The 123802-nt window shown below is 36.3% G+C and overlaps 5 protein-coding genes and 1 long non-coding RNA gene across 10 annotated transcripts in view; 3 read left to right on the top strand and 3 right to left on the bottom strand.

The window, feature by feature from the left end:
* Positions 1-2207: 2207 nt before the first annotated feature.
* On the top strand, positions 2208-19249 carry LOC149064599 (uncharacterized). The gene is made up of 3 exons (XR_016195752.1): positions 2208-2772; positions 17223-18491; positions 18574-19249. It is a non-coding gene; the product is annotated as an uncharacterized LOC149064599 (long non-coding RNA).
* LOC149064598 (bromodomain-containing protein 7-like) lies at positions 9584-40053 on the bottom strand. The gene is made up of 15 exons (XM_089255477.1): positions 39852-40053; positions 36750-37123; positions 36038-36249; positions 35387-35531; positions 34341-34451; positions 33849-34018; positions 31053-31182; positions 30437-30500; positions 26410-26523; positions 24216-24351; positions 17738-17846; positions 17227-17392; positions 13225-13449; positions 12206-12246; positions 9584-10150 (listed from the first exon to the last, which is right to left on the bottom strand). The coding sequence occupies exons 1-15, from the start codon at positions 39910-39912 to the stop codon at positions 9839-9841; spliced, it is 2370 nt and encodes a 789-aa protein (XP_089111603.1). The 5' UTR covers positions 39913-40053; the 3' UTR covers positions 9584-9838.
* A 50-nt stretch (positions 40054-40103) lies between these two features.
* Positions 40104-60883, top strand: LOC149064597 (D-lactate dehydrogenase, mitochondrial-like). 4 transcript variants are annotated; one of them, XM_089255478.1, is made up of 12 exons: positions 40104-40259; positions 42869-42984; positions 43511-43626; positions 45313-45454; positions 47374-47515; positions 48765-48924; positions 53861-53966; positions 55930-56023; positions 56581-56837; positions 58344-58434; positions 58551-58662; positions 60495-60883. In XM_089255478.1, exons 2-12 carry the CDS (start codon positions 42889-42891, stop codon positions 60700-60702), a joined length of 1524 nt encoding a protein of 507 aa, XP_089111604.1. In that variant the 5' UTR covers positions 40104-40259; positions 42869-42888; the 3' UTR covers positions 60703-60883. The 4 variants fall into 4 exon arrangements, with proteins under 4 accessions (XP_089111604.1, XP_089111605.1, XP_089111606.1 ...); XM_089255479.1 differs by having other exon boundaries at positions 40123-40259; positions 58557-58662; XM_089255480.1 differs by having other exon boundaries at positions 40123-40259; positions 58551-58666; positions 60495-60565.
* Positions 60884-61057: 174 nt separating this feature from the next.
* On the bottom strand, positions 61058-92220 carry LOC149064595 (uncharacterized). The gene is made up of 4 exons (XM_089255482.1): positions 91498-92220; positions 65699-65872; positions 64732-64842; positions 61058-61443 (listed from the first exon to the last, which is right to left on the bottom strand). The coding sequence occupies exons 1-4, from the start codon at positions 91579-91581 to the stop codon at positions 61285-61287; spliced, it is 528 nt and encodes a 175-aa protein (XP_089111608.1). The 5' UTR covers positions 91582-92220; the 3' UTR covers positions 61058-61284.
* On the top strand, positions 69159-72984 carry Ddx56 (putative ATP-dependent RNA helicase DDX56). Its single transcript, XM_089254889.1, has one exon. It carries the CDS (start codon positions 69208-69210, stop codon positions 70915-70917), a length of 1710 nt encoding a protein of 569 aa, XP_089111015.1. The 5' UTR covers positions 69159-69207; the 3' UTR covers positions 70918-72984.
* Positions 92221-109156: 16936 nt separating the features above from the next.
* Positions 109157-123802, bottom strand: part of LOC149064594 (CKLF-like MARVEL transmembrane domain-containing protein 4) — a 22635-nt gene continuing 7989 nt past the window's right edge. The window contains exons 1-4 of one of the 2 annotated variants that reach the window (XM_089254765.1): positions 116135-116358; positions 115852-116028; positions 115244-115354; positions 109157-113175 (exon numbers count right to left, since the gene is read on the bottom strand). In XM_089254765.1, coding sequence (XP_089110891.1) covers positions 113077-113175; positions 115244-115354; positions 115852-116028; positions 116135-116143 — 396 coding nt within the window. In that variant the 5' untranslated portion in view covers positions 116144-116358 and the 3' untranslated portion in view covers positions 109157-113076. Of the gene's footprint in view, positions 113176-115243; positions 115355-115851; positions 116029-116134; positions 116359-123802 lie in introns of those variants that run through there. The other variant, XM_089254764.1, reaches the window with a different exon arrangement.

Below are 123802 nucleotides of genomic sequence, written 5' to 3'. Positions count from 1 at the left end.
GTCGCAATCTTCGCTCCGGCCCTGGCATGGGTGGAGATACGGGGGGGAGCCGAGAGGGGGGGGTTAATGCCCCCCCTCCCAGCGTCATAGGTGAAGTTGACTGGTCTAATGTATATATGCATATATGAATTGACATCTTCTTCATCGTGCCCTCCCTCCAGACTTCCAAGTCTATCTCCGCCTATGGGCCCTGGTGGGAACAAAAAACGTTATAAAATTATGGAATTTCAAAGTGGTGGGGGGGGGGGGGAAGGCAAAAATACTAGTTACGGCCCTGTACATGGCCTCCCGCAAGGGTGGGACTGAAAGGGCTGCAGCCCCAAGACAATCGACATCATTCTGTTTTTTCATGCTATAAATATATTATATGCTAGACCAATGGCCCGCGGGCCAAATGTAGCCCTCGGAGTCATCTGATGTGACCTGTGGCACATTTCCAGATCACTTAAGGGAGTCGTGACGTATGTACAGATCACTTTGAGTGACCAGCAGCACAGTTTCATATAACACTTAAACGACTCGTGGTAATTTGTAAATCAAAAGTGACCTGTGGCACATTTGAAAAGCCCATAGTGAGCTACCAAGTGACCTACAATGCAGCTCTACATCATTTAAGTGAGCCGCGGCACATTTCCAGATCACTCAAGTGGTCCATTGCACAGTTTCAAAGCACTTAAACGGCCCGTGGTACATTTACAGATCACTCAAGTAACCTGTGGAACATTTGCAAATCACACAAGTGACCTGCAATGCAGTTCTATGTTACTGGAAATGTGACCCGCGGCTCATTTCCAGATCAATAAGTGACAAGAAGCACATCGAACTCGTTAGACATTTTGCCTGTTGTGGCCTTGTATTAATTTGTATTTGTACAGACCACACATCAGTAACCCGCGGCACATCTACAGATCACCCAAATGACCCGTGACATATTTACAGATCACTTGAGTGACCTGCAGTACATTCCCAGATTACTTAAGTGGTCCGCGATACGTTTTCAAACCGATGCCAGCACTCTCCTATAGGTTCAGCATCCTTGCCAAGTGGGGCAATAAAAGCTGAGCCCAATTAGGGCCCACAAAGAAAAAAAAAAATGTGTGAGAGAGACTCGCTTCCACAACGAGTCATCGAAAAAATGTGGGGGGGGGGGGAAGGCAAACATCTCCTTTTCTGAGGATAACCCTTTCCAGGGGGCCACAAGAAAAAGTCTGCCCCGAGAAGGCACGCTACGTCATAAGAGCATCCTGGGACCTCGGACAAAGTGATTTTCTGAGGCCCTTTTCCCACTTCTCTAATTTCTAAAATTTTAACCAGATCTCATTTTCATGAAGCTTTCCCACTCTCTTCACCCCCCCCACCTACACATCGATTTTTATAATCAAAATGTTTCAGTAAAAACTTAATTAAAAAAAAAGGAAGTTATAATCCGGGCTTAGAGGCTGGAGCCCCATGAGACTCGCGCTTATACTTGTAGTGCCCAGTGGCGGATTATAGTCGGTCGGGGCCCCGACTTTAATATTCCCCCCAAAAGAAAATATTGGGGCTCCCTAAATTAGAAAAAAGTGTGAAGTTTATGTTTTTCGGGGTTCTTTAAAAATTGGGGCCCCGAGCGCGCACCCGCCGTTAAGTCCGCCTCTGGTAGTGCCTGTTTCTTGCATTGACAAATGAAACGCGTACCAGAATTAGTTGGCTTTCGTATTTTACACATGGGCCCCACCCTTAGAGGAGAAATAAGGGTTATATTTCTTCTCAATGGCCCCACCCCGTCTCAAATAACACTATGCTCCTAAATTTTATGTTTGCCGAGGGCTCGAATTTTGAAGGAATTCCTCGTAATTTCAAACAGGTAGGGCCGCACCTGGAGGGTACGCCGGCCAAGAGGAGGCGTACATTCCACTCTTTACTCTTTTAGGTTTTGTTTAATTCTTATTTAAGATTAACGTCGAGGAAATGACTTACCTTTAAAATGACTTTCTTTAAGATGATTAAAATTCTTACAAAAATCTTATAGAAAACGAATACAACAAAAATTAAAATCGAAAATTTCACTAGGATCACCAGATTTTCATTTCGATCGAATTTATATTGAGATTTTCGGCTCTTGAAAGTCGGTTTGAAAATCGAAAATCAAATGGAATTTCCAACATACGTTCCTCATTAGTTTCTTGAAAGGAAATGATGTCTTTTTAGAGTCCCGTTGTGGCCACACCTTCGGCTACGCTGAAACAAGATCCATGAAACTCCGAAAAGATGTTTAGTTGTGTACATGCACGGTTTGTTAAAATTTTCCATACACACATACGTTGCACTCAGGGGCGGCTTGAGACAAAATCTCTACCCGAGTGAGGCATATTTTTGGGCCCCCTGACCTCCCCAATTAAAAAGAAAACTTGTTTCAATCGCTTCGTTTTGATGCGTTCAAAGGAACAGCGATATTTTATGTCAACATATCATGTCGAATTTCTTTTGACCTTTTACCTTGGATTTGGTGCTTCTCCTACAGCGGGCAGAAATTTTTTGCGTTTCCACTTCGGATTTAACGACCCTCCTAAAGTGAGCAGAAATAATTTTCTGTAATTTCTTTCACCCTTTTACGCCGAATTTGGCGCTCCTACTAGAGGGAGCAGAAATCATTGCCCTTAACTTTTTTCGCTCTGTCCACCTCAGACTTGGCACCCCTCCTACAGTGGGCAGCGTTTACTCCAGTAGGGGTAAATGAAAAGAACTCGAGAAAGAGTGTGCATTTTTATCTGACCAAAATCGCCATGTACTGTAAGTATATAGGTGCACTGCCCATCGATTATTTTCTTGTCGAAAAATAACCATAGTATTATATACACTCAAACCTTTTTTTTGAAAAAAATTCATCTCTGTCATTTTTTATGTATATTTTATAGTTATTTTTTTATAAAAACTTATCTTAAAGATATGTTTCTAGCAGGGTTGGCAAGGTTTTGGAGTGGTTTTTACCGTACTGTCCTAAACTGTCCAAAACCTCCCATTTATAACTATAAGTGAAAAACTTATTGATAAAGAGGTTTTTTATTTAATTTGATAAAGAGGTAACTTCTATAATCAATTAAACTGTAAATTATATAAATTATATTATTAATTACATTAAATATAATAAAATTTTGAAATTCAAAACAGTATATGCAAAGGGTTGGAGAGAGAAACGAAGAGTGTGAATTATTTTTCAATTTATGAATTTTTTGTCACTTTCTGAATGTGTTTTTTTTATTTGAAAACAATACAGGGTGTTTGAAAAAGTTAGACCAAATATTAAAGAGGTAGTAGAATACCCATTTCAGTACAAGAATTTTAATCAAGAGACATGATTTTTTGCTGTGAGGTCAGAAATTAAACTGGCTAGAGGTGTGCAACAAGCACCCATTTGCAGGGCTCCCACTCATCCTACTTTTCAGTAAAATGTCCTACTTGCTCGGTTTCGTCCTACTTTTTACCACAAATCCTATCAATAAAATTTATGTAATTGATTTTAATTGAGCAGGGAATCCTTGATATATTGCCAAATATTACAAATGTTGGAGATTACAATTAATGATTCTGACAAAGCAGAAATTGTATCGCTTTAAAGGTTATTTGGGGACGGGGTGTATGTGGACCATTTGGTATTCGTTTTTCATTTGCTTAGTTTGAGGGTTCAATAAGTATAGTAGTCATTAAAAACTTCCGCTGGTTGAAAAAATAATAATTTTGTATTTATTACTCTTCATGGTCTTGGACAGTAACTAGCATTCATCATTCAAAATTATGGTGCAAATAGGTGAAACAACAGTTTGCATTACAAAGCAGTTGGATACATAGGCCTATTCTAAGTTTGGTGATTCTGATGCTACCCAATAGCATTCAGTTGTCTTCTGTATTTTTAAGGCATGAATAGGCATAAACAATATTTACCAGAGTTGGCAAGATTTTGGATAGTATGGTAAAATATAAAATCGTACTGTCCAAAACCCTCCTGTCCAAAACTGTCCTAATGTGTCCAAAACCTCATATTTATAACTAAGTGAAAAACTTTGCAATTTGATGAAGAGGTAACTTCTATAATCAAATAATAAACTTTATATTATATAAATTATATTATATTAAAATTACATTAAATATAAAATTTTGAAATTCAAAACAGTATGTGCAAAGGGTTATATGACTGATATCAGGTTATCAAACAATTGAAACTGAACTGTCTTGAGGTTAGATATTATATTTATGAAAACATGAAAGATACAAGAATGGGATAAAAAGTTGTTGCATGGAAATCAGAAAAAAACAATAGTTATGACTACATAATGAAATTAAAGTTATGTAATAATCGAGCACTAATAATCAAGCGCAGCTGCACCTTTTAACATTCGATATAACACATAACTAATTTAGCTGCCCTATCTGTGCTAAAATGATTTCTAAGATAACAAAATTTGAAAATATTCTTTCAATTGATGCATAACTTGGGCGACATGAAAATAAAAAAAACAATGTGTTAAAGACAGTCAACTTCTTCCAGTGTTTTTCATATTGAATGATAGAATTGTAATTGTACAAATTGTGCAATTGTATTGTATTGATGGTATTGAATGATAGAATTGTAAATATAGCTTGAATTTATTCGGCAAAATATTAGCTCCTAGCCTCATAACCGCAGCAATTTAAATTTAACAAAAACTTTGGGTCTTGAAGTCTTTTATCATCATATAGGCGTAATCAGTGTTTGTGAAATTGTGTTTTGTTAGTCATGAGTAGGTGCTACATAGTGGCCTCATTTTCTTCAGATATATTTTCCTTTATTTATAATTAGTTTTTAAAAATTGAGAATGTAAAATAGAAAGATCTATTTAAAATTTAAAAAAAAAAAGTTTGAAAAGTCAAAACAGAACAATTTGCATCAAATAAACACTATACCATTGATATATATTCACATCATTATATTGCTATCTAATAAAAAATAATATCTATGTTGAGTTTCACAATAATTCAATGATTATTAACTGTGACTATGCGTATTTGGTACCTTCAATATAATATATTTTTTAAAGAAAAGTGTTTGGAGAGATTTGGCAGGGTTTTGGACAATCACTGTACTAAATACACTACCTGCTTCATAATCATACATGAAAAATAAGATGTGGAGTAGAAATAACATTTATGACAAACTAAAAAACTGAAAACAGTGTTTATATTTAAACAGTTATATACGTGATATTAATTTACTATCAGATTTCTAACTTAAAACAATCAATTTGGTGAAAGTTTACTTAGGAAAAAAAACAAATGACACCTTTTTGAAATATTTTTGATGATTTAGTTTTATTTTCTGCTAGTATTTTTTGTAATATGTTAGTATCATGAAAAAAAACAAAAAATCCAAAAGGTTTCCACATATTTTGAAACTTGGAGGTTTTAGACAGTTTCAGACACTTTTGGACAGTTTTAGACAGTTTATCCTGCGTGTCCTGTCCAAAACCAGTTTCGGACGTCCAAAACCCCAACCCTGGTTTCTAGTAATGTATATTTAACGCGTTTCGGTGCCCCTTCCCATTTGGCACCCGGTGCAATTGCACTGGTCACACTACCCTAAGACCGCCCCTGCCACCAGGGCCGCAACTAGATGCTTGATCAGCAGGCAAGCACACATTTTAACCCCCATTTACTGTTCAACGAGACATTAAAAGGTGAAATTCGCTCCCCCTTCTGGTCCGGGGCAAGAGACCCACTTGTTCACCTCACCCCACTTACGGCCCTGTGACCAAGGACCACCGGAAACTTCCATACAATAAAATGATTTACTGCATAGCACTTTTGTCTACTACACAGAAATTAGCTTCCAGCAACTTAATAAACACTTTCGAAAGGTATATACCGCAAAATACCAATGTTTATCAAACACGCTCAAAAAAACAAAAACTGTTGAAGAATTTAAAAATAGGTAGTAGAGGAATTTCGATCGAAATAAAAAAAATATATACATCTTCGTATATGGTTTCGTTCTCCACACGCTGCGGAGAATTTTTCAATGGGAGACCGGCTTGCATTCACATCTCGAAGTTGGAAAACTACCTGGCTGCAGGATGTGCGGGCCCATGAATCGGCTGGCCATATTTCCTCGAGAAAAATTCGGACCGCAAATGCAGGAAGTCGCCAAAATAAAAACCTATGACCAAAATGTAAGATGAAATTTAGTCACAATCATCGTTTTGTAATTTATGATTTGAGAAAATAATTTTAATCCTTAATTTCAATAAAGAATAAAAATTCAAACGGACCGCAAATGCAGGAAGTTACCAAAATAAAAACCTATGACCAAAATGTAAGATGAAATTTAGTCATAATCATCGTTTTGTAATTTATGATTTGAGAAAATAATTTTAATCCTTAATTTCAATAAAGAATAAAAATTCAAGCAGACTTTTGAAAACGCGGGACATTTTTATGAAAAGTCAGGATGGGTAAAATTATGTGAAAATATGGGAATGTCCAAGCTAAATTCATAGGAGGGCGAGACCAGGAAAGGGAAATTAGTTTACACTTTTCTGGGTTAAAAAACATGGAGAGGGCGCAAAAATGCTATGACTAGCATTTAGCTTGCTATTTTTACTAATACCAAGGTTGCAATTGTTCCGACATTTTCCATGCCATTTATTTCTGGAATAAATTAATTTCTTTTGACGTGTATTAACAGTATATAAAGATTTGAGGTTTTGAACTCAAGAGGTCAGGGGCAGCTTGAGACAAAATTGTCACTCAGGGCCTCAATTTGGTCTGCGGGGGCCAGACCAAGAAAAGGAAATTAGTTTACATTTTTTCCCATTAAAAAATACAGGGAGGGCGCAAAAATAGAGACTTGCACCCACGGGAACAGAGTAAATTTTTGTTTTTATTTGCGGCCTCGTGTGCAGGGCATCGTTTTGGCACCCCTCCAGTGTATAAGCCACACCAGCAAAACGATCATGAAAACTCAATTAAATGAAATTAATACAAATACAAAGCCACAACAGGCAAAATGCCCAACGAGGTGACTGAGAATTACATCGAAAATTTTTTTTCTGTACAAATCATTCCATCTAATATATTCAGTGTGCTGTCTTAAGGCATAGACCCACACGGAGTCTCAAGAGAAAAAAGGCCACCAAAAATGAAATCTAGTTGAGATTTTTAAGAATTTGCCTGGTACGGTCTCAGAAAAATTATTTGGCCCAGGGCCCATGATGCTCTTAAGACAACTCTGATTCATTGTTAATATTTTTCAGCAATGATGTCTTCCTTTTATTCCTGATTTGGTCACCCCTCCGCGGTGCCCAGTGCGGCCACTCGGGTAGCACAGTCTTAGAGCCACACCTGCTTAAGACTATTAAACTGTTATTCGAAACATAATATTGGAACACTGGTGGGTTGCGGCACAGCTCTCAATCTACAATGCAAATCTAGTAAGAAAAAGGTTTGGCACAATTTTATGAAAAAGCAATGAATCAAATTAATATTTTGATTTCTTTTCTGACATCATGGCAATATCTCGCACCTAATTACCATACATCATTAGTATGATAAGTACAGTGTCTCATAAATTCACAAGTACAGTAGACTCTTTCTAATTGGGCACATATCAGACCAGGATGTGCAGGATTGAAGAAATTGCTGAATTACTGGAAGTTAATTTTAAAAAAAGCCCATTTAAATACACTGAAGAGCCAAAAAAACTGGTCCACCTGCCTAATATCGTGTAAGGCCCCCGCGAGCACGCAGAAGTGCTGCAACACGACGTGGCATGGACTTGACTAATGTCTGAAGTAGTGCTGGAGGTAATTGACACCATGAATCCTGCAGGGCTGTCCATAAATCTGTAGGAGTAAGAAGGGGTGGAGATCTCTTCTGAACAGCACGTTGCAAGGCATCCCAGATATGTTCAATAATGTTAGTGTCTGGGGATTTAGGTGGCCAGTGGAAGTGTCTAAAATCAGAAGAGTGTTCCTGGAGCCACTGTGTAGCAATTCTGGACGTGTGGGGTGTCACATTGTCCTGCTGAAATTGTCCAAGTCCGTCGGATTGCACAATGGACATGAATGGGGGCAGGTGATCAGACAGGATGCTTACGTACCTGTCAGAGTCGTATCTAGACGTATCAGGGGTCCCATATCACGCCAACTGCACACGCCCCATTACCATCACAGAGCCTCCACCAGCTTGAACAGTCCCCTGTTGACATGTAGGGTTCATGGATTCATGAGTTTGTCTCCATACCCGTACACGTCCATCAGCTCAAAGCAATTGGAACCGAGACTCGTTAGACCAGGCAACGTGTTTCCAGTCCTCAACAGTCCAATGTCGGTGTTGTCGGGCCCAGGCGAGGAGTAAAGCTTTGTGTCGTGCAGTCATCAAGGGTACACGAGTGGTCCTTCGGCTCCGAAAGCCCATATCGATGATGTTTCGTTGAATGGTTCGCACGCTGACACTTGTTGATGGCCCAGCATTGAAATCTGCAGCAATTTGCGGAAGGGTTGCACAGCCTGTTACGTTTAATGATTCTCGTCAGTCGTCGTTGGTCCCGTTCTTGCATGATCTTTTTCCGGCCGCAGCGATGTCGTAGATTTAATTTTTTACCGGATTCCCGATATTGACGGTACACTCGTGAAATGATCGTACGTGAAAATCCAAATTTCATCGCTACCTCGGAGATGCTATGTCCCATCTCTCGTGCGCAGACTATAACACCACGTTCAAACTCACTTAAATCTCGATAACCTGCCATTGTAGCAGCAGTAACCGATCTAACAACTATGCCAGACACTTGTGTTATATAGGCATTGCCGACCGCAGCGCCATACTCTGATTGGTTCCATATCTCTTTATTTGCATACGCATGACTGTACCAGTTTTTTTGGCTCTTCGGTTTAATATAAACTTCTGTGCCCAGACATGCAATGACATGTTTTTCTCTTCTATGCCCAAAGAGAAAACACCCATCTAAAAATGCTGGATTACTGGAAAAGCCAGATTATTGAGTGTCTCTAATTTGTTTAAAAATTCATAAAAATTGAATCAGTATCAAAGGGGGGGGGGGGAGATTGTTTTTGGCACAGAGAAAAAATTTATTTCAAATTTTTGTCTATAGAGGGTGCTGCAGGAAAATCCAGCAGAATTGAACCTCAACCAATCTTCGATTTCTTCTGTATTCATAAAGTTTCAGCCAGTGATTTTTGGCAGAGGTAGAATTTCACCAATAGTGCTTTATCCACTAATGTCAACATCCCAATGAAAACCTTTGTAAGCACCAGTAACATGAAAATTCAGAAATGAGCTGTTAATTGTACACCATGCATTTTATAGGACTGATTTGCACATTTCCAATGATTTGCTTTTGTGCAGCAAACTTTATTGGAAAATTGAATTAATTTTTTTCTTTCTCTACCAAAAACGATGTCCCTTTGTGAGAATAACTTTTTTGTAAACTGTATTCAAATACACCAACTCCTTCAATTTTTATGAATTCTTAGACTATTTACAAATTTATGGGACACCCTGTATATATTTATCAGTGAAAAATAAGTACCCATTTCATGAAACACAATCATCATATTGCATTTTTTTACTGTTCATATTTAAAAAAAAACCAAAAGACTATAAAATTTCCTGACAACAGGAATGAGATGACTGAAATGATAAACATATGTAATGATGTACATAAAATTATATTGTGCTGTAAATAATACACAATATTTCTACAAACACGCAAATAAAGACAAAAATTGTAAAAAACATTAAAATCTTGTATAAGGGAATACATTAGTGGCAAATGACTCATTACAAGAGATAATTTCAGCATGTTTCATGAGCCAGTTGGTGAGTCACACACACGAAGCATAGGTCCCGTTTCTAAGAACTGCTTTAAATCAGAGTCCATCTCAACTGTGTGACTTTCATTTCGTATTTGCACTGGTGAACTAGGTTCGAATGGAGAAGCCGATTTCACACCACTATTAATTTTTTCACAAACAGTTGTCTTTGTCTTTGAGCGATCAGTTTTATTACTGGCACTTGTAACATTATGGGTAGATAAAATATCAGAAGGCTTAACAAAACTGCTGATTCCCATAGCTTTACGAAGTCCATCGACATTGGCCACTGATTCTGGAGGTAACTTAGAGAGGAAGAAAAAAAAAATTGAGAAAGTTATGTAATGAAAATAATCAAAATTATCAGCAGAAAAACCATTTCTTTTCCCATTGAAATATATTTGGTTAGCAACTCTACAGTTATTTCTAATAATATTTTGGACAAGTATCCTTTTAATAAAATACAATTTTTTTAAACCTGTGGGAAGCAAACAAAGATGAAGGTTTTTATGCATGGATAAAACTATTAATGAGTTCTTCTAAACATTTTTTAATGATTTTAATGCACAGAAAATTTTGTGAATGTTTAAAACTTTTTCTAAAACGAATGTTGCTAATTCACTACCATCAAAACTCGACATTGAATAATCGAATGTTAAAAAATGTTATACACAAATTTCATTGTGTATACAGAACAGAGCGCTCACTGAGTTGTGACCATCTCTCCAAATTGCAATGGGTATTGTACTTGACACAGACAATCCAGTAGGCATAAGCATGTGTCTCATTGCAGGCTTGTAGCAAGAAATTTTTTTTTTTTTTTGGGGGGGGGGGGGCAAGTCAGTACAGTGGAATTTTGCTAGTGGGGGAAACCAAAGTGATAAAACAATAGCGATAAATAGAGCCACTATTATATGCAAATGAACATGTGCATTGGTTAGTTGGCAATGATAATTTTTTTAGAAATAGCATCAAAATTCTTTTGTTACTGGTATTTTCATTACTGAGCAGTTACAACAAATTGGAAATTAAAAATGCCTGAATAAAAAATATGTAGAAGTTATTTGCATATATGGTATATACAGGATGTTCTGTTAATGGACTGAAAAATTCAGAGGGTTGTTAGTAGGCATCAAAAGGAACAAAAATTGCAATGGAACATGGTGTCACAAACCATGTTGAGAGGGTGAAAATCGTGAAAAATGCAAGCAGGCTTTGAGTCCAGAGAAGACTAAAGGTAGATCTCAGTTGACCACTACATACGTTTGTGGGTTTACTATACACGTTTATATCATATCTTTTTCCTATGGGGGTAACCTTAAATCACTCATTTATGTGATGCCTGTGGACACACTGTAGGATCTCATAGTGTGGATTGCGTTGCTGCAGCAGACATAAAAAAAATACCCGGTATCTTCGAGCTCATCTGGGAATAATTTTTACGTTGTTGTAGATAGTGCAATGACGTCAGCGGCCGCCACTTCCAACAACTCTTGTAATAATTAATCAAATAAATCTTTTCGTAGTTATTGTACCTTTTGTCATTCCAGCGTGACATCTCAAAACCTGCACACATTTTTCGCAATTTCCACCCTCTCACATGGTTTACGACACCATGTTCCATTGCAATTTTTGTTCCTCTTGATGTCTGCTAACAACCTTCTGAGTTTGTTTGTCCATTAACAGAACACCCTGTATATTCGTGTGGGGATATTTTTTTGTAAATACATATGCACTAAGAAATAGGAAAGATGCATTTTAAAAATACAACTGGTTTTTTTTGCATGGTGACTTCTTTGATGCATATTTCCTCATTTTTAGTATATATTTCAGAATTTGACTTTATCAGGATTTTTAGTGCATATTCTGGGGTTTTTATGCTCATTTTGGCATTTCAAGCAAATATTTTGGATTTCAAGTGCATATTTACATTTTAGTGCATATAATCTGGACTCTAAACATAAGCATGTTAGTCCCTATATACCAATCATTTTCCAGCATTTCAGTGTGGGACCGGACCACCTGCCCCCCCCCCTTCCCGCCACAGCCTTGCGCATTTTGTCCAATAACACACAAAAATGGGAAGGGATAATAATTCATTCAGCATCTCTCAAAAATAGCATGATTGTGGTTGCCAAAGCATGGAGCACATTAAGAGCTTGGGTGTAACCATTCTAGTGTGGTAAAAAGTTACATGCACAAAACAGCAGGAACTTACACAACCACCTCAATAAAGTGAAACTACAAGTGTATGGAAGACGATATACTGCATTAAATAAAACAGAACTAATTTAGATGTTTAATGCACCATTAAATAAATAAACAAAAATGACAGTTATGTTGTAAGCAACAAAACATACCTGTGAAGCAATGTCTACAATTTTTTTAGAGACTCGATCAGCTGAAAATAAAAATTAGGATCTTTAAAGATTCTGAGCATAAATACACATAATGCAATCAATGCTTTGAAGTGAAATTATACTAATTGGATGAAGTAAAACAATAAAAACTATTAGGCTGTAATACAGATTATTCAGAACAAGAATACCATAAGTCAGTTACCAAACTTACTAGCGATCTATTTAATGACTTTTCTGCTAAACAAAGATTGACTCAGATATATGACAAGTGCCCCTGCTCTATTCAATGCCCAATGCATCAAGTCTACCAAAAATGACATATTTATCATTTTTTACTTCATAGGACTATTAAGACTTTCCCTCTTGTGCTATTTATCGAGTGTATGTCTGATACGATACTTCTATTACGATTTCAGGACAAAATCATTCAGTAAGCAACTTCCAAGAACACAACACTTTATTCATTCATAAAGACAAGTCACCATAATGTCTGTTCCAGTTCTTACAATTCTAACTCATAATTGAATGTCCTGATCTCATGATCTCTATTTCTCCCGAGCCTTCTTCTAATTTCTGAATCTGTTGAACCTTACAGGACTGCACCCATTTAAGTGTATGTTCCTGAGTAGATTCATAAAAATCTTCATAATCTATGTTTTCACAAACTCTAACTGACTAGAAAATCATCACAAAATTATCAATAATTCACTGAAATAAAGGGGTTGCGATCAACAGGTTGCCATGTCTCATGGTCAGATTTTTTTTTTCACCAAATAATTAGATTTTAAAGAGGAAGTTAGAGAATAAAATATGCAGCAAAAATAAATAATATAAGAGTTACATGTTCATAGGATCTAAGTTTTTAATGATGGAACATAATAAAAATGCTTATAATACCTACTGAAATTAAATAACTTATCCCCAATGGACTCAACCATTTTTTAATTTTTTCAATAAACACATGCATCTATTTTTAAGAACACTTATTAAATTATGAAACGTAAGAAATCAATAAATACCTAAATCTGTTTCTAAGGGTGAAGCACTTGGCACAAGTGAAAGATGGGATGGTGGGGTGGCACTGAGACGTTCATTTTGCACTTTCCGTAGATCTTGGAGTAGCTGTGTGGCATTGTCAAGTTTTTGCTGGATGGCTTTCCTTTGTGTTAAAAGCTTTTTGTGCTTTTGGAAAAGTTCATTTTTATTGACTTTGTCAGATTTTCGTTTATTGCTGTTATCACCATCTGAAAAAAGAAAACCATATTAACATTCTAAGTACACTTATATAGTTTCAGGCATCACATTATTAACAACCATGGTGCACACTTTTAACTGTGATATTTTTTTAAAATGTGCCTTAGTACAGCGAAATCTTGCTACTTCGCAGGTAACTGGTTTTTTCCTTGCCTTGCACACTAATTGTGGTTTAATTGGGGGGGGGGGGGTGTACACAACATAAATATATAAATATTTGAAAAAAGACCCTGGCTTTCTTTGGTGTGTTGAAACATGCTAAAAATTCATGGTTTTCCTGCCATTTGCCTTTTTTATTGGTTTTCTTCTTTATTGCATCATTGCATAAAAATGGTACAGTAGAAATTACTGTAACCAGAACTTGTTCCTCATAAGTTTGGCCCTGGGTAACTTTGATTTTTTGAGGCTCATTCTATACAGTGTTAAGGCAGAAGCTTATGCAGGTAGGGGAGTATGTGGGTTGTAGCCAAAACCCAAAAGGCAGCTAATTTGGGGAGCTCTGAGAATTTGTGTGCCCTGGGCATGTGCTCTGTTATGCCTATGCGAGAAACAAATCCTGACTATACCCTCTGAACAATGTCATATCTGTCTTCAAAAAGACTTTCTTCTAACATTGCACAGGTGATATTGTTACCATTGTTACCCCTCTTGAATCTGAGAACAATAAACCGAGGAAGAGAAATGCTCTTTTTCTATTATTTATGTTGTACACATTTTTTCACCCCCTCCCCCCAAAAGGAATGGGGGAATATATTTTAAAAACCTTTCCTTTTATCATCAAAATGTAAACAAAAGCTGACTCGGCTCAGTGGCAGTCAATCTGACAGGTTTATGGAGGGGATCGAGAAAACATGCTGAAGTAGTGAGCACATTTTATGAAATCTCTGGGCTAGTCATAGCAGAAATATAACAGAGATATAATATAATACAAATATAGAATATAATATACATCTATATATATAAAATTGATTTTCTGTCTGTGTGTGAGTATGTTCTCTATACAAATCTATAATTTTAGATTGATCGTCGCCAAATTTTACATATATACCAAATGGGACCAAACTTGAACGATAGGTTACTTTAAAAGTTTGTCAGACTTGGCAAAAATCCGTTGGGAAACAATAGTTTCTGCACCTCAATAATCACTTTCAGAATGTTTATTTTAGTTACTGTGGTTCCCTAGCGATGAGTTTCAGATGTGCATATGCCTTTACAATGGTTTGTCACTACTTTAATGCTGCCAGTGTATGTATAATAGTTTATGCCTTTATAATGGCTTGCCACTTTTCAAATCATCCTAGTAATGAGAGCTTTTTGAATAGACATTAGAATCATCATCAGCATCACTTTGAGGGACAGGCAAAAGATGATCCCAATAGAAATCAGTGTTAAAATTGCCCTATTTACTGTAGAAATACAGAATTTTAGTGGGGTTTTCCATCACATCAATAATTCTAAAGATTATATTGAATTCTTGATTTTTAAAGTATTGAGTTTGCTTAGGATACGAAGCCCAGAAAATTAAATATGCAGTAATTAGCCGAACCTGCTTTAGAGTTCATGCAATAACATTGATTTCAACTACTTATTTATATATTCTCAAGCATGAAAATTAATGTCTCCATATTGTCTTAATATTCAACTGCATAAATTCATATAGTTTAGGCTGTTTTAAAATTAATTGTGGGCCCGTAAAGTACATCAAAGAAATTCATAGCTTTAACTAAGCATTCTTGGAAGCTGAAACAGGCAGATGGATAACTTGAAGTTCGGGGGAGGGGGGGCGACGGCGATCGAAATACCTAGTGCCCCTTAAAAAAGGATAAAAATATTTTAATTTTTACGTTTCTTTAAATCTAGATTTGCTTATTTCATGAGTCGCACAGGAAGTCGACATATTGGTTAATGTGAACACAGTTTGTATGTTTCTCAAAGAAAGAGGGAGATATGTGATCCAAAAAGCCTCACTGAAGAAAACCCGGGCATTATAGCTAGTATAGAATATAATACAGGGTGGGCAAAAAGTCCATAAAAACTAGAAAATAACCGAAATAAAAAACTGTTTGCAGGGTTAGCATCACTAGGTCACTGGAGTTTTTTAAAGACAGGAAAAAAAAAGATAGATGGTGCTGGTACGAGCGACTTCGGTGGAAATATGCAAATGAGAGACAGTTATAAGAACTTGCACTCCTAATCCACAACCAATTCACCGTTGTAAACCGTGTATGTGAACAAGGATGCTGAGTGCGAAGAATAAGATGCTTTGTTGGTGAAGTTGTTTTATGTGAACCAGGAATCAGCTACCATTGCCTTGCATAAATTCCGAGTTCAGAAGAATGTGAGGACTGGAAAAGGCCCTTTAACAGTGACAGGCCTCATAAAGTTTATACAGTGGTTTGATGAAACTGGAATGCTGGAGGATCGTGTAAGAGAGCAGGACGACTATGTTTAAGGAAGGCACGTTTGCCCCATGTTTCAGCCAAAATGGAAGCATTACCATCCGAATCAGCTGCAGGGACCAGCAGTGCTCGTGAAGCTGCCAGATGCTTGGGCTTACCACCATCCTCGGTACGCAATATTCTTCATGGAATCCTTGATCTGTACCCATACAGATTGCAGTCATGCCATGAACTTTTACCAGAAGATACCGTATGGAGGGAAGCATTTGTGAGGTGGACTTTCTCCCAAATCGAACAGAATCCCACCTGTGTCTTTGACATCTTGTGGACAGATGAAGCTCACTTTTCGCTTCATGGCAACGTTAATACCCATAACTGTTGCATCTGAGCAATGTCTAATCCACGTGAGTACACTCAGAAACCATTGCATTCCCCAAAAGTAACAGTGTGGTGTGGGTTCACAGATTCATTCATCATAGGACCTTTTTTCTTTTTGTTTGAAATGCAGTGGCCAGTAAGTGGGTGGAAAATGGCTATGGTGAATGCACAGCATTATTTAACGCTTCTGTGCGAGAAGGTGAAGGTTGTGTCATGTTTGCGTGAAAGAGATGTGCTTTTTACCGTCATATTTATGCAAGATGGAGCAACTAGTCACACTGCTACTCCGGTCAAGGCATTCCTGATACAGACGTTCAGGGAAGACAAAATCATTAGCAGGAATTGCAGGTTCTCATGGCTTCTTCTGTCTCCAGATTTGACAATGGCAGACTTCTGGTTATGGGGATATTTGAAATCCTGGGTGTATCAATTCAGTCCATCCAATCTGCCAGAACTGAAAAATGCCATCTGCCGAGAGGTGTCATGTATACATCCACACCTGCTGCACTTTGCTGTTGCTTGATTTATGACTTGTCTGAAATAGGTTATCCCCTGTGGTGGTGGTCATGTGGAACACATCATACTGCTGCAATAAACGATTTGGAGGAATTCCGTTTGTATCTTTAATTACATATCTTTTCTTTGTTATTTCTTTCTAATGTTATTATGTCAGTGCCACCTCTATCGGCTGTTTTTTTTCTTTCTGTCTTAAAAAAATTCCTGTAACCTAGTGATGCTAACCCAGCAAACCATTTATTTCAATTATTTCTCCAGCTTTTATGAATTTTTAAAGTTTCTACAGACTTTTTGCTCACCCTGTAGAATATAATATACATATTACATAAAATATATATACAGAAATATAACATCAATATAGCATTGAAGTTAAACAGATGTCAGCAAATTTTTTTAAAATACATTTTTCTCTAATAAATGGTTCTCAGAAAAACAAAATATACGAATGTGTAATGGTTTTTTTTTTTCAGATACCTGATGTCTCAAGCATAGACATTTCCATATCAATATCATTCAATGCTTGAATAGATTCTGCTTCTGCAAGCTCAGCAGACGTCTGAAGGTTATTCTTTTGTTCAACAGGCATTGCTGCAATCTCAGCATTTTTAAGCTGCTGTTCTTCTTCTCTTATCTTGCGCCTCTATTAGAAAAATGATTGAAATGTTATTATGCTCAAACTTTATAATAAAATAAAATTTTTGGGTCATAAATAATTTTGAATAACATAGGATTTACATAGTTTTTTGGGGAAAAAAATGTAGGTCAGTTTATGCTTCATCTATGAATAATTTTTTTTCTAAATTAAAGTAAATTCATAATGCTAAAAACTGAAGCAAAATGGTACCGACCATAAAATAATAAATATTTATTATGATCAAACTTCATGAAATTAATTATAAATGAAACCAGCCAATTATAAAAGAACAAACTTTTGATATAAATTGCTGCTCTACAGACTAGATATCGATAAATAGGTAAAACTCACTTCTTCAAGTATTTTGACTGTTTTAGAATGCTCGCCTCCAGTTAAAACATCCAACAAGTTATCAACCATGTTCATGATATAATCAGAATCTTTTGCATATGTCATAATGCTGAAAAGAATTACACCAAACAATTTAATATTTGAAATATAATTGAATAAAAATTCAGATAATAGAAATGCAGGGAATCCGATAGTTTAGTTCAAAATATCAGAATGAGATTCACGTTTCCCAACCAACAAGGAATCAACTATTTTCAGATAAAAAATTATTATATTTGTACAGCTGTATTTTGCAGTGAAATGAAACTAAGAGATGTATTTTCTAAAATGCCAAAAAAATGCAGAAAAGAAATTTGTATAATTGCTTTTTTTATGTATTTGCCATGTATATTCAAATTTACACACAGGACCATAGAAGATAAATTTTATGAATCATACGCAGGGCCGTAGCGTGCTGCCCCTGGGCAGACATTTTCTTAAGGGGACCCCCTTAATAAGAAAAAAAAACCATGCAAAATAAGTGTACATTATTTGTGAGGCCTCAGTTGCCCTGGCCCTGATCATGCAGCATCATAAAAAACTACTGTTTAACTTTCATAATTCTTGGTAATTATAGTATACATAACTATTTTATGAATATTATAACAACTGTCATTTATTGTACATGCTATTATACAGTGAAACCTTGATGCAATGATACTCTTGTGGAGCAAGAAAAAATATTGTTGTAGAGACACTATCGTTATATCAAGAGGTACTACTACTTCACCAAACACCAACTCTGGCCATATCGCTATAGTGCAATTTACTGCCATTAGTGAGATGGATATCAAGAGGTAGCATTATCATCAGACGATGCCAAATTTTTGCTGTTGTTAGCATCTCTTCTGAATTGGCGTTGTTAGTGCCGCCATAAAATGCATTTATAAGTACTTATTCACAGCAAAAATTGTAATTGATTAGTTTATGAATAAAATTCAGGAGGCTGTTTTATTCCCTGCAAAGTAGTTTTCTTCACAATACTTTTGTGTACTACACAGAAAGTAGCTTTATGGCAATTTCATTAACACTTTTGGAGGGTAGATAGTGGAAAATACAGTGCAATTACCCTCAAAATGAAAAAATCTGATGAGGAATTAAAAAATATATTGAATGTGATTTTGAGTGGAATATAAAAATATATTGAATGTGATTTTGAGTGGAATATAAAAATTATTGTTATAGAAGTAACAACAATCTCCTAAAAAATACCATTATAGAGGGATTTATCACAGTAAAGGGTTTCGTTGTAGCGAGAGGTGTTAAACATTAGAGATTGGACTAAGGCAATTCCAAACAAGATTTGAAAAAATATCATTGTAGAGGGATTTATTGTTATATCGAGTATCATTGTAGCGAGGTTTCACTGTACATATAACTTAACTGAGTCTATATTAACACTTCTATAGTGAATGTGTAGTTTAAAAATATGTAACATGTCAGTATAATTTGATTAAAAAAATTGATAGTGACTGAGTTAGATCTGTTAAATCAGAATCAAAGGGCCGATTACGTCCGTTTTTTTTACTTTTCAGACTTGAGAATTTCTCCTGTGAACAGATAGGTGTAAAGCTTCGTCCCTAAAGCCTTACACATTTTGTCCTAGTCGTTAACAGATCCAGGCCGACTAATATCGTGAACATTTCTCTGTTATCACAAGTTGCTTGAATATCTAGAGTTGGTTTCCCTTTTTGGTTTATGTACTCATCGCCATGGATTTTCGGTTTCAGTATGGCTACATGGTTGCAATCAATCACAACAATTGCTGTTGGAAAGCGATATTTACTCTACCATAATTACCTTTGCCTCTAATATTTCAGTTTGCTTACTGGGGAAATTTTATCCAGCTAAATCGGCCTGACCTATTTCATACGGTCTATGACAGCATGTACAGTCAGTGATACTGTAGCTTGTGAAACTCCAAGTTCTTCACCAATTCCATTTTGATGACTAGGATCAGCAAAATACTACAAACATACTTTTATTTTTTGCGGTGATGAAAGCGCACCACCTCTACATTCTATTTTTTCATCTAAAAAATAATTTGTAAGCCATTGCAAATTATTTTCTTCAAAACGAAATAAGCTTTTGAAATCAGAGGTATTTGGTTTTCGATGAGGCTTGCAATTTTTTACTTTTCTCACATTCACTAACTCAGTCATAGCGAAATGAAAACACAAAACAACCTTTTCCTTAACAGGTGAGTCTGGTACTGACCAGCCTCATAATTTCTGAAGGATTTGCTCTTGTAAGTAAGTAAAAGGTGATTTTTATTAATAACAACATACTTCGATCTCGAGTGAAAGGTCAACTGAAGAAGGATTTGCTTTTATTAAAGAAAGTAAAAGGTTTTGCTTTTTTTTTATTGATATGAGATGAAGGATTTACTTCATTTTTTACAAGTGAAAGGTTTTCTTTCTTTTTATTAATATGACCCAATGATTCAAACCCATCAGAAATTATAAATAATCACATTTCAAATAAGAGACTTATCGGTTTGTTGAATTTAATTACCATGCAGCAAGATTTACATTCATCATGAAAATCTGATGTCTCGTTGGATGACAAGCTACCTCCATAGTCAGTTTTGCTTTATCATAGTTGGTTGACTTTTTGTTCATAATGTGGCCTCTCTCTCACAGGCAAACGAAGAAACATTTAAGTTGACTTAAACACAATTCACATACCAGTCTGTTCTATATTTAACCCTTTAAACAAAATATCAAAAACAGCTAAAACTCCTTCAAAATGCCATATATTTTTTAATGGAGTAGGCTTTCTTCCAATTTTCTTCAGGCGCAAAGTAAGGGGTATAGGGAAAAGTGTTTCATTGAGAAACCAAATTTACAAAATATCTGGGCTAATCAATGCTAAAATAAGAGGCTTTCAATGAGGGGATATATCATCAATGTTGCTTAAAGGGTTAATATATATATACCCGTAATAAATAGTTTGAATAGAATATTCCAAAAAAAAAAAAAAAATTGATGTAAAAGCAGTCACTTTTATAACTTTAGGAAGGAAATGAAATAAATGTATGTGGTAGGAAAAAGAGAGAATGACCAAACAAGGCCTCGGTTGTGCATAAATGCCTCCGAATTCCGCTTATATGAAAGGGATCTGCACCTCAGCGAGACTCCATTCATAAGTCTCTCGGTTATGTGCCTTTGACATTTATGCGAAATTTAGCTTTGGTCACGATTCATCCCTATAGCTTTCAACATTAAAATGTTTTTAATTCTTTCATTCATGTGATACACAATTTCAATTATTTGACATTTTCACTTTGACTCGAACTCCAAATCTTTGGAATATATGGACATTACTTCCAACTATCAAACTGGGCAATTTTTACAGATTGTGAAAATGCATCGCTGAACTAGTTTTACATGCGTATTATCAAAAAAACTATAAACTTTATATAGACAGATACATATTGAGCCAGTTATGAACATTTCAAACAGAACATTCCAGTGAGAATTTACTGCACTTTTCTGAGAAATTAGCAGACACAGCAGCAAGTCTCCAATAAACGGATTTAAATTGTTTGAAATGTGGCAATATGCCCTTTTAGAATTTTTTTCAAATTTTTATCAATTTTTTTTTCTTTTCAACATTGTTCTAGCAGCATAAGAAAAGTGAATTGAAATTATTTGGGATGCTGCAGGCCTGTTAATAGGAAGCATATTCAACATTAGTTAAAAAAAAAACCCCTTTAATTAAAGAGTTGCTGGTGGTGCCAATCTTATGGTAATGTCTGGTGGTAAAGTCTCAATACATTATCTGCTTTGAGTAGAGATATGTAGAAACCAATCAGCAAACCAAACAATGATAAGACCTTCCAAAATATGGTTAAAATTAGGTGTTTTTACTGTTAAATTGAAATTAATAGCATACAAATACAAACGATTGAAACAACAGTAACGTTATGCCAATTATAACAGTTTAAGTTATACAGCAATATGGTTTTAAAAAAATTAAATTTCGTAGATATTTTTTCTCATGTATAGCTTTTATATCCCAAAGTTTAACATGTAATTAAAAAAAATTGAATTTTTGTGATCTTTCGATTGAGATGCAGTAGATCTCACTTAGGCTGCTGCAGTGGTCGAGTGGGCATAGTGATGGATTCGCGTCACGAGGATCCGGGTTCAAACCCTACCATCGCCACAGTGGTGATCGGCTGAAGTTGGTTTTCGGTGGTTCCCAACTTCGAGGTGTGAATGCAAGGCGATCTCCCAATTAAAGTCTCGCTGCAGATAGCAACAGGCCTACAACGTTAGTTATTCATTCATCATACTTCACTCACTATGAGCTGAGAAAAAACTCAGTTTAAAAAATTGATTGCAGATGGCAGCTCTACACATAACAAGCATTACACAGAAACAAACTTCACAGAAGGTTCATTGTACATGCATACACATTCCAACATGTACCAATTCGTTAGAAGTTTCGCAGAAGAATATGGATGAGGTGCGTGTCTGGTTTAGTAGTGGATCTCTTATATGAAAATGTTTTGCACGGGAAAACGCATTTAACAGGAAATCTTATTGAGAATTAGTTGGGGTTGTGGGACCATGAAAATAAGTCGTACTATGCAGGAAAACAATCTAAGTGGGAACGACTGTATATGGGGATGGGGCTGATTTTCAAAGAAGTTTCAGTTGTGCAATTTTTGAATTTATACTAAGTTTTGATGCCGCCTCTTGAACGACATGTAAAGAAAATTACACTGTATTAAGTAATAGTTCACTAACAAACAAACACTGAGGTGTTTAAATATTGAATGATACTACGTATAATGCAATGAAGATTGCTATGACAAAGGTCAACCAGTAATTTAGAGCCTCAAAGCTTATGTTTTGAGAATTTTGACATATACACACATGTAAGGATATATGTATTTTACGTAGCTGAGCATTTTCGCATATAAGTACTGAGATGAATAGAGTCCCCAAATTACTATCAAGCCCTACATTCCACACTAACTTGTTCATGCTCTGAACAAAGTCACAGTACTAATTTCTCATTGCATTTCAAAAAAAAAAAAAACCAAAGTGTACAACTTTTTTTCATCATTTTGCATATAGTAACCAAATAAGTTTACGTGTCCTTATCATAACTCCTTATTTGATATTTTAAATTGAAATTGAGAAAAAAGCAATAAAAAAAAAGTCTTATATGCTTGTTTTCATGAAACTCGTAAAATTTTTTACAATTTCAAGTGGCAAATTTCATCTTTTATGATTACTCAGATCCTATGTTAGGTGTGGAAATATCCTGCCAACCAATCAAAGGTCTAATTTTTTTTTATTGATTTGTGTTTATGATCCTGCCTTGAGGACCATATTGGCCAGCCCGAGCACGAAGTGGGAGAGGTTAAAAAATTTCCCTAAAAAATATGTGGTATCTCATCCTCCCTTCTTTTATTTTTCCAGCAGTAATAGCACAACACTATTTCTTTTCAGCAGAGGCAATGGATTGGCACCTGTCTCAAAAGTCATAAAGTACTCCATAGCAATCATTCTTTATTTGATTTTCTGACCCTCAAACAGACCACTCAGTGTCCAGCTGAGTACAGGTTTGTGCTATGCTAGATGGCTGTCTGTCTGTAATTGCTTGAAAACAATGTTATTTACAAACTTTAATTTTTCACCCCTTTACTCCTAGGATTACATTTACTACCAACATCCAAAAGAATGTCAATGAACGGTGACAAATCTTTGTCTTTTTAATGGCAGTCACTTTGTATGGAAAAGGCTTTCAACACACAATTTCCTGCCTTTAACAGTTACTCCAATATTGCTGAAACCTCTTCTAGTTTGTGCCATGGCCTACTGTCAGCCCCACAATGTATGCAGTAAAATCATCCGGATTACCTGCAACACTTTTCCCCCCCCCCCTCATGTTAATGTTAGTTAAATAGAAGAAAAATTGTGAAAAAAAATATTCTATGCATTTTGTTTGAAATTAAAATTTTTGGTCACTCTTTTCACAAATTTCTTTGTGCCCCCCTCCCTTTATCAGCAACCATGGCTTCCCCCTTTGCAAGATTTTAATCCCTAGCTCCCCTGGAATATTCCAGGGCCCCGGTATAGAACCACTGGCCTTGGTCATATTCCATTAAAGTAGCAACACATCACCGAAGCCCCACAAGCAGAAAGCATACACATCCCAGATCATGATAAGAGGTTACAGTTATCTTTTACATGTGACATAAGTGGATGTACTGGATAAGATAGAAGATAAAGTCTGCAGATTCCTTTGGAAAATTGGATTAGTGGATATTGTTCTATTGAATAAAATTAAAAAAGACATAAAAAGATATCAACGGAGACATAAAATTCACTTTTCATTAAATTGATCATTGAGAAAAAACAGGTGCAATGCTTATACACTATTGAAATTCTTTCACAGAAATCTAAATGAATATTCATACCTATCAGCATACTGTACCCCAGTATCATCACCATATGATGACAAAAGTAGATCAGAATCTTCTTTACTCAAGTTTGAAAACATAGAATCATAATGAGGTGCATATGAATGATAAGCTCCATAATTTGTATAAGTCACTATAAAGAAACAAAATAAAATATTTTTTATGAGTAGGACATTTAATTTTTGCTTTTGTCCTTTCCCTTCTTTTTTCAGTAGTTTAACTTCATATAACACTGTCTTGAGTTATAATTTTTGTATTTCTCAAAAAGAACATTTCAACCTTAAAAAATTTATTGTCAAGAAAAAGTACAATAAATATATATATAGAAAATTAAAAAATACAAAAATAAATGGAACAATGAGGAGATCGTTCTCAAGGGGGAACTCCCACATTGTCCCAAGAAGCAAAAATGTTTCTGATGATGGTAAGCCAAAGAAAGGCGTAGAATTACCATCAGTTCCCCCAACGTTTTTGCGAAAACAAGCTTTGGAAGTCGAAAAAGCAAATATGAGAAAATACAAAAATTGAAAAAAACTAGAAAAACACGAAAAATACATTAGTAGCAATATATTAAATGGACACCCCCACAAAAGTGTGTTCAAAAAGTTAATAATAGGAAACAAAAATGTAAAAACCTGCCTGAAATTAAACTCTTTAATGGTAATGTCACAAATTGTGAGCCACATGGCATCAACTAGCAAGTCGAAAAATGTGGATGAAGTTTGAAACCCATAAAGGAAGACGCATAACCATTGCCACTCAAGACATTTAAAAAGTCATATTAGAATTGAAATTAGATAGAAAATTGACTTTAAATATGAATTCTTTTCTTTTATCAAAAATTCCAATAAAAGCAATGTTATTAGACAAATAAATTTTTAAGATCAAGGAAATTTGCAGGAAGGGGGGGGGGGTCATAATTGGTTCTCTTGAGTGTCAAGTCTGTCGGGTAAATATCACCACTTAATTCCAGAAAATTTTCAAAATTAAAGGTAATGAGATCATCGATATATCTAAAACCCATGATTTTGTGTTCAGCAAAAATATTTGTTTCATAGAAATGTAAAAAAATATTCGCAAAAGCACTGGAAAAACAAGTGCCCAAGGCATACTCTTGATTTGTTTAAAGAGATAGATGCCATTATACAAGACATACATGCCATTGGTCATGATTTCTTTTAGAATGTATGTTGTATATACCAAAATTATAACATGGAAAACAGTGTATAGAGAAAGTGACAAAAAATTCATCCTTTCAAGTTTTATTATTATGGAACAGGGGTTCTTATCCAGGGGTCCATAAACTCCCCCATCTGGGAAACCTCTGAGAAGTTTCAGGGTAGTCTGTGAGCTTGGATGATAAAACAATATACTTATTGTTTTTTCATTTCATACTGAACATTATTCTGTAAAGGGTTCTGTGGCCTTTATCTCATTGGCATAAAGGGGTCTGAAGAACACAAAAGGTTAAGAATCCCTGTTATTGAATGAATGAAACCCAGGGAAAATAAAAGAATATGCACTTTTATTGAGATTTCATGTATCATAGAGATGTGTGTGATGTCACTCTCCACTATTCATACAAGGTATAGGCAACTGGATACAATGTAGAGGTTATTTTTTGAAAGCAAAAGTCACAGGCATCTGCAAACTAGACCTAGTAATAAAAAAATGAATAAAAATAAGAGAAATACAGTAGGGTCATGATTATCTGAGTTAATGGGGACTGGACCTGCCTCGGGCAACTGAAAACTGGTTTATACAGCATACTAATCTATTTGGTTTTTATCACACCTGAGAGGTAATGTGAATATATATATATAAGTTTCAAACAAAATAAATAAAACACAAGTAATATTATTAAATATCAACCAATTATTGAAAAATTTAAGTAAAATAAGTAATACAGGAACATGTAAACACAATGAATATAATATTAAAAATCTGATCTATCTTATATGTATACTAATGTATGCCAAGTTTTTTTGTTCAATAATTCATTCGTAGATTGGGGTGGGGGTCAGCTTTTACATGAGTATATATGGTATTCCAGGTACATAAGCTTAATAGAAATATAGATTTTAAACAAAAATTATCATTCCATTGCACTTCAAATAAAACTGGACAAAAAACAAAAATTTTCAGTATCATTTATATAACTATTCAAGTTAATGAAACCTAGTTAAATTACCTGGTTTTACAATATTTTTTGGATCTTCATTGAATCCCACAATAGAACCACTTCCTTCATTTAATTTTCCAGTCAACATCTGCAAGTTTACTTTCATTGTTTGTGGATAATCACCTGCACATAATTTAAATCTGAGTAATTAAATTTAAACTCACATAAGCAAATAAAATTATCTTGCAAAAAAAAACAAAACATAATCAAAATGCTATCAGAGTGTCAATCCGTTCACCTATACAGCAGAACCATGATTGTCCGAAGCTCTGTAAACACAGATGTCTGTTTCCTCAGTGATAACTTTTTTTAGCGCTGAGTAAATGAACAAAGAAATCAGAAATTCCCATTTCAATAGACATGTGAACTGATGCCGTAGAGACTTTGAAATTTCAAATTGTTTCAAGTGTTTCTTCAAAAGTCATTTGGTAGGAGCATTGCGATTCTTATAAGAAATAATGTTGCTAGAACAACTTTATGGTACATATGCTAAGCAAAGGGTATGCATATTGTTTGAATGTACAATACCGATATTGAATATTTATACATACAGTGAAAATTCTATACAACAATATTACTCTCTGGTCTTCATGAACTTTTCATAACAGTAATATATTCTATCTATATTCTATTTTATCTGTTAACACAAAGCTTATCAATAACTCCTTAATTAATGATGACTTGAGTCTGCAATTATAATAAATTGTCCCACCCCTGGGGGCAAACAGCATTTCTGTGGTTCAAAGTTATGAGACCAATCCGACCAGTATGAGAAAATTTTAGCAAAAAGTATTATTAGGGACAATTATTATTATTTAAGAGATTAAGTTATTTGAGCTATCACCAACGATGTCACATTTACACCTTCCCTATTCACTCCCCTCTCCCCTTACAAGATTTCCCAACTTTCTGCTTGTAATCTTCTAGTAAATCTATATTAAGTACAATTCACACACAAATTACAAAATTCATAAGCAGGAGCACATGCAGAGGGTCAGCAACACAATCTAACAAGGTTATAAAATAAAATCCCAAAACATTCTCTTCTATCCCCTCATTCTAGATTTTTCATTTGACAATCCATGGACTCATCAGGACATTTGTCCAGGAAACAAGATTTAACTTGTCCCACAATTTGTGGGTCACAAAAAAAAAAACAAAAAAAAACCTATCATACTTTATCCACCTAAGATATCCATCTGTTAATACAAAGCTTATCAATCACTCACTCACGAAGATAACATATAGGACAAAATTGACATTTTCCAGTTATACAAAATGTATTTTTCCCTTTTTTCTATATAAACTCAGAGAGCAAAAGTGCAACATCCCAAGGGGTTTTGATTGATTAAAGCAGAACTATAGTTCCAAATATGAAAATGTCTGCTCTGCACATGGCAAGATCTTTTTCAGGACAATCTTACAAAAAAGGAAAAAAATTATTTGGCCTTATTTAACTTTATTATTTACATTTCTAACATACAACACAATTCTTTTTTTAATAAAACCATAATCTACCATTTTACCTCCATATCAATATTTCTTGTTATTTGGTTTGATTTAACCATTAGCCATAAAAATTCCTATCCTTATATTTTTTATCACTATGTAGTTTTATCAAACTAATTCACATCACTTTGACTGTACGATTCATATCATTCAATAATTCCACATCATACATATACAAGAACAATGAATGCCATTATTCAGGGCTCCCACTCAAAAAATCAGAAAAAGTACGGAAAAGCAGGACTAAAAAGTAGGATGGGGAGGGTACGCTCCCCCCCCAGACAACATAGACAACATTATCATAGTATAAGGGGTTATTCAAGTATTACGTAAGCAAATTTTTAGCCATTTTTGACCTCCCCCCCCCCCGACAGCAAAATTTCGTCATCAACTCTGCCCCTCTGAATCCAACTCATATTTTCATAAAGGGTGGTTGATGACGCAAGTATTATCCAAACCCCCCTCCCCCTTGTCATCAAAAGTCAGCAAATCGGAACCCCCCCCCCATTCATCGATGATGACGTAATACTTGAACGGCCCCTAAGGAAAAAAAATTCCTAAAAGTTTTTTTTTTCATAGTACTATTTCAGTATCCTATAAGATTGAGTCAAGTCAAAGCAAAATGCCAAAAATGACTTGGTTACAAAAGCAATTTTTTGCACTAGCAACCACAGATAATTCTTTTCTGTTTTCCTCACAATATAAATTACATTTGTTTTTTTGAAGTCTTCCACAGTCAAATCTGTCAACTCTCTTCAACAATGTACAGAAAATTATGACATGTAAGATTTTTAAGAATGACGCTCCTTCAAGACCACTTTCAAACACAGTGCAAAATATTAAATTACAAGCTTCGATGTTTATTTACATCGAAAATCAAGGTGAACCGGATGGTTTACTGTGTTGCCATCCCTTTTTTAAAGGGATTTGTTTATATTTTACTGTTCAATACCAGTGTAATCATTTTTGAAAAATGAAGCACTTTTAGTTTTAGCTCTTTGTTGAGTATTGTATACATTGTTTATGCCTCTGCATGCCCTAAAAATACAGAAGATCTATTGGAATGCTATTGGGTAGCATCAGAATCACCAAACCTAGAATAGGCCTATGTATCCAACTGCTTTGTAATGCAAACTATTGTTTTACCTATACACAAAATGTGTACCATAATTTTAAATGATGACTGCTAGTTACTGTCCAACACCATGAAGTAGTAAATACAAAATTATTTTTTCCATACAGACAGAAGTTTTAATGACTACTATAGTTGTTGAACCCTCAAACTAAGAAAATGAAAAATTAATAAACCAAATGGTCTACATACAACCCCCAAATAACATTGAAAATGATACAATTTCTGCTTTGGCAGAATCATTAAGTGTAATCTACAACATTTGTATTATTTGGCAATATATCAATGATTTCCTGCTCAATTAAAACCAATTACACAAACTTTGTAAATATGATTTGGTGAAAAGTAAAACAAAACCGAGAAAGTAGGACATTTTACCAAAAAGTGGGTAAAGTAGGACGAGTGGGAGCCCTGCATTATTCTATACCATAAACCACAGGATCTCAAACTTTTTCTGCCCCCAGCACCCTTTTCCTCCTATTCAATGCTTATCTGCGAGCTCCACCGGATCCCAAGAGTTGTTTAACAAAAAATATTTTCGAAAAACCTTTGTCAAGGTCACCGCTCCATGGCATCCCTGAAAAATGTGGAAGCGCACCAAGGTGCACAGTTTGAGAACCCCTGTCATACACTATCACAGCCTATGATACTACAAATCACTGGGTAGTGCACATTCTCGACTATAAGAGATATTTTATATACACAACAGTTAGCTGGCCACTCAATATAGTTCCAAATAGCATCATGCTCTACTACATGCTGAGAAGCATCACATATCTGATCGCATTGCAGAATGTCATTATCACAGTATTTTTACTCAAAACTTAATGCAAATCTACATAATTTGATTGATAAGAAATGTTCACTATTTATAATTCCAAACCAATCTAAAAAACTTTACCCCAATTACTCAATTATATAAATATGTATGATGCCTTGAGTATCATTATACAGTAAAACCTGTCTTCAACAGAATCGCAAGGGACCTAGATATTTTTCTGTTGAACACAGGTTTCTGCTTAATAAAAATTCAATTAACATAATGTGTAAAATTATGTAATGATCTTGTATGAAATTGTCATAAAACAAAAATAAATTAATTTAAAATAAAGTAAATAACTCAAAAAATAAAGTAATGTACATAATTTTACTTCATAATTATCAAATATTCATCACTTGATGAGATACATTTTATTTATTAAAAATACATACATATTGTATTTACTGCATTACGGGTACGATAAGGGTGTTCTCTTCAATCCAATAAATAATATTATTCAAAGTTTTTAAAAATAATAATAATTCATTTAAATCAATTCTATGAATAGATTTGAACAAGAACTGAGATTTGCTCAGAGAAAGCTATCTTATTTTTATTTAAGTTTGAAAACTTACCAGCTCTTGGATGCAAGATATTCAGTGTTGTAGTACCATTTTCTTGCTGACGTAAGAAGCCAAGCTGAAAAATTTAAAGAATTATTATATTCAGTTTACTTAATTTATTTCTGATTAAAATAAAATTATCAGTTTTATCCAGATCAGAAAGACAAATGAAAACTCAGCAAGTATCAAGGAAAAGAGATAGTGAGGCAGTTCCGAGTCATAATCAGAAAACAATCCTGAGAGAGAGATTTAGAAGTCTTTGGTTAATATTTTTAGATTGTACTTAAATATAAGAACATATAAATATCCATGATTACATTATTTAATTCAAACCTTCACTTTTTATGTAAAATGCATAAAACATTTAAAAATGAACAGAACAATGTTTATTTATATGTCGTGCATGAAACTGTTCATCAAAACGCCAAGAAAAGCACTGAATCAATTAAATTTTTTTAAGGGTTTTTGTCAAGCCAGGTTTAACATTTGAGTCTGACCTTTGATTTCCATTCATCACAGTACCAGGCCCCAAAGAATGGAATTTATATCTCTGGCAAATCCATATAAATTGATATATATTCATTCAATGTGTGTTTTATACCATAATTTTATTTTTAAAAATACAGACCGTGCTGTTTGGGCGCTTTAAAGTAAGTTTTTCGGAAGCAGTTTTTGCAGCTCTTTGAGCAACTGCAAGTATATCCTCTGGTGATAGATCATCATCATCCTCTGTACCATTCAAATCCATGCCATTCCAGCTGAAATAATAAATCGTGTTAAGTAAAAAATATGAAAAAAAAAAAAAATTAAGTGTATATGAATTAAAAATCAATGTTTTTTATTCACCATTTTGTTTCATATTTTCTGTTACCTTTCATTTTATGTGAAAGACAACTAAACAGATGTACAATATTTTCACCAAAAAAGTATTTGAAACTGATTTAAATACCATCCACTCTTTTTTTCATTTTAAATTAAGTCTGAAAAACAGATTGTATTCTTCTTTTCAATGCTAATTGTTAGATGTAGGAAATGAGAAATAAAAGTGAATGTTCACATATAAAAATATAGGAATGTTACTTATGGCATGACAAATATGGTAACTAACACGGAAATAAAAATAAACAAGTGTTTCTTTTTTTTATAGCTCAAAAATTTTTCCTTTGAAAATTTTGTTTTACTGAAACTTTGCAAATTTATGTTTGAGAGCATGAGTGAATTCTTTGCACCTAAATGATCATGAAATTTCTGACATTTAGTCACATTATACAGTCATGAACTGAAATGTTAAGAAAGACATTTGTTTTCATTTATTTTGCTTGGGTACTGCCAGTTATACAATATGCTATCACAGTTTGGGGTGGTGACTATGAGATTAATGTTAACATGGTTAGAAGTTTTTTTGCAAAAAGTAATCAACATTTTATCCCAAAAAATTTTAATGATCCAGGACTGCAATAATGACTACAGATTTAATACTCAGAAACTTTACCTTTATAAAACAATATTATTTATCCAGAAAAATTCTGCGTGGTTCAAAATAAAACAAACAGTAAGACGAACAGAAATCCAATACGAAGTGATAAAACCAAATAAAACCACAATAGAGAAACAGTTTTTATATATCGCACCTAAAGAATATAATAATCTAAATCATGATATAAAATCTGAAAAATGTATTAAAAAATTTAAACAATTACTAATTAATGATATCAATCAAATCTCGAGTAACAAATAGAATACAATCTATCTTTCTTATTCTTATTTTTTTGGGTATCTTATATTTGACTATGTTTTTTGTGATCTGATCAATTTTAAATTTCAATGAGCATGAAAAGTTTATGGTTGCAAATTAATGATATCAATTTCTCAAAGTACAAGCACAGTGAATACTAATTTTTATGTACTCAAGTCAAGATACGAGTGCTGTATTTTACCTGGTTAGTCTGTTGCCAAGTATTATGAATTAATGAACCCCGGACGGATCGTATGATCCTTTGGGTTAATATTGGAATGTAATATGTGTATTTGTGTTCTGTATTTTTCTTTATGTGCTAATTAAATTTCAATTTTATAAGTAATATTAAAATACAATGTATCATTATCATATATTTGTAAAAAACAGCTAATCGATCAGAGATAAAAAGAGGACATCAGATGCCATAGAGCAACATTTCTCAACCTTTCTAAACCCAAGGACCAGTTAAATGTCTGAAACAATGGATGAACCACAAACAAACAGAATGGGGGGGGGTGTGTGACCATATTACCTGTAATTTAATTTATATTCCATATTTACAGGACATTCCTGCATTTGTGACTGTACCATTTTATTATAAATGAAGCTCTCATTTGAATATACCTTCATTAAAATTGTTAAGGCGTATAATTTTCATAAATTATAAATTGTATCATGATCATTATGGCGATAGACATAAATATCTATTTCACATATCTGTCATGCTGAATGGAATGATAAACAGCATTTCAGTGTAATGCAATTTTCCCATGCCCTTTACTTCAGACCACTGGGGATTTTTGCAGAAATTTTAGGTAATAGCCGGTGACTTAGCCAATCTGTGCAATGATTCTGGTGAAAATCCGCAATGTTCCGTATTTTGTATTTCAGATCCCAATATCTCACATTTTACTGCACTTAAAGATTCAAATTTCCAGAACCTTTGCCTAAGAATTAAATTAACACCCTAGTCATGAACATGATTTTTTTGTGAACTACACTTTTTTTCTGTTCACTGCGATGTGAAAAACCCATTATTTTTCCACCCTGCAGCAAGTTTAGCAATTATATGAAATTTTGTCAAAAACTATTTTTCTGACAGTCAGCCATGTCCTATATACAAGATAGAAATTTTCCATATTTTTCGATGAAATATGGTCACCCTGAGGGTGAAGGTCTTCTTTCTTGACCACCTGCACCATCTTTGTAGACCATAGGTTGAGAAATGCTGCCATAGAGTTTTCTTGGCTAAAAATCTTATTTTTTGAAAGAATGAATTACCATAGCTGTATATTCAGATTTGTCTTCTAAGTATTCTGATCTTGAAACTTTTAAAGATAATGTCTTACAAACTTCTTAACAAAGTAAAAAAAAAAGTATATTCTTAAGTATTTCTTTACAAATTAAAAAAAAAAGTCAATGTCATGCCATGCTGTTGGATAATAAATAAATAATTCAATAAAATACTTTTGCTATAGTTTAAATCTACTCAAGAGATTGATTCGGGTAAACTTGAAATAAAATAAATAACTTACGAAAATTACTTAAATAATTAAAGAAATAATTTATTAAATGTAAACTTGAACAAATTCTCCAAAATAGTGGTTAAAATTTTCTTCTTATTAAGTGAATGAAAATCTTGTAGTGTGTGCATCTCTTCACAAAATATTCTCAAACTAAAATTACCTTGGGGCAACTTTAGTCTTTTTGGCTTCAGGAAGACTTGAATTCATTTCAGCACTAATTTCCGTCTTAGGAAGTGAAATTTCTGTTTGATCTATAACATCAATACCAAGATCCTTTTCAGTAAGCTCTGCCAAGTATGGCAGTGTTTGCCTCAATGAAATCAACTGCTCCTAAAAGCAAACATGACATGTATTTACATTATACAAGATCACTGAGCGAAAAAAAAAACCCTTCTATCATATAAAAACTTTTTCTATTGCAATTCTGAAGATATGACACCAGGAAGATGTTAATTTATTTACAGATATCACAAATGTGAAATTTATACAATTAAATGGAAATTTGAAGACAAGAAACATTGAGGTATATTATTACCGTGGAGCAGCTTTCTATCCAGAAATTATGGTAACTTGATTAAAATACAATAGTCAATTTTAATGGGTTTTGATATTTGAATATTTTATCATTGTCTCAAATTCATGCAAAACTTACTCGACTCATAATTTTTTGAGCAGCATGCCACATTCTACGAGCAGATTTATAATAAATAGTGTCAGGACCATTGTATGTCATTGCATTATCACACATCAATTTGATATCATTCTGAAAAAGAAATAAATTGAATAAATATAACTTTTTACAACAATTGTAAATGGGAATTAATCTCTCAAGGTATTTCTTATGAGAAAAAAAAACCATGATCATTTTCTTTTCATCTCTTTTCCTCACAAATATAATCTTGGTAATGCATCCTCAAAAGCCTGTATTCATTAGCATGACTAGATTAGACAAGTTTTTTTTTATAAGTTTAGTATACGTGCATTTCAAGTGAAGAATTATTAATAATGATCTTTACTTATGCACCCTCTCACTTACATGTTTCTCTCAGTTATAAGACAATTTTCTGCACTCCTGGTTAAAGATAAAGGTAAATAGTGCTATTCACTTACATGTTTTTTCTCTTTGTTCCCATGCACAGATGCATAAGTGCGAGATCACTATAATCTGAATTCAGCGGTTATATTGTGGTTACCATGATTTAGGTTTTTAACCCATCAATTAAAATATTAAAGTTAACAAAAATTACAGGAAAATGTTCTAAAGGGCATTGGAGGTACAACATTTCTGATTTAATAATAAAAAAAACTAAATACATTAATGAAATAAACCCATTTTTTTGTATTAGACCAACAAAAACTTTATCTTTTCAATATCTATAAAATATAGTGAAATATTGACATAATGATAGTCTGCTGACCAAAATAAAACCACTGTTGTAGAGGGATTACTGTTATATTGAGAGGCGGCAGTTAAAAATTAAGAGTATAGGTATTTCTAAACAAGAAAAAATATAGTTATGGAGAGATTTATCATTATATCATTTGAAGTGAGGTTTCACTGCATTACATTAAATGTTATGTAGCAAAACTTGTTTATATACGAATGTAAGAATTCACTACAATGATATGAAATGAATTTAATTTATAAAAGAAAAATAATTTGAAAAATCAGTAAGGGCAATATGTTTATTAGTATACCTTGAAATCGGTTACTGTGTCATGTTCTCTATCATCAATTTTCTTCTTAATGGTGGAAAAATCCATAGGACTTTTTATTATATCAGAATAACCAGGAGCAATAATGTCTGTAACAGGCCAAGCAAAAAAGTCTTGAGGATCTTTCCTGGGAAAAAAAATTGCATCCCTGCATATGTATTTAGAGAAGTATAAAAGCAGTAATTTTTAATTTGTAAATTAATAAGTACTGTATGTGAAAAAAGGATGAACTTCTTAAGCAACTAATACAGAAATGCTGTTAGCTCAGCTAGTAAAACAGTAAAAAAAATAAGATGCTTTTATAAATGCAGTAAAATAACATTTTAATAGTATAATTGTGTTTTTCATACTATTAATGTATGTTTATAGAGCAAATTTAAGGCTATCATTTACAGCTGAACTAAATTATTATTACAAACAGCATAAAATACACATGAACAGCACTAGATCAGATCTGCCACCCTAAGAGGTTGCATCAGGGGGGGGGGGGGAGTCATAAAAATTATGCAGTCATAAGGACTAGTGGCAGCCTATGATCCACATGGAAAAATTTGGATGTAGTAGAATTGATATCCTGCAGATTGTAAGAAGGAAATTACGATACGTTACATAAAACATAAAAAAAAATCTTACAACTGCAACTTTTTCATTATGTAATACAGCATTATCTGAAGAGGAGATTTAGTCTTTTTCTTCAAAGTACATGTTCTAGGACCTCGAAGAGGCTTTTCCATGGGTATTGACGCTTGTGCATCCATCATCGAGGTTTTTTGTAAAATATTGGCATCTTCATGAGATTCCATGACTGAGCGACTAAGCTCTTGTTGTTCTCGTTTCCGCTTTTCCTGTAAAACAAGAATCAGCAATGGCACAGAACAGAATATTTTTAGGTTAGAAATTAAAAGTGGTATAGACATTCTAAATAGTCTCTCTGCATAGTTTGTATTTTGTATATTGCAAAGCCAAAGTTGGTGGACTATATAGGATAGAGATCTATAACTAACCAATTAACATAATACTTCACAAAAGAATTGCTCACTCAATAATTGAACCTGGGCTCAAGTTAACTAGAAAATTAATAAATTGGTATCTGAATTTATCTATATGCGATTATTAAAATAGAATGTGAGGATAACACAGAAATTCCATTAATTTTATGTGACATGGGAATGATTTATTATATCCTGGAGAATTTAAAAGAAAATTGATGTTTTTTTGGAAAAGAAATATGTTTGGCACCTAAAATATTTGGCTGATGGTTATATTTTTTCAACCTGTTAAGTCCTAGATATTAAATGTAAATTTTTACAGTTCAACAGACACACATGGAATAAACATTAGTTACCTTCCTGTCATGTGAGTGTTCTCTATGATGATGATGATGGCGATGATGTTTACGCTTCTTGTCATGACGATCTTTGTCCTTCTCAGATGACTTTTTCTTTTTCTTCTTTTTAGACTTCTTATGTTTTTCATGAGAATGGCTACTACTTGATTTTTCTTTCTCACTTGCAACTACAGGTTTTTGCTCTAGAACAGGAGGTTGAGGAAGAGGTGGCTTCATTGGAAACTCTGGGACAGGTGCAATTACAGGAGGAGGAACTGGCTGTTGATGTACTTGAGGAGCTGCTGGAGCTGCTAACTCTGGTGGAGCTGGTGCTTGGATACTGCTACCAGCAACTTTTAATACAATTTTCAGTGATTTTTCTTGCCTCTCACCTATGTAAGGTAGGGAAAAATCTTATGGAATACAAAACACCATTCAACAAAATAATACATTAGAACATTGACCAATCTGAGAGTAGATTATGCAGAAAGTGATTAACAGAGGAAAAATAAATTGGAAACCTCACAGAAAGTAAAGGATAGCCACACATGAAATTACTATACAAATACAGTGAAACCTGCATAAAACAGAATGTCAAAAGTCTGAAATAACATTGTTTTAGCAAAATTTCTGTTTTATACAGGTGCAAATCAAAGCACCAATAATTGAACAGATTTTGATTCTATGTAAGATAGGCTTCCGTCTCATAAAATATCCGTCTTGGGCAGGTTTCACTATAGCACAAGATTAACTGGTTAAAAGAAAGGCTTGATTATTTGGGAGAAGTGTATTATTATTCACTCTTTTATGCGAGAAACTATTTTTGTGTAAACTTAGTAATGCATTCAATAACAGAAAAAAAGACCTACAGAGAGAAAACAATGGCAATTATTGTAATTATTATTAACAATCTGCAATAACTCAGTCTGTCGAACAAAATTTTTGCATTCATGCATTGCTTTACTTGCAATCAAACCTTTGATGTTAAAGGACCCCTTATCATTTTTAAAGTTATGCATCCTCTAATGGTGTTGCCATCTGTATTCCACATTTTGAAGTTAAATTGGCAAATGCCTGTTTTCGTGTTGAAGGTCTGTCAACTCTTTGCCGAGACTTTTTCAAATGGGAGACAAGACTGACTCACATTAGCACCTCAGAGATGGCAAAACTACAAAAACCCAATTACAGCTGAAAACACATTCCATCAACAGGATTTAAAGGTATATTCTCAATACGCTTTGAATCACTGTTTGGTGACTTTTTTTTGTATTTAGTGCTATTGCTATTTCTTTATTTGATGCTACTTGCTAGGGTTGCTGACAGGACAATAAGAACACCCAATAACATCTAAAAATGCACTGAAGAGACTGGTGTTGGTGACATATTGTTATTTTGGCACAGCCAGGATCAGACTTGGACAGTTGCAAAGGGTGAGATCGCACAGGCTGCAAAATATTAGGGGCAGTAAAACTCAGCCATGCATTGATTTCGCATAATATTTTATGATAACAGCTTTTCAAAAGTCAGAACTTGAAATTCTATTGATCTATTTATGAAGAATTCATCAATTTAATAACAGTAGTAGTGAATTCACTGCCTCACATCCATGAATGGGGCTTTGAATTTTAACAGAACCCCAAACTAAGATTTTTAGCCATCTTCATATATTGATTTTTAAGGAAAATTATATTTTTAAATATTGGAAAATATAAGACCAATACTTACGCCCCCCCCCCCCTAGAGAGAGCATTTTCAACCATGAGGGGGCATGGTCTTAACAGTGCCATGAGCCTTCTTGAAAAGAAGGGGCCAGTCACTCTGATTCACACTCTCTCTCTGCCTCTGTGATGGTCGATTGGTCATAGTGACGGACTAGCATCACAGAGCCCCACCGCCGCCACAGTGGTGGTCAGCTAAAGTTGTTTTTGTGGTTCCCAACTTCACTGTGCAGATGCGAGCCGATCTCCCCATTAAAAAGTCTCACCACAGATAGGAACAAGCTTACAAACAGTACAAGTATAATCAGTCATTACACTTCACTTCTGCAATATAGATGGCAGCACTGAAAAATCAGACAACTGGATACATACTCAGACTGTTAGGTACACACACACACTTACATTTCCAGCTGTGGTACACAACTCATTACGTAGTAAATTGCCCACGCGATAAACCTGAATTGTGCTCGGTTTGGAGAAAAAAAAAAAAGATTCAAAAATTTTTTTTCATGTATTTGTTTTCGTATGTCCCCTTAACATTAAGCTCCATAACTACTGTACTATCCAGTATGCCCGTGCGTTTAGACAGCCCAGTTTTCTGGAACCTCCTCAGAAAGGTTTTACTGATGGATCCAAGAATTCCAAGACTTTTAGCTGCCCCCCCCCTACTAAATTGGTATGAGAGCAAGAATTAGTTAATCCCTGGGCCTAACCCTCTATCACATTTCCCTCGTAATATTGAAGAGGGCTGCAAAACTGATCTTGCGCGGGGCCAACCATTAGAGGCCCAAGTTCAGCCAACCTTGGCAAAAAAAAAAAACGCCATGTATTGGGGATTAACTGGGTTTGTTCGAACTTGCGATTATTCGGGCCTAGCAACAGAATGTGGGGGAGGGGTTGTGTTCAAAGTCATAACTAGATTTTTGTGAGGGCGGGCAAGTCATCTTTACAGTGTGAATTTAATAATTTAATGAGTATTTTTTGTTTCTCCAGCAAAATTTGCCACCCTCTTAGTAAGTTTGCCACAAGGTGCAGTTTCCCTCCCCCCTTCCCACACAGTCCCAGTCCTGCCTGTATAACTAATATTCATTATAATAACCTTAATTAATCAAGGTTGCACCAAGGTCGTTTGTCCAACAAACGTTTCGAAAAGCATAGCACAAAACACAAATCAATATACAGAGGCTTAAATGTTGGATTCCCACACATTTGCGCTACACTTTCGTTAGGATAAAAATTTTAACACAAGCCAAACAATTTAAAAATTGCGGTAGAGTATCAATAAAGCTTAAATATTTTAGTTATTATTCGCGAAAATAACACGCACGAGATTTTGCTACATTTAATAACATAAACATCAAATAATATTGATCATTCAATAAATCGAAAAGTGTTAACCAACCTTCGAAAGAGGATTCTCTTTTGTCGGATTTGTGATGTTTTTTATGCTTCTTACTACCCATGGTTATGTTTGATTGTGATTCAAAGGTATAACGAAAGTTGAATTTGGATCTTTCAATATAGATTCTAGTCCTCTCCGGCGTAAACAAAGGAGAGTTCGAGGTTAAGTTCAGTTCAGTCCAAATTTTACCCTTCTCATAAAAGTGGCTCTCGCTCAGTCTGGAGGACTGGTAGCGCCATCACCGTCGAACTCGTTCGTTCATTTGTTTAATGGGATTTGTATTGTTTTTACCCGCGGTAAACACAAATTCCAGTGAAACTCTCATTCGCATCTACTTTTTCCGCTTTTGCTATTTTAAATATAAACAATATTCATTTATTGTGATCGATTTGGTTGGAGAATTTCGATGTGAGTTGCCGAATCTGTTTTGTTTGTATTTGCCGTGTTTTTTTTTTTTTTTGAATGATTTGATTTTCAAGTTTGTTCCTGTGATCGAATTTCTTAAAAAAACATAATTTCAGTTATGAATCTTTTATTCGAGTTGCATCAGTTTGTTTGCTGATGTACCAAGTGCAATCGACTGTTAAGCGCATGCGTGGGGCTGACAGGGGCCCCCCCCCCCATGACAATTATATATTTTTTGTGTTTTCATGCTATACATTCACTATGGAAGGGCCCGCAAAAAGTCTGGCTTGGGGGCATTGCGATTTAATAGTAGTAATGTAATCCTGGCCGTACTCCAGGATGTGGGGGTCCCATGCTGCAATACACAGAGCCAAGATTGAGCATTTCACAGCCTAATGTGAAAAGCAGAGGCGGATTTAATTTCGGGTGCCCCGAAAAACACAAACTTCACACTTTTTTCTAATTTAGGGGGCCCAACCGACTTTAATCCGCCACTGGTGAAAAGACAAACAAATTTGCGGCACTGCTCTTGAGCATTAATGCACATATTCAAGATCTGTTCCTTATAAGCTTGGGTCCTCTGCAAAAAATGGATTTTTTTTGGGGTCCTTTTTTAAGTGTTATTTGCGGTAGAGGTGTTTGCAGGGAGGGGAAATGTGAGGGCCATGCTTAAATTACAAAAGACGGCTAATTTTGTGGGTTCTGAAAATTTATGGGCTCTGGGTACACATCCCGTTTGCACATATGAGAAACAGGCACTGCACGCATGGCCCTCACGAGAGAGTATCTGACAGGGCTCTAGCCTGGAAGCCCTGACATCAATCCTTTTTCAGGAGTTCTCAATAACTTTTCCTAGTTCCGAGAAGAAAAAGTATAGAGAAAAACTCCCAGACTTTCTCCCTTTTTTTCACATGTCCATCATGATTCGCAACCTTGAAAAAGTGGTTTTACTACTTCGTATACTTACTGTGTTGTACTGATATACATATGGGTTGTTGAAGCTATTTGTTACTGGTTAGTACACAGAATCGGCTTTTGGAGGGGCACAATGATTATTTCCTCCACAGAAATTGTGGATCATTAACACTCAAAAGAATTTTAAATTAACAGTATAAAAGACTATTTTCTCCAATATTTTAATTTTCTAGAAAAATATTTTGAATTTTTTATTTTCTTGGGGCTGGTGGGAGGGGGGCCTCGGCCCCATACTAAAAATACAATTTTCTAAGGTTTTCCAATTTTGAGTTGGCTATTCCTTTGAAAAAGCTCTGAAAATCACAGACCTACAACACAAATATGTATACATTAAATTTCAAATCCGCTCATTACCAATTTGGAGTATAGATGCAGGACCACAACTAGGGTTTGGAAGGGGGAGAGCAGGCGGTTTTAGTGCCCCCCCCCCCCGAGCTCTGGAGTAGAGGGGCCACAGAATTCACCCTTTATAACTGTTTCTTCTACATTACATGGAGTGCCAAAATGTGTGCTTGCCCCCATTTGAGAAAGTATATGATTGCAGCCCTAGATAGATGGCACTACCTACTGAATACGAAACACGATGAATGCTGGTCACAAACACACTTGAGTTTCACCAACACAAATCAGTCCATAGCTCCCATATTCAGGTGTGAAAATATGTGACAGTTGAATGGCGACAGATCAGAGTAGTAGACCATCAGGGAGGGAAAACAAAGTCATTCTACCAGGAAATCACTTTGCGAGGATTTATATGAATAGGGAATCAGAAGATAAGTGTCTGAGAGAGAGAATCTTATTTGCTTTAAATTTAAATCAGAAGATATTATTGAAAGAGCTAAGAGTTTTTTAAAGAAATGGAAAATCATTCAGAAGGGAATTAATAAATCAATTTATTAGTAAATATGTAAATGTGTGCCTCTAACTTTTAATTACAGTGGATCCTGCTTATAACGTTTTTTAAAAAACTGTCATAAAAAACATTGTAATCAGAAAAACACTAAACAGGAAATCTTAATGAGAATTATTTAGAGTTGGGGCACCAAAAATTAATTGTACTAAGGGGAAAAATGTTCTAAGTGGGAACGTTATAAATGGGATCGACTGTATATTTGTTTTAGATTTATTACATGTGCTAAATTCCACATGTTCAATTCTCAGAGGCTTTTCCGACTAGTAGACAATGAAAGTAAATGAACATTTGGATAGAACATGTTTTTAGAAATGAATTATTTATTTGATTCACAGAGATACCTCCTCCTCCTACCCAGAACATGGCCTGCCGCTCTGTCTCAACGAAGCGATATAAGCAGGTGATTGAAGACCTGAGGGGCATGCTGGAAAAAATTCATTGATATACTGGTGAATTATGGGGGGGGGGGGCTTACTTTTTTCAAGAAAATTTTTTTTGAGAGGGATCCACTTTCACTCGAAAAGTCCTATCAAATTTCTTGGGATCTAATTTACCTCGGTCTCAGGACCCACCCCAAATTTTGTTAGACGAGGTATCACTGTACAAAATTTTTGATATAGAAATTGTGCAGAATTGTCGGTTTAAAATTTTGTAGCTGTTTCAAATTTGGGGGATTAATGTCTTAGATGTGATAAAATGTGGTAAAAGTTTTTCTTCCTTGCAGAGTCCACAAAAAGATCAAGTATGTTTATGAAATTCATCCCATTGGTTTTAAAGAGAATTCTGAATTCTCAGTTCCTGGATTCTCGTATTAAGTTTTCACAGAAAGCACTTACTGGGGTAAGAAGTGTTCTTCCATTACATTATAAAGTTAATTTTTTTTGCAATGTTGTGTTCAGGTGCTTATACTAGCTGCACATACTCTAGTTCCTTTGAAGCAGGAGAATAAATAAATGGGCCTATTCTTTTTTTACCCTTGCAAAAATCTGTTGTAACCATATCATGGCAGCTTTTTACTATGCAAGTTTCTGGAGGCGAGGTTAAATTCTCTGCACTGTACATTCTAGAACAATCAGTGTTGCTTGCAAAACAATCTTGGAGAATTTTAAGAAAAGAACACTTTTATGTGAAAAATACTATTGTGGGATTTTCTACTGCAGAGATTTTTCAGTCAGCCTAAGGCTTGTTTCAGTACAAAGTATTCTACTTATGAGGAATTTACCTTTAGATTCAGTATAAAAAATTCTAGCTGCTTAAAATCTGTGCAAAGAAGTTTTGTTTGAACCCACTATTTGATCACTTGCACAATAGATTTTTTCCCCCAATGTGATCTAATTTCATTTATTTTTTCCGTTTATTATTATAGAACAAAAAACTTTCTTCTGGTATTCTTGCAAAATTTGTTGATGTAGTTGGTGAGAAACGAGTGAGTACAGCAAGAAGTGTCAGAGAGACGTATGGAAAAGATGAAGGACATCATGGGTATGTCTAAGCACTGTATTTTGATTTTAGGTTACAGATTATTTAGTTGACATTGATTTGATGCTGAAATTAGAAACATCTCTGTACTTGATGGTTCAAAACTTGTTGCACTTTGACCAAAATAAAATGACTCTGCACTCATTTCATCTATGACTGAAGTTGGTTTTCTGTGGTTTTCCAACTTTGAGGGATGAATAGGAGACAGTCTCCGATCTGGAGAAGTCAGTCTACAGGGAGCACGCAGACTTACAATGGTACAAATACTCAATTCATTCATAGTTTGAAAAAATAGATGGCAACTCTAAAAAATTCACATGCAACACTAGATGCACACTCACAAACTGTTAGGTACACATTCACACTTCCGGCACAACTCATTTGGTAGTAAATTGCCCATGACGATAGGACAGGAGTTGTGCTCGGTGCGAAAGAAAAAAAGACAGAATACGATACTTAGAGGTTGTTTATGTATTACGTCATCATCTATGGGGGGGGGGAGAGGGGATTTCTGATTTGCTGACTTTTGATGACAGGGGGGGGGGAGTGGGGGGTTTGGATAACGCTTACGTCAGCAACCACCCTTTATGAAAATATGAGTTAGGATTCAGAGGGGCAGCGCTAATGACGAAATTTTGCTGACAGGGGGGGGGGGGTCAAAATTGTCTAAAAATTTGCTTACATAATACTTTAACGACCCCTTACGAAACATAAAAATTCAGACATCATCCATTCTTACTTCTAAATATGGAAGGCAGATGGCGGCGGAACCAGAACGCGGAGCATACTTTACTCTAATAAGTAGTATATTATAGCCACCATACACACAGAATACACATTCTGGCATGGACTGATTCATTAGAAATTCTGCAGAAAAATATGTACAAGGTGCATACATAAACATGATTGGGTTGTAATTTATGGATTATCCGCATCTGAAAATCTGGGCTCAGTCGACTGAGTGAATAATAATGTTTCATCATTTTCAAAGCTAAAGCTTTCCTATGAAAACTTCTTCCCTTTTCATCTTTCTCAATGCTGTTGATACAGTAAAACCTATTTGAAACAGACACTGTATAAGATAGAGCCTGTGTTCACCAGAATACAAAAATAGTCCCACTGATGTTTAATGCTTTGACATGAACCTGTATAAAATGAAAGCCACCTTTCATTTTAAACCGAAACAAAATATTGTTGGTTTTTTGGCATTCCATTTCATACAGGCTCCACTGTATATCCCGGTGGCTTTTGTTTATTCAGACTTATTTAAAAGTGTATATTCAATAGTCCTATTTGAATTTCCATTATGACGTGCTATTTCAGTGTTCTATATTTTCTGAAATACTCAGATTTTGAACTTATTGATTATTAAAAGGTTATGAAAAAGACATTCTATGAATAATTTCAATGATCTTCTTCTTTGGGTAAAAATGGTTGTTCAAGAGCTATGAGACTTTAATGACAATTTTTTTTTTCACACTTTGTAAGTATCTTTTTTATTACTCATGATTGCATCACATTAAGAGCTTGAAGAAACCTGAAGCAAGATTCTCGATCTCAGTTTTTATTTCAATTTCTCATCTCCAGTTCAATGGTTTTTGTCAAAATTCAGTGGATTTAAGACTTTTTTCATGATAAAAAAAGTATAATGCTGGAGAGAAATTGTAATGGTTAGATTCACGTTTGCAGCGCATACCCAGCTGATGCTGTTGTCTTTGTGAATTCAACAGAAGAAGTATCCAAAATAGCTGAAATCTGTTACAATTATGAAATTCCCATGGTTCCTCATGGTGCAGGCACAGGTTTAGAACAAGGGGTTGGCGCAGTTCAGGTATGTTTCATTGAACAGACATATTTAATTTGCATATGGAAGTATTCTATCCTGCAGATTTCCTATATATTTATCAATCTTCTCTTTTGCTAGTCAATGAAAGAATTTGAAGTTAACAAGTTCAGCTATTTCAACACAACAAAATTTTGCTAAAAAATCTATTTTTCTTCTAAGTAATTTATAATTTTGGAACTCTTTTTTTTTTTAATGCAAGGCAACAAAGTATTTTACTCTAAATCTAAGTCACCAATCAATAATTTGAGAATACCAGTAGAACCTCTTGATAATAGAAACCCTTGAGACCGAAGATTTTGTCCACAAACAAGGGGAGTGTCCATTAATGGATAGGAAAATAGTACATTCAGGTCCATTGACATAACCAGAAAAAGGTGTCTGTTATGGGAGGTTCCACTGTAATTTATGAAAATCAGGAATGAAATGTGATGTGAAAAAATTCTCATTTTATATTCTTTTGATAATTTTCTTCATTATCTTTTGTGCTGAAAGGTTTTCATTTTGTTTTAATTATGCTTCACAAACTGAAAATTTTATGACTTCAGATCACACAATGTGTAATATTCTGTAAAAAGTGTACTTGGGAATGAAAATGTTTTTCTTTCTGCTCTATAAATCTATGGTAGATAAATACAGAAAACATAAAGACTTCTTTCTACTTAAAATAGTTTTCCTCAATGTTCATCCACATGCAGCTCTCTCAGCTTTGTCATAATTTTTCCACAGCTTTCAAGAATAGTACAGAAAGAACTACTTCAAAGGACTTAATGGACACACATCAATACACCAAATCACCACAATGCCCTTGACAATGTTTGGTGATGGCCTTTAAAGCTGCGACACACTCTTTGAGAACAACTGATTTAAAGATCAGTTTATTTCAATTAATGTAGCTTATATTGGTTGTGTTAAGATATTATGGAGATTTCTTAATATTTAATCTCCCCCTCTTGTATTATGAAGAGCTTGTTGTTGACTGCTTGTGACAATATTTCATTTCCCTCACTTAAAAGTCCATATTTTCATTTATCTTATGGTAATTTTGAATAATAAAATTTCACAGAGAATACAGTAAAAGTCTGGTATAATGAGTACAGCTTATAAAGAGAATCTTGTTATAACAAGTAATTTGCTAGTGATTGTCAAATAGCTAATATTAAAGATACAAAAAATATTCAGTTATAGTGAATTAAAAATTATGAAGCTTTTGGTATAGCATTGAGAAAATTCTCCAAAAACATCAGTTTTCCTCAGTTTCCTTTGGGGAATTCAACTGTAACGATGTATTATTATTATCACTTATTCGCACATACTATTTGCAAACATTAATCTAAGGTACTTCTAAATTAGAATAAACTTGTAAAAGTCACATTTTTTTACTACCCACCCTTCTTTTTAGGCTTTTTCACTGCACAAGCAAGATATGCAGGCAATTTCATTCGATTTTCGTCTCTCCCAGTGACTTAGTGATCTCGGTCACTGCCAGGGTTTATTTGTACAGAACTTGCAGTTTAAAATCATTTTTCTATGCTGCTAAAAGCTTCTTCACATGTGTTTTGCATTCAAAATATGAAGATCTTGAAAAAAATATCAGGTTTCTGACCAATATAATGCTAGCTATTATGTTTCAATATTGAGTTGGATAGTATATATTCACACTAGTCTTGTTAAGTTTTTTTTTGTCTCTTGAAAAGTGTAGTTTTTTACATGACATTTTGCATGAATGACTTTATATTTTTATTTAGTTCTTGTAAATTAAAATATGTATTCCTCCAATAACAACATGTGTGTGATACACAAGATATATTAATATTAAGGGATTTCACTGTATCTTTAGTACCTATGTATGTAAATGACTACCAACTTTTTTTTACTTTTTGAAATTCATGCTTTTGTATTTTTAGGGTGGAGTATGTGTTGACCTGAGTGAAATGAAATCTGTGGTGAAAGTTAATGCTGAAGATTTTGATGCCATAGTAGAACCTGGTGTCACTTGGAGGGAATTAAATCAATACTTGAGGGACCGTGGACTAATGTTTACTGTTGGTAAGTTGGAAGTAAATCAGATTTTTGAATTTTTTTTTAGAATTTATATGTACAGTCAGGTCTGGATTTAACAATATTCTGCCTGCCAAAATAACATAATTTCAAAAGAATTATCGTTATATTGAGGGGCAGCATCATTATGACACACCAATAAGTTTATGCAGTTGTCAACATCTATTAATCAGCTTTGCTAGTACTGTAATAAAATGTTCTTTTGAGTATTTAGCAAGTGTCTTACATGTAAAAAGTAGCACAAAGTGGTAACATCATTAATACTTTTTAGAGGGTATAACAGAATACAGGTCTTGTGCTAGATTCCTTTAGAGGAACCAGAACTGTTTATATAAAGTGTTAGAAAAAAACCACATTGTAACAATTTAAAAATCTCTAAAAAATACTGTTATTGTGGGATTTATCATTGTAAATTATATTGTTTTATCAAAAAGTTGTGTGTGTGTGTGTGTGGGGGGGGGGGGGGTTTGAAGAAAATCCAAACAAGCTTTTAAAAAATATTGTTATGTAGAGAAATTTATCAATATATTGAGTATCACTGTTGTGAGGTTTCACTGCATTATAATTACTTTAAGTGCTTGTGTGTGTGTGTGAAAGCTGAATTATCTTCAAAAGGACCAACTGTCCAGTAACTGACTATTTTTTGTTTCTGGAATTAAAAGAATAATGCTTTGTTTCAAAAATATGGATAAAATAGTACTTATTAGTTGAAAATTTAAATATGTTTTTGGAATATAAATGTGAATTATTTTTGCATTGAGGGGGGCAGGGTACAAATGCCAATCAAAATAGACACAAATGCATTGCTTGATGATAAATAATTGCTCTGGATAAACTGTTAAATAACTGATGATTCAATGTAGTTCAGTGTAATATATTTGAATTTTATTTATTATTATTATATATTTAATTGGCTTGCATGCACGCGTGTATTTGAATTTCAGTTTGTTATCAATGAAATCTGTAAATAATAAATTCAGATGCTCAATATGATCAAGTTCTGAGGAGGAGAAATTTGAAAAAAATCAATTACACTACTTTTGAAACTTAATTTTGGTTACAACATTTAACACTGCCAAATGCCTGATAAATAGCTAGTTCGAACTACTTCTACTTGAATGTACCTTATTAAAAAAGGGGGGGGGGACCTTTTTGGCATAAGGTCTCGCCAGTAAATAAACCAATTAACGAATTAAACAAATTCTTTTCAGTAATTTTTTTATTGTTTGTGTTATAGATCCTGGTGCAAATGCTACTCTAGGAGGCATGGCATCAACCTCAGCATCTGGTACAAATGCAGTCCGCTATGGAACCATGAAAGAAAATGTCATTAATATGGAAATTGTTTTAAGTGATGGAAAAGTGTTTCATACAGCAGGATATGGCAGACATACAAAGTAAATGAACATGATATATTTTCTATTATTGCACTGTTATTATGCTTTTACATTCCTGAAATGCTGACCTTATAGGAAAATGTTTCTCCTTGTCTTCTGTTATATAGCAACTTTGTGCTTCTTTCATTATTGAAGCAATTTTTGGTATTCTTAATCTTTTTTTGTATGATTGAAATTGTGTTGCATCAAATTCATTTTTTTTAGATATGAGTTGAATCCAGTTAACAGATATAAGGTAGAGTGTCTTTTTCTTTTGAACGAGTAATTGGATTGAATGACTGATTGGCTGAATTAGCATACTCTACTGACATTGATTCTCTCATATTTTCAAAAGTTTAATTATTATACAAATACAAACACCACAACAGGCATATTGCCCAGAGATGACTGAAAAAAGATGCCCATAAAAGATATGGATGTCAAATATAACTAAAATACAGCAACCCAATATGAAATCATATATCATGAAAGAAAAAACTTAATAATAAATACTATATCATGCACTGCCCATAAAAAAGATTATGGTTGTCCTATCTAAGTATGGATAACTTCTGTATTTATTCCACTTCTTTTTAAATGTATCAATACCTGGTACTCAGAATTTATGACCTCAGGAGGTAAGCTATTCCATTTATTAACAACCCTATTGGAGAAAAACTCAGTGCGGTACCACAACCTGGAATTGTCTCTTACTAAACAATACTGGTGTCCCATTGTGAAAGCAGTTGACTGACGGTGCATTAATAACTCATGTTCCATCCTGACAGGGATCCTAACAAATCTTTAAAACTCTTAAGCAAATGTAATGAAGATCTGGTGCCTGGCCAGCTCCATTTGCGAGCTGGCATCCTGGGAAACAGGGATAATATCCTGGTGATTAGGGTGGAGCAAGCAATGGTGGAGTGGCTTGCCACCAGATCTTTCACAGTGCATTGTGGCTTGAGCGCTGTCACATTCAGGGAGCCATCCCGACAGCAAAAGCCAATTACTGTCAACTCAATGGCCTGAGAAGCCAACTACACCTCAGGCAGAAGAACGAACAGAACAGAACCTGCTAATGAAGTGGGGCTGCCTCAAGAACCCTAGATGAAAAGAAGGGCAATGACCCAGCGATGGAAATGGAGTTGGACCTGGAGAAAGACACTGGCTCTGACTCTGATCTATCCTAGGATCAATTATTTAAACTCCTTGGTTAAACCATACATAGAGTGGTATTCAATTACCCACGGGTAAGTAAATTTTTTAATAATATACCTTGCCAATGTTATTTAGGCAGATAAATTTACAACATAGCAAAGCTGCATCCTATAATCTCGCAGCTTCCTTTTGTAACCAAAATCACTTTTTAGCTTTGATTCAAGAACTTTGGGTCAGAAATGGGATGATTATGGGCAGACTACCCAACTCTTCGTCAAGAAAGGAATGGGGACTCATCCAAGAGCCTGTGTGTACCTTACTGAAGGTATCCATGCCTGGGCACTTCCACAATTCACATCGGAAGATGTTGTTGCAGTTCTAAGAAAGGGTAATGAACGTAACAAGAATCATCCTATCACGATCTGTTCGGTTTATATGACATGATCTCAAAATTCCGCAAGAGTTCCGCGAACTGGTGGAATACTGTGAACATTACAATATAAGTATGATAATTGGATGTGATGACAATGCTCACCATACAGCATGGGCTGTATGGTGTAGTGTACCACTACAGCTTAGATATAAACCAGAGAGGTGAAACACTACTACAGTTCTTTATGAAAACAAATCTGGTTTGGACTAACCAAAGGCACAGACCAACTTCTTTCCATACATGTAATCTGGAAGAAGTTATTGATCTGACCCTAGACTCAATAGATATTGCAAATGCAATCAAGAAATGGAAGGTCAGCGGTGAACCGTCCTTATCTGATCACAGGTTCATAAACTTGTACTACGAAGCAACATTTATTCCCACTTTTTTCGGAATTTTAAGAACAGAAACTGGGATTTTTTAAAGGAAACCTGAAAAGCCAGCTCAACGCTCTTGCCAACCATGGAGACGAGACCTTAACAGTAGATGATTTGGACCACTATGCTGTTATCCAGATGGAGGTGATCAGAAACTCTGCAAATCAAGCGTGTCCACTCAAGCTTGACAAATCTAAAGTCTACTCGAAAAATAGTGGACTAAAGATCTCGAACTCCTCCGTAAGGAAATGAAGAAGGCACACAGGAGAGCTGTCAGGATTAAATTTGAATCAAATCGGACTTACTTCATGAAAGTTCAAAGTTTTGTATTCAATTGTACTGATTCTGTTTGTATCAAAACACAAATTTTTTGTTTTTTTTGTTGCTCTGAATTTTTTCTAGCTCGCTATCTGGTGTTTTTGTACGGTGTTATTGTATAGTTATTGGTTTCATAGAGGGATTGTGTAGTGATAAAAATGAAAAAAAAAAGCTTTTTACAGAGTACCCGAGAGCTTCAAAACCAATTAGAAAGTTGTTGCCCTGTCTCTCCCGATGCCAACAAAACAAAAAAATACCATGTTTCTAAGTTCAATATTCAAGTGCCTTGACTTACTTTTGACTGACCCCCTTATTTCTCACTCTTTGAAAGCCCCCACCCCCCGGAGAAATGAAATACCCGTCATGTCTACCAAATTGTTAAAATTTCTTTCTAATAAGGTTTTTTTTTCCAAGTACCATATTGATAGAAATAAAGAATTTGTGAGAGGCAGGGCAGTAGCCGGAAAAAAATTGTTGGGGCAACTAGTATTTCAGAAGTGAGGTAAAAGTGATAGAACAATAGAATTAATGAATGTTAAATATGCATTAAGTCCCCCCCCTTTTACGGTTTTGCTGAGAGGTACAGAAGCTCAGAAAATGTGAAAGAAATTTGTGGAAGCTCTGGGAAGCTACCAAAGTGGTTTAAAAAACCCCCTAATCTATAGAATATATAAAAAAACACATTATTGTGGTCATGGTAAAATTGATGCTATGGCGAAAAAAAGTGTCAATATGGTTCGATTAAAAATTGATCTGTGTGTGTGAGAGTGAGCTTAGGCAACAGAAATGTTTGATGCTATTGCATGTCCTCTTATGGCTTTGCTGCCTACAGACTATTCAAATGTTGCCATTATTTTCATGTTATTACATAATTAATTGTTCTTGACCACCAAAGTATTGAATTTTCCATACTTTGAAACTTAGTGCCCTTGTCTATAGGTCGCTTAGCCCCCTGTAAATACGACACTGTCGTTGGCTCTATTGAAAGTATTTGATTTTTTTGGAAGTGAATGAAAAAGTACTTACGTTCCACCCTTAGTTAATGTTGAATCTAATTTTCTCAAATTTGAGTTCGAATAATTTCATTTTTAAATTTCATATTTTGGTGCATTAATTGCTCTGAAATAATCATTATTCAATCCCCCCCCCAACCTACCCACCGTTTCATTAAAAGTATGCAAAGGCAATACAACTCTTCCCACCCACCCCTTTTTTTCTGCTTATGTATTCTGAATGAATACAAAACAAAAGCCTGCTTTTGAAAAGGGTGATCCAGATCAAGACTCACTATATACATATAAATTGATTTTTTTTTTCTTCAAAAAATTACCTCTGTAGCAATTGCTGAAGTTTTGGGGCATGATATGATGAAACAGAGTGAACACCATTTACATTTACTGAATTGCGCGATAGAATTTATTTATTTCATTTTTTATCACCATTCATGAAACATTCCACGAACATCACATAATTTGTGGTTACCTATTGTTTCTGATATATCATACAAACAAATAAAAGCTAAACACAAAAGTTACAGTCTTAAAGAATTAAATATTAAAATTTGTGTGTGTGTGTGTGTGCGTGCGTGCGCGACATCTATAAAAAAAATAAACATTGGTGCACAGTTGGCAAAATCATATTAAGGCTAAAGGGGTGATAGATGACTATTTGTGGGACAACGGGACAAAATTGCTGCTGTACACGTGCTTACTGACACAGTAGACCCTCTCACACATTAGACTTATATGGATCACACTTCCTTGCACTTACACACATGTATACCAGTCTTTTCATTTATTGAAAGATAAGGGTACTAAATGCATTTTACAAAGTGATAATACTGTGAGGAAAGGGGTGTTTTCAGTAGACAAATTGTCTCCAGAAAATCCATTGAAATGAAAGAGTGAATGTCAGTGCAAAGGGTAGCGTGAATAGAAACTCATAGACAAAGAGTGGGAAAAGGGAAAGTGGTAAAAATTTGTACGAGTCCTTTTCAAACACAAAAAACTTGGTATTTTCACAAACCTCCTAGGTCTTCTATCTGGGCATTAAAAAGTTAATTCATTACACAACTGCCAAGACCCATGACCTCTTCATAAGTGAAACTGGCAGCGGCCCAAAAGTCCAATATGAATGTTTTCTTCTTTTTGTAAAGTATAAATTTACTATAGTGGGGCCTGTGAAAAGTTCTCACCTGAAAGACCACTGAAGCACCCAGTCTAGGAATCAAGACCCCTTCCATTCCTATTAAGACCCTCCCCTCACTTTAAGACTGAAATTTCAAATAATCCAAGCACCTCGGATTATCCGGAAACTGGAACTATTGAGACTCTACTGCAGATGACACCTATGAATCAGTATTAGAAGCATAAATTTATACTTCTATATTTAATATAGAGTAATGCAGTATTTTAAGCTGCGCTTTTCATTTTATAAATGCTAGAAATCATAAGGTGGTCACAGCTAATGATGCAAATTTGTTTTAAAAAATGTATGAGAAAAGTATAGAAAATCTGTTCTTATATAATATATCTATACTTTATTAATATCTAATGACTGAAATGCCAATTCCTTATTCTTAGGTTTTTTTAAAGATTTTGATTATTGTTAAAGCAAATTTTAATTGGTTAAGTTGTTCATTCATTGTGTTTTTACTATGCATAAATTACAGAAAATCTGCAGCAGGATATAACTTGACAAATCTATTTATTGGTTCAGAAGGTACTCTTGGCTTCATCACTCAGCTCACTGTTAAATTGCATGCTATTCCTGAAACAGTATGTTCTATTTATCATATCCATCAATAGCTTAGATGTAACTTTCAATACCAAGAGAAATGTTTTTACTTTTCAAAAAGTGGGGAAAAATTGTTTATCTAAAAGCAACCGATTCAATTTTTTTCTTGAGCGACTTATGAAATTAATTTTTTTCCATACAAGAATTGACACGTTTTTAAGACAAATAAAATTTAATTGGTCGAATGGTCGACGCGTTTCAGCTCTATAATGGAGAGCCGTCATCAGAACCTTATGGTCAGAATTCACACAAATGAGTCGTTAACACAATTTTATCAGCTTGGACAGGCTTTATTAACCTCAGTTGGGACAGAATTTTCAACCATTTGCAACAGATGGCTTCCCAATTCGCATCCAAAGACCACTCAGACGCAGCAAATACAAAAGCGAACTCTCTGGACGACCAGACATAAACATCACCCCTCCACGACTCATTTGTGTGAATTCTGACCACAAAGTCCTGATGACGGCTCTCCATTGTAGAGCCAAAACACGTCGACCATTCGACCAATTACATCTTATTGTCTTAAAAACGTGTCAATTTTTGTATGAATTTAAACCAGGCGAAGTTCTAATTTTTGTAATAATTATTTTTTTGGTAAAAAGTATGTAAAAATTTAAAATTCACTAATTTAAATTGGGTGTGTGGATTATGTATGCGATGGGTTCAATAAGGAAAAACTGTGCAGGAAAAATCATTGAAGTCATGTTAATGAATCCTTTATATGAAGATAGCAAAATTTTAAACAAATTCATTAAACCATGTAATATAATCTACATTTAACAGAGTCTTAATATACTGTAGGCCCCTGATCATCCAAGCTAATGTGAATCATGATTACCGAAGATAACCGAAACCTTGGATAATACAGACTTTGCAGAGTTTTAAGATTAAATGAAACTATATAAAAATTATGAATAAAGATGGAAATTATATTTTTCACTGTAATAAAAGATCAAATGAATATATTGCAAAGTTACATGAAATGCTGTAAATGTCGCCACACATGTTCCGGTATATCTTATGCCGTAACTTTGTAGTGGCCTTAATTTAAGCATTTATAGTTAATAATATTTTGAAGATCAGTGTACATACATTGCTTTGAAAAATAGCCTTTCAATGTCTTCTGTTATTGAGCATTCTTACATGTTTCAGAGAGTACCATAGTACTCAAAATCGGTTCAAGATGTTTATCTGGTACAAAACTTGTCTCAATTCATTTTCCTCAGCTTCCCCCTTTCTCAGAATAGAAAAATAAATTCTCCCAGGGATAAACCAACCTGTAAGTTCCTGTATCTATAGCTTCTATCGCACTCCTGTCTGTTTCATCACCTTCTTCCCCAAAGGATAGTTTTCGCTTAGTTTAGGAAACATTGGTCTAAGTCACTAAGTTACAACTTTTAAAGCTCTCATTGCATGCTGCTGCATTTCATGAACCAGTTTGTCATGACGAAAGACATTTTATTGCATCTAATTCTTAAAATAAATTTATGAGAATTACCTCAGCTAATCTAGGTCCTATTGTATTTTCAGAGAAGATTCTAAAAAAAAAATTATTTGACATTATGAATATTTCTTATCTCTGATGCAAATGAGGAAAACCTCCAGTTTTTAAATCGTTCAATTTTGGTTTTTATTTTAATTTTATTGAAAAAACTTATGTTATTCTGAGCATTGTATTATGATATTGTTTATTTTTTTTCTCTTATGACTGCTTTAAAATTATCTTTATCAAAGTAACATTTCTCTTAAATTGTTTGATTATTATCATCCAAAAACTAAATATGTGAAAATGTACAACATGCCAATTTGAAAGATGAATGTGGGATTTAATTGTCAAAACATTGCTACCAGTTTATATAAAACCCATAATGTCATTCGATAAAAACTTTTGCAATTTTTGAATTAAGTTTTTAATTCAAGCATGTATATCTTTTTATATAGATCACATCTGCAGTGTGCTCATTTAATACTGAAAAAGATGCAGTGGATTCTGTTATCAGAATAATGCAATACAGTATTCCAATCGCAAAGATAGGTAATGCATGATTTCGTAATTTTCAGGAATATAAGCACTAAATAAAAAATTAAATAACTCTGTAATTGAGTCACAGTCGTAGAATTCACTTTGCACTTTGTAGTCCTTGTGAGTTCACGAGAGGTTTATGAATTTGTTGCAAATATGTCCTTACTTTCTATTATCGTAAAAAAATGACTTTCAGCAGGATGGCAGTGTGGCATGTCACTGGGTCATGATTGTTTGTAATTAGCTTGAAGAGCATTGTAGACAATTTCAATAAATGATTCTTCCATCTAAATTGCCTGACATATAACCCTGTGAAATATACTATTTAGGATCATTGATAATCAGCATGGTATTTCAACCTTCCTTCCATTCTTGGATGAAAACGGTTGTAAGGTCCATACTGGGTAAAATCTGTGGTTGAAAAAGAAAAATTTTTTTTGTTCAAATGTTGATTTGATTTTCAGTGTAAGATAAAAAACAGTTTTTGTCAAAATGTAAATGCATGGATACTGTAATAAAATGAAGTCATTTTCTCAATAATAGGACTTTTATATTTTCTCGTTTTCTAGAATTTGTAGATGATGTATCTGTTCAAGTTGTAAACAAATTTTCTGGTTTGAAGTATCCTGTTTCACCATCTTTATTTCTGGAATTTCATGGATCAAATGAAGAAACACTTGCACAGACAGAGTCTGTGAGAGAAATTGTAGCAGAGCATGGAGGTTCTAATTTTATTTGGGCAAAGGATCACGAATCAAGGAAAGATTTATGGAAAGCAAGGCATAATATTTATCATGCTGTGTTAGCTGAGAAGCCTGGTTACAAGGTAATTTTATTTCATACATTGCAGCCAATGTATGTGAAGCCTAACCAGAGCCTGAAGTAGTGCAGCTTCTCATTTGCTTCACACTTTTATCATGTGTAAATTTGCATTTGATGTTTTTTTTTTATTCTTTCTGAGATATTTCACCCCCCCCCCCCATTTTTCCCCACTGACATTTCCTTTTGTATTCTATATCATCCTGTTTACCTATACATCTTAAAAATGTATAAACTTTAACTGAAATTTCCAATGTGTATATATAATTCATCTTATTCATTTTACTTCAGTGCACCTTCCACTCTCTACCTCATTATATTTCATTGTTGAATTCTTTTTTATTGAACCACCACCTTTGTTTGCTACATGCTAATAATTTATTTTCATAGATTTTCTCATTCTAATTATGTGTTCCATTATTATTAGTAACATACAGTAAGAGCCTGTCTCCTATATTTGTATTATCTGGTTTTTTATGATAAATAAATAATGATTTAATGGTATACAGTAAAACCTCTTCTAACGGCCATCTCTGAACAATGGTAATCTCCAAATAATGGTCACATTTTATTGGAACCAAACACATTCCGTAGACTTAACATTACAAGTAACCTCAGAACAACGAATTCTGAACAGCGGCCACTTTGAACATGGAGTGTGAAAAAAATACGTATATTACTATGAGAAAAATAATTTTCAAGGGAGTTTTTTTTCTTTCCCCCAAACTCTATGGGGAAATAATAATGTATGCTTTCTTTGCTGGGGTACAAATGCTAGATAGGTATATTGGAGGCAGTGGAAAAGGAAAAGTGGCCACCAAGTGCTCTATAGTTGCATTTAAAGATCACCTAAATGATCTGAAAATTTGCCGCAGTCCACTTAATTCAAGTGGGAATGCACCACAGATCACGTAAGTGATCTGGAACAGTCCAAGTCACTTAAATGATTTGTAAATGTGCTGCGGGTGATTGAAGTAATCTGAGAATGTGCTGCTTAGTTAATTCTTATAGAATTAGGTTTGAGATCTCAGACCACATTAGATGACCCCAAAGGCCACATTTGGCCCACGCGTCAGGAGTTTAGTATGCATGGTCTAGCTCCAATTGATCTTGGGGTGGGAACAAAGAACTATTTAGGGTTGCTAAAACACATCATCTTGGTTCATATCAGTTTTTCTCGTCAAGTCATTTCTGTTGTGTTCTACTTTCACTGCAAGCCTAAATTTTAGGATGCCAAATTAGCATGGTAGATGGGTTAATCAATTTTTATAATATCAACATAATCGCATATTAGTGTATTAGAATATAATCAATTATATAATTATCATAATCAATTACAGAATATATATTATCATTTTACATGTTATATAGATAGCAAATTTTAGTTTTTTTCAGAAATAAACTCCCCCAATAACGGCCATATTTTCACGAACCCTTTAGTGGCCGTTGTTGGGAGGTTTTACTGTATAATGATGTTAATGATGCCGCAAGTTCTGTAATGGGTTTTTTTCAGTGTCTGGTCACTGATGTATGTGTTCCTATTTCTAATCTCAGTAATGCCATTGTTCAAGCTAAGAAAGAAATTGTTGATTCTGGACTGTTTGGTGGGTGTATATGCACTTCTATTTATGATTATAATCATTTCTCATCCTAATAATACTAAGATAAAATTACTTCAAATTTCTCATTGATTTAAATTTAATAATTGAATTTCGCACAGGAACAGTAATTGGTCATGTTGGTGATGGGAACTTTCATACGCAAATATTATATAATCCTGATGACAAATCACAGTTTGATCGTGCAAATAGTTTGGTTCTTAGTATTACAGAGTAAGTATGTATCATATAGTTATAATTGAATATTCATTTATAATTATCTTCATAAATTAACCTTTTAACTGCTAATGTTCCCAATTGAGAAAATCAATTTTATTAGTTATAACAAATATTTTTTGTTCATAAAAGCACTTAATTTTTTTCCTTGAATGTGTAAGATTCTGAACTTAATTTACAAAACAAAAATTTCATTCATTTCAGCACTTTTGCCAAACTTCATGATGAAATTTCCTACATGTGTAAGCATAAGCGGATTGTAATACTAGGGGATTTCAGTTACCCGGGTATATATTGGAAGAATCTTTCAGCTAGAGATCAATATGAAAGGGACTTTTGTTAATTGGTGCTCGATAATTTTTTGTATCAGAAGCCACTAGGGGTACTGCTATTTTGGATTTAGTTCTCACTAGTTCCAAGGATCTTATTGAACATGTTTCGGGGGGGGGGGTGGTTTGAGTTTTCTTCCAGTGATCATCGTGTCATCAGTTTTCACTGTAACTTTTCTTCAGGTAAGGTTGATAATAAAAGACTGGTTCCTCGTTTTCGGAGAGCTAACTTTGATGTTTTTAGAGAAAGGTTAGCAGAAGTTTTCAAAGATTGGTTGGAATCAGTCGGGGTGGTAAGTCAATGGAAAGAATTTAGTATGAAGCTATCTTCTGTTTTGCATCACGTTATTCTCTTTGTTCAAAAAAAGCGTGTTTGTACGTCGTGCCCCCTATGGTTCATGGATAGTGTGCGTAACCTTTATCTTGAAAAGAAAAGAGCATTCAAAGAGTATAAAAGTGGACGAGGTAATCTAGGTTGGCATATAACGTTGGCTCTGAAGATGTCATAATAATATAAGTCACTCGATATAAGTCATGGACACCATGACTTATTAATTCACGTCAATCAACTGCTTTTACAAGGGGACACCAGTATCATTTGGTAGGGGACAATTCTAGGTTATGGTGTCGCAGGGAATTTTTCTTTAATAGGGTTGTTAATCAATGGAATAACTTTCCCCCCCCCCCAAAGGTAGTAAATTCTAACACAATTGGCACATTTAAAAAGAAATACGTTGTTGGGGTAAATCGAGAAGCTAGCCATACTTAGAATAAGACAACCATAAATACATTTTATGGGCATTGTATAATATTTTATCATGTATATTATTGTTTATAATTTTTGGGATTGTGCATTTTTAATTGGGTTGTTGTATCTTAGTAATATATGGCATCCATAGGCATTTTACCTGTTTTGTATTTGTGCCATAAATTTAATTTTTTTATATTATTTATTTTTAAATATGAATGGAAGAATAGCATTTAATTATTTTTTAAAAAATTTTAATGTTGTTTCTGTGGAAATGTCCAGAAAGCATGCAAGAAATTTTTTTCCTGAATTTTTTGATTGGTACCGTATCTTTAAACTAAAGGGTCAGAAAATAAAATGAGTAAAAAAAAAAAAAAATCAAACAGAATTCAAATTTGGTCTTTAAAAGGTTAAGTTCAATTGTGAATAGAATAGCATTACCCACACACATCCTTAATTAGCAAACAAGCTTTGAATTTCTTTTCTCATAAGAATACCTCCCTGGGTGAGAGTAAACATAAATATCATAAGTTCTGGAAGATAATGGAAAGATTAAATTGGTTATATAAAAGTTCAATTTTTCTCTCTACTGCTTCTCTGAATCACTCTAGTAGTGAATGTTTCTATAATGTTCTAAAAATTTTATTATTATGTTTGTTAGTTTATTGTAATGTCATGCAATGATGTATATTCAATTTGTTTTTTAATTTGATTTTGTACTTATTTATTTAATTCTCCAATTTATTTAAAAGGCATGCCCTTGAGTTAGATGGAACGTGCACGGGAGAGCATGGAATTGGAATAGGAAAAATGGACTTTCTTTATGAGGAATTTGGTGATAAAGGTATAAATGTGATGCAAGCAATAAAGAAAGCTATTGACCCCAAGCTTCTAATGAACCCTGGGAAAATATTCAGTATGGACAATTTTCAGTCATTCTCTGAAATGAAAGAATCTTAGAAATTTTTTTAGTGGTTTTAATAATGGAATTTCTTATCAGTTTAATACCTTCTGGGTGATATAATGCAAAATGTATTTATAGTGAGAATGTGTTGGGTTGTCATAAATTTCTATTGTGGAAGATATATATTTTTAATAAATGTTACTTTTGTAAACTATTTAAAGAAATTATTGAAGCTCAACAAGTCTGACTATCATTTTTTACTTTTCTTTTGCTTTATTACATTATTGATGGCAAACACACAACACCGTATTTGAACCATAAGGAAAAATGTTAATTTATTATACTCACATTTATTTAAAATATGCACTTTCACAAATTGTACAATGAAAGAAACATAATAAAAAAAGCCTCTCTATAAAGGAAATGGTTTATTAGATTTGTTTACAAGCTGGAGAGTAAACATTTTTCACACACACACACACCCCCAAAACTATCATTGGGAGAAAAATTATTGCTGGCTTGATGAATACAATTTCTTAAGGGTTTTTCTCTATATACAACTAGTCACTTGGTCAAGCAAAGTTTGTACGCTGTTGTGGTAACAGTATGTTTACAGTTGTATGTAACAGTTTTTTTTTTCACTGAAGAGTCACAACTGTAGGGGTTGCTTCATTCACTGTTGTTCCGTTTGTTTGTGCATTTGCCTCTTCTGGTGTTTTTTTATCTTCACCTTTCCACCAAACAAATTCGATGTAAAACAAAGCTGTGAGTAATAAGAAGTTAGAGATGCTGAAAAGCTGGAAAAACAAACACAATTAATATGTTTGAGGGGGTACAATATTATGAGCAAGATATTACATACTGCTAGATGAATTTTTACATCATGCCTAAAATTTATGTATGAAGTGACTAGAATTTTTGTCAGAAGGGAAACTTATTTTTTAAACTTGGCCAATTGAAAAAAAAAAAAAAAGTAGCCTCATAACAGTGTTACCTTTGTTATAAAAAATTAAGTCTAATAACAAAATGTTTTATATTGTGTTCTAAGTAAAAATCACTTTACTTTTTCCCCCACTGAAATCTGCCACTGTTTAAGATTACTGCCTAGATTATATGTTCTCCAAGTCTTGGTTGCTAACCAATACTGTAATATTTTATCAAATTAATTCCTTTCATTTGTTTTATAAATTATTTTACAAAGTCATAAAAGAATTTTCTGTGATGTGCTAATTGCTTCATCTTGTGTCAATAGAAGCACACTTAAAATGCATAAAAATGTACATATGAAGAATACAGTATTATGTATAGTATATGTGATTATAGTATTATGATAAGTATGTAATACAAGACTATCTTATTTTGGATACATAATATAATAAGAAATATTTATTGTATTGAAAAAATAATTTTGAACAATTAGTTGAAGGATTAAAATTAACTGTAATTCATTAATAAATTCTTTAATAAATCCTAAAATATACATGGAAAAATAAGTGATTAGAAAAAAAGTTTTCAAAGAAAAAAGAATCAATGAGCAGTGCATATACTGTATACCAATTTCAGTAAGATGAGAGTACACACACACACTAGCTTTGGGAAAAAATGCCAGTCTTTTGTCTCCCACTTGATTTTGATAAGATCGGTAACTCAACAATTATACAATAAACCACCTTATCTGACACACCACGCTGGATCCATGCCTGAGAAATGGGTGCCATTTATTGGTTTTGCACAGGGTGCCACCTGGTCTAAGACCTGTCCTGAAAATGTGTATAATTAAAATTGGCGTATTCTGAACTTTCTGCAGCCCGCACATAAGAAAATTATGAAACTAGTAATAAAGGAATGTGTGGGAAGAAGTTTTTAAGTCCTTACAAAGGCAAAATTTCTGTGTAGATTTTGGTGCAAAATCCATGGCCCCCACAGGGGGCTGACAGGGCCCTGTGGGATGTGTGACCTTTTCTATTTTTCCCCCTTCAGATATGTCCCATAGGGGAAAACGACATTTTAACATCAGTCATATCAATTTGTATGTGTATCAGTGGACATCTTGAACTAAGTATTTCTATTCTTTTTATTGCAATTTTTTAAAAAAATACACATGCACAAGTAAACCCCCCCCCCCCCAAAAAAAATAGGAACGAAGAAAAGAAAAATTTACAAGGCGCTTGCTCTCGGAGTCCTCTTTCGATGAAAGAAGAAAAGGCGTGATTATCCTTCAACGAAGACGACTGACAACCACAGTATTTTCCCCACACCAGCAAGGACACCAGAATTGGGTATGTGACCTCAGGGCTTAATGTGACTCCCTGCTGTTTCAGTGTGTAGAAGGCCATAATGTCTGGATGAAATGAAAATTTCCATGAACAGATGTCCATAGTGAAATGGCTGTTGGTGCCGATGAAGCACATGATCTCCCACATCCAGGAATATAGGGTCCCCCTATAGTGAATCTATACTGTGGAAAAACAAAAATCATGAGAATGGTCCAAGCCTTAGGGATAGAGCTCCTTCAACCCCACTCTCGTAGCGGACCATGATAAAGTGACAGCTTTGCTGCAAGCTTTTGTATAACAATACCCTTCCCCATCCAGTCCGAAAGAATCAAGGGGTTTCTTTTCCTTGCTTCTGAAAAAGAGGCTACATTCCACATCAGTCTGGGTTGGACAGAAAAATATGGTTCACATCTGACAAAATACAGTTATTGGATTGTTCGAAATCTTTTAGTAAGTTAGTTGTAGGTGGAGTGTGTACATAAAGAATTAAATTTTTTTCCACATAAATGAATCTTCAACATGGTTTCTTCTAACCCAAAGGAACAAATAGTAAGCAACACTGAAAATAATATACATTTTTGATAAATTTTATTTTGAGCATCTCTAGTTAACTATAATAAATCTGCAGGCGAAGAGTTGAGTTGTGTTTCCAGGGCCACAACTGTTTCCAGCAACCGAATTGCGGGAAATTCTTGCATTCCCGGGATTGGGAAAAACCTGGGAAACGTTTCCCAAGTATGAGTGTACTTGCTTGATGAGCAAAGAAACTATAGAGATGTGGTTGATATCTTATTGAGAGAAACTAACGATAAATTTGACATTGTGTATATTCATAATAAAACTAAGTGAAATTTCTCTTTCTTGATATAACGATATTCTGCGGACAAAAAAAATATCATGGTAGAGCTATTAGCATTAAATGGAGAGACTTTGACATTGAATACTGACCATCAGGGCAGCAACTATGTGCTTGATCAGCTGAGGCAAGCCAGTGACATCTTAACTAGATCCAGTACCTTTTCTGCTATAGAATGTATCGGGCAAGCACATATTTTACCACCCCATTTAATGTTCAACGAGAGCTTAAAAGGTGAAATCTGCTCTCGCCCTTCTGGTCTGGGTAAGAGACCCACTTGTTTCCCCTCGCCCCACTTACGGCGCTTGACCATGGACCACCAGAAACTTCCATACTATAAAATGGTTTACTGCACAGCACTTTTGTGTATTACACAGAAAGTAGCTTCGCGGCAACTTAACCACTTTCGAAAGGTAGATAGTACAAAATGGCTATGTTTATCAAACACGCTTGGAAGAACAAAAACTGTTGAAGAATTTAAAAATATATAACAGGTTTTGAACGTTTAAAGGGATATATAATATATATATTGTGCATATAAAAAGCTAATTTTTATATTTTAATAACCACACAACCCTTTGCAAGATGAATGACGTATCTGAAGTCTACATGTTGTTTGGGTACTTTTTCGATCCTAGGGGCATATTTCTAGGAACCCTTGATCATAGAGACTTATTGAAATATGCCTCTAGGATCAAGGGGGTGTGCCAGTAAAACACAGTGTGTGTTGTTAGCTATGTATCCTGTGTATATATATATAATTTTCTCTTTTTGTCTTGGTTCCAATTTTTCAATTGTATAATTTCTAGTTAAGTGTATACAGCTGCCTTGGGCACTATACTCTAACTTTGAAGTTTGAGCTTTAAATTTTGAATTTTAATACTGTCTGTTTTTCAGTTGAATGTTTAATTTTATTTTTGATTTTTCATACATATATATATTCTTGTACTTACGGTTGCAAATATCCTTGCTGTAACCCCATAGTGACACTGTCCTATGGACAGCATCATCAGGAGACTTGATAGAAAATAGAAAACAATAGATACACCATCATTGCAAAACAGCTGAAATTTAAAAAGAATGTAAATATATAGTTTCAAACAAATTAAAATATTTAATTTTTAATATTAATAAAGTTTTTTGTTTCTTTTTCAATCATATCATTATATTTGCTAAATACAGTCTAACTTTAATAACTTGAAATGCTTCTGGCTATTGATATTACTTCAATGCATTTTCATTTAAAGAAAATATATGACTCTGCAGCTTAAAACTACTTTAAGATATTAAAAATTTGAGATACAAAAGTTTTATACGTGCATATGTTAAGAAATGCTGAGATTGAAGTTGGTTGATAAGTAAAATACTTATTTTACAAGATTTAAAACAAATTTTTGCGGAATGATTTTGATTACATAACTATTACTTATTTTATAATGGATTTTAAGATGGTTTGAATTTTAATTGGTAGAAGTTTCATCAAAAACAAAAGAAAGCTTTTCTTTTTAAATCAGGATTTCTACAGATGTTAACAAGATCATTGATATTTTATTTCAGTTCTTTTCAACCTTTGCAAGATGAAGTTCGTACATAATCGCTTCAGTTTTGGCATTGCCTGTAGAAGATATTATATAGCAGAAAAAATTCCACCAAGCTAAATGAAATGCTTACAAGGACCTCAAAATGATAGTTTTAGATGTTGTAAACATTTGGTAGTGAATTATTCATACTCATTAGTTGACAGTCTTATTTTAGGCACTACTACAGTTAAAAATGAACTTAAAAAAATGTAAAATTCAAAGTTTTCTTCAGGACAGTATAATATAATTTTTTCTATTCTAAATGGAATACACATAGTTATAATATACTGTATACTTTAATTACAATGGCTGTATACTATAGTATGATGGCTTTACTTACTGTGAGAGGAATGTTGATGGAAGTGATTTTGGTGTCTAATCGAAATACAATGATAGTTATGATGCTTATTGCTTCAATTAATGTGGTGATCACTACGAAGAGGAAAAATCCAACTTTTCCATCACATGAACAAGATCCTATAGAGGCACTAATGAGACCAGCAAGTGCTATCAACTGGGAAAAGTAATAGTATAAAATATTTGTGTGAGTATACATATTTAATATGGTTTGATTGAATTGAGATTTCGCATATCATCATACACAATATAGCCATAAGTCAGTGTTCACCCCTGAGTTAACAGGTTTAGACATTTTTTTCAAATTTCTAGAAACATACTGGAAGAATTATGGAAGAATAAGAAAAAAAATGTTTTTGATCAATCCTTGTATCATAAAAAGCTGCAAGTAATTTGAAATTTCACAAAATATTTTATATGCATTTTCGTGAAAATAGCGTGTACATTCCCTAAATTATAAATGCTTCTCATAAAAATTCTAATTTTCATAACTTTTTTGCTTATAACATGCAAAGCGTTCAATCAATTTTTATGAAACTTACCTAAAATTTGACAACATAAATGAGGTACACTGTAGTGGAATGTGAAATTAAATAATTGAGAGAGAGAGAGAATATTGGATGAGATATGAACATTTAAAAAAGAAGTTTTTCAAATGCACATGTGCAGAAAATTTTATTTTTACAATTTTGTTTTTTCTTAGTTTCATCGCCAAATATATAGGGCAACTCAGGGTGGTAAATAGGATTTTTTGGGGGGGAGGGGGAACATGATTTTGTCTCTTTCCGCACTGTAAAATTTACCATATTATCTGTATTTGAGAGATCATTCCCATATTTTCAAGTAATTTTGGCCATCCCGACTTTTTTTTATGCTTCGTTATTTCCCTATTTTCAAAGAAGCCAACTTGAATTTTTATTTTTTACTGAAATCAAAGACTAAACTTATTTTCCCAACTTATAATTACGATAATTATTGTTGTTCTCACATGTTTGTGGCAAGAATGCATTTTGGCACCCTCGTATACTGTAAAAGGAGCAGTTAAAGGGTGAATTCGGTGTCCTTTTAGTCCAGTGCCCAGGGCACTAGACTCGTTTGGTTTTTAAAAAAAAACATTGTAAGCGGAATCTCACTGGTACTCACCTACTGTGATTAGCTATTGTGCTTATTTTTCCCAACATTGGTGTTGTTTTATCAAACAATTGGAACTTTTCTCACCATGCATGAACCCCCCCCCCCCCCCGGGAGGCCTCAAGTGCAGCGAGAGGCCTCGTGAAAATTAGATCTGGTTACGATTTTTTATATTAAGCATGTCAATCGGAGGTAGGTAATTTCTATTTTCTATCCAAGTAGGGGTCTCAGAAAAATCACTTTGTGGGCGCGGTAGCCCAGGTCGATAAGATACTCGCCTAATGTACCAAAGGATATTTAGAAGTGTTGCGAGTTCAATACCCGATTTGTCTTTGTCAGAAAACTTTCCTGACACAGGGGTACAACAGAAACGGCAACATGACCGCAGAAACAATTGCTACCGCAGGGAGTCCCCCATCGAGGGGTTAGCGCACCAACCTCTCAATGAGTATAAAAAACAAGCGTGCTGTTCGGAATAGGCAATAAATTGTAGGTTCCGGTCTAATTAGTCCTTGTTTGCAGAAAATGACTGTGGTGCGACAAAAATGATCAAAAATCACTTTGCTTGATGGGGCGGCATTATGCTCTTAAGACACCCTAGTTGGAGTACCCCCAGATATACATTTATGGTTTTGCCACCTGTGGGCTACATGAAATTTACCGCCCTTCTCCCATTCCAGTCTTGACTGCTCTTTCCTTGAATTCACCGCCCTGTATGGCCTCCACCACTCTTGAAAGTACACCTGTGTCTCTAAGGCACTCTTTGGGTTACTCCCATGCTCACACACTCTCTTAGTCACTCATATGCTTGCATATTGTTTTGGTTACTCACATGTTTTGTTTTTTCTCACTCACATTGTTGTACACGCTCTATTTTTTTTGCTAACTGACATGGTTCTTTGCTTTATGGGTCACTTTCAATCATTTACATGTTTACATATGCTCTAGGTCATTCTTTTGGTCATTCACATGCTTGCTAAGGCTCTAAATCACTCTTTTGCTCACTTATGTTATTGCAAATTCTCTAGGTCACTTACTGACCTAGTCTCTAGCCGTATGCGCAAAAGCGGATTTATTGAGTGTTTTTCAAATTCTGCCATCCTTCCATTCTATTAATTTTATTGGCCACTTATTTCTAATTTTCCGCCCCCTCTGAAGTTGCCGCCCAGGACTATTTCCCGCGTAGGCCCCTGTAAATACGCCACTGAGCAATTAATCAATTAGCCCCAGAATTGATTCAGAAATAATTTCTGAAATAAAACTAAAGCCTAGTACCCACATGTTCGAAACATTTCTCACATCCCTGCCACGAGACTTTTTGGATCATGTGATATCTCTTCCTTTCTTTGAAGGACATACAAACCATGTCCAAGGTAACCAATATGGCGACTTCCTGCGCGACTCATGGAAAAAAAAAAAATCCATATTAGAAACATAGAACCCCCCCCAGCAATAATGACTTTGCTTCCCCCAAACTTCCAAGTCTATCTCCGCCTATGATTCTGATGGTCAAAATCAAAGCACAAGTTACAATTTTATAAAATTCTTTGAAATTTGGAAAAATAGATACATGGAATAGTTCCTCACTTATTGATTTCAGCTGTATCAACTATAAATTAATGTTTTTGAAACGACTAAATTTTTTGAGGTTTTTCCTGCGCCATGTTCACGGCAGCATCAAATGTAAGTATAATATGGGACGAGGTACCAATGTAACAAACCGCGAAATAGTTTCGGTAAATAACGGTATTTTTTTCTCACTCGAAATGGAAAACAAGCGCGATCGCTAACGGAAAAAGAAATTTTTACAACGCAAATTTTGCGTGACATTTCTGCAAGCAGAAGTCGAGATGAGGTGTCGAAATATTGGTAGGATTCATATTTTTTTAAGAATTGAAAAATTCAGTTTTATCGTTATTTCAATTTTTCTGAATAATCGGTCAATATGTAATAATAATTTTTTTCCACCTCGCCCCGAGTGCTTTGGCCAAAAAGCACGGGAAAAAATACTGGTCGTACTAGTGTGTGCGGCACATCAATTTTTTTCTAGCGAGAACGCCAAGTTCGCACTATTACCAAGTGCACACACTAGATGGCAGCACTAGATTTCTTATTTTCCTATGCAAAAAAGGAAAACAAATCTCCCATATTTTTTTTTCCTATCACCTTTCATCCAATTTAAAATTTTCAAACAAAATTGAATCTACAAGAGAAGAGTAATTCCAATTTTTTTTTTAAATTAACGTAAAGCAGAAACCTTTGTAGAGTTCAAAACCTCGGATGATTTCGGCAAGTCAAGTCAAGTTATTAAACGTGAAGAAGTAAACTACTCGACTCAAAATCTACATATATGTTTACAACATGGCCGAAAACGTGGAGGAAGATCGTTTGAGTTTCCGAGATATGTGTCTCGACGATCGAATTTTAGAAGCGATATCGCGATTAAAATGGAAGGAGCCAACTTTGATTCAAGAGAAAGCGATCCCGCTCGCTTTAGAAGGGAAAGACATCTTGGCCAGGGCCAGAACTGGCTCGGGGAAGACGGCCGCTTTCGCCATACCCGTCATCCAACAAATACTGCGCAGGAAGAAGAACGACTGCGGCGGCGTCCGTGAAATAACCAGCATGATCCTTGCGCCGAGCCGAGAACTGTGCAAGCAGATCCATAAGAACGTCCTGGAGCTATCGGTTCTGTGCGGCCAGGACGTTTCTTGTGTCGACATTTCCGCCCAGGTCGATCTGGTTGCCCAGAGGCCTCTGCTCGTCGAGAGACCGGACATCGTCATCGGGATCCCGTCCCGCGTGTTGAGCCACATCGAGGCGGGAAATATGGATCTGAAGCGGTCGTTGAAGATTCTCGTCATCGATGAGGCCGATCTGGTATTTTCGTTCGGCTACGAAAGTGACGTAAAGAGCATCTTGGATCACCTGCCGCCGGCGTATCAAGCCCTGCTGATGTCCGCTACCATGACGCCTGATGTAGTGTCCATGAAAAAACTTGTTCTGCACAATCCCGTTATACTTAAGCTGAAGGAACCGGAGCTGCCTGCTTGTGATCAACTGACACAGTACCATGTCAAGTGTGAAGAAGAGGATAAGTTCGTCTTGATATATGCTCTCTTAAAGCTGAATTTGATCCAAGGTAAAACGTTGATTTTCGTCAATGTTGTTGACAGGTGTTATCGTCTTAAGTTGTACCTGGAGCAGTTTGGTATCAAAAGCTGCCTCCTCAACCCGGAACTACCTGTGAGTTCTCGATGCCACACTGTGAATCAGTTCAATTCGGGTGTCTACACCATCATAATCGCCTCTGATGAAAAGTCTACAGAAAATCCTACTGAAAGGACAGTCACTAAAGATGGCAAGAAGAAATTCAGGAGGGACAAGGAATATGGTATTGCAAGGGGGATAGATTTCCAATTCGTTTCCAATGTTATAAATTTTGATTTCCCGACTACTGTAGATGCCTATATACATCGAGCTGGTAGGACCGCTCGTGGCATGAATGTAGGGACTGCCTTGTCTTTTGTTAGTGCCAAAGAAATGTGTTTTTTGAATGACGTCGAAAACTATTTTGTTGATCCTACAAGTGGTAAAAAAACCGCTCGGTTCAGGCCTTATAACTTCAGGATGGAAGAACTAGAAGGTTTTCGTTATCGAGCTAGAGATGCCTTCCGAGCCGTCACCAAGATCGCCGTCAGAGAAGCACGACTCAAGGAGATCAAAATAGAACTTTTGAATTCCCGAAAACTCAAGCCGTACTTTGAGGACAATCCCAGAGATCTGCAACAACTGAGACATGATAAAGCTCTCCATGTAGTAAAGCTGGATTCTCACCTGAAGAACGTTCCAGATTATATAGTGCCAACAACGTTGAAAAAATTATTCCAAACTTCGAAAGGTAAAACTAGGAGAGGTAAACGGAAGAAAGATTCGCAGGCTGGAGAAAGCAAAGCCGCCAAAAAGTTCAAGAAGCAACAGAAAGATCCTCTGAAAAGTTTTCAATTCGAGGGCTTGTCCGCTCTTGAGAATGCGAAGAAGGAAAGAATGTTGAAAAAGAAAAATAAATAAAATGTTGGAATATATTAAGAGATGGTATTTTTTCAGTCTAAAATATACTGAGAAATAGAATTTTCTAGATGTTAAATGCCAAAACTAATATTTCGAAAGAAAAATTATTTGTCTCCTCTGGGAATTGAACCTGGCTTCCCTTGTATGCTGGGTAAGTGTGTTAACTGATGCACCAGAGAGACACTTTTTGAAATTGAAAGGTGTGTATTGGTTAGCACACTTGCCCGGACAAATAAATTTTCTCCCCAAATATTAATTTTGGCATAATATCCAGAAAATTCAATTCCTCAGCAAAATGTGGGAATTTTAGGCAGTGATTGTTGTTAATGAATTATATTTTCCTGTGCCTTGAGTTGAAGTTCACGAATTTATATATTTTGGTGCTTTTCAAATTCACAGTTTTTTTAAAGTATGTTTAAAAAATTTGTGCAAGGGAACTTCCCTTAATGGACACTTATCTGATCCCTAGTTTCATGGAATAGGGCTTTAATGTATTTCACTCCTCGATAACAGACAGTGAAATCAGGCAAACTCTAATTTATTAATTTTTGGTCACAAACCGAGAATTTATTACCTTCAATCCCAAGCTTGTATTGGTAAATATGATAAATTGTAGTTTATTTAATTAAATGAACATGATTAGGGTCCAGGATGGTTAATTCAAATGGTAATGCTGGTATTGTTTGTTGATAAGTTTGAAGAAAGCCAATATTACAAGACTGATAATGTTATGTGAATGTTTTTAACCTCCTCTTCACGCTAAGTTTTATTTAATTTGCATTGCAAAATATGTATACACGTATCGTGTACGGGTAATAATAATTAATTGTAGTTCAGTAAAAAGAAGAACGGCTATAAAATTTTAACAAGTTTGGATCCTAAAATATTTGGTTAGTGCTTAGATTTTTTCCTCGATTTGCAAGCCCTGTAGTAAAGAATTTAAAAGTTATATACAACTATATTAAAAATGTTATATACCTGACAGAGTGAAAAGTTGAAATTTGCTTATAACAACAATTTTCTGAGATTGGTAGCTCTTGTTATAACTTTTACTGTGGTTTTTTTTTTCAGGATTTTGAGTGGGACCAAATTTTTTTTCAAATTGCTCAAATCCTAGGATACAGAGAAAAGTGGAGCTTAGGTTCACAAACACAATTTATTCTGTGAATGCATATTTGATCTGAAACACTCGTGTATTGAATCAAACTTTCCCAGAAGGAGATAATGGAAACTCAAATGATGCGTTCCAAAACCTTTCTCACACTATTCACAATTCTTTGCAAAGTAGTACTGCAGGTTAATTTATTCTAAATTGCTGCATTGTATTTTTACTTATTTTGTATTGAAGACTTGAAAATTTCTGGAATAACGTAGAAGGCAAGGGAGTTTCTCTTTGGAATTCCTGCTTGCATTAACACCCAACAAGAAGGGTGAGGCTGTCTTTCATGGACTTCTGCTGGGAACGCTACCTCTGTCCTTGACGTCTTAACAAATGAATCTAAATTAAACAAGTACCCTTATACTATTGAGTATCATTAATACACATATGCGTACAACATAATTTTAAATTTGATTTTTTATTTAAATAATGAGAAAGGAGTCTTGTAAAATGCTTGGAATCTGGTTTCTTAAGCTGTTGAAATATCTTTGCCTGCAGAGGGAAAGCAAATCATCAGCTTTTTAGATGTGATCATGTGCTTGAATGTGACATCCTAAAATATTTAGTTGGCACCGCGATTTTTTCTCAGTTTGTCAGCCAAGGCAAATATGCAAAGCCTCATATAGATCACTGCTCATTCAGGAGTCTTTGGTATATATACTATTTATATTAAGAGAAGCATCTTGTTTATCGAGTCAAAATACGTTATAAAAAATTAAAAAATCGTTGCTGGTCTTGTGAAACATTTTTCGTAGATCGAGTCAAAATTTGTGCAAAAATTTTGCTTGTCTTGCAAACCACCTGTAAACCAAAATTCCTGTGTGTATTGATACAATCAATCTTTTTCTGTACGCAATTTATATTGATAGATGTAACAATAGAATAGTAAAAGGTGAATTGATATTGCGGATGATCAGATTTATTAGACATTACAGTATGTTTGGAAAATTACTAAATATTATAATGACAGGAAAGAATTACAGAGTAACTTTGATAACTAGACTGACTACCCGGGTAATTTGGCATTATTATTCCCTTTATTAGCACATTAATAAATTCAGTGGGAGAAAAAACTCGCTAACTAAACACATTATGACAATGTTTTGCTTAAGTGTCAACTATCACTTACACTGCTATATCACAATTCATTTTCATGTGTTGATCAGTTCAAAAAGTTTTATATTACTCGTGTTTCAAAATTTTTTTTCATGTTTCATTGTTTCTGCCATTTGTTTGTTGATATGTATCAGAGATTCTCCTCCACACCTTTGAGTAATGGCTACTTTCCGTTATTCTTCTGTACATGGAAAGTGAAAACTCGGCTAGTGGACTACGAAAACCAGAGATAGATGTGAATGATTTCTGAAATTTTTGAGCGAAAGATGGTCAAGAAAGCTAGATCAAAATGTTTCGAATGAAAGTTATTTTGGAAAACTGGTGTTTCACAAATAAGAGAGTAATCGAAACATGCTTTTTTTCCACTCAATTCAGGATTATTCTCAATACAAAAACTTTGAACTGATCAACACATGAAACTTTTCATAGAACCTTGCAGATCAAAACATTTTATGACATTTGTAGATGATTGAATATAGAATTAATTATTTTCAACACATACATACGCACATAAACGACTTTAAAAAATTGTTATGTGAAATGAAGTCGAAACAATTTGCTAACTTAACATCTACTTAGGTCGAAATGTTTTTCTATTTCCTTGGGGTGTCAAGGTATCGAGGTTCCACTGTATATAAATATTCTAGTCCAACAATAACTTGAAAGTTTTAAAAGCTCAAAGTGTCACCCTTTGATGTTCAAGATGCTGATGTATCTGTTAGCCCTGTTTGAGCATGAGACCAAAAGGGTTATGAAATCCCATGTGCCATGGCTACTAAAAATTTGGCATTTGCGCGGAAAAAAAACTTTTGTATACTACAGAGGGTTGACAAATTCCAGGTTGTCATGGCAAGTAGATAAAATTGACTATGGTGTCATGAATATTTCATGTCTGTAGTCATTGTAGTCATAAGAGAAAAGAGAATAGTTTCTACTAACTTTTTTGGAATTTATGCAATTGCATCCATTCACATGGGAAAGGAAGTCGCTCAAAAGTGGAGAAGAACATAATTTTGTTGGTGTTTGGAATTCCTTTTGTGTTGGAAAAAATAAGTCAACTCCTAAAAAATTTTTGGTTGGTGATTGGATTGTTTTTTGGAAATTCGCATGCACCAACCTCCTTAATTAAAAGAGGAAGGACCGATGGTACTACTGCATCTCATTTTATTAAATATGTTAAAAGTTCCAGCGCGAAACTGAATTAATATGCAGCAAAATTACGACATCTTGGAAAAATAACCAACGAGATTGCAGAAACTAGTCTGCCTTACGACAAATCTTCAAATATTGCTTCATCCGTTAATTTTTCTTGAAGTTTCAAAAAAAAACCTTTGCACACACAGAGTAGTTTCTTCAAATATTTCTTAAAAGAAGCTGAACAATAACAGTTTTTTTTGAGCCTTTGAAATCGCTTCTCTCAAAATTCAGTACAATTCTAGAATGTATTAAGGAACAGTTAATACGCATTAGGGGTAGGCGTGGTTTTAATTTGAATCTAGAGAGAATTTTAATTTAAAATATAAATTGTTTTGAATTTTTTGTTTATTTTTTAACTTAATAAAAGATAAGAAGCAATAACTGAATGAAAATGGGGGGATGAACTGTAAGGTCAAATGCTTGCATATTTTTAATATTTATAGGTCACTAGCTATAATACCCGGCGCTGCCCGGGATTTCTTCAATGGGGCCTTTTTGGATCACGTGATATCTCCCTCTTTCTTTGAGGGACATGCAAACCGTGTCTAAGTTAACCAATATGGCGGCTTCCTGCGTGACTTCATGAAATAAACAAATCTAGATTTAAAGAAACATAGAAACAAAAGGAAAAAAAAAATATTCAAGGGGCGCTAGGTATTTCGATTCCCCCTCCCGAACTTCAAGTTATCTATTTCTGCCTGTTTCTGTTTCCAAAAATGCTTAAAGCTGTGGAATTTCTTCGATGTACTATACGGACCCATAATTGATTTTAAAACAACCTCAACTATATCAATTTATGCAGTTGAATATAAAAAGACAATACGGAGACATTAATTTTCATGCTTGAGAGGATATAAATAAAAAGTGGAAATTAATGTTATTGCCTGGATATCCAACTCAAAAGTATATATATATATGTGTGTAAAAAAAATTACTTCATATTTAATCTCCTGGGCTTCGTAAATCTCTAAGCGAACTCAATATTTAAAAAAAAAATCGAGAATTCAATACAATTTTTAAAATTATTGATATGACAGAAAACATCACCAAATTTTCGCATTTCTACAGTAAAATCGGCAATTTTAACACTGATTTCTATGAGGATCACCCTTTCCTGACCCTCAAAGCGATGCTGATTATGACGTCATTCAAATAACCTCATTACTGGGAGTATTGAAAATGTGGCAAACCATTATAAAGACATAAATTATTATTCATATAGTAACAGGATTAGAGAAGTAACAAACCATTGTAAAGGCATATACACGTCTGAAACGCATTGCTAGAGAACCACGGTAACCAAAGTAAACGTTCCGAAAGTGATTGTTGAGGCCCAAAAACCATTGTTGCCCGACAGTTTTTTGCCCGTTTGGGGCATTTGCCCTTCTCTTACGAAATTTTAAAGTAGCCTATCGTTCAAGTCTGGTCCCATTTGGTATATATGCAAAATTTGGCGACGGTTGATCTAAAATTGTAGATTTGTATAGAGAACACACACACACACATACAGACAGAAAATCAATTTTATATATGTTACCGGCAAAGTATGAAATCCAGGCATTCTATAGAATGCCTAGGCATTGTATAGAATGCCTGGTCGTTTCAGGCAAAGTATGAAATACCGGTTTTATTCTATACTTTGCCTAGGCATTCTATAGAATGACTAGTCATTCTATAGAATGCCTAAACACAATCCAGGCAAAGTATGAAATATCTTCTTCCAACAAATCTCTTTAGGGGCGGTATAAAATATTACATAAAATTAAAATTTCATAGAATTTTCTTTTTTTCCCGGAAACGTTTCCCTTTCGCTCTCGTGAAAAAGGATCTGTTGAGGGGCGGTGTAAAATATTACAATTTCTTCAAATTAAAATTTCGCAGAATTTTCGTCATTTTTTCCCGGAAACGTTTCCCTTTTGCTCTCGTGAAAAAGGATCTGTTGAAGTTCGTAATTTTTTCCGAAAACATGCATTGGCCAGCGACGACTTCCATTCTTATTGGTGTATAATCGCACCATTTGATCCACGATGTCGACTCCATATTTAATTTCGTTATTGTAGGCAACTGTTTCTGGGGTCTTTTTCACGTTTTCGTTGATAGTTACATCAGTATGAAGTGAACTCAGAACTAGAACATTTTTAATTTTTTTTTTCTCTGATAAGATGTCAGCGTGATATCAGTTCCAGTTTTGAATACTATTGACGAGTATAGATCCCGTGTTCCTGTTTTTGCAGTTGGAGTTACCTCACGACGGTCTTTTTGAAGGGTCCCAACCAATCTTGTCCTTTTCAAAAATGCACATAATCTCAGTGATGTAAAATAATCATCTGTTGTTTTGTTTCGACGTTCTCCTAGGTAAGGTTTGACTAATCGAATAACATGTTCATAGACAAGTTAATTTGCTGGTCTGGTGTTATCTGTCCCAGTGTAATCGAAACTGATTTTCTGTCTATTCAGAATATATTTGGAATCAACGCAGGGAAGAAGCCAGAATTCTGTCCCAAATTTGTCTGGCTTACTTGGGATATACTGTGTAAATGGACATCTTGCTTTTGAGGGTAGAAGTTGTTCGTCCACAGTTAGATTGGGCCCTGGTTTGTAGCACGTCGCACTGTATTCTATGAATGAAATCCATAGTGAACATGCAAGAGAAAATTGGTCAGATCGAATCGCATGAATTTCAAAATTTCTTTGAAACGATATCTTGTCATTGTTTGGGGAAAAAATAGAGGACCCCAAATCTGGACGACCACAATGAATTCAGTAGGAAGTTTTTTGCACCTCTTGCATACATAATGGATATTGTTGCATCCAGTTCAAGCAAAGAAACTGACCAAGATGGGCTTCAGCTTCTGTATATGTCGAATCATTTTGTCGCAGAAAATAAGGCGTCACGAACCCAAAACACTTTCATTTATGTTTTTTGAGCGCATAAAATGTGGGGCCTTGATTTCCTCTCAATATATTTTGCGATCCTCGACATCCTAAAGTTGAGGAAGGTTCTATGATTTTCCATATGCTCCCATCTGCTGCAGTTTCTTAGATCGTTTCTGTGGCTTCAACGAGTTATAATGAGTCACACCACGGTCATTTTCTGCACACGAGAGCTAATTAGACCGGGACCTACAATTTATTGCCGATTCCGAACGGCAAGCTTGTTTCTAAGCTCATCGAGAGGTTGGTGCACTAACTCCTCAATGGGGGACTTCATGCGGTCAAGTCGCAGTGTCTGTTGTACCCCTGTGCCAGGAAAGTTTTCTGACAAAGACGAACCGGGTATCAAACTCACGACACCTCTAAACATCCTTTGGTACTTTAGGCGAGTATCTTATCGACCTGGGCTACCGCGCCCGAGAAATAATTTTATATTGATTTAAATATTCGTCATCAGAACCGCTACTTTCTTCACTACAGTTCGACATAGGGTAGATGTATGCTCTTCTGCACTTTCATCATAACTGCTTCCAGAGTTTCTCTCATCTAATCTTTGCATCTCCTGGAGTATTTCTTCAGTAAATATACGTTTTCTCGTCATTCTAAACCAATGTTTCCCAAAGTGGGCAATCGCCTCCTGGTGGGCGATAGAAAGGACCAAGGGAGCGATAGAAGCCACAGGTATAACATAGGATATATGGGTTCGCTTGAGTGGGGGGGAGGGGGGTGATGAGGGAAAAATTTATCTGAAGAAGGGGGCGATGGAACAAAAAGTTTGGGAAACTATGTTCTAAACTAACTGTTTGAAAAGATCACATGCACTCAAATTTTCTACGTCCCAGAATAAACAATTTAACGGATAATATGGCAAGAATGCTTGACAAAAACCAAAAATGACACACCTGCTGACGACACTTGCAGATAAGAATGAGAGGAAAAGAAAGGTCACACACAAGGTCAAACGCAAAAAAGACTTTCAGAAGGATTATAGCCTACTTAGAAATCAATTGTGACGACGATAGTAGTATTTACCGCATAATGTGCTAGAATATAAGGAAGGGTCACTATGACCCCCCCTTCGGTCTTTCTAGGTATATCCGCTCGTAGCTTCGTTGTTAAAAAAGATAACGAAAGGAAGCTTTGGTATACAATAAGAACGTGCTAATTCAGGAACAGTCCAGAAATTCCAAGTGGTTCGGTTTGTTCTTAGCAGAGATATGGAAGCTTAAACAGCGTGCAGGGTCAAAAAGACACCCGTTCCGTCTTTCTACTGTTAATATTTCATCATTGATAAATGTAACTTGCAAATGCGGATTATGCGATATCATTTTGTCTTGAAAGAACCGAAATTTTCCTCTACGGATTTATGAACAAAAAATATAATGTATAAAGCGCCCGTTAACTCATCTAATCGAGGGTAAGTGACCGTGGTATGTCGGTCACGGAAAACAAATTGGTATACGTAGGTTTACCATATTTTATCGGTGGAAATACGGGAGATAGAGATCCTAAGTAAAGAATTGCTTATTGTTAGGTCGACGATATTTGCTTGAGAAAAATACGTGAAATTGGGATTCGAAATACGGGAAAATGTGGAACAATGTCAATTATCGCTAAATGATGCCAAAAGTAAACGAAATCGTTAACTCGTGCTAAAATCACTGAAAATTCGCCAATCGTGAGAAATAAAGTGCCACTTCAAATTAAAGTGAATTAAAAAAAAACATGACAAATGTGTGAGATGAATATTCTTGTTTTTAGTCTCTTAATGAGGCTTTTTGAATCACGTGATATTTCCCTTTTTCTGGAGAGACATACATGGTAACCAATATGGCGACTTCCTGCGCAACTCATGAAAGACATAAATCAAAATTAAAGAAACGTAGAAATGAATTGGTTTTTTTTCTACTTTTTGATGGGTGCTAGATATTTCGAAAATTTTCTTGAAGCTCAAGTTATCGATTTGCCTGCTTTTGCTTCAAAAAATGCTTGATTAAAGCTGCGGAATTTCTTCAGTGTAATTTATGGGCCCATAATTAATTTCAAAACATCCTAAACTATATAGATTGATGATATTGGATATTATAAAACAATACAGAAGTATTAATTCTCATTTTTGTGCTTGAGAAGATATAAATCAATGTTATTGCATGAATATCTAACTCAAAAGTAGGTCCGGATAATTATTTCATATTTAATTTTCTGTGCTTTATATTTCTAAGCGAACTCAATTTTTCTAAAATCGAGAATTCAGTTCAATTTTTAAAATTATTGATGAGGCGGAAAACCCTACTAAATTTCCACATTTCAACGGTAAATTCGGCAATTTTAACATTGATTTCCATGGGAAAAACATGCTGTGCTTGTCCTTCCAAGTGATACTGATGATCATAGGCGTACGCAGAATTTTCTCGAGGGGGAATTGAGATTTTTTTACCTTCTGAGGGAGTTTTACCTTTTTTCCCTTTGAGTACGCCAATGATGATGATGATGATTATGATGTCTATTCCAAAAGCCTCATTATCGTGATGTAATTTCTAAGCTGGAAAGATCATTTTAATCGTTGATTTGAAGAATAAAAAGTCAAGTTAACTTCGTTGAAAATATTTGAAAACTCAGGACATTTCTGCAAAAAAGTCGGGACCTTAGAGGAGAAATAAAATACTTTATTTCTCCTCGATGGTCGGGACAGCAAAAAAACAGAAATACGTGTAGTGAAACCTGACGTGAAGTTTTTTGTTTCTCTAATGCTTGTTATGTGTAGTGCTGCCATCTGCCACCAGTTTTTCTAACTATGAGTGAAGTGTTATGATTGAATGATTTATTGTTGTAGGACTGTCGCTCTCTGTGGCGAGACTTTTTAACGGGGAGATCGGCTTGCATTTGCGCCTTGAAGTTGGGAACCACAGAAAACCAACTTCAGCCGACCACCACTGTGGGGTTCGAACCCGGATCCTCGCAACGCGAGTCCGTCACTATAACCACTCGACCACTACAGCGGCAAAGACGCTTATAGTTTTATACTTTATTAAAATCAACTATTGAAATTATTTTTCGACGCATAAATTATATCACTATAATTACAACTATGAATAAGAATATTCACCTCACGTACGTCATGGTTTTTTTACTTTCTTGATAAAGTGATCCTCAAATATGTTCAAGAGATCCTGTATGATCTGTCCAGGGAATTTGTTAATGTTGATAAACATCCATGCCAGAGAGAATCAGGGTTCGAACCAACACTTCCACAGTAAAACGCTAGCTCCCAAACTACTCCACTGCAAGACGGCAAATACTAAACGTTGATTTAATTGTTTGCCCCTTCAAACGTTTTATTTCGTTATTTTACAATGTACTTCGTGGAATCCAGTTTTGTTCACTGCAATTCTCTCAGAGTAATGTTTGTTTCCTGCCATTGGTGTTTTTTAAGGGATTTCTGCAAAAGTTTTCCACTTTGCTTACATTCGTCGTCATTTATGGCGATGATTGGCGATGTTCCGTATTTTACCCGTATTTGAAATCCTGAGTTCCGGTATTTTTCTCGAAGAAATTTGTTAGCCTAAATGTGCAATAAAACTTAGTGACACGGTTTTTACAATCTACCAAAATTACGAGAATTCTTTGGATAGCAATTTACTTCAGCTTTGGGAGCTTACGTCAGTGGTGAAATAATTGACGTTATGTGTCTCATCAGGCCCCTAGCCAGAAATTTCATTCCAAGGGGGATCACTTTCATTTCGTGGGGAGGGACCAAAGTGATAGAATACTGGTTCCAAAAATTTTACGTCGCGGGGCACTTTTCAGAATTGTTATCATTGAGCACTAAATTTGACAACATTTACAGGTTGGTGCCATGTATAAAATACAGTAATTGTGATAAAACTGGTGATTGTGCATAATCGCCGGTTATTATGCACAATAATTTCATCCGTTTTGATCGGTGATTATGCATAGTAATCGATATAAATCCGGTGATTATGCGTAATTACAGATTTATGCCGTTTTGTTTACGGTAACGTATAAAAGGTATTCCACGAAAAACGTCCGAAAGCGATAAAATGTTGTCCGTATCCGATTTGAAATTCCAAAAAGAAATTACACGCTTAAATTCAGTTGTGATTTATTTTGACGAATGAATTTTAATTTGACGAAAATGTGACATTTTATATCGTCCATCCACAGATCCCTTGTCAAGAAAGCCAAAGGAAAAGTTTACAGAAAAAAATTAGGAAAAATTATATTAAATTGTAATCGTATAAATTGAATATTTTATACTGATCCTATAAACAGATCCCTCCTCCAGAGAGCCAGACGTTAAGGTATCCCGGAAAAATCGAAGAAAACTGTGTGAAAATTTAATTTGACGACATCGCCCCTCAAGGGATTCCTTCTCAAGAGAGTTAAAGGAAAACGTTTGAAATTGAAAACTGTGTGAAATTTTAATTTGACGACACCGCCTCTCAATGGATCCTTTTTCACGACAGAGAAAGGGAAGCGTTTCCGGGAAAAAATGACGAAAATTCTGCGAAATTTTAATTCGAAGAAATTGTAATATTTTATACCGCCCCTCAACAGATCCTTTTTCACGAGAGCGAAAGGGAAACGTTTCCGGGAAAGAATGACGAAAATTCTGCGAAATTTTAATTCGAAGAAATTGTAATATTTTATACCGCCCCTCAACAGATCCTTTTTCACGAGAGCGAAAGGGAAACGTTTCCGGGAAAAAATGACGAAAATTCTGCGAAATTTTAATTCGAAGAAATTGTAATATTTTATACCGCCCCTCAACAGATCCTTTTTCACGAGAGCGAAAGGGAAACGTTTCCGGGAAAAAATGACGAAAATTCTGCGAAATTTTAATTCGAAGAAATTGTAATATTTTATACCGCCCCTCAACAGATCCTTTTTCACGAGAGCGAAAGGGAAACGTTTCCGGGAAAAAATGACGAAAATTCTGCGAAATTTTAATTCGAAGCAATTGTAATATTTTATACCGCCCCTCAACAGATCCTTTTTCACGAGAGCGAAAGGGAAACGTTTCCGGGAAAAAATGACGAAAATTCTGCGAAATTTTAATTCGAAGAAATTGTAATATTTTATACCGCCCCTCAACAGATCCTTTTTCACGAGAGCGAAAGGGAAACGTTTCCGGGAAAAAATGACGAAAATTCTGCGAAATTTTAATTCGAAGAAATTGTAATATTTTATACCGCCCCTCAACAGATCCTTTTTCACGAGAGCGAAAGGGAAACGTTTCCGGGAAAAAATGACGAAAATTCTGCGAAATTTTAATTCGAAGAAATTGTAATATTTTATACCGCCCCTCAACAGATCCTTTTTCACGAGAGCGAAAGGGAAGCGTTTCCGGGAAAAAATGACGAAAATTCTGCGAAATTTTAATTCGAAGAAATTGTAATATTTTATACCGCCCCTCAACAGATCCTTTTTCACGAGAGCGAAAGGGAAACGTTTCCGGGAAAGAATGACGAAAATTCTGCGAAATTTTAATTCGAAGAAATTGTAATATTTTATACCGCCCCTCAACAGATCCTTTTTCACGAGAGCGAAAGGGAAACGTTTCCGGGAAAGAATGACGAAAATTCTGCGAAATTTTAATTCGAAGAAATTGTAATATTTTATACCGCCCCTCAACAGATCCTTTTTCACGAGAGCGAAAGGGAAACGTTTCCGGGAAAAAATGACGAAAATTCTGCGAAATTTTAATTCGAAGAAATTGTAATATTTTATACCGCCCCTCAACAGATCCTTTTTCACGAGAGCGAAAGGGAAGCGTTTCCGGGAAAAAATGACGAAAATTCTGCGAAATTTTAATTCGAAGAAATTGTAATATTTTATACCGCCCCTCAACAGATCCTTTTTCACGAGAGCGAAAGGGAAGCGTTTCCGGGAAAAAATGACGAAAATTCTGCGAAATTTTAATTCGAAGAAATTGTAATATTTTATACCGCCCCTCAACAGATCCTTTTTCACGAGAGCGAAAGGGAAACGTTTCCGGGAAAAAATGACGAAAATTCTGCGAAATTTTAATTCGAAGAAATTGTAATATTTTATACCGCCCCTCAACAGATCCTTTTTCACGAGAGCGAAAGGGAAGCGTTTCCGGGAAAAAATGACGAAAATTCTGCGAAATTTTAATTCGAAGAAATTGTAATATTTTATACCGCCCCTCAACAGATCCTTTTTCACGAGAGCGAAAGGGAAGCGTTTCCGGGAAAAAATGACGAAAATTCTGCGAAATTTTAATTCGAAGAAATTGTAATATTTTATACCGCCCCTCAACAGATCCTTTTTCACGAGAGCGAAAGGGAAGCGTTTCCGGGAAAAAATGACGAAAATTCTGCGAAATTTTAATTCGAAGAAATTGTAATATTTTATACCGCCCCTCAACAGATCCTTTTTCACGAGAGCGAAAGGGAAGCGTTTCCGGGAAAAAATGACGAAAATTCTGCGAAATTTTAATTCGAAGAAATTGTAATATTTTATACCGCCCCTCAACAGATCCTTTTTCACGAGAGCGAAAGGGAAGCGTTTCCGGGAAAAAATGACGAAAATTCTGCGAAATTTTAATTCGAAGAAATTGTAATATTTTATACCGCCCCTCAACAGATCCTTTTTCACGAGAGCGAAAGGGAAACGTTTCCGGGAAAAAAAGAAAATTCTATGAAATTTTAATTTTATGTAATATTTTATACCGCCCCTAAAGAGATTTGTTGGAAGAAGATATTTCATACTTTGCCTGGATTGTGTTTAGGCATTCTATAGAATGACTAGTCATTCTATAGAATGCCTAGGCAAAGTATAGAATAAAACCGGTATTTCATACTTTGCCTGAAACGACCAGGCATTCTATACAATGCCTAGGCATTCTATAGAATGCCTGGATTTCATACTTTGCCGGTAACATATACATAGACTAGCTGATACCCGGCGACGTTGCCCGCCCTGTAAAAAATTTACATATATATAGCTTATTAATTATTTCTGCATTAAGTAAGAAAAAAATACTTTCACTTTTTAATTAATTTTAATTATTTTAATTTTATTATTATTATTATTAATAATATTAATAATATAATTTTAATTAAAAACTTCAGGCAATCGCTTGTGGATACACAATATTTTTGTTTGTCCATCTGGTGTGTAGATGTACAAATTTTTAGGATTACCAACACGCGACGTAAAGCTGTCCGTGTGAAAAACTGGGCTCAAGTAGGTTGATACCTGCCACTACTAACAACTGGCCTTGCGCTTTGTTGATTGTCATGGCAAAAGCTAAACAAATCGGGAACTGTAATCACTTGAAAGTGAATGGCATTTCTTCAGTGATAATTGGGGTACGTGGAATGAAGACGTCTTCTTTTGGCACATCCAGTTAGAATCGTTGCTTCGATGATGTAATTGTGCAATTTCTTCACGCAGAGTCTGTTGTTATTGCAGAGTATCGGTGTCTCTAAACTTCTTAAAAGCATTATAGGTGCTCCGACTTTGAGGGTCAAGTTGTGTGGTGGCACACCCGGAATATCCAAAGAGTTCAGAAATTCTGCAGGATACAGAACTGTCTGCGCTGTGTCTGTGACAGTGTCAACCGATTTGTAAGATGTGGAGTCTCCCGGAATAATTTTTAGGATTTTTCCGTTGATCTTGTTCACACTGTCATTTTTCGATGCTAGAATCGCTTTCTCACAAAGCCACTCATGGTTTTGGTGATTTTGTTGAATGTTTGGGAAGACTTTGTCTGCAAGTTCTTGAACTGAGTTTATATATATATAAGAACTGGCAAAATCCATTAGGGAACGTTATCAGTCCAGTGCTTGGGTCTACGGGAATTCTTCCACTGCCAAGTTTGATCAACTGATGTGAAAATGATAGCAGCGCTGAGTCATTTTGCAGTTGAACTCGCATGTTGGTGGATAATGATAATTTTTTAGCTTCGTGCCAGAGTGTTGATGATTTGAGGCAAGCATTGAGTTCATCAGCTGGCGTTGAACATTTTTATTCTCGGTTTTGTCGTCGTAGTTGTTTTTCTCTGTTGTTAGTGACGTCATACGTCCAGCTTGTGCAGCGAATATTATTCAAACGCCTTTTAAGCATTTTTTAAATTGAAACTATATCTCTACGATGGGCGGTTGATGAGATAAAGGCCGCATTATCACTTACAGGACACCCTGTATGCAGGCAAGCAAAAATACCCGGCGCTTCCCGAGTTTTCTTCAATTACTGGGAGGATTGGAAATGTGACAAACCGTTATAAATGAATAAACTGTTATAATAACAGAATTAAAGGTGTGACAAACCATTGTACAGGCATATATACGCGTCTGAAACGCATTGTTGGAAACCACGGTAACCAAAGTAAACGTTCCGAAAGTAATTGTTGAGGGCCCCAAAACCATTGTTGCCCGACAGTTTTTCACCCATTTCGGGCATTTGCCCAGCTCTGACGAACTTTTAAAGTAGCCTACGGTTCAATCCCGGTCCTGTTTGGTATATATGCAAAATCTGGCGACGATCGGTCTAAAACTGTAGATTTGTATAAAGAGCATACATACATACATACATACTTTCACATTTATATATAAGATAAAAATCCGAGCTCTAGTGATAATGGATCATTTTCTTCCATTTTCATTTCCAAAAGTGGCCGTTATTCGGAGGCTAACCTTCATCCAATGGGATGCGCTCTGTTCCAAGAAAATGTGGTCGTTGTTCCGATGTTACCGTTGTTCGGAGATTGCCGTTATGGGAGGTTTTGCGGTACTTAAATTTTTACTCGCAAATATAGAATTTCGAATTATAGAAAAACATGGCAGAGTTGGCCGCTCTGTAAACGTTTGGGAAATATGTACTGAAAATGGAACCATTACATCCTCTCAATTTTGCCGTCTTGCATCATCAGATACACCATTTATGATGGAAGTTTATTCTCTTGGATTCTTGATATGAAGAGAATCCTCATTTGCAGACAAAAGCCCGTCGTTTGTGTCATTCTCTAGTAATAAAATTGCATTTCCTTTCCCTTCTCTGACCCAGTTTTATTGGCTTTATTCAGCTATTCTTGTTGTTGCGGATGTAAATCACATCTAGTCGAGGAGGTATCGCGCTGTGGGAAAGAAACACAACTGTAGTCTCTTTAAAAAAAAAGTTTTCTGTAATTTTATGTTCACGATTGAACATTCGCAAGATCGGAATTATTCGTCCGTCTCTCAGACGATTATGGCTCTGTCCTGAAGAGACATACATATATTTTCTTGCTCACTATATATATCGTGTTTTTTTTTGTTTTTTTTCAAATTTTATTTTATGTAAGTCTCAGAATTACGAAATTTTCCAGTGTGAGAAGAGAAATATGGTTTCTTTCATCTCAAATATGCAAAACAATGATTATATCGCCGTCTGATGCAAATCATAAGCACATGCTCATTTATGTCTCAGGGCACGAAAACTTCAAAACTTGGACGCTACCGTTACGAACTGTTTGGAAAGTGAAAGTCACAGGTGTATGTTGTCAGGTTTAGGTATTAGGTAGTATATTATTAGGTAGAGTCCCCAAAGCAGAATATGCAAAATCTGCAACGTGCGTCGCAGAACAATAAGTGCTACTACAGAACAATCTCAAGAAGAATTTTAAGAAAAGAGTTTTTTTGCATGGAAAACACTAAATGAATTTTTACCGCAGAAAATTTTCATTCAACTTTAGGCAACAACCCCTATAGATAAGATCTTATCTACGGGGTTGCTGGCTGAGGGCTCCTTGCACAACAATGCAAAACGTTCTATTTTGGAGGAGGGTAGAGTCAACACCAGCTAGAGCAGCTCTGCTTTAGCTGGTGTTGGTAGAGTGCACACTGGACCGATACGATTTACGATGCAACCTGCAACTCGACACGGATAGGTTAAAAACCTTAATTTCAGGTTTTATTCAGATTTTTAAACTAATCCGTGTGAGTTGCAGGTTGTATCGCAAATCGTATCGGCCCAGTGTGTACGCGGCCTTACGTGTACGTACGTACCGCACAAATCGGGAACGAGAAAAGGTGAGGTGACACACAGTTTGTGTGAAGACGAAACATCGTTCGAATTTTCGGGAGAATCAAAATTTTCCTATGTATTTCTTCTAAAGCAGTGTTTCCCAAAGTGGGCGATAGAAGCTACGGGTTCAACATAGGATCCTATGGGTTCATTTGAGTTGGGAGGCGATAAGAGAAAAAATTTTATGATGAAGAGAGAGATGGAATAAAAAGTTTGGGAAACTGTTCTAAAGGAAATAGCAGAATTCCACTTAATGTGTCATTTTATACTTTTTAAAAGAATACAAATGGCAAATTATTTAAGCTATTTGGAGTGTTTCAGGAGTTTTTTTCAGGATACCGGTAATTATTTGAATGATTTCGCTTGGGCAGAAAGATACTAAAACGCTGATTCGAAGCATGTAAGTAGCAATTAAATGCAGAGATTCACAAACTTTTTGTTCCAGCACCCCATTTTTCAGAATTTTTCTCATCGCCATAGGCGGAGATAGACTTGAAAGTCTGAGGGGGGTGAGCATAGTGATGATGATGTCAATTCATATGTACGCATATCAGTCGGTCTCACCTTTGACGGGGGGGGGGCAATGTCTTCCGCACCTCCGCTCATGCTCATTGCCTCTAACTCAAGCCAACCCATAGGATCTTATGTTATACAAAAAGCTTCTACCGCCTTAGAGCAGAGGTCTTCAACCTTTTTCCAGTCGCAAATACTGCTAATACCCATCATCAAAAGAAGAGCACCCTTACGGCAAGTTTAACATACGAATCCATGAAATGACTTTCTTTCCTTGAATGCGATTCCTCGAAGGTTTAATTGGAACGTTGATCAAGTGCTCGCGAGCACGAAATCGGACACGAGCACTCTGGGTACTTCAGGGAACAACGGGTTGAAGATGCCTGTGTGTGTGCCCTTGAGGGAAACACTGAGTTAATATTCAAGCCGAGCACCCACAGGTCTAAAATAACAGATCGAGCAGTAGCAATACCACACTAGAGAATATATCTTGGCCGTAATCGTGAACCATAAAGCATGAAAGACGATTTCAGTTTCTCATGATACAACCCCCGCAACTTCAGGCTGTTTATAGTAGGGAAGAAAAGAAGGAAGGGCAGGAAGGAAAACAGAGAAAAAAAGTCAAGAAAAGCCCATGTTTTGTGGAAGCTTCACCAAATTCCCCACGTGCAGAAATGTACCGTGCGGATCTGTCAGCAAACCACTAAGCCCTCTTTCATTTTGCCCTGAAACTATGATGCTTTTGAGACGGCAGTAGGGACATTTCTTTTCAGATAAATATTATAAAATTTGTTTGAGTTCCGTTGAGCAGCCTCATTATCACCAAGGGTTCCGTGGAACAGCCTTATAATTACCAAGGGTTCCACGAAAAATTTACGTTGGAAACCCCTGCTCTATGTGCTTTAGGGGTGCTCGGGTGGTCCCATGTTTGGGTCCCACTCTGGATAGCAGAATTTTTAACACAAATTTTGAAATATTTCTATTGTGTAGAGTTAACGCCCACGTTGGGAGTTCAAAGTTCTAGGGGGACGGTAGAAGCTACTGGTATAACATGGTATCCTATGGGTGAGATTGCGTTGGGGCGATGGGAGAAAAAATTTCTGAAGAAGGGGTCGATGGGACAAAGAACTTTGGTGTAGACCATAGTTTTCCAAACTTTTTGATCCATTGCCCCCCTTCTTTACATTTTTTCCTCCTCATGGCCCCCCGACTCCAGTGAATCCATAGGATCCTATGTTATATTCGCAGCTTCTATCGCCCCCTTGGACTATTTCATCGCCCACCAGGGGGTGATATTACCCACTTTGGGAAACACTGGTGTAGACGGACAAAATTTGTCCTTTGTGCGTATTTCACGTATTTCAATTAATTGTTTTTGTATATTTATGAGCAATATTTTTTAAACGAAATGGTTGTGTTTTCAAAGACACTTGTTTTTCCTACTCTTCTTCTTTTCTTTTATCATTGAGAGAATACACATGTATTTTGAATCACTCAGTCTACGTTAATAGTTTTTTTTGGAAAAACACGAGGTTCTTCTTTATACGCCGTCGACTCAGGCATTAACCAAATGTACCAAAGTTATAAAAGACCTTAACTTGGTACAGAATATGAGTAATGGCGATAGTTTCCACACAATGTCAGTCTTTTCCTCTCATATCTTTCTTCTTTTCTCATCGGGATAATTTTGTTTCCGTTCTTTTTCAACCTATTATGCAATATAGTATTTTTTCCCCTTAGTAATTCTTTTGTTCGAGTTGTCTAAAAGAAGAAAAAAATATCAATTCTCCACGTGAACAGCATCAAGGAAAAGAAACGCTTCTTACTCGGCAAAGTTAGAAATTAACTGATTTGCTTTATCTATTGTGTTTCAGTAATAATGTGCGTCACCGTTTGGATGTGGGTGTGCTGTTGGCGTATATATAAAGAGAATGACATCGCTGTTGTAGAGAAATACTCATTATCTTATCATGAATACGAACGCAGTGAGCTTTATATGTATATATCTATCATTCCCACGTGAATATTAAAGTCTGCTAACGCGAGAAAAGGACGCGTCGTTCTCCACTGATCAGTGAGAAAACGCTTTTCGATCACCGAAAATATTCCATCATTAATTTCGTGCTTTTACTTTCTTCGTCGAAGAACATAACTGATGCAAACTGGGTAAAAAAAAACCAATTCAAAGCCGTTTATATGGATCATATGTGATTTCTTTTTCGTCTTTTGTGTACAGAAAATACACACCAAAAAAAATTTCGTATCGGAGAATTTTCAATAATCATTGAATATCATAGATTTTGTGCCTGGCCCTGTTCCGGAGGTTCGTAGACTGGCAACAGCACACTTATGATTCCGTAATCATCGTAGCCTGGGATGTGCTTTCAGTTTTAAGCAAAAGGCGTGTTAGGGTATTTCGAGGAACTCTAATTATAAAGCCAAGAGCTCTTCATTTTTTTTTTCTCACTAAAAGATTTTGCTCGGTGTCAAAACCGGATCAATGTTTCCAAAAGCATTTTCTTTCCGAATTCATTCTGAAACCATCGCTATGCTCACGTGACCATAGAGTGACTAGGTAATAATTCTGTCGGTGCTTCTCTTATAGGGACTGAAAGGGCTCCCGTGCCCGGTTTTTTCTCCATGGAATGTTATCTGTCAAAATTTAAAAAATCTTTAAACTTGGCTGGGGCCTAGTCTCAAAGATATCAAGCTGTAGGATAGGCTCCATAATTAGGGGAAGCCATGACATTATGCATTGCTGAAAACAACGTACAAAATATGAAGGTCGATATTTGACAAAGGAAATTATCGTGATTCGAAAAGGAAAAAAGAAAAACTCTACACGAACCTTCTCCGAATACGGATCCCAGTTCGAGAACTTTCGGAGTAGTCCTAGTACTGGCATGGAGTGTATCTCAGGATACTGTCACTTAGCAAAGACAAAGCTGTTCTAGCTTAATTCAGCTCATATAGCTTATATCACATAATTAATTCAGAAACTAACATAATCTAAGATTTCCAGCATTGATAAATGTCACCGCGTATCCTTATGGTGGGATTTTACATTCAAAGTTTTCTTCAGAGAAACCAGGACCGGATTTAAGCAGGTGCGAAAGGTGCAGCCACACAGGAGCACTAAATTTTAAAGGCCGCAAAACGGGATAAAAATATTTTGATTAAATTTTGAGTTTCACGTTTGACTTAACGTTAACAAAGCAAATAGCTTGAAAATTGTCTGAGGCCTCTAAAATCCAGACATCGAACCCTCTGGCACAGGGTTATCGCAGAACCCCCTCTTCAAGCCAAAATGGCCTCTCCAAATTTATTGTCGAATGGTTTTTCTTTTTTCATGACCATGAAATAGTAGTTCGATATTCATTCTCGGGTGCCAATGTAAATCTGGCGTGCATCAGGGTGTTCATGCACACTGAAGTATCGGGAAACTGTTTTAGAGAGCCACAAAATGCTCAAGTCCGTTCCTGAGGAAGACGTTTCGAAACTTAAAAAAAAAAAAATTCTAATAGCAATTCATCATTATATAAAAATCCAAATTTACGAGTCGACATAATTTTCAAGGTTATCGTTCAAGTGAAACAAACGTAACTTACCGCTTCTCCTATCCTTAGAATTCCAGCTTGAGTTGTGAGGAAGCCGATGTTTAGTTTTGGTTTATTTTCTTCCGTTTCAGCCATGGACAAATTATTCAGATTTTTCTAGATAATTAAGATTACAAAAAAACAGAACCGCACCACCACGTCGTGTTGATATTCGGTATAGGACGCGTTGAGAATATATCCGAACCCGAAGACCCAGAATACTCCTCGTATCTCTTTTCTGGCTTTGCTCCGTTAAACAAACCTCACCCTCCAGCAGGTGATCTTTCTTTTTCTTATCCCAATAATGATGATGATTACATCCGTAGACTTGTTTTGGAAAAGAAGCTACCGACAAACCTAATTTCCGCGATCTTTTTGCCCGAGAATACCGAGGAAAAAAATAGTAATAATAGTAATAAAATGGGCACAGAAACCAAAACCTGTTGCCGAGATGATCAGTCTGTGGCAGCGCGCGATGATCAACTTGCCGCGGCCAAATAATATAATATTATGACAACAAACCAGCGAGAAGCTCACGGTGGTTTTTTTTCTGGGTCTCTGGATAGAGCAAGGGGATTAACTTCTTTTTTTCTCTTTTATCGTCTATTTTAGGCTCGAAATGAGAGTTGGAAAAAAAAGGGGTAACATTCGGAATGAATTGCACCGAAGATAGAGAGAAAAAGAAGAGACATTTCTTGGATCACCTCTCTCTCAGCTGTGAACCAGGAATAAATCGCGACTCTCGTGGAGGAAAATCGCTGCCTGCTGCTGTTGACGATGGTCACGTGACCAGTTTTCTTGTAGAAGCGCAGGCCATCATGTCTGTTTCGCAGCCTACTACTTACTATACGAACGCGTACGCACATAAGATGATGCATACACGCAACCAAACATCCATCATATAACATATACAGAGAGAGACCCGGAAATAGAGGATGCTTTCAGTCCGGTCTTGTTGGCGACCTTCGTCACCCGGTGAAATAAAAGAAAAAGGTGCTTCATGAGGCAAATTTTCTTTTTCATTGTGAAAAATGATGGAGCGAAATATGTGTTACTTCGCAAAAAAGAGCTTGAAATATATAAAATACACTTTTGCCTTGTTCATATCCAGTCTGCATGGGTAAGTGGGGCATTCGCACGGGGCTCACAATTTATTCTTTGACTGACCAAACATTTTTGACCTTGATCTCATTATGCTTGCTCTGTTCGGGCCTCTCTCAAGTTCGAATCACAGCTGCAACCATGCCCCCCCCCCACCCAAATTTTTACAGCAAGGCCTAGGCTGGGTTCTACGGTGGGCCCCATGCCAGATTTTTCGCGGACCCCTGTAGTGGGAAAAAAAGATAATTGTCCCGGGCCCCTGGGCTACAGATCTGTCAGCCTCCCCCCCCCCCCCTTAAGGGGCCATGTCTACAACTGACATCACAGCTTGGTCGAATGCCTAATAACTCGAGAAATGAGGAAAACCATGACATTAAACATCAAGGTATGAGTGTTTTCTTTCCACTTGTACACGTCTTTATTTAGGCACGCATGTGCTCCAATATACAATGTGTATATATGCAACTGCACAGGTTGGCAAATTTATCCGTTAAAAAATAGTTTAATTCTGCTAACTCCCGAAAGTTGAGTTGGTCATGGAGGAGGATATTTGACCGTTCAGTGGCGTAAAAGGACTTCGAATACTGGCCTGTTCACACAAAATTATGAAATTATTCGAGTTTACGATTGTTATTATTATTATTTTCAATCAGGTTCACTGCAAGATAAGTAGTTCAACACAAAATCACACAAAACTTTTCTGATTTAAAAAAAAGAAAAGAAAAGAAAAGAGATGGGTATATAGAATGGTTCATGCTTTTAACGTTCTTTTAAAAACCGGTCTTTTACAAATAGATTGTAAGTGGGAAAATGTTTCAAACGGGAAATCTCGATGAGTACCGTAATCCGGGGCTACTTCGCACCTACAGGGGTGGCTTTTACACCAATGCTGAAAAAAGGATTCAGCGTTTACCTAGCGGCTATTCTAATGAATACTTCCAAACAGTTTCGATTTTGCCCGACAGGAGATATTATAAGTAAACTCATATGCAGTAGAACCGCATTATAACGGACTTTGCTTATAACTGCAGCTAAAAAAATTGTGGAATTTCTATCTGACGAGTTTAAAACGCGTTTTAAGTATCTAAAAAAGTATTATCTCTTTTAAAAAGCATTTTTAAGCAATCGTTGTTTTGTTTTGCGTAAATATATATGCGTTGCATAAGCCATAGCACTCGTCAGCCAGAAAAATTAATACAAATACAACGCCACGACACGCAAAATGCCCAACGAGGTGGCTGAGAAAAAGATGCCCATAAAAATATGGATGTCACATATTTCAAAAATATAGCAACCTAATTAAAAATGCAATTAATAAAAATTATAAACAATATATACACGTGATAAAATATTATACAACGCCCATAAAGAATACTTATGGTTGTCTTATTCTAAGTATGGATAGATGGATAGAGCTTCTCGATTTACCCCAACATGTTTATCGTATTTCTTTTTAAACGTGCCAATTGTGTTACAATTTACAATTAAGGTTAATACAGTGTACACATACACATCTTTTTCGATTCAACCTATGTTGAAGGTTGTTTTTTTACTCGGTATATAATAAGTAATTTTTACAGCCGACTACTGTGCTTTCATCGGTGAATACCCTGTAGCATTTCATCCGTTTAAGAATTATTTCTTATAAACCAGTCTTTCATTATAACGGACAACCTCCAGCCCTTATTAGTCCTTTATAACGAGGTTCTACTGTATTGCTGGTGCATTCGCCATTTTTGTGACTGAAAATTTTTATTTTTCTTGACAAAGTTCCAGCTGAAATCGAGCAGCACAGATGTGGTGTTTAGCAAACGATATCCAAAAATGGCAGATGCATCAGTAACTCAAATACATGGATTCACCAATAGCGTGAAATGTCTGACGGAATCGAAACTGTTTGGCAATATTTATTGGAATAATGCCGTTAGAGGTCACGTTCAATTCTTTTTTTAGCATTGGTATAAAGTCACCGCTCTGTAGGTGTTATACCGTCTATGATAGGCGGTCCGGACTCATTCCCATAGAGCAGTGTTTCTCAACCTTTCTGAACCCAAGGATTAGTAAAAGAAATGAGATGATTCGATGGACCTCTAACTTAAAGCATGAGTTGCTTGATCACGTGTCCTGTATTTTACGGTACATTCCTGTATTTTCATCCGTTCCGATTTTAAACAATTATCCCGTTCTTATCAACGAAGCTCATTCGAATTTGTGCATTTTTATTTAAAATGGTGAATGAAACTGACTTTCTTGACTTAATAATGTCAAATAGATAATGTCAGACTGATAAATTATACCATGATAATTATGATTATTTATAAATACTTACTTATCTCAAATTTTTTGTCGTGATCAACGTTTTTTTCCGTGAACTAAAGTTCAATTCACTGCGAGTCCAGTAGTCCCTCGTTTTCCACTCATTCATAATTTTCAGCATCGGTTGGTGATTTGGCCAACTTGTGGCAATGTTTAAGGGACCAATTGGCAATTATCCCGTATTTGCCGAACACAGTTTCGCGTATTTTTCATAATAAAAATGGTCTCCAGTCATGATGAATATTTTTTCATGAAATAAATTTTAAGTTACTGCGATTTTCTCTGCAGTCCTTTATTTCCCCCCACTCTTCAGCAATAATCAGCAAATTCGTCGTAAATTGAATTTTTTTGGCTAAAATTTACTCGATATTTAGTATTCGATTATATAGGGTTAGCCAAAATGTACGAAAGTAATTTTTATTTCAACCCATAAGAATTATACAAGTGAATCAAAACATTCTTCATTTAATTAGAATTAAAATTATCAATTCTGCCTGCGGACCACCTGTACCATTGCCACGGACCATGAGTTGAGAAACGCTGCCATAGAGAATAATGTCAATGAGCTTTGCTTATAACGTTGATAAAAAAGCGACTATCTCAGATATGATGACAAATTTTTTGTCACTCTTTGTTTCCGTTTTTCCAAGAAAAAGATTAGGGCTGATCGCATCCAGGGAACAGTCTATAGTTCCATTTATACCTAACGATGGGAAAAAAAAAATACATATTTGATGCTCCTAATTGTTCAAGTTCATTGACATTACAACTATATGAAACATTTCCGTACTTTGCCCTTCCCGACTATTTTTTACCAAAAAATGTCCCGTTGTTTTCAACGAACCACATTTGCTTCAATTTCTAATCTTTACTAGAATCAGGAATAGAAGTGATTTTCATAATTTATAAATTGAAATTATGTTAAACTGAAGAGCCAAAAAAACTGGTACAGGCATGCGTATGCAAATAAAGATATGTGGAACCAATCAGAGTACGGCGCTGCGGTCGGCAACGCCTATATAACACAACCAGTGTCTGGCATAGTTGTTAGATAGGTTACTGCTGCTACAATGCTGGTTATCGAGATTTAAGTGAGTTTGAACGTGGTGTTATAGTCGGCGCACGAATGAATGCCAGGGTCTCTGCCACTGGACTTATCCCGTTGCCGAGATCTCTTCCAGCCCAGCCTCGTGGCAGAGTCTGGAACAAAGTGAGTGTGCACCTAACAGTCTGAGTGTGTAGCCAGTGTTGTGTCTGATATTTCAGTGCTGCCATCTATACTTCAAATTGTGAGTGAAGTGTAATGATTGAATATTTGTAACGTTGTAGGCCTGTTGCTCTCTGTGGCGGGACTTTTTAACAGGGATATCGGCTCACATTCAAGTCTTGAAGTTGGGAACCACAGGAAACAAACTTCATCCGACCACCACTGTAGCGCCGGTGGGGTTCGAACCCAGATCCTCGCGATGCGAGTCCGTCACTATAACCACTCGACCACCACAGCGGCTATAGTCGGCGCACGAGAGATGGGACATAGCATCTCCGAGGTAGCGATGAAATTTGGATTTTCACGTACGATCATTTCACGAGTGTACCGTGAATATCGGGAATCCGGTAAAAAATTAAATCTACGACATCGCTGCGGCCGGAAAAAGATCATGCAAGAACGGGACGACTGACGAGAATCATTAAACGTAACAGACGTGCAACCCTTCCGCAAATTGCTGCAGATTTCAATGCTGGGCCATCACCAAGTGTCAGTGTGCGAACCATTCAACGAAACATCATCGATATGGGCTTTCGGAGCCGAAGGCCCACTCGTGTACCCTTGATGACTGCACGACACAAAGCTTTACGCCTCGCCTGGGCCCGACAACACCGACATTGGACTGTTGAGGACTGGAAACACGTTGCCTGGTCTGACGAGTCTCGGTTCCAATTGCTTCGAGCTGATGGACGTGTACGGGTATGGAGACAACCTCATGAATCCATGGACCCTACATGTCAACAGGGGGACTGTTCAAGCTGATAGAAGGCTCTGTGATGGTATGGGGCGTGTGCAGTTGGCGTGATATGGGACCCCTGATACGTCTAGATACGACTCTGACAGGTGACAGGTACGTAAGCATCCTGTCTGATCACCTGCACTCATTCATGTCCATTGTGCATTCCGACGGACTTGGACAATTTCAGCAGGACAATGCGACACCCCACACGTCCAGAATTGCTACGAAGTGGCTCCAGGAACACTCTTCTGACCTTCGACACTTCCGCTGGCCACCTAAATCCCCAGACATGAACATTATTGAACATATCTGGGATGCCTTGCAACGTGCTGTTCAGAAGAGATCTCCACCCCCTCTTACTCCTACGGATTTATGGACAGCCCTGCAGGATTCATGGTGTCAATTACCTCCAGCACTACTTCAGACATTAGTCGAGTCCATGCCACGTCGTGTTGCTGCACTTCTGCGGGCTCGCGGGGCCCCTGCACGATATTAGGCAGGTAACCAGTTTTTTTGGCTCTTCAGTGTACAATCAATATGACTATAAATGTGTTCATCTCACATATTTGCCAAGTTCTTTTTTCCCCCGTGAAGTACATTTTAGCAGATTAGCTGTGGCGTATTTTCTCTCGCCAAGGGTTATTTGTGAACAATATTTGGTAATTTCGTCCACATTTGGCAATGTGTTTGGTGAAAATCAGCGATTATTTATCCTAATTTTCCTACTTTTTTCGATCACATTGGTCACCCCTAATCATAAGGCCATAAAACTTCATGCAAAGTATTTGATTGCCTCTGATTACATTTTTCGTGCAAAAAAGCTTCGAAAACCTCAACCTCAGTTATAACGGCAATCCCATTTCATAGGATCTTCGGTGTCGTTATAACCGAATTTGACTGTATTTGTACCTTTGAACTGATCTGAATCTGATTTCTTGATCCTCAATCAAAATTCTCTTCGAACATGGTATCTTATTTTGAAGTGCTTTGGGGGCGAGTTTTTGCTGTTGCACCTCTAGAAATCGGAGGATTTTCATCCACAAATTCACGTGTTTTTATTTTTCACTCTAAATCTAGAGCTTTTCTTTTCAATTTGTTGCTACCATTTTGATTCGAATTGTGTTTGGAAAAATCTAATGCTGTTACTGCCTTATTTCTCGAAATTTTAAAGGTCATGGAAGCATACGCATTGGCTGTTGTGCGAAGAATTAAATTCCAAGAAGTGATCTTCACGTTGTCTCAAGCTGTCACGTTGTCTACGTTTTAGGCTTGATTTTGTGTCAGTCATTGGTGATTTGATTGTTTGATTTTATATCAATCCACATAATGGGAGCTGACATGACAGATAGTTTGGGAAAATTGGGGGGGCCCCCCCTTGAAAAATTCTGACCCGGGGTCTTCCACCACAATAAGAATCGACTACAGGCACGACCACCTAGATAACCTAGATAGGTTATATAGGAGGTCGTGCTACAGGACGGGGAGAGGGAAGAGACACAGTATATGCTCAATCTTTGAAAACAAGTTTTAAAACAGCGAGAAATCCTATGCCTACGCGATAAAACTGAAAGATATATTAATTGAAAGACATTGCATACTGTAATAGGTTTTCACATGTAAGAAGAATATGTTGAAGTTGAATGTTCTCGGTGTGCGATGGGCGGGACTGTGACGTTGTTCTCTCTCTCCACCTTGTCCATAGATGGCTACTTATAATCGCTATCAGAGGATCTTGAGTTGCTCTTTTTCTTCCTTCCCTCTCTTCAGTGCAAGTTCTGAACTTCACAAGCAGTTCTTCAGTGGTTAAGCACTTCCCTTCTAATATTTCTTGGTGTTTTTTTTTCCGGACCACTCAGTTTCTTTTCTGCTGGTCAACACACACCGTGGGTGTTTATAGGACTTCCCACTCTTTACGAGAGCAAAAACCCCTTTAATCCCACAGTCGACGTCATTAGGAAAGAGTCAAAGGAATATTATAGTAGACGCCTTAATGAAACAGAGATCCTGTCTACGAAATATTGTGCTGTTGGGAAAGTATTACGGTGGGAGTGCGGGGACTCTCGTGACTACTTACCTGACAGGTGTACATGTTTGGTTACGGTATGGATTCTGAATTTTGTTTTTTAATTTGAAGCTCTGTTGTACTTCGCAATTTGACACTGATCCGTCAACGTTCAAACGCCAAATTTCAGGGCAATAGGATTGTTACATCACAGGATATTCTCCACGTAAGTCTATCCTGCAATTTCATACATGCACTTGAATCGAATGCTGAACTGTTACGCATAACTGGCGCGATACGGTCCCGAGACACCCAGCAGTTGCTAGTGGGCGGGAAAATTTAGAGGTGATATATAAAACCGGTTTTTATTCTAAGGTAACCGGTAATTTTCAATTATCTTTGAATTAGGTCCATGGCTACCCATATCTTGCAGTAAAGAGTCCCTAGGCTGTGATCTTTGCTTGACCCCTACTATGATGAACGTACGGTGTGGGAAGAAAAGAAGACAAGAATCAACCGGGGGGGGGGGGCTCCCCGTGCTGGAGCCCTGTCAGTCCCACGCTGGTGTGGGCATGATTTGGACTGTACCATACGGCGAAAATGTTGCTCAGATTTGCAACACAACCAGAACAAACAGACCATGAGCCCCCTCTGTCCCCATAAATTAGGCACAGGAAGACATTCCTTGTGCTCCCTTCCCCAACCCCCAGACTCGATATTCCTCCTTTAGAGGTTATTCCTGTATAGGTCCCAGTCTAAACACAAAATCAGCCCTCACAAAAATTAGATCCGGTGGAAATTTGCCAGAGTAAGTATGCAAATTTGTCTGGCTGGGCCTCAGAAAAATCACTCGGCCCGGGAGGGAGGCATGATGCTCTTAAAACGGCCCTGCTCGTGCGTATGAAATGACCGTGGCGCGATAAAAAAGATAAGCGAGATGATTTTGGCGGGTTCTTTTTCGCCCTGCGTAAGATGCTTCAGTTAGTAGATAATATTCAAAAGATATATCGATGTGAGATTGCCTCTATCTTTCTCCGTTTAATGAAACGAGTCCTATTTATCGTAAGGTCTGTCATATATCTCCAAATGGAATTTGCCATCAGTGATGACTCATCATTTTGATTGTTTTTTTTCTCATGATTGAAAAGAATTGATTGCATCTTAACGATCTCTCGTAGCTGCTGAGTCACTTGGGAGCATTGAACAACGTGTCATGCCAAGTCGCTATATGCATTTTCCCGTCTTCTGTTCCTCGTATATAAGTATATCCTCGTATTTCCGTCCCTCGCCCCAGTAGCTGTATGGAAAAAAGGCTGATGCATTGCTTCGAATCCTACAACAGTTCGAAACGTCATACGTTAATTTTACTTGAATATTTTAACAGTATTTATTGCTCCATTTCTTTGGCATATAGAGCGGATATTTGTAATCACGACGGGTCTTTCAATGTAAGACTGCAATGCGAACAGTATTCTTATAGATTTATGCTCACAATGTTTCGAAATAAATGTAGCGAACTTCAAAGAACGATGAAACACATCTAATGAAACATTTTGCCTTAGAACGTGTGAAAGGATGTCAAGGGTTAAGGTGCAAACATTACTAATGCTAAACCGTACATGCATCTCATAAACACATTTCTCTGACTTCTAAACTTCTAAAGCTATGGCCACATACGTGTCAAGGCGGAAACAATACGTTCCATGAGCAAGTAGTGTGGCCGCTCCGCCATTGGCACTGATCGTCAACAGCGTGCCAACAATGCGTGCCGATCTCCCCGTTAAAAAGTCTCGCCACGGAGAGCAACAGGTCTACAAACAGTACAAATATTCAGTCATTGCGTTTTACTTTTGAAATATAAATGGCAGCACCGAAAAATAAGACACAACACTAGATGCGCACTCAGATTGTTAGGTAGGTGTACACACTTAAACTTACGGCACAACCCACTATAGTAAAGTGCCCATGTCGATAGACCTCAGTTGTGCTCGGTTTGAAAAAAAAAAAATGTGCCAACAGCCGCTGTGGTGGTCGAGTGGTTATAGTGACGGAGTCGCATCACGAAGACTCGGGTTCGAACCCCACCGGCACTACAGTGGTGGTCGGTGGTTTAACTTCGTGAATGCGAGCTGATCTTCTCGTTAAAGTGTCTAACCACAGAGAGCAACAGGCCTACACGGTACAAATATTCAATCAGTCACACCACTCACAATTTGAAATATAGATGGCGGCACTGAAAAATTCACACAACACTATATACGCACTCAGATTGCTAGATTCCCGCACCTTCACTTCCGGCACAATTATAGGGCGACCATACGTCCCGTATTTCCCGGGACAGTCCCGGTTTTTATGTTTTTCCGACCGTCCCGACTTCTTTGCAAAAATGTCCCGGTTTTCCACGCATTTTCAACGAAGCTAACTTAACGTTTTATTCTTCAAATCAACGATTGAAATTATCTTTCCAACTCAGAAATTACATTACGATAATTGCGAACACAAACAAGAACATTTATCTCACACACTTTTTTTTTAATTGAATGAAATTTGAAGTGAGTGGCTCTTCATTTCCCGTGATTGGCGACTTTGCTGTCATTTTATCACGAATTGGCGACTTTGCTTTCCTTTGGCATCATTTTGGCGATAATTAGCAATGTCCGTATTTTCCGTATTCGAAGCTGAATTGCCCGTATTTTGCTCGAGCAAATATAGTCAGCCTAGACACAACTCAATCGGTAATAAATTGCCTACGGTGATAGACCGGAGTTGTGCTCGATTTGAAAGAAAGTGTTGCCAACCGTCATAAAAAATTTTCAGCCAGATTTTTCACACACACAAAAAAAAAAAAAAAAAAAAAAAAAAAAAAGAGAAACCGGGCTTACAACAACCAGAATTAATTTTAGTCATTATTTAGGTGACCATACGTCATGTAGGTGACCATACGTCCTGTATTTCCCTGAACATTATCATATTTTCATGTGATTTCATAATACACTACTAGTACACAGGAAATGTTTTTCAAAAAAGCTAGAAAAAAATAAACTAGCAAAACAACTAGATGGATATTTTTTTACAATTAAATGGCCGGAAAAAAAAAGACCCAATCTATTTCCAATTTAACTAAGTTGGCAACACTGATCGTCAATTGTTGGAGGCTGGTCGAGTACCTTCCAGCTTCTAACCCAAGTCAAAGGAGCCGCTTTCATTCCCCACATCTTCTAATCCGTGTGGTCACGTGTTGGTCAAAGAACGTAGCGGGACTGCTGACATTCAGTTCGTCAACTGACGTCCAAAAGAACCGGTTCTGCTGTTCATGGCAAATATTCGATAAGGAATATTGAGCCAAGCTAAGCCAGTGTGTAGCCAGGTTACGCCGCTGCTGTTTCTTTGAATCGAGAGAAAGCAAATATTGGAAGCAAATATTTGCGAAAGTTTATTGGGTTATCCTTGACCCGAGTGTGGCCATGGCTTAATTGGCGCACGCCGAAGAGAAGTGGTGTATTAGCGCTTGTGGTGCTCCAAGTATATTTATTGGGGGTAAGTAGACTTCGTTTGTGGGAAATGAAGTCAGTGGTCACCAAAGACTCAGTAGGTTAAGTGCTTGTTTCTGATGTTCTTCCCCGGATTCCAACCCGTGGACTTCAACGCCAGCCGTCATGGTGGAAGACGAGTATTTTACCACTGCACCACTCGGGCGCAATATCTACTGCAGCTGATGTTCTATCTATATATAGCTATGCACTATAGCTGATGATGGCTAAGAAGCGGGCTGAATGAATGAACGTCAAAACTCTGCCGCCGGACTTATCCCGTTCCTCCAGCCCAGCTTCGTAGGGAAAGGCAGAGGTGTTATGGTCCAGAGTGAAAAGCTAATAGGGAGGATAGGAAAAATTTATTATCGGACGATCAGGAACAGGATGATTAGAACAAGAATAATGTGAAGCATGCGGTAAAGACTCTCCTCTATGTGGCCCTAAACGTGTTTATGGTGCTAGAATTATGCGTGTTTTGCGTTCAAGAAGTGCTGCCATCTGTCTTCCGTGTCAGAAAAGTGGTAGATGCCTGAAATTTTGTGTTATTTTCAGGTACCCTCCTATCTGTCAGAAATTACCAACCTTCCAAGTTTATAAACTTCCTCCCGAAAATAATAGTACTAGACCTCGTAATTGTGAGATTCTTTTATGCACCTTAGACCCTTAGTCCGTGCCCGAGTGCACTCATGTGTTAAGATAGCACTGAATTCATCATACTCATCATATTACTACTTAACCGTACGTGCATCTCGCAGAATTTGTAACAATTTGGTGAATATCAAAAAAAAAATGTGTGTTCTGACTGTATCTTTGGCCCTGAAAACTTTATGTCGCCAGAATTATGCGTGTCTCGCTTCTTATTGGCATTACCATCTGTCTTCTATATTTCGAAGTGAATGCAAGTGCCCGAATTTTCGTGTTATGTATAAACGATCCTGTGTTTACGTGATACTTCGCTGCTTAAAATTCCATAATCATTTCAAGAAGCGACGTGAGAACATAATCAACGATCACGAACCACAGTTCTTCTGAGTCACCCTCCCTCCCCATAATATGTTGTGATACGGAGAAATTTATTTTATTATAAATTTCGTATGTACGTGCGTCTCGTATTTATAACGTATACAGTATTTCTAGCAGATGAGTTTATAAGACACTTGAATTTATGTAACAGCACAAACCCCTAAACAGAATATATGCTCTGCAGCCGTAGTGCTCGAGTGGTTATAGTGACGGACTTGCATCGCAAGGAGTCGAGTTCGAACCCCACAGGTGTTGGGCGGCTGAGTTGGTGTGGTCCCTAACTTCGAGGAGCAAATTTACAAAGGGGGCCATTCAAGTATTACGTCAGCATCGATGTGGGAGGAGTTTCCGATTTGCTGACTTTTGATGACGGGGGGGATAATGCTTACGTCAACCACCCTTTTATGAAAATATGAAATATTCTTAATGACATTTTACTCGGTGCCCCAAAAACGAGAAAAACCTTTCGATGGGATAGTTTGTGGGTTTATCCCCCCCATTGACAAGTGCCATACAGAATCACTTTAGTGATCTCTAAATGTTTCGTGGATCCAAGTGATCTGGAAATGTGTCCGTGCCGCTTAAGTGCTCTGAAACTGTGCCACGCATCATCACTCAAGTGATCCGTAATTATATGCTGCGGATCACTTAATTAATCTGAGAATGTGCCGTCGGTAACTTGAGTGATGTAGAACCGTACCGGGAGCCACTTAAATGCTCTAAAACTACGTCACAGGTCACTCAAGGGATCTCTAAATGTGTCACGGATCGCTTAAATGCTCTGTAATTGTACCACGCGACACTTAAGAGATCTGTAAAATTGTGCCGCTTAGTTCATTTTTACAAAATTAGGTTTGGGGAGGGCAGGCCGCATCAGATAACTCCTAAGGCCATATTTGGTCCGCGGGCCAAGGGCGTTTACGCGATTTATCATTATACATGGCTTAAAGGGTGGGTCGCAATGAATTTATTAAAGATAAATTTTGTGTGAGCTCATAGCTTTCAAATAGCATTGAAATTAACAGAAATTGATTATAATAACATATAAAGGTATTTTCTTCTGAAATTTCAATTTAAAAAGTACTTGTTTGCATTAAAAAAATAAATTTTTGATCGTCGGGGGGGGGGGGGGGAAGCAAGAGCACCCCACCTGTGTACGTTTCTGATCCTACCAATATGCGTTAGGATTCAGAGGAGCAGAGCTGATGACGAAAATTTTCTTACAAGGGGGAGGGTCTGAGTTTTGCCGACTTTTGCTGACAGGGGGGGGGGGGAGGGGGTCAAAAATGGCTAAAAATTTCCTTACGTAATACTTGAACGGCCCCAAATCTCGCCATAGAGAGAGCGACAGGCATACTCTATAATACAATTATTTGATCATTACACTTCAATCATAATTAGAAAATCTGATGGCAGATGGCAGCGCTACACATAACAAGCGTCACACAGAAACAAACTTCACGTTAGGCTCACAACGTGTACCCACACATTCCAACATGCTAACATTCGTTAGAAAATCTGAAGAGCAATATGGACGTGGTGAATGTGTGGTTTAGCGTAGTAGTAGCATATATTCATTCACTAACCTAGGGTTCTTAATCATGAACTGCTTCAGGGCATAGCGACGTCCTGGAACAGGGCTCTAGGCTAGGATCTTTAGTGGCATCCCAAGACAGACCTATCACGGGGCCCCTTACTATAATGAATTTATATCATGAAAAACAAAAAATGCTGGTTGTCAGGTATTTCCCAGGTCTAGAGTTCTGTCAGCCCCTACCTTGGGAGGGCTATGCTTGAGGGCCCTTGGAGTGATTTCAGGAAGTTCGTAAAAAAAACTATGTTTTTTACAGACCCCTTCATATAGACTACATATAAAGAGGGTCTACCATAACTGACTCTCGAATCAAATCTCGCCAACAAAATAATCACCATCGGGCTTGAAATGGAACATATACAACTGGACGTATGGTCAAAGCAGGTACATGTCATCTGCAGTTCTGGATATCGAAAGGCCGAACTGACACTGACTGACGAATTTTTATCCCCTTCCCCCCCCCCCCCGGAAATTAAATAAAGAAATATAAATATATATATACTGTGATTTCTCACGTAATGCGACAATTTATGCTCCTGACGTCATTTCGTGGATAAAGATCGTCTTTTTTTCCAAGTAAATTCTTTGGAAACAATCCTTCCCCCCCCCCAAAAAAAAAGGAAGGGATTTTTTACAATCGTGGTCGAAATCCGGGAGTTATAAGAATTTTTCGGGAGTCCAGGAAATACGATAGGCAGCTATGCCGATTGGAAGTACTACTAATATTTCTAGGGCCAGTGGTTCGTTCGTGAGTTATTCCTTGATAAAGGGACTTTCGGGACTATTAAACCCTTCGCTTACAAGCTTTTGGCGACAAATTCAGATAATCTACAGGGTGTTTCAGAAAAAATGGGAAAAACTTTAAGAGGTTAAACACACAATATACGAATTCAAACAATTGTCATCAACGAATGCATGGTCTAACATGAAACGCAAACGCGCTAGCGCATTTCGAAACGGTTGCTCCTCAAACGTTAAAACGGCATTCCTGTTGAAGTTTATCGGGAGAAAAAGAACACCACACATGCATGCATATGTAACCTGGGTAAGAATAAGAAACCGTATGCAAATCTGCGTCGCAGTGAATAAGAGGAGCGGATGCCAGCCCTGTGAAGTTATTCTAGCGTGCAACCGTTCTAACAGTTGTAACGTACGGCATAACGGCGCACTTTAGTAATACTGAAAAAGCAGACATGAATTTCATTTACGGAGCTGCAAACGGAAGTACCACAGAGGAAGCACGAGCGTTTTCCCCGCAGGCTGTTGCCCAATCCGAAAACATTTGCGCGCTTGCATCGGCAGCTGTGCGAAACGGGATCCTTTCTCGCTTTCAAGTCTGATGCACTGTGACGCAGATTTGCATACGGTTTCTTCTTCTTTCCCCCGATTACATTTGCATGCATGGTGCTCTTTTTCCTCCCAATAAATTTCAACAGCAATGCCGTTTTAACGTTTGCGGAGCGGCCGTTTCGAAACACACGTTTGCGTTTCATGTTAGATCATGCATTCTTTGGTGACAATTGTTTGTATTGAATCACCCTGTATATTTGACGAATCGGTGGTAATTCTGTCTACCTTGTCCTAACCTAACCACACGTTAGAAAAAGGTGGAAGGGGTAAGAAAAAATAGAAGAAAAGGAAGGAAAAAAAAAGAGAAAAATGGAGAAAATAGATAAGGGGAGTAGATAAGAGGAAGAGAAGTGTAATGAAAAAATTGTTTTCATCTTCACCCTACGTGTTTTCTTTCTCTCTTACATGTAACCAGGGTGTTCTGTAAGTGCTAGCGCGGCCTTTATCTCATCGACCGTTCGTCGTAGAAGTATGATTGCAATTTAAAATGCTCAAAAAAGGCGTTCAAAAATTAACCTGTACCAGTTTTGACGTGAGAATACAGTGTGCGATAAAATAGAGAATGCAAATTTTTATACGGTCTCCTTGTCCTCTAACTTCCAATAAGAAAGTTGTTGCTCTTTCTCTCCTGAGGCCAACAGAAAAATTCCATGTTTCTAAGTCCGAAATTCGCTAAGATATTTGAATTAAAATATCGGGGAAAAGTTATGAACGAACAACGCTCCTTTCCCTCATTTATGGTGTAGTTTCCCCAAACTTTTTCTCCGATTTTTTAAATTCGAATATCTCAGCGAATAATTCACTTGCAAACTTTAAATTTTTTAGTTTAACCTCAGGAGATACATGGCAACAACTTTCTAATTGCAAGTTAGAGGACGGGGGGACCATGTATAAAAATTTAGATTTTTTTTATTTTGTTACACGCTGTATTTTCTCTCTTAAAACTGGCACAGGGTAATTTTTGAAAGCCTTTTAAGCATTTTTTCAATTGGAATCATAGTTCTACGACGGACACTTGATGAGATAAGGACCGCATTATCACTTAATAATTTTTGTCGCACCACGGTCATTTTCTGCACATGAGGGCTAATTAGACTGGGACCTACAATTTATTGCCGATTCCGAACGGCAGGCTTGTTTTTATACTCATCGAGAGGTTGGTACGCTAACCCCTTGATGGGGGACTCCCTGCGGTAGCAATTGTTTCTGCGGTCATGTCGCCGTTTCTTTCCAAGGACGAACAGGGTATCGAACTCGCGACACCTCTAAACATCCCTTGGTACTTTGGGCGAGTGTCTTATCGACTTGGGCTACTGCGCCCTCTGTATACTAGAAAGACACATTCAAATGCGCAGGAAACAACCTCGAATATTAAGGTTACAAGAATGAACGCCAGGGGCTCTGACACCAGACTTATCCCGTTGCCGGGATCTCTTCCAGCCCAGCTTCGTGGCAGGATCTGGAACAAAGTGAGTGCACCTAACAGTGTGTAGCTAGTTTTGTGCTTGATGTTTCAGTGCTGCCATCTATACTTCAAATTGTGAGTGAAGTGTAAAGATTGAATATTTGTTACGGTGTAGGCCTTTTGCTCTCTGTGGCGAGACTTTCTAACGGGGAGATCGGCTCGCATTCGCGCTTTGAAGTTGGAAAGCACAGAAAACCAACTTCAGCCGTCCATCACTGTGGCGGTGGGGTTCGAACCCGGATCCTCGCGCAGGGCCGTCTTAAGAGCATCATGGGCCCCCGGGCCAAGTGATTTTTCTGAGGCCCTATCAGGCAAATTATTGAAAATTTCAACCAGATCTCATTTTTGTGAGGCCCCTTTTCTCTCTCATCCCCCGACGTCATGCCTTAAGACGGCACTGTGCTCGCGGTGCGAGTCCGTCACTATGACCACTCGACCACCACAGCGGCGATCTTAAGGTTACAATAAAGCTCTGCGATGGTAAGGAGAGAGAGGGAAGAAAATATATATAGAGGAACAGGATTGAATTTAATCCACTGGCGTTTGAACGAAATACTTCGTCTGTGATCGTAAAAGAGATTTAAAAAAAAACACGTACACACACACACAGCGATATATATATGTGTATAATAGAGATATTAAACTAGGTCAAATTTAATAATAATAAAAACAAACAGCATAACAATAAAAAGTGAAAAAAAAAAAATCCAGCAAATACTCTTGCACGCAGGCAAAGTTAATACAGTTTAAAAATACAATACATTCGTATGTATATGAAAGCACCATTTATACGAAAACACATAAAATCTCGAATTTATTTCAACTCTCGAAATATATATATATATATATATAAATTTATGTATAATAAAATAATAATAATAAGCATTAGCAATAACATGGCACTTAAAAACTTTCCAATTTGTGTAGGAACGTTTAAAAATTACATTGTAGGGCGGTCTTTTTTTTGATTCAGAACTAGACCAAGCAGCTTGTTTTGCGACTTCCAAATGTTTCTCGCCTCAGTCTAAAATTTGTGTTGAAGACGAATTTCCATCAATTTATATTGAATAAATTTGAGATGAAAAAAATTCCAAAGAATTTACATCAATTTCTGTATCAAGGGTAATAGTTTTCACACCCGCGAACAACATCTAACATTTACAGTACGGTATAAAGGGTGCCCTGTAAGTCCTAATTAGGGCTTTATCTCCTCAACCGTTCGTCGTATAGAGGTATGGTTCTAATTCAAAAAAAATGTGTTCAGGAATCACTGCGTACCACTTTCATATGGTGTGTCATGAAATAAAATAAAAAGAATCTAAATTTTGAAAAGATCCCCAGTCCTCTAACCTCCAAATAGAAAGTTTTTGCCTGTCTCTCCCGTGGCCAACAGAAAAAATTCTATGCTTCTAAGCGCAATATTCACTGAGATATTTAAATTCAAAATCTGTGAAAAGTCTTGAAAGCATAGCATAAACGAGGGAAAGAAACTTTGTCCGTTAGTTTATGCTCTTTCTTTTCCAACTTTTCCCCCGTTTTGAATTCAAATATCTCGGCGAAAGTATCACGTGAAAACATGGAATATTTAGTTTGACTCAGGAGAGACTGGGCAGCAACTTTCTAATTGGAAGTTAGCAGACGGGAGGGGTCCGTAGAAAAATTTTGAGTTTTTAATTTCATTACACACTGTATTTTCACTCTCGCGAAACTGGTGTCTTTAAATTAGAACCATAGCTTTACGACGTTGCTGACATAAAGCCCGTTGCTGAGATAAAGCCCGAATCAGGGCTTACAGGACACCCTGTATATTAAGTAAGGATAACAAATCTCTTGCGAATAAATAATTTTAAAATTCACATAAAAATCGATATCAATACGATCAAATTCAGTTATAACGATGTTCTGGGTACACGGGAACCTGAACACATATTCGAAATCTGTATTGATGATAAACGAAAGTAAGTGTTGTTTTTTTCACCCTGATGTATCATTAGAGTAAGGTCTATCAATACTACCAAACTGGGGCTTGAATCACTACGTTATAAAGTAATTTCGTTATAAAGGAACTTCAGATTTTTGCATCATTCCTATGTAAACTTATCTGGGATATTAGAAAAGTGTTTGTTTAAACGAGATTTTCACTATAACTGTATTCGTTAAAACGGGATTCCATTGTAGCTGTGATTAATTCCAGACAGGGCCGTAGCAAGAGATTCGTTTCGGTAGGTGGGGAACAGACTGATAGTATAGTAAACTGCATGTAATACCAGAAATTTGGAGATGGAATCTCTTAATCAAATCTTAATGAGAATTACTTAGAGTTGAGATCACGAAGATGAGTCGCACTAAGCGGAAAAACGTTATAAATGGGAACGTTATAACCGGGATTTACTGTATATTATATATATACTCGAGAGATGGGGATCCAAACATAGAGACTCAAGATATAATGATTCTCGTTTAATGTCTATGGTATGGATCCACTACTTCTAGGATCTCTGCCAGTATATAATAGGTGGAAACTAAACAGTCAAAAATAATGTTTCTATTACTACAGTTAACGAAATTAAATGCACATAAACGATTTCATCGATGAATTAAGCTCGAATTCTCAAAGAATTTAGTGATTGAATAACACTGATACATTTTTTACATTGAAAGCAAACACGCAGAAAAATGTGTTGTTCAAAGGTTCAGACACGGTCTGAATTCTAGCCGCGATTTCTTACTGACTTTATAGCCTAGGTATCGTTATAACCGAGCTTGAACTGTATAATAATACCTACGGTCCTAACACACACTACATTTATAATTTCAGATTAAACACGTTATATACACTATCGAAATACACAGAATCAGTCTCACTACTTCAAAATCATCAGGTTCAAATTTTCTCAATATCTGACAAAACCTAGATAACAACCGATTAAAAAAAATATTTTACTGAGATATATATCAGTTTATTTTATCAATCATCTCGTACGTGAAATCTCATCATTTGGTATATTTGGTACTTATTCAATTAACAGATAAGATAACAATTTATTTAGTCATAGCATCAAGATAATAACTGAAAAATTATTTTTTGATCTGGATTATATTTTGTCTATATTTTTCTATTGTTTTCTGACCATTGTGAACATTCCATTGTAGTGAATTTGAATCGCCAAACGGGTATCTTTACTTTGACGCCAAGAGAGATACTAATTTTTATGCAAGTATCTCAGACGCACTTCAACCCAAAAATATGTCGTTTCCTCGCTTTCTGATGAGAAAAGAGCAACGTTCGAACCGTTTAATGCAATCTTATAAAGCTCAATGTTCTTCAACTGGTGGTCCGTAGGGATTTCTTGCTGGTCTGCGAAGCATTTCACCCAATTCATGTAGCCGCTACATAATTTTAGATTTAATAAATAAATAAAATGCAGTCTATATATATATAAAATATATATATATGTATATATATAAATATATAATATATATTTTATATATATATACTTTTGACGGTCCTCAAATTATTTCTGCTATAAATTTTTTGCCTTTTTGCAAATTATTTTTCTTATTTATTTATTTTTCACTGTTCCGTTTTAATTATTTCTCTTATTTATTTATATTTTCCTACTCAATAAATTATCACACTTATTTTGTACGTGATTATTTATTTATTTTTTTGCCGGTCCGCAAAATTATTTATCCATTCACATGTATTTTTTGCTAATTCAACCTAATTGATTGCACTTAAACCTTAGAGGAGATACAATAGCTCCCTCATATAGCTCCTCTAAGACTTAAACCCTTCCTTGCATACACTGATTGTTTCAAATGTAGTTTCTTTCCCTGAACATTGATCAATTGGAACAACCTCTCATCAAATATTATAGATTGTACTACAATTTCTGATTTTACTTGAAACATCAGCCGTTGCCTCTGCCAATGTTCATCACCGCATTCTCTTGTATAGGACTCGGCCAAACAGTATTAAACAATAAATAAATAAATATTGTCGGTCCACACAAATTAATTTTTTTATTTAGGTATTTATAAACCGGTCCGCAAATTACTTCTATTTATGTACTTTTATGCCGGTCCGCAAATTATTTCTCCCATTTCGGTCGGTAAGCGAAATTTTTCAACTACATTCAGCGTTCGCAGCTGTAAAAAGGTTGAGGAACATTGCTTTATAGCTGATGATAAATCAATCGATAGCCAATCATTACGCTTAATTAATGTCACACAAAAAAATGTCAAATTATTTTCTCACGTTCTTCTTTCCTGAAAAACTGATGGCAAATTTTAAGTTAAAAATATGGTAATAAAAAAGATTGTAATTTATATCAGCTGGAAAACATGTTTATAGGGGAAAAAAAGACGACAAAATTCACCATCGTAAGAACATGGTAAAATTTAAAAAATGTGACACAAAATCGTGTATAAAAGTAATAAGTAAATCAGAGGACACTTTGTAATGATAGTAAAAGTTTAAAGGGATCGATTTCAAACCGTCCTAATTTTAGTCGATCCTTTTAAGAGAAATAAAAAAATTTGGCAACTGTGAATATGAAATAAACATCACGCATAAAAAAATAGCAACTAAAAAATTATTAAAATTCACGCGTTTTTTACTTTAATGCAGTCTTTTTTATCACTTTAAAATGTAAAATTTCAGTAATATTTGATCGATATCTTTACGAGAGTAATTACTGTCTTTTATATATTACCCCTTATAAATGAACATATATTTTCTCAGCAGAAATCAGCTGTAAAATTTCAAAGGACGTTCCTTAAATACGGGGGAAGAGAAGGGATATTTATTTGAATAGGCAGTGTCATGAGCTAACGACATATTATTCAATGGAAATTTTACAAAAAGTGAAAACCGATGGATCATAAAAAATAATGGGACATCGATATAAATATCTGCACCTGAAGAACCAGATGCACCCAGGTTCCCATCACTTATGCGATTTAGAACCTCCCCGAAAGATGGATGTAACTGGAAGTCACAGTCTCAGAAAACGAAATCATATAAATACCGGCAAACAGATTTTGTGACACGTATTTAGTATTTCTTAAATGGATCGGATAACAATTATGCGCATGTTTCACATTAACGAGAAAAAAAGAAAAAGAGAGAGAGAGAAAGAGATTTCTCAACGAACTAATTAAAATCAGTCTTGAAAATTCAGTGTCGCAGGAAATCATCACACTGTGGCAGAAGTGGTGCTCGAACCTCCGCGAAATCTCTGATAACCATCAAATGCCAATAATCCGACTACTATAGTCCCAGCAACTCCGAAAAGCTGAAATGTCAAAGAAAAAGAAAAAAATGAGCACCATTCACATACGAGAGGAAGAAGAAAAATTAATAATTAACACATAAATCGATACAAAATGTACTACAGTATAAAAATACTGGCAGCTAATCATATTGCATCTTAATATTTTGTTTCCCTGGTTTAGCACTACTGCTCTCTCTAGAACAGTGTTTCTCAACCTTTTTCTAGTCCATGGCTTCCCTTGGACCATATTTTCTTCTTGAGGCTCCCCTGTCTTAACCAGGGCCGTCTTAAAAGCATCATGGGCCCCCGGGCCAAGTGGTTTTTCTGAGGCCCTTCCAGGTAAATTCTAGAAAATTTCAACCAAATCTCATTTTTGTGAGGCCCCTCTTCTCTTGAGGCTCCCGGGCCTTGCCCGCGTGGTCCCATGCGTTAGCATGGCACAGGTCTTAACTAGATGCCGTCACGCCTTATACAGGAGCGAGACCCTTTCTACTTATCGAATTGAATTTAGTCAAAACTAAATTTGTAATGAACAAAAATGTTATAAATAAAATCAATCTCTGGAACCCTGGCCCCCTATACTTTACTGGAAATAGCTTACATATTTGCATCCACTTTCACTCCAAAATCATGGTACCAGATCTCCTCATGTAGGTTCCCATGGACACGAGGTTCCGAGTTATGCCGAATGGGCCCATAGGTTCAGATAGGCCCTGCATCTACTGAAAGCTCCTTCGGATTCTGACAGTAGTCACTTTCGTTCACTTGAAAGCTTTATCTCTTCACAGCTCTCTGTGGCTACCCTTTCATTTGAATTTCGCCTATGCCACCCCCCCTCCTTTCAGACAAGGGAACTATGGCCCCAGGTTGAGAACCACTGCTCTAGAACATGAATACATAAACTTTTTGGCTTCGGTGGCCATGTTTCACTCAAGATTACTTTTGTGTGTGCTGGTGATATGAAGCGTTAAACTACTTCTCTTGGCGCAAAATATACATGAAAAACGATCAAATTTAAACATAACAGTTTTAATTGGTGCAGAAATGAGAGAGAAAGAGAGAGAGAATTTTTAGTTTTCATTTATTTATTTGTATACATGACATTTAAGTTCACGTCCTATATCATATTTTGAAATAATGAAATGCTTTTCGAATCGTTGTGTCGATCAAATACGATATTTGATCCTGATATTTTTTTCTCAGCCTTAAATGTGTAATGGCTATTATTCAGTCAAGGATGACATTTTCGGTTCATGAATGAGTTTGAAAAATTGTTTCACTTCTTTGTTTCTAGTTCTGTAGGAAGAGTAATTTTTTGTCCATAAACTATACATGAAAATTACACACTACATGGGCGCAGTGGTTTTAAATTAGAATTTACCTCCGGTCTAAATGATCATATTCAAGCCAAGTTGTGTGATGCTATTACGCCAAAAAAAGAAGTGATCTTTCAAACTTACTTTGGAGGTGATTTAATCAAATACTATGAACACGCAATTAGTTAACATGCAAAATAATGCTAGAAAAAATTAAAAAACAATAATATGTGAATAATTGTAATTTTGTTCGAATTGTCGAATTGTAACTCTCACAACATGGAAGTGAGTTTGATGGTACGTTGATTGCTATCTGAAAACAATGTATAACAGCGATGGAAAATCTGTCACTTGTATGGCTGACAACACTGTTTCTTCAGATGTCAGCCATACTTCTATATAAATTCTATTTAAATTATTATTAAATTATTCTATATAAATCTCTCAGGCTCTTACGATTAATTGCATTTAAATGGAGTTGCGAGGAGTTAGACTTTCTGATTGGAATTTATACTAAGAATTGAAAATTTTAAAATGAACAATTGTTTTGAGGTTTTTAATGCCTTTAATCTCGGTGCGTCACACCGAGCTATGGATACTGATGTTGTGCCAAATCAGTATAACCAAAGTTTATCCAACTTATACAATGGTTATTGCAATTCCGTGTGTATATGTTTGCTGAATAAGGGAGTTCGCAGGTGAGGAAGGTTTGAGAAGCTCCTGCCGTATACAGTACTCGTGCACATGAATAGGCGGAAAAGTTGGAGACTCACCGAAGCCACTATCCTAGCAGCTTGTCCATGTCGACATACAGGTATGGCTACAAACATGAGAATAGTTGCAATAAGGTAGAATACGGTGAAAATAGCGTCATTCACAAGAGCCTACAATGAAAAGAAAAAAAAATCAATGAAATATCACATAACCAGTCAACGAAATAGATTGAGCTTTTTAAGAAAACTGCACGCTTTTTATTTAAACAGAGCGAGAAACACACGGATAATTTCATTATTCGTTGCAATTTTTAAGCAAAAAAAGTCACTATCTTCGAATCTTATTGTAATTGAGCTTTAGAATTATCACAAATTCAAATGAGTATTGAAAAAGAAAAAATTGTCCGTAAAATGCGAATATTTACTGACGTTGCTTTTAATGAGGAAAATACAATAGAGACCGTAAAACGGGATATTTACCGGAGCTCTCACATTTTAGTTATTCTACTTAACATTGGAAAAATTGCTTCTCTATAACAAACTTTTTTGATGGGAGGAACTGGATTCGTTTTGAGATTCGGCGGTATTTTCGGTAGTACGATTGAGGATAAAATTTAATTGCTAAATTTGGGTAAAAAACGTTTTGTTACTCGATTTGCGATACTCACTGATAGAGGTATGCTTATAACTGTACACATTTTGTCCAGTGATATGGCATACAGGACCAAAATGACAACAGCGATTATGAGTGTCGTTACGACTACGAAGTTGTAGAATCCGTAGATTCCGAAGCTGTTGCACCAGGCTCCTTGCGTCTCGCTGATGATGCCGCAAATTCCGATACACTATAAAGAAGGAAAGAAAAGCACATGTCAAAACAAAAAATCACCATCAGGGTCATAATAAATAGTCAAATATTTCGCATTTTCGGCAAGGGAAAATAATTATTACTTGAACCATACTGTAACATAGCAATTTCTTTTGAGGAAAAGATATAGTTAATCCTGTTATAATGTTTTTAAAAAAAAACCCATCGTAAAAAACGTGGTAAGAGGAAAACTGGAAATCTTGGGAAGTAAGAGCTAGGGCCACGAAAATGAGTTGTACTAAGCGGTAAAACGTTATAAGCGAGATGCATCCATTTCGACTTTAGACCGATCGAAATGACTTTCTGAACATACTTGTTTTGATTGGTGCTTCATAAACTTCAATCGATATTCGTTGTATATAACCTGATAAAAAAAACCATACATATAAACGCCCAGGATCGTAATCAGAAATTTCTTTCGGTGGTGGGAAAACTGAGGTACACCCCCCCCCTTCTCGCTACGGCCTTGTAAACGTTGAAATGATGCTTTTCGGATGAAGGTCGTTTCTTTGAAACCTTCTCCCGTGCATCATTTGTTCAATCTCTTCGTATTTGACGCTTACAATATGTGTGTGGCGTTGGTGTTCCACTTCATAGCAAATACCGTGTCTTTGCCCTCATTTTTTCGAAGCTACTTTTTCATTCAAAAAAAAACAACGGAAAATTTATTCCGTTGGGCTTATTTGAAAACATCGTCAGAAAATACGTGCGACGAGAACTAAGTTTGGTTGTGTTCAAGATCGCGCCATAATATATATGTACACTCTTCGTGTTTGTTTTTATTGTGTTAATTAGTGCTCGTCCTAGAGAACTCGTTAATGAGAGTAGCCTTTAATGAGAGGGGGGGGGGAGGAGTTTCTTCGCAATGAAGAGCTTCCTGTGTGTGCCACGCGGGCTTTAAGAAATACGAGTCTGGAATGCAGGTCTTGTTCAATTACCGTCATTACGCTGTCTTTTGTTCGTTCCCTTCAGCTCGTAATGTTATCGGGCTGCTGAGCCTGTTTGAAGAGGTCATTGGCGTATTTGGATATTTACTTTTTGACGCGTTCATCTATCCTTGCAAATGAAATTTTTTCATTCATTTTGTGTGTTCTATAATATTTTTTACTGAAAGCTGTATTAGTCAACCACTCTCAAAAGGGGAAATTTAATTTGATTAATTACTGTCACACTCGGTTATAAAGACAATAATTGACGTTCCAGACTTATTTCCATAGAGAATAATATTACTGAACCTTGTTTATAACGTCGATGAAAAGCCACCAACTCGGAAAACCATATATTTTTCGTCACTTTTGTTTTCGTTTCAATGACGTTTTACCAGAAATTTCAGGGGTGGGGGGGGGGGGGGGTAAGAGGAAGGCTGAATTTTGCCAGTCTGCCTGTAAATACGGGACTCATGACGGTTGCGTTGCTTTGTGAATTCATGAATAATTGGGGGTAGCTACCCACCCATAAAATTTATTGGCATTGGCGAAGGGGGCCGATAGCATTAGCCCCCCCCCCCCCCGTTCCGGCGCATGTGACGTCTTGCTTTCGGATTTTTTTTTTCATTTTTCCACCCTCGCTTCAAGTGGTCGCAATGGCGTCGCCACACAGCTTTCCACCGAACAAGTTTTGCGAAGGATGCGGCTCGAGACAAAATTCTCACCCCAGAGAGATATCTTTCAGACACCTCTACAGCGTATAAGCCACACCAGTTAGGACGCGTCGGAAGTGTTTGCGTAGGAAACATTGATTTCAGAATTATTTCTAGGATGCGCTAACGTGAGATACAAAATATTGTGGGTACTCAGCAGCCCCGGCTGCGACGTCACTGGCACCAGCTTACACATGTCATGCGTATGCATAAAAAATTACATTTTTATCTGCAAATCCATTGTTTGGATATTTTACACAGATAAAATATTTTCTAAATTTTTTATTTTTTATTTTTCCGTGTTACCTCTGATTTGGCGCACCTCCTACACAGCTCATGGCCCCGTTTGCAAAATTTCAATCTGGATGAAATTTCGAAACTGTGTGGGCATCACGCAAACATTCTTCTGAAGAATTTCTAACGAATTGGTGTATTCCGGAGCATTTTTGTGCGTAAGCCCTAATGCGTTTCTTTGATGTAAGAGTTCTGCGTGTTTCATAATTGAGAAAAAGTTCTGTCATCTCTCTTCCACAATGGAAGTAAAAATAGAAACTGACTTAAAGACTGTGGGAATTTGAGCTACTTTAAATAATAAATACCTATAAATTTGAACTTCTCATTAAATTTCCAAAAGAAAAAAATAACTCAGATTTTTCAAGACAATCTTAAACGTAAACACCACATTCTCCCGTATTGCTCGGCATGCCGGGAAAAGTGAGGGAGACCTGCATGCCAGGAAATACGGGTCACAGATTCTGAAACATTCTTTAATGTACTTTTTTTTTTTAATAACCTGATCAGCACGTAATCCCAAGAGATTGTTACGATCTGTCCAGGGAATTTGTTAGTAGCCATCCATGTCCGACCCGGGATTCGAACCCAGACCTGCACAGTCAGAAGCTAGCTTCCTAACCACTGGACTGCCAGGTGGTGACTTATTCTAACAATCTATTGAATTGGCTGAATACATACCATGCTGCTCCTTATTGAATCGCGTTGTTTCCGACATGCCGGGAACGGACAGGACCCGAAGCATAAAAGAGCTTGAGTGATCCTCGAGTTTTGCGGCATGCCGGCTGATGCGAAGGAATACGGTATGTAGAGGGTGTTTCACGAAGAACCCCTAACTTTGAAAATAAATACCTTGGAAACGGTGGTAAATAGAAGCATGAAACCAGTGGTATGTTTATTAAAGAAACCGTAAGAATCTGATTTTTGACCCCCCCCCCCGCCGCCACGGCAAAAATTAGTTACAAATTGTGCCGACAGATGGCGCCACATGCGACATTACAGATTCCTATAAAGAGAGCTCAGACGCCGAGAGCGATCAGTCGTCGATGTACCGCTATTGGCGTATAGTGAAAGAAATTCCGGAAGTGATGTATTCCATGGAAGAACGTGTGTTTATTGTGTTGGAGTACCATGGATTAAATCACAGCCCTACTGCCACAAGAAGTTTTCAAACGTGATTTCAAGTCGCAAAAGGCCCAGATGGGAAAACAATTCGTGAGCTATTCAAAAAATTTCGGCAGGCAGCGTGGCCGATGCGTTAGTCGTAAATGTGGGTTCCACCCACTCCGTCGTTACACCTGAAAATGCAACGGTACTTGCTGCAGTTATTGAGCGTCATCCGAATAAATCTGTCCGCAGACTTGCAGCTGAATCCGGAATCACGCCATCCAGCACGTACAGAATCGTGCGGAAAACATTACACATGTTTCCGTACAAGGATCAATGCCGGCACGCCATACCAGTTCGAACTGAACGACATCGAGAGGATTTCGCTATGCTCAACATGATTGATGGTTGTGGTTTCGATGTCGCCCGAATATGGTTTACAGACGAGGCGCATTTTCATCTGGATGGTGTCGTTAACAGACACAATTGGCGATTTTGGGGTACCGAAAATCCACATTTGTCTCACGCACGACCACTCCATTACCCAAAACTTATCGTTTGGGTTGCAATCGCTCGTAAAGGCATCATTGGGCTCTTTTTCTGTCGAGAAACGGTGACGACTGACCAGTATATTGCGCTTTTGAAACAATTTGTCGCCACTCAACAAGCGTTGGACGATCGACCAGGCACGGCGTGGTTCATGCAAGATGGGGCTCGCCCACACCGTACACAAGCCGTTTTTGACTTTCTGGACGAATACTTCGATGATAGAGTTATTGCGTTGAACTATGCGACAGTTAAGGGAAAAGGCATTCACCCGACCTCACCCCCTGCGACTACTTTCTGTGGGGCACACTGAAGGACATTGTTTACCGCAACAATCCTTTAACACTCGACGAGCTGGAGGAGGCTATTTGTCAAGCTTGTGTGTCGATTTCCGGTAACACACAGAGAGTCACTGACAATTTCATTCTTTGTTTGCGACGTGTGTTGTGTAAAAGGTGCACGTTTTGAATCGCTTTTGATGTGAATGTGCAACGAGGTCTGCTTGTATTACCCACTATGTACAGCTTACTTATGGTAATTTGTAACTAAATCCTTGAGGTTTCTGTATCAGATTGTTAGTTTTTTTAATAAACATACCACGGGTTTCATGCTTCTATCTATCACCATTTCCGAGTTATTTATTTTCAAAGTTAGGGGTCCTTCGTGAAGCACCCTGTATTTCATTTACATCACATGAACATTCAAGCATTTGACCATCCTCAACACCAAACTTAGCACCAACAACAACCAGCACAATTCCTACAATATCAATACGTTAGTGCCACGCATATAACATACAACACGTTCCGGCATGTACCGATTCGTTAGAAATTCCGCAAAGCCACGTGTACGAGGTGTGTTTCAAAAATCAATCTAGTTGGAAAAAAAAATGTACTGCAAAAATTGTTTTGATGGATCGGAAGTCGGAACTGTATTTTAACGAAAAGGGAGGTGGTTTACGACGAAAATGTTTTAGCGTCCTCATCAGTTCAGTGTTTGTAGAGTTGGAAACTGTTTACAACGCATGTGCAAAAGAAAAACAACTGAATTTTTAGTTTAACCCTGTTCAGTGCATTCGAAACTCCTGTGTTGAGCCGACCCAGCACTGGTGGTAAGTTCCCCCCTCCAATTTTAGCGACTCGGTGAGCTACTTTTCTAATTAGAGCCTCTGCCTTTTTATTTTGTTTGTTCGGCGACAGCCTCTCTTTTACTGTTTCCTTCCTTCCTCTCTCTCTCTGTCTCTCTTATTTTCGACGAGGCGTAATATGGCGTAGGCGTTCATCGCGTTATCTCACCAACTGAAGCGTGGCTTCCCGCGAAAGTTCGCTTATCAAAGAAATGATACAACAAAGTAGGCTATATGACTTCTCAGATATTTTTATGATGAGGTTATTTGAATAGATATATAAAATGATTGCTGTTTATCGCGTGATGTGGTGAAGGAATGCTCTCTGCGGAGAAAGACTTTTTCAACTCTTTCGGTGCTGACGGTACTCTTTAAAATACCGCCAACTTTATAACCCCCATAACATCCCTTGCATACGTTGTTGGGTGTTGGTATTTTGAAGTATAAAGGCTGTGTAACTACTATTTACGATTATTTGATCAGTTTTGTCGCACCACGGTCATTTTCTGTGCACATGAGGGCTAATAGACCAGAACCTTTCTTTCAAACCGAGCATAACTCAGGTTTATCGCCATTTATGGGCAATTCAGTGGCGTCGGAAGTGTTTCAAACCTGTGGGTGCTCATCCTGAGTCTCGTGTAAAATGTTTTGATTTTCGAATCAATTCTGGGGGTGCTCAGATAAGCTCCAAAAATTTCCGTGGAGGCTCCAGTACCCACAGCACCCCTGGTTCCGACGCCACTGGGGCAATTTACTACCTAGTGAGTTATGCCGGAAGTTTAAGTGTGTGTGTACCTAACAGTCGGAGTGCGTATCTAGGTGTTGTGTCTGATTTTCCAATGCTGCCATCTATGTTTCAGAAGTGAAGTGAATGAAGTGTTATGATTGAATTATATTTGTAGGTATGTTGCTCTCTGTGGCGATACTTTTTAAAGGCGAGATCGGCTCACATTCGCGCATCGAAGTTGGGAACCACACAAACAAACCAACTCAGCCGACCACCACTGTAGCTACGGTGGGGTTCGAACCCGGGACCTCGCGATGCTAGTCCGTCACTATGACCACTCGACCAGCGGCAGACCGGGACCTACAATTTATTGCCGATTCCGAAACGGCAGCCTCTTTTATACTCGCCGAGCGGTTGGTGCGCTAACCCCTCGGTGTGGGATTCCCTGTGGTAGCAATCTTTTTCTTTGATCACGTCGCCGTTTCTGTTGCGGCCCCTGTGTCAGGACGAACCGGGTATTGAACTCTCGCCACCTCTAAACATACTTTGGTACTTTAGGCGAGCATCTTATCGACCTGGGCTTTCGCGCCCTACTATTTACGATTACCGGGGACAGCGCAAGTGTCGGCCGACTACTATTTTTTTAAATATGTTAATTAATTAAACTGTTAGATGTTTTTGCGCCTGTGAAAGTGTTTAGTGCATCATACTTTTGTGTAATGCAATAAAACACCGCTTTTACGTTGACTTTTACTGTGTGTTATTCAAAATATTTGAATTGCTATTTTTACTGTAAGCTTATAGTGCTGATGAAACTTTCAAGAAGCTATCAAATTAATGCTCTTTGTGAACTAAAAAAATTTTTCAAAAAAAAAAAAAAAATTTTTTTTTTTTTTTTAAGCTTTAATTTTGCCACTAAAATGACCTCTCAAAACTTTTCTATGATATAATTACTTAATTTTTTTTCATAATGTAGTATTCAAAAAGGGTTAAATGGGAGAATGGATCACATTCAAATCTAAAAGTTGGAAAACCTTAGAAAACCAATTTCAGCCGACCACCACTGTGCCGTCAGTATGATTCGCGTTGAATGCTCGCGATGCGAGTCCATTACAATGCCCACGCGACCACACAGCGGCCCGTTGATGCGAGGGATCTTGGGGCTTTTTATTTACTGCGTACGGCCGATAAATTAAAGGTTCCCTATCATATGTACAATGAATATACTAATTGCTGTTTTCTACTACTTTAGGTGTAGTGTGATATAATCTTGACCGTAATACAGTAACCTAAAATAAGTGTTTTACTACTTGGTTCGGACCAGGGCTGGACAAATCTCCAAAAATTTACATGCCTGGTGGGTAATATGACTTAAAATAATAAACGAACGTAAAATATTGCTAAATATTATTATCCGATTTACTTATTTCAATGTAAAAATAATTCCTCATTGCTAAAAAGAACGCACAAAATAACTTTATGTAATAATAATTATTCGTATAATCCTCTTAAAAAAGAAAAGTAATAATTTTTCATCATCTGAATATGCCTTATTAAAACCGGTTCAATTTCCCAGTCTTATTTGCCTTACCACTCCTTGTCAGAAATTTGTTTTATCTCCCTTCCCCCCCCCCCATACCTCTTTGAGACTTCCCATTAGTTCAGGGTCAAACTGATCAATTTTTGGACTATCGATGCTGATCCTCAGGAAATTAATGCGGTCACTAATTGAAAATCAATTAAAGATCAACCAATTTAATTTTCCACGTTGTTGGTGTCTAAAAAGAAGTCGGTTTCGCTTCGCTAATGAAGTCATAACCGATTTACGTTCCAAGACCGGACCTGGGAAGGCAGGAGATTACACAGCGTGTCCAAGAAGCCCTTACACAAGCCTTTTTCTTCTCAACTGGTTATGGAAACATACTTCAATTAATACAAGATTCCTCGAAAGACTGGTTATATATTTTGGAGATGATCATTATACAAGGAAGAAACTTCATCTCTGTCTCCACGAGGACTCGAACCCCCGGTCTCTCGTTTGCAGGACGTTCGAGGAATCTTGTATTAACAAGTGCAGAGGACATTTCTACATTCATACTTCAATTAGTAGAAAAAGTACCCATTTTACATACATAATTTTCTGGGAGCCCCTCTAGGGAAAGGGCCGTCTTAAGAGTATCATGGGCCCCCGGACCATGTGGTTTTTCTGAGGCCCTACCTTTCAAATTCTAGAAAATTTCAAACAGTTTTTTCAAAACAAATTCTCAGACTTGTGAGGCCCCCCCGGGACGTGCCCGGTTGGGTCCATGTGTTAA

Source organism: Pholcus phalangioides, unplaced genomic scaffold, assembly GCF_987345545.1.
Source record: "Pholcus phalangioides strain wild (caught in Gottingen) unplaced genomic scaffold, Ppha-v1.0 ptg000042l_1, whole genome shotgun sequence".
Classification (NCBI taxonomy): domain Eukaryota; kingdom Metazoa; phylum Arthropoda; class Arachnida; order Araneae; family Pholcidae; genus Pholcus; species Pholcus phalangioides.
This window is presented reverse-complemented; position numbering and strand designations above follow the sequence as displayed.

What these genes read in the sequence shown, in the direction of transcription:
- LOC149064598 (XM_089255477.1), bottom strand. Translation starts at nt 39,912, where the DNA reads ATGGGTAGTAAGAAGCATAAAAAACATCACAAATCCGACAAAAGAGAA. An exon ending in AAGAGAATCCTCTTTCGAAG is followed by an intron (nt 37,124 to 39,851) that starts GTTGGTTAACAC and finishes TACCTTACATAG; the next exon opens with GTGAGAGGCAAGAAAAATCA. An exon ending in GGGGTACAGTATGCTGATAG is followed by an intron (nt 17,847 to 24,215) that starts GTATGAATATTC and finishes AATTCTTTTCAG; the next exon opens with CATTATGACATATGCAAAAG.
- LOC149064597 (XM_089255478.1), top strand. Translation starts at nt 42,889, where the DNA reads ATGTTTATGAAATTCATCCCATTGGTTTTAAAGAGAATTCTGAATTCT. An exon ending in GGATATGGCAGACATACAAA is followed by an intron (nt 48,925 to 53,860) that starts GTAAATGAACAT and finishes CATAAATTACAG; the next exon opens with AAAATCTGCAGCAGGATATA. An exon ending in TATTCCAATCGCAAAGATAG is followed by an intron (nt 56,024 to 56,580) that starts GTAATGCATGAT and finishes CTCGTTTTCTAG; the next exon opens with AATTTGTAGATGATGTATCT.
- LOC149064595 (XM_089255482.1), bottom strand. Translation starts at nt 91,581, where the DNA reads ATGGCTGAAACGGAAGAAAATAAACCAAAACTAAACATCGGCTTCCTC. An exon ending in CCATCAACATTCCTCTCACA is followed by an intron (nt 64,843 to 65,698) that starts GTAAGTAAAGCC and finishes TTTAAATTTCAG; the next exon opens with CTGTTTTGCAATGATGGTGT. An exon ending in CAGCAAGGATATTTGCAACC is followed by an intron (nt 61,444 to 64,731) that starts GTAAGTACAAGA and finishes TTGTTTTTCCAG; the next exon opens with CTTTTCAGCATCTCTAACTT.
- Ddx56 (XM_089254889.1), top strand. Translation starts at nt 69,208, where the DNA reads ATGGCCGAAAACGTGGAGGAAGATCGTTTGAGTTTCCGAGATATGTGT.